This window comes from Gigantopelta aegis, chromosome 8 (genome assembly GCF_016097555.1).
Source record: "Gigantopelta aegis isolate Gae_Host chromosome 8, Gae_host_genome, whole genome shotgun sequence".
Classification (NCBI taxonomy): Eukaryota; Metazoa; Mollusca; class Gastropoda; order Neomphalida; family Peltospiridae; genus Gigantopelta; species Gigantopelta aegis.
The window spans coordinates 28,541,143-28,685,321 of record NC_054706.1 but is presented as its reverse complement, the minus strand read 5'-3'; the positions used below and the strand labels follow the sequence as shown (position 1 = coordinate 28,685,321).

The window sequence follows — 144,179 nt, the reverse complement described above, 5'->3', positions numbered from 1 at the left end:
GACATGTTTTTATTTAACGACGCACTCACCACATTTTATTTACGGTTATATGGCGTCGGACATATGGTTACGGATCACACAGATATTGACACAGGAAACCCGCTGCCGCCACTTCATGGGCTACTGCACCATCCAACAGATATGGTATTACATACCACGGCCTTTGTTACATCAGTTGTGGAACATTGGTTGGAATGATAAATAGCCCACTGACGGGGATCGATCGAGTATCAGACGAGCACTGTATCACTGAGCTACGACCCGGTCCCATGTTAATAGGGTGACAAACATAAACAATGTAGTTGTTGGTGGTGGGGGAGGGAGGGGGATGTGTGCGTGGGGAGAGCATAATCCCTCTTCTCCTCCCCATACAACGCCAATGTTCGCTCCTTAGGTACGGTTTGAAGCAACTCGGAAGCTAAACGGTATTTATTAACGATCATTCATGCAGTTTTTTGACCGGCCTCGGTGGCCTCGGTGGCGTCGTGGTAGGCCATCGGTCTACAGGCTGGTAGGTACTGGGTTCGGATCCCAGTCGAGGCATGGGATTTTTAATCCAGATACCGACTCCAAACCCTGAGTGAGTGCTCCGCAAGGCTCAATGGGCACCGACCAGTGATCCATAACTGGTTCAACAAAGGCCATGGTTTGTGCTATCCTGCCTGTGGGAAGCGCAAATAAAAGATCCCTTGCTGCTAATCGGAAGAGTAGCCCATGTAGTGGCGACAGCGGGTTTCCTCTCAAAATCTGTGTGGTCCTTAACCATATGTCTGACGCCATATAACCGTAAATAAAATGTGTTGAGTGCGTCGTGAAATAAAACATTTCTTTCTTTCTTTCATGAGTGGATATTTGAAAACATAAGCCACACCTGGATAGGCCAGTAGTATAATACACGAGTTGACAAAAAAGAAATGTCAGTTTTTAATTAAAATTACTTTATTGAAATCCAACAGTTAAAGCTCCCATATCTGGTTTCCATGTTATAATGTCGAATACTAATGCAAAATAAAAGCTCAACTGCTCCTTTATTACACTCGTCTGTCATCGCTATCAACTGATATCGTCAAAGACCTACTACTCAATTCGCAAGACGTAAAAGTGCAGTTATGCCTGCATTTTGATTTCGTAATCGATGTTATAACATGGTAACCGGATATAGCAGCTTTAACAAGGACTACAATACACAAAACCTCCGGCACAATCCACAGTTCAACAGTTAATACTGTTTTTAGCCCCAAAAAAGACTTCACAAGCTTCAAACATATCCTCGAACAGCATAGGTAACTGCTGTCCAATAGTATTCTAACGTACGCCCCCCATTATTGTAAGACTGAGCGCCACTTTTTCCTTTCCTTCGAGTGTTTGGTGGATTTCCTCTGTGTCGTGCTGCCGCCGCTGAAACCTCCAAAAGTTGCTGCTACCCACAAAATGGTATATCCAAATAATTTCATGTACTACCATTTTGTAAATGCCTTTATTGCAAACACTAATAAGCGTGGCTGTGACGGAACATGCTCTTATCTTTTCGCCTGTGGCGATGTTAATTGTTTTAGAGGGCTGTGTGCAGCTTGGTTACGTAATACCTCCGCGCGACCGTACCCCCTAGTACACACCCAGACCAGGTGTGGAGGCCATGTGGCCAGTAGTTACGTAATACCTCCGGTAGTGCGGTTTTACGATCGGGGTATTGCTAGCGGAATGGCGACAGTAAGTCTGACCATCTAAGAGCAAATACCGTCTCTGGGAGTTGTGGCAATATCATATGATAGGTGAGGTACCGCGTTGTGCCCCCAGGCGATATTCGCTGTCTCTGAGATTTTTGAATAAATAGATAGGATTTTAGATATATCGAGAGAAACATTGGAAGTATCCAGGGGAAACGGACGTCGTCCACTGAACGATCTATATAAGTTCAGTCCGGACGTGGTAAATATATTTTTCTGCTCTGTTGTATAACCTTGATGTGATTGATGTGACTTTAAATAATTTTAATACTGTATTATACCAATATTATTTAGACAGTGTCTCCGGCTCTGACGAAGTAAATTGTAGGCTTCGCTGTTCTAAAAAGATAAAGCTTAGCCGGTCATCCTAGAGGACCTAGGTAAACTGTACGTTATTGTCTTTATTGTGATAGGTACCAGTATTAATTCTGTATTACAAGGTTACTGAATGAGTAGTTAAGGGTTAATTAAAAATTAACCAGTTAGGAATAGAGTTGTAATTCCTTTAATAATTAAGTTCCCCTGGCAGCGTTTCTCAATTATCACACGTGTGTGTGTGTTGTATTACCGTGAAGTGATTAGAATATTGTGTAAACTAGACACCTAGTGATTAATTAATTAAGTGATTAGTTCTGGGTTGTTATTATATTGTTGTTGTTAATTAACTACTGCGGCAAGTACATTTGTCAGCGTAGTGTTAATACAGATTCCAAAGTGTATTGTGTTTTGTTGTGTTTTCTAGTGAACTAAACGTGCTATATATATATATATATATATATATATATATATATATATATATATATATATATATATATATATATATCAGATCTTATCTCTGATCTACCTAGAGCCGAGCCACTCGGGTATTAGACTGCCCGATACAGAGAGATCTAATACAGTTAGGAGAGATATTTGGATAATCGTGTTTTATTCAGTTACGGGTATTATAGGATCCCCGTGACAGTGGCCCATGGGTTAGCACGTGTCCATTTTTTATTTTAGTAATGTGTGTTATAATAAATATACGGACGTCTGAAAGAAACTATACCAGGACGAGAGACTACTGAATAAAAATTAAAATATATTTCATGTTCCAAAGCTATATACTAGTATACATGTATGGTGTTTTGGCATGATGTGAACAAAATGTCATTTCCATTATCCAAATTATAAAGGGTAAAATATTATAACATAATATTATAACGCCCTATTTATACCATACACGTATTAGACGTAGTAAAACATTAGCCTATGTTCACGGAGTACACTGTTTCGGATCGAACCTTCGGACTACTGAACCTTTGGACTATTGAACCTTCGGACCATTGAACCTTCGGACTATAAAGCGGTCCCCGGAGAGAACAAATCGAGCACTAAAAATAATAAGTCAAGAGTTTAACATTTAAGAATTGGCCGTTTTTTATTACGCTGACACTTCAAAACATTTACAAATTAAGTTTTGTATTCATTTTGTTCTTTCAAGCAGGGTCATGTAAAGTTATATTTAAATAACCAATATATTAGTAAACTATGGCAAGAAAACGTTTCATATTTATATATGGAAACGAGTGTGTGTGTGTGTGTGTGTGTGTGTGTGTGTGTGTGTGTGTGTGTGTGTGTTTTGGGTGGGTGTGGGTGTGCGCGTTTTCAAATGTGTACCTAAATTTATATGAAGTGTGTACATGTAAATGAAAATGGGTTTAATGATGTGAAATTGTAATTTAAATGTATACTGTTGATACATCCATGAGTGTGCAGTGTTATGTAAGCATATCATTTACATATCAATGTATTAGGCCTATTTGTTGGTGCATTTGCGAATGTGTTTAGTCCTACAGGGTGATGTGCGTGTGTGTGTGTGTGTGTGCGTGCGCGCGTGCATGTATGCATATGTGTATGTATATATGTATGTGTGTATACTATATGTATGTATGTATATTATATGTATGGGTGTGCGTGTGTGTGCGTGCGCTTGAGCGTACGTGCGCTAGTTAGGTATATATATATATATATATATATGTGTGTGTGTGTACATGTATGTGTTGTGTGTTTTACTGAGGGTGTAGCGCGTGCGTCAGTGTGTGCGTGTGCGTGTGTGTGTGAAATATAGTAATGTATTTACAAAGTTTCTATGAGCAAGCTGTTATTGTTTGTGGTTGCTGATGTTCTTTCGTGCTTAATATTTGTCACATATCATTTACAACAATTATGAAATAGAAACAGCAAATGTCCCCACACCACCCGTTTTCCCAAACAATTTTTTTGAATTTACATAGAGCTAATTTATATTCATTTATACTATACTGAACCGCAAAAGAAACGCGAGATTTTTAAATGTCATTTCTATATGGTAAATTATAACAATTTATTTCGGGGATGTAACTGTCAATATTACAAGACATGCTGGTTTATGACTGAGACCCAAATTGCAGGTACCCTTTCAACTTTCCATGAAACGACACGCCAAAACGCACCTGTCTCGAAGGCCGTGGGTGGCAGTCGCAAACAATTGTCATGAAAACCGAAATGCACGTGCATCTCGTGGAGGTTATGGGTATAAAAACCAACTTGAACCGCGTTCCTGGCATTCGTAATTTGCACGCATCAGGTATGACCCGATTGTCAGCAGCGCAGAGAGAACAAGCTATCGGCCGATTGCAAGCCGGGCAGCGTGCCCTGGTTGTTGCTAACGCTTACAATGTCCATGTCAGCACCATCCATCGTCTACAGCAGCGATACATCAACACCAACAGCACTGCAGACAGTCACCGCAGCGGGCGCCCCCGGGTGACCACGCCCAGGCAGGACCGCTACATCAACCGGCAACACCTCCATGATCGCTTCAGAACGGCCAGCATGACAGCTCGCGCGACCATTGGCACTGGACAGCGACCCATCAGTGACGACACGGTACGACGTCAACTGGCCGCCAACAACCTGTTTTGCCGACGTCCCGCTCGAGGACCTGTCCTCACCGCCCGCCACCGTCAGACACGACTACAGTGGGCTACACAGCACCAACATTGGCGGCATCAACAATGGAGATTGATAGTCTTCTCTGACGAGAGCCGGTACTGCGTTTCCCACTCGGATGGCAGAGTGAGGGTGTGGCGTAGGAGGGGTGAACGCTACAGAGACGCATGTGTCCTGGAGAGAGACCCGTGGGGTGGCCAAAGCATCATGGTTTGGGGTGCTATAGGCCTGAATCAGAGAATTGGGCCCCATTTGTTCCAAAATGTTGGTGCAGGCAGAGGGAATGGCATCACAGCGCAGCGCTACGTTGACCAGATTCTAACACCTCACATAGTGCCCTTCTTCACGCGTCACCATAACCACGTGTTCCAGCAGGATAATGCTCGCCCCCACACGGCCAGGATCACCATGGACTTCCTGCGTCAGCACAACATCAGAACCATGCCGTGGCCGGCTCTCAGCCCTGATTTGAACCCGATTGAACACCTGTGGGATGAAATCCAGAGACGGCTTAACCAGGTGGTCCCACGGCCGACAACTCGTGTGCAACTGGAGGCAGCTTTCCTGAGGGTGTGGGCACAGGTGCCAATGGCTTTTGTGAACCGCCTCGTGCACTCCATGTACCGACGGTGTATGGCCGTTTTGAACACCCAGGGAGGACATACACGGTATTGAACATGTCACGCCCTACAATCTCGATGTGCTGGATCCCCCCACTACCTGAACACAGGCAAACGACCCAGAGACTGTGGTCAAAGTGCATCCAATAAATTGACTTTATCAGATTTTTCAAAATTTATCTTTGATATTAATAAATTGAAACATATTTTCTCAGCCACACATGTGTCGCGTTTCTTTTGCGGTTCAGTATATATTGTATCCACTATCAATATTAGTAGTACCATTTCTTGCTATGGTCATTTTTTAATTGTTGCTATAATAAATAGTAATCATAACAATATTCTAAAACGTAATGACAATTACAATGCCGCTACTACCGTCACTCTTTAGCCAGTATACATCTGATGTTCATTAATTACGTGAACACGATCAGCTGAACACTATTCATGGAAAAAGCGAGCGGGTGGTCTGACAATCTGTCACTAATTGTGTAACTATGTATATGTGTTTATGTGATTCACGACTTTACATATGTTTATATAACACAATATTTAATATGTACCCTAAATAGCTGTTAGCTACGTACTAATAATCAATAATATTTTCATGTAGCAAAATACCTACACTATTAGGCTATGATCTTACATGTAGTTTCAATATGTTTTTAAAGGTCGGGGAAGGGGATATCGTGACCTTTGACTATAGGTTTCTTTTTTCTCACTCGTTTAGATTTTTCTTTTGACTTTTGTTTCTCTTTCCACTGCTTAGAAATTTATATTTTGATTGTCCTTTCTCTAGCTTTGCTTTATATATTTTCACACCAAGAACTAACGATAATCTATTTCATCCTTGATATCGATTTTTATTTTTTAGGGGGAAAACTTACTGTAAAAAATGCACGAATTAAAGACCTGCCAATTCCTAGCAAGTTAAAAACACAAATCTACAAATTAAAGACTAAATGTGTCTCAACAGTATTATATTTATACATAGTGTGTGCCCATATAACAAATTACATAATCTTAAGAAGAACTTATCATGGCGTGTCTGCAAATAATAACGCTAACTGTCAGGGGCCCGGGGACAAGGAGAAACGAAGGTATGTATTAAATTACTTAAAAAGTAAATCATTTAGCATTTACTGCTTACAAGATACACACTTCACGTCAGAATTAGAGCCATATATAGAGACGCAGTGGGGGTTTAAATGCATGTTTAGTTCCTATACTAGAAACGCTCGAGGTGTGGTTATAATGTTCAATAACAATTTCGAATATAAGATACATGGTATAAGAAAAGATAACTCGGGAAACTATATCATAATCGATTTAACAATAGAGGGGGAGAGAATTACCCTTGTGAACATATATGGACCAAATGCAGATAACGATAATTTTTATCAATATATTTTAGATTGTATTGAAGAATTCCAAAATGAAAAATATATACTTAGTGGAGATTTTAATTTAGTACTAAATCAAGATCTGGATACAAAAAACTATAAACACGTAAATCATCCAAAATGCCGGAAAATGTTTATCAAAAACATGGAAGCATTTGATTTAAAAGACCCATTTAGAGAATTATACCCTAATCTCCGTAGATATACATGGAAGAAGAAAACACCTTTAAAACAAGCTAGATTGGATTTCATCTTAATATCCAATAATCTTATGTCTATGGTGGAAAAAGTCACAATTGAAAATAGTTACCGTTCGGATCATGCAGGAGTAGTTTTAAGGATAAACATAAGTCAAATAGTAAGAAGTAAAGGGCTGTGGAAATTCAATAACTCTTTGCTTTTAAACAAAGAATATGTTAAATTAGTTAAAGAAACTATTATAAAAGTAACCCGCCAATATGCTGTACCAGTGTATAATTTGGGTGCGAGTGCGAATAATTTTAACATGCTCATATACCACTAGAGTTTCGAGCATGTCCGTCCCGGGGCCTGTCTCTGGATAGCCAGTGACTTGCTCCGGGACAGAACAAAATTAAGGGGATAATTTTGAAATTTACATCTAAAAATTAAATAGTGGGAATTGACTGCTCGGCCGAATATTTATATAATTTGGAGCATTTTAGAAGGACAGTCCAAAAATAAATAAGAGAAAGAAGAGAGGATCGGACTATTTAATAATATTTTTGACATAAAATTTTGAACGAAGGTCTAAAAGTTTAAAGTCCGATCTATATGGTCCGGACCAGGGGGGGGGGGGGGGGGGTAATTTTGAGGTGGGCGGAATTTGGAATACGAATTTAGTAGTTAGGTCAAAGACCGAAGACCAAAATGTTCTACAAAAATTTAAGTCCAAACAATAAAATTAGAGTGCTCGACCGAAAATGTTTTAAAGTGATTTGAGCAATTTAGACGGGCTGCCAAAATAAACTGCGTCGGACTGTTTACAAAGAAAAAAAAAGAAGAAAAAAACATAAAATTTTGAACTGCGGCCAAAAATGTTTTTAAAGTCCAACTGAGCCCTAAAAAAGGAAGTACATGTCTTAGGAGAGGGTACGCAGCGGAACTCATGGCGAGTTGATGGGATGATCGGCTCGGAACTTCGGGAAGAAGTGAGGCAGGTCGATGTAGCACTCTCCCCGAAGTGTTGCTGAGTAGTCTTCCGGAAGTATCAGCTTGATAATCCGATGGACGATTGGATTATCCATGTCTGATTTCAGTAAGCCTTGCCGGTACATCCCGTTCCGCTCCGACGTCAGGTAGTAGGTACGACTTCCCTCGACGTACTGGAACTGGTACCGCCCTTCCAGTTGGTGTTGGTCTCCAGCTCTTGGTGACGAAGGGGCCTGGCAGCTGAGAGGTCGCAGTGAACTCCCCCTTCACACAGTTGCGGTACCGTCCAGGAAGCTTGTTGCGTGCGATCTGCCAAGTCGTGGGCTGTGTGTCGGACAAGTCCTGGACCGACACCTTCCTCTTCTTGGCTTCACTCTGCAACCGCTGTCGCAACAACTCGTGGAGACGCCGGTGGATTGGTTGGTGCGGACGACACTTTTCCTGTTTCCATCGGCGTTGGTGCTGCAGGGGGAGGGGCCGCCACTGCCGGTTTAGCCGACAGCTTTGGCTCCCCCTTTGCCGCTCCTGGCGTCTGCTGCTTCCGAGTAGTGGGGGACGGCGACGCAGAAGGGGCCGCCGCCGGCAGTTGAGCTGCCGGTTTTGGCTCCCCCTGAACCGCCCCTGCCGGCCTCGTCTTCTTCTGTGAAGCAGGAGGGACCGCCCCTGGCGGTTGAGCCGCCCGGTTTGGTCCCCCCTGAGCTGCCGTGGGACGACGTCTCCTCCTACTTCCCGATCTCTTCTGTTTATTGTCACCATAATACAAGGTGACAATAGCCGTGCTCCCATTGTGTTCAACACGATACTTGGCCAAGCGGCCAAGCTCGTGCAGCACAGCCCCAAGGGTGGGGTGGGGGGGGGGGGGGGGGGGGGGAGAGAAACCTCGACGTTTGCTAAACACAACCGCATTCTGCGCTGTCTCGAGTAGGAATCCGTATAATTTGGACAATATAGATTCAATATCCAAAGAAGAAATACATCTTATGATAAATAATTAACTCTTCTTAGAAACATTACTTATGGAAATAAGGGGCGAAAGTATATCTTTTTCTGTGTATAAGAAGAAAAAAAAGCACCGAATTAGAACAAAATATATGCGATGAAATTAAATTTTAGAGGAGAACGAAAATACAATTGACTGGGAAAAAATCGAAAGTAAAAAGTCTGAATTATTAGAATTGCGAAAAGAAAAACTCAAAGGTCATTATATTAGGTCAAGGTCAAAGTGGATAGAAGAGGGCGAAAAGCCAACTAAGTATTTCTGCAATTTAGAATCTCGGAATTATTTTAGCAAATTAATATCAAAGATTAAGTTGGACAATGGAACAGAGGTTACGGATCAGAAAGAAATCTTAAAAGAAACAAAGACGTTTTACCAAAATCTTTACTCTAGACCATCTTGGCAAAATGATTATGACATTATTGAAAAACTATCTCACTTTAGTTTCAATAAATTAACTGATGAAGAAGCTGAAGAATTAGAAGGTGAAATAAAATATTCTGAAGTTTTAGCATTTCTTAAAACAATGAAAAATGACAAGAGCCCCGGATCGGATGGATTTACAGCCGAATTCTTTAAATTCTTTTGGATCGATATAGGACATTATGTAGTTAGATCTATTAATTATAGCTATACCATTAAAGAAATGTCTCATGTACAAAAGCTAGGCATTATAACATGTATCCCAAAACCAAATAAACCAAATTAATTCTTACAAAATTGGCAACCTTTAACTCTTTTAAACTGTACTTATAAAATGGCATCGGGGTGTATTGCAAACAGAATTAAAAGTGTTTTGGACAAATTGATAGATAAAGACCAAACTGGTGCCATAAAAGGAAGATATATTGGAGAAAATATTAGATTAATTTATGACATCATGTCATACACTGAAGAACAAGATATTCCTGGATTGCTGTTATTAATCGACTTTGAAAAAGCCTTCGATTCTTTATCTTGGTCCTTTATATATAAAGTGTTAGATATATTTAATTTCAAATCATCTATTAAAAACTGGATAAAAACGTTTTACAATAACTCCCTCTCTAGTGTCATACAAAATGGATTTTTATCTGAATCTTTTAAATTAGAAAGAGGTTGTAGACAAGGTGATCCTTTATCACCTTATATATTTATTTTATGTGCTGAAATACTTGCAATTATAATAAGAAACTCGAATAATATCAATGGTATCAGTATAGATGGTGAACAATATTTAATTTCACAATATGCAGATGATACAAGTTTCATTCTTGACGGTTCTCCCGAGTCCCTGTACAATACACTTTCGGTTTTAGACTACTATGCATATATATCAGGCCTAAAAATAAACTTTTCCAAATCTAAAGCTATTTGGATAGGAACGAAAAAGTTTTCTAAGGATGTATTCCATCATACGAGATGGAAGTTAGAATGGGGTCAAACTCATTTTAACCTGCTTGGTATCAACTTTTCAGTGAACATGGAACATATAACCGAACTGAATTATGATTCAAAAATATCAGAAGTACAAAAATTGATGAGAGTATGGTCTTGCAGAAGATTGACGGTTTTAGGAAGAATAACAGTATTGAAAACGTTAATAATGCCAAAGTTAACTCACCTATTAATAGCTTTACCGAATCCAAATGATATTCTGATAAAACATATAAATACATTATTTGTTAAATTTATCTGGCAGAGTAAAACTGAAAAATTGAAACGAAATTTAACAACGCAAGATTATGAAAGGAGTGGTATTAAAATGATAAACATAAATAAATTTATAACAGCATTGAAATGTACATGGATTCGAAGAATGTTTTTAAATAACTCAAAGTGGATCACTGTCAATTACAAACATATCGTTAACAGACATGATTAAACAAGGTGATTATTTCCTAACGCGCAAAATAGAACATATTCGCAATATGTTTTGGAGAGAAACACTGTCCAGCTGGATAGATATACAAAAAGTTCAAAACCCACAAAGTGTGGATGATATATTAAGTATTAATATCTGGAATAACAGCAAAATATGTATAGGTAACAAACCATTTATATACAAACATTATATCAATAATGGTATCACATTTATTAATGATTTATTAAACGAACAAGGTGATGTTTTAACATACGAACAGTTTATAACAAAATATCATATAAATACAAATTTCTTGGAATATTCGTCAATAACAAATGCTGTTAAATCATTTATAAACAAATTAGAAAACATAAACGATGACACTTTCACAAGTCTTAAAAATCCTGTTTTCTCGTTCAAGATAAAACATTTATTAAAAGACAAAAGCGGTTGTAAACATATGTATGATATGTTAAATTCACAAACTGTCATTCCAAAAGCACAATTGAAATATGCAAATGAAGGATACATGTATGATACAAAGAAATGGGAAAAGTATTATGTTATTCCTTTTCGATGTGTAAAAGACACAACATTATCATGGTTTCAGTATAGAATAGTACACAGAATCTTAACTACTAATACATTTTTGTATATGATACATTACGTGGATTCTAATGCTTGCGACTTCTGCAAAGCTTCATGTGAAACGTTACAACATCTTTTCTTTGACTGTAACAAGGTTAACCACATTTGGGAATCAATACGAGAATGGATATTGACTGAAACAGGAATTGACATTATTTTTAGTCAAGATATTGTTATGTTTGGTATGATCAATAACGAAAATAGTAACTTTGTTAATTGGTTGATTATCAACATTAAATATTATATCTACTGTATGAAAGTACAGAAAAAATATTAAATATCAATGGAGTTAAAAACATTTTGCGAAACAAGTTTGAAATAGAAAGATTTATTTTATATAAGAATTGCAATTACGAAATTTTTAATCAACAATTGACACCATGGCTTAATCTCTTTGATTGAAACGTATTTCCTAACAATAGCTTGTTTCGAATTCCAGGTCTTTTTCGTTTCGCGCTAGTATAGATTTACACACACACACACACACACACACACACACCCCCCCCCCCCCCCCCATGTATTTATTTATTTATTTATTTTATTTGTTTATCTATCTATTTGTTTTGTTTTGTTTGTTTGTTTGCATATTTATTTATTTAGCAATTTATTATTATGTGTTTTAACCATTATATCTTCTTTCTTCTTCTCCTATATTTCCCAGTCCTTTCCATTATATGCGTCATAGCAATTGTTTTTGTTTTTTACCAATCTTTAATTTATACAGAAACATTACAAATGCATTTATGTATCAAATTGTTATATATGACTATATAACATTACTATACAACAAATTAGATATATGTACTTGTATATAAATTATATTACTTTGATGTAAGGCCATGAATTCAAGGCTCCCCAACCTTGACATGGTCAGAATGGACTGGGGAAAATAAATATTAAAAAAAGAAAAAAAAAAGAAAAAAAAAGAAAAAAAAAAGAGTTTAACATAATAGAATAAGTTTAGCACTCAGTCAAAAGCTCGAGATAATATAAGTCGAGCACGCGAGATAATAAGTCGAGCGCTTGAGATAATCAGTAATGTGCTCAAAATAATAAGTCGAGAGCTCGAGATAATAAGACTAGTGTGCATTCAGCATGCGCAGAAAAAAGGGTTGATCGATGGTTACTTGTGGCTTAAAAGTACTTTGATGACGTCAAATATCGAAAATGTAGATATGAAAATGCATGTTTCCGCGCGCAGATTACCTTAATGGTAAGTGGGCCTTACGTTGAGATCTCGACTTATTATATTGATGTTGAGGGTTGAACCTATTATCTTGAGCTATCCAATTATATTGTCGAATGCTATACTTATCTCTTGTCAATACTTGCCTTGCCCCGGGCGCTGGCAACCCACGCTACGCCACTGAGCCTATTTCAACATTTTTTTTTTTTTTAAACGGGAGCAAAAGTGCAGTAATAAACTGAATTCTGTACTAGAATACATATATTTTATGGCTATAACATCACGTTTTTCCCCAATCTAATTAAAATTAGCTCCACTATTACATGTGGATCTAACACCAGCCAGTTGGAGCTCATGTCCACCAATCAAAACCTTACTTGCAGAATCCTGCCAGTGATTTAAAAATAATTTGAAAACCTACCGAATTATCCTGAGGGTATACGACATGTTTCGTGTGAATTACGAATGCCTTAAAACATGTTTTATTTTATAAAATAAATAATTTGTAATGTAAAACTGAAGACTGATTTAGTTAGGGTTTTTTTATAAATAAATAAATAATTTTTAATGTAAAATTGAAGACTGATAACCCACCCCGTACGTATTGGTATGGTTAGCTGTACTGTGGCCACTGAAATAGACTCGCCCGATATTTTTACAATTTGTATGCTCCCAAATAACGTTATAAAAGGCGAAGTGTGATTGGTCAATATTTAAATTATTATTTACAGACGAAATGTTACCTGGACATTGGGGACTACACAGTGTTGTTAGCAATCCGATTAAAATTAGTTCTACTGGTCTAAATAAGGCATTCGTAATTCACATAAAACATATCGTATACCCTCAGGATAATTCGGAATGTTTTCAAATTATTTTTAAATCACTGGCAGGATTCTGCAAGTAAGGTTTTGATTAGTGGACATGAGCTCCAACTGGCTGGTGTTAGATCCACATGTAATAGTGGAGCTAATTTTAATTAGATTGGTTTTTTCCGTCTTGAAACGAAAGTTCATGATGAAAATTTTATATTGAAATTAGTTTCCGGCATACTTCGTAATTCACCCGAATCATTTCGTATACCCTCGGCATAATTCCGAAAGTTTTGAAATTCTTTTCACGTCACTGGCATGATTCTGCAAGTAGGCCTAAGGTTTTGATTGGTCGAATGAAATGTCAACTGGACATGAGCTCCAAAGGGCTGCTGTTACTGTTAGATCCACAGGTAATAGTTATTAACCAGTGGAGCTAATTTTAATTAGATTGCAGTTTTAACTTTCTTAATGTTTATATAGTTCATTTACACAATTCTAAGTTTTACCCTACCCGTCACTCAGTACATCAACGGTCACTACGCCAAGGAGAGGACGTACGTTTACCGTGAACCTAACGCTGTGAAAATATTTAGGCCTAATCTGTCAGTAAGGCCATGAGAATGAAAGTTATAGATCTGCGTCCACCGCCCGCATGCTGTGAAAGGTACCGCTGAAAATTTTCATTATTTACAAAAAAATTCATTATTTGCACAAAAAAGGCACTTAATGATCATCACACAAATTCAAGTTCCAAATCGTCAATAGTGGTAATGTCTACGAGGTCCTTCGCGCCAAAACGGCCATCTCCGTCATAAATTCTGAAGATTAGCCCAGTAGAGCATTGAATCCTCAAGCAGGAAGCAGTATATTCCAAACAATGACGAAAATTGCCGAACTCTTGATGTGTCGACCTCATTTGGACTTGAATCTACTATGGAAATAATAGATCAATAAAAATAATGAAAAATGAAAAAAAACCTTTTGTGTTTTTAAAATTGTTCGGACGCAAATCTATAACTTTCATTCTCTTGGCCTAATCTTTAAATACTTTATCTTTATCTGTTCTGTGTGTATGTTTTGTATCTGTGTCATAATATTTTTGTATTTTTTTATTTGCTGTTACCTTTGGAGCTCTTTAGTTTTTATTTCTGTAAGTCTTTATGGTCCAAACGACTGAATACCAACCGTCATGACGTCGCGTTTTTTTATACCCGTGTAACAGAAAAATCAACCTCCACTGAGGGGATTCGAACCACGGACTCTCAGTACGAGAATCCAGCGCTCTACCAACTGAGCTAATAGGGAAATTCCCACTAGCTACTGCCAGTAGGAGCACTTTATACCAACACTACTACATACTCCCCCCTCAAGTGAAGCTACGTCCCGGAGCTGTGGGCCACGGGCAGTTGAACTGGTACGGGTCCCGACTGGGTTATAATTGTATTCTTGTGTTAAGAACACACCCAGTCCCTACGTCGGCTCCAAATGTAACAGAAAAATATCAACCTTCACTGAAGGAATTCGAACCACAGACTCTCAGTACGAGAGTCCAGTGCTCTACCAACTGAGCTAATACGGAAATCCCCTCAGTGAAGGTTGATTTTTCTGTTACATTTAGAGCCGACGTAGGGACTGGGTGTGTTCTTAATACAAGAATACAATTATAACCCAGTTAGGACCCGTAACAGTTCAACTGCCCGTGGCCCACAGCTCCGGGACGTAGCTTCACTTGAGGGGGGGAGTATGTAGTAGTGTTGGTATAAAGTGCTCCTACTGGCAGTAGCTAGTGGGAATGTCCCTATTAGCTCAGTTGGTAGAGCACTGGACTCTCGTACTGAGAGTCTGTGGTTCGAATCCCCTCAGTGGAGGTTGATTTTTTTGTTACATTTGGAGCCGACGTGTCCCTACGTCGGCTCCAATGTTACCGCATGGTTGTATACAGGAAAACACGAACAACTCGGCAGGGGTTTAGGATTTATTCTGGACCATCAATCGGGTGGGATACACCCGTACCAACCCATTATTTGGGCAAAAAGTCGGTTAAAAATAGGAATATTCCATAGATCTATAAGGTAATAAAGATTACGATAAAAATAACGATCCCTCCAATATAGCACAGAAGGTCACGTTATAAATAGCGCACACTATATAAGGCAAATGGTCCTGAGGGGGGAGTCGGCCAAGACCGGCTCTTGTGCCCAGGACAGGCGTGCGCTACAACAGCTCGTTCTGAATGTGCACGTAAAACCCTATGACCTAACCTGACCTAAGGCAAGTAATGTCAAGCTAAAAATCGCTTAAGTCGTAAATTAGTAATTAATAAATACAATAAACTAATATTCAAGGAAACCACTATTTTTTAATAACTACTATATACATTAACATATTTAAATAATATCCTAAATTGTCTAAATAATAGTCCGTTTACAACCTAATTAATATAGCAACAGGCTAAAAATCGTTCGTACGTAAAGTTCAAAGATGGTGGCTTCCGTGCAAATAAAATTGTACTATTTTCACAGCTTCAACTGGTTAGAAATGGTAAACACGGTAACGACAGGTAGTGACTCAATTACATAAAAAGTCTATACTAGTTCTTAAATAGTAAGAGTAATAATGACAGAATATTTTAATATTTTCCTTGAAAAACAATTATCTGAGCCGCTGTCTGCGGTCCGTCAAATAACCGCGAAGGCCCGTAATGGAGACTTTGTCACCAAACAACATTATAATTACTAAATATCTACATTTTGTAACAATATATACAATATATGTTTAGCTGAAACACCTTCAATTGATCCATTAACACATATCAGATGGAGTGGGAATTTCTCTTCTAACCTTTACATTTTCTATTTCTTGTTTATTTATTTTTGCTGTTGATATATTGTCATTTTTATTTTCCTTTAGGCTTTTATTTTCAGACATTTTGACCAATTTTAGGCCTGCTGGATTGGTCTTTGTGAGTTTAACTGGTGTGTTACCCTGGGTTGTATATTATTACTTGATTGCTGTCTATATGTTTGCTTGTTTGGACAATTTCTCAATATGTGACCCTCTGAACCACATTGGTAACATCTATGAAAGGCTTCTTTATATCCATTGCTCTGTTTAAATCTATTTTGATTATTTTGATCTACTCTACTTTCTTTACTTTTAATTTCTTCTCTCAGTTTTCTAACTTCTTCCTTTAAATTTTCAACTTCTGATTTTTGGGATAAATTCTTATTTTCACTCCCAATCCCATCTTGTTTCCTAATGACTTTATTTTTGTTAACCCCTGATTTGGCTAATCTATTTGTACACAATTTATCATCAACCTCATTATCATCTGATTCATTTTCGCTATCATTGCATGATCTGTAAACTCTGTAGCTGTCTTTACTTTTCTTTTCTGTCAAACATTTCATTTCTTGAAAATTTACTACCTCATACACTGCCTCATCTATGGTTCGAGGTTCTTTTATGTACTCAATATGAAACCGCGCTTTTTCATCACTCATGTTATCAAGAAACTTTTTCAGCAAATCTTCTCTTCTGGTTTGTTGATCTCTGTTGGGGTATGACAGGGTTCTGCCCAGGATTTCTTGAGTGGTGGCAAGTTTTTCCCCACTGGATTTGGCAGCAAAAGGCGGATGTGGCGGGGGTCTGGGGACCCTCCCCCAGGATTTTTTTTTAATGCAGGCCCTCAGATGCGATCTGAGCAACTCATAAGGCCACTAATAGTTTAAAATCTTGCGAATTTTTTCAGATTTTTAATGTAATTTTATTCTATTTTCCTCTGATCCTTGTAATAACACCATATGATATGATATGATATCAACCTGCTTATAAATAATATGTTTGTTTGTTTTATTTTGTGTGCTGATAGTTTGTTATGCTTCACTGCTGAATGAAATAAAAAAAGATATAATTTGTGATGCATTTGTTTATTTTGCTATAATAAGCCTATTGATAATCTATTCATTCCAAAGACAAGGGGACAGTGAAGATAGATGGCCAGCAAGGCAGGGAAATCACAATTTATTCAACTGTGAGTAAGTCTGCGATTTGTCTTCCTTGCCCAAAGTTTCACTGCAGCCTTGAAAGGAAATCTCTCGATTGGTGTAAGAATGATTCTGTTATTATGTAAATAATTTTTTTCACTGGCATCGCCGTATTCTTTGCATGAAAACCTCCACCAATGTCTTTAAAGCACCGTAGCAAACGCGTTGATTAATTAAATTTACAAACTGCGTAATAATTATGACTAACTCCTACTACGAGATATGCTCAACCAAATACATATTATATATTAAAACAATAATAAAAAAAAGCAAAAAAGAAACTAGATCTATAGATCGAACTAAAATCTCGCGGCTTGTTAACTATTATCTGATATTCGTATACAGACCGCGGTTTCGACATTGTCGCGATGATCTAAATTTAGACAACAAACGCGCTACATCAGTCAGACTGGTTTTTACACTAAGTTACGTTAAACATATTGATAAGGTTGGGAACCAGTTAAACCGCTTGGCTGTTTTCATTTTGAACTTTGTAATAATTGGGTTTTAACGAATTAAAAAAAAAAAAAAATTATAATATTTTCCGTCAACCATGACGCACACAGATTTTATTTTGGAGTATTTTAGGTAAATATTGCGTCAAATACGCAGGATTTCTATGTCATGTGGATGAAGCGCAGCAGTCGAGCAGACGACAGATGATAGGTCTCAGTGGTGGGCTGAATTCCAAGTAGGCCAGCTAGCTGTGAGATTTCAGCCTCATAAATTGAACAAAATGCCATTCATTTTAATCAAGAGACTACTTATATTCCCATGGGATTGTTCTCACCTAAAGAACTTGTCTAGCGGGCTTATGCCCGCTTGTTCATGAGATTGTTTCATGTCGTTTTATATCAGCTGGATCAGCGCATGCGCTTGAAATAGCAGGTGATTGCAGCGTCACTCGCAGCCGTCTGAGATACTACAGTAAAAGTAACGCACGTGGCATAGCCGGTTATGACGCGTGTTTGTTTAAAGTTGCGGAAAGTACGTCACAATTGTTTTAAACTGTTTCCTGGTGAAAATAAAGAATTATTTAATGCCAGGTGATAAAAGTAGTGGTGGTCGGAAAAAGCACTTCTTGAGCTTAGTGGTGGTCGGGCATGTCTGAGTGCTGGCAAGGCCGACCAGTGCCGACCAGCGCGGGCAGAACGCTGGGTATGCTTTATCATATATATTTTTTCAACTCCGCTACAAACTCTTCAGCTGTTTCTCCTGCCTTTTGCTGACGTCTACTGAACTGATGTGTATACCATATCAATTAATATACACAAACTATTCTTTAATACTGTTTACATTCAATAATAAAAACAGTCCAGCAAAAATAAAGTACATAAAATATTAATCGCTAACAACAAAAAACTAAACTAAAACTGTATCTAATAAAGTACATGTAGTGTAACAGATTCTATTGTTTTTTGTCTGATCTTCGATATTCAGTAAATTAAAATAAATATTATTATTATTATAGAGGATAATAAACGAGTTACCAAATATTATCAAATTTATGTCCCGAGTGAAATAATTTTTACTTATTACAAGCTTTATCTGGTATCGAGTTTGTTATTCTATTTATTGCCCCAGCTATTTGTTTTTTTTAAAAAAGCCTTTATTTTCGATATAGCCTACTTTACAACGGTCAACTGACGAATGACGAACAGTTCTAAATCTAAGGTTTGTAGTCCAGTCATTTTATGGAAAAATTTGACCTAACCTCAACAAAATTGCAACAGAAAGTTTTTGTTGTGCAATGCATTCGAATTAATGTTGTGTATCACATACAAAAAGTCCCAAAGTTTCGGACAAGGGGAACACCTTATTTTTTTTTATTTTTTTTTTGGGGGGGGGGGGGGGGGGGGGGGGGGGGTGAGTGTGGGGGTGTATAGCCTTTTATGGGAAACACCAGACATTTTTTTATAAATAATGTTTGTTTAATTTTATCAACTGAAATTGGTTTATTTGTATGTTATTTGTTATAAAGATAATCCTATAGTGCAGTGCGATGTTAAATCAGGGGCGAATCCAGAGCGAGGGTGGGTAGGGATGCGCACCCCTTGAATATTTTTTACTGCTCTCAAAAGTTTATATATATATATCTGTTATAGCTTTAAGAGTTGAAAATTGTAATCTAATAATACTGCTTTGTTCTCTAACACCCCCCCCCCCCCCCCCCCCCCCCCCCCCCCCCCCACACACACACTTCAAGTATCATTCTTACGGGTCTGCTAGAAAACAATACAATGAACATACGTTTAGCTCATATGTGAGTCTAAATGAACGAAAATATAATGACTATTATTCCAGCCATTTCATTCTATTTAATTTTATAATATTTAGTTGAATGATAAATATGTTAGTAACTGCACAACAACGGTTTTCTGTGATGTGCAAACAATTTAGCGCAGTGTCTACCTACCTTAGTCTGTAGTTCTGTAATCCATTTAAAGTCATCAGTTAGGTCTGTCACAGCCTGTGCATTACTACAGCTGACTCCCTTGCATTCACCACAGCCAAAGGTACACTCTAAACTATGCTTTTCGACAGCTACATCGTTTATTATCACAGTTATTTTTGCAATTACACCTGACAACCTTCAGTAGTTTCTCGGGTGCTGGAGGTAAATGAGTTTGACATGGCAGTATGAATGTTTCTTCCAGTATCTTTGTACCAGCCCCAGTCCTCGGGATTGTAATTGTTGTCGTGTCCTATCCATTGCTGGATTTGCAAGTATGTCCGTTTAAAACTGTGGTATTTGCAGCTGCAGATGTTGGTTGGTGGTAACGTATGAACATGCAGGAACGTGGTACCATTGCATCACTTTGCACGTAAACGTTTGTAGCGCAATGATCCAGATCTTCAAAGTGATTGCCACTGTACAACAATGTGATGGATTCTTCACACCAGCTGTTATTATTGCCTCTTTACTTGACTGTTCAAGAAAAACACTTGCTTGTTTTTGGAAATGTAAATCATTTCGCAGTTTCTTTAGGGCAGAACCCTTCCCTATTCCAAACAACCGTGAGGTGGTGTCACAAACCCGTGATTGCATGAGCAAAAAAGGTAACAGGTGACATATCTCGGGTCCCAGTAATGCTTGGTCTTACTTATGTTCCAAACTTTGGAATTCTTGGTATTAGTGTGTTCCGATTTAAAAATATATGTCATGTGAAGTTATGTCGGCATGGTAGATGAAGAAGAATCAGAAGATCGGTATCTTCACCTATAAGAATAGAAGGACTGGGATTTGCGCTTTCAATAGTTTGTTTCAACGATGAGCACATCAGCATCACATCTGCCTGATCACTGTGCATCCATTCTCTTTCAAACAAAGACAGCATGTCGATGAATTTTGCTTTGTTCCCTCACAGTTAGCCAGAAAAGGTTTTTTTTTGTTGTTGTAAATGGTGTATTTTTTTTAGAAATTCATTTTTTTGTGCTCCAATATTCCCCCGTGTTCTTCTGAAGTGTGTTGTATCTTTCCCGTTGAAAGACCAGACGAATAACCGTCGAATACAACGATGGGATGAGAATACCGTTGGGTCCATACTGACTTACTGACAACTATAGAACTGTAATCACAACCTCTTTTCCATGGAATTTGATGAAGAAGTGACCCCCATCGACGACATACTGAACATCATCTGAAGGTGGCAAAGCAGAATGATATTCCCCGACATTCCATATTGCATCAGCAATTGCAGGTTTTGTGCAGCTCTAAGAAGTCCTGATGATTCAAAGAGGGAAGAAGGGTAGGTACATCATTCGTATTTAAAGATGTCAGAAACATCATCAAACATCCCATTTGCAGCTGCAATTAGGCGCTGGAAAAGGAGCTGTGGGTCAACAGAAACTGATTCATCTGCCAGTTTAATGGCAGACTTTGTGGCAAGGGTTACAACCTGTTGACTTCTCTTGAATGTATAATCTGTACATTTCTTTCTGTCCGACCATACCCTGTAGTATGTTTGTCCCTATTTCCTTGGCACTGTCCACATTCACATTTTCGTCTGCTGTCACACCAGTTTTCTATACTACGTAGGCCAGGATTCTCAACAAATGGATTTCTGTCTGCAAAGAAAGACAAGAAAGTCGGTGCATCTTGTTGGTCTCTCTCTTTTCTTGCTTGTCCACTTTTCTTTGTGTTGGTCACTTGTGTGAAAAATTAGTCCCACTGAATTGTTGCATGGCATTGTTCATGTCAGCACATGCAGGCATTGACAGTACCCATAAGGCCCTTTGAGAATCTGTCATGCCACGCCCTCTAGTCAATCCACCAGAAGTCTTCAAACTTCTCATTAACACACTTGCTCTCAATGACTAAATCAGTGGACAAACCAGCCCAGTAACGGTCAGTCCTTCGTAAACATGATGGCCTTTTCTGAACAAGCTGAGTATATTCTTGGATGGTCTTTCTTCTCGATGTTCTGCATGGATTGCAGATAAAAATAAAGCAGATTTTGCATACAGATTGTGTCCACATGCTGCTGCAAACTATGGTAAACATTTGTTTGTACTGTATTTAAGTGAAGATGCCAATTCCCTGTTCTCTCTGCTTTGATGAACTGTTGCAATATGTCAACCATCTCCATGTATTGAAACCAAAGTGATGCTGTGCGAAAATGTGTCTTAGATGACTTGTATGTTTCCAGTTTTGATTGTATGCTATCTAAAACATCTTCTTTGCAAAATGATTCAGCTGACCTTTCTTCGTTAATTAATGCATCATACAGCTTTGCTGCTGTTTCAGGATCATTCATTACAAAGTCCAGATGGATTTTGGGGATGTATTTTCATTATCCCCGACATCAATCAGGGGGGCATCAGATTCTTCTGCATTGCGTTTTGTGTGTCAACGTCTGATTCGGAGGATTTGGTGAAGCATTTTTGTCTGTGGCAGGGAAACACCATACATCTCGGGACAGAAGCATATTGTTTAGGACTGTATTAACAAGGGTGGAGAGAGGGTGGGTGGGGGCTGCGAACAAGCTCTTGCTACACTGCTTTAACCATTAAGCATGTGTCAACTGCAGTTGTATGGTTACACTGTATCCAGCGCCTCTTACAGTCCAGATCCTCCAATTCAAATGACCAATGCAACCAAAGAAAAACTCATTTCCATATGGAATCCCCTAGTCTAAGAAGAACTGAATGAATAAACTGATCCTGTGGTTCACTGGAGATTATCGGAAGTGCTTGCTCAGTAGAGTGGGTGGTCAAAGGTCAAGGATGGTTCTGTCCCATGTCGCATTGGCTTTCTTTTATGATAAACTTGCAACGTGGACAAAAAATACAAGATGGGATTCAGTAGGATCCATATCAATAATGGGTAGGAATGTTACAGATGATTTGCCAGAAATTCTCTCTCCATTGGTGTACCATTGCATCATGGCAGACCAGCCTGGTCTTGGTGCTCGAAGGGAGACCAGATACTTTTTAGAAAGAAGATCAAGTTCCATGTTGGGTAAACAATACTGATATTGTTCAATTTTTCAATATGAGGGGTGAACCATGCCATTATTTTCCATTTTAAATGACAATTAATATTGATCTTTGCTAAAGCCGTGACCTCAATCCATTGTTAACAGATGTTCTGCGTGGTATGGTTTGTCTCTCGGTTGCTACTGGTGTAATGGCCTGCGATGTCTACCCATTCCCATTGGAAGGGGTGTTGTGACCATCTAGTGTTCTTAAGTTATGGGTCAACAATTCGTCTGCTATATACTGGACAAAAATGTTTCTGGTGTCAATTCCGGGTATGTCAGTTACCTTTGTGATGCAAGCTGCATTTGTTTTCATATCTTTGGACTTCCAGAATAAGAAGAACAGAATCCAAGAATTATGCAATGTGTCAAATAGAATTTCGATGGGGGGCAAACTGATGGTGGATTTGTTACAGCTAGGACCTCACCTGAAGTGGTGCTCTCAAAACTCGAGGGTCGTGCAGCCGTTAATATTGCTTGTCCAAATGATTTGCAATTTTAACACTAGCATCTTTTTCGGTGAATAATTAACTTCCAACGAAGTTGCAAGATCTCGGAAGATTAATCAAACATTCTTCTGACAGATGATATACCGATGTTGCAGGGCTTATTGAAGTTTTGTCACATTCATGGATTTGATCTCATGTTTTGAGTAGCTATTGCGGCAGCTGTCCACAATGGACAGTTTCCTCTGTTTCAGAATCTTGAGTTGGGGTGCGCTTATAAAAATTGTGGAAGAATGTTTGAGGCTGGTGTTGTTGAAAGGGTGACAAACATTTTGTTTTTCCCATTCAAGTTCTGTAAAATCATAATAATGATGAGACCCCAAAAGATTAATCAGTTTTCTTTTCATGGTGCAGTAAGCTGTATGCATTTTCCACCACAGATATTGTTCATTTGCTCAACGAGATCAGCTCATGGTAATTTGTTCATTATCATTTTCGTCCAAATACAGCACACCCTGATGAAAATGCATCTTCCTGACATGTTTTTGATGGTCTTCAGGGGATACGTTGCTGCTTGCTTGTGTGGTGTAACAGGCAGATGGATATTATTTTCGTGTCCCGTAAATTGATCTGGGGGCACTGCTGATGGGAAATGGCATTCAGAAGCTTGCCGAAGGATCATGAATGGATTCAAGGCGACCTTACCATCTTGTGCCCATTTGTCATTACGATCATTACAAACTTTCTCAACTGATGTTCTGAATTCTACGTCGTAATAGGAAAAATATCAGCCCCACGTTTTCTATTTTTGAACTTTTGCAGGTTCAACCACAAAAAAGGCAATGAGCTAGAAAACTGCAAATGTGAACTCTTGAACGTAATGAAGGTTTACACTTTTCTGAAAGTTCATGTCTGTGCTTATCTTGTTGAACAGTGGATGGATGACAGTAAATCTATACGACATTCCTTATGGTAACAGTCTGTCCTGGATATGCAATAATAATGTCACTGGTGCCTTGCTGACTTTATTTATGCCATGACAACCTTTTTTTTCGCGTAACTTTACTGTTGCCCGACCATTTATCAACTGATTTCTTGTCCCAAAATACACTCCATTTTCTTTTTTTTCTCCTGGAATAATAAACAACCCCATTTACTCGCTCACAAGTTTGGAAACGCAAGTAAACATTAAAAGTACTAATTTTTCATATCTGAAATATTTGTAGATAGCTTTTGTTATTTTAACATATTTATTTCTATCAGCATTCATTTATATACAAACTCACGATGTTTGAAATGAAGTAACATTTATTTACGGTTTGCTGCACGCTGATTATTTTAATATCAGCCATTTAAACACGGTTTCGGGGCACTTAAAATCACAGAAATTAGCCATTTTTAAACAATACATTTTAAACTATTTTGAGGATATTTTTAAATTGGGGAGGCCGCAGCTCTCCTTAGGTCCCTCACACTCAGCACCCGTGATACCGACGGCAATGAATATCAGTTGCTTTGTACCCTAAAGTCACTATACTGAAAAGCTTGTAACATGGCCGTTCCGGCCTTCCATACATTTTATAATCAATGAAAAACTAAGTTTCCAATGAGGTAAAATTCAAATATCAAATTATTTTCATATAAACTATTATTGCTGCTAGGCATCAATAGTGCATTGATTAGTATTTTTTATTCATAAATTAGACCACTAATTGGTTGCAATATGTTTTGCTACAGTACAACCCGATTATTGCAGACGCGTATATGTGATGACGTCATAACCTAACATTATTTATAAATAATTAAAATCGCTTTTTAATAATACATTTACAGTAACATGTTGTCATTTTACTTTTTAGTAATGTTTTAAAACTGTCAGATATATTACATAGAGAATACTAAACGAGTCCCCGTGAGAGACCGTTTATATTAAAACGAGTGTGTTTTCGATCGTACATCACGAGCGGAAGCGAGTGATGTACGATCAACAACACACGAGTTGTAATATAAACGGTCTCTCACGGGGACGAGTATAGTATTCTATTTATTACAACGCGCTACATTATTAATTTGAGTCGCCAAATATATTTTTTGTCTCTCACTAAACAGGACACTGAACGGAACACATAACCGCGGAGTGAGTGATTCAGAGCGCATAACCTTCTTTGCCTATGCACTCTTTTTATACTATTAAATGTATTTATGCTTTCGCAATGTCAAGAGTCCCTCCATCCCAAAAATAATAAAATAATTAAAACCCAAATCACACCACTAGTAGTAGAAACAGCTGTAAAATGTAAAGCTGTGTGTATACTAAAAAGCAAACCAAATACATAGGAATTGAAATAATTTTAGTTTTGAAATTTGACTGACGGTCCGGTATTCCAATGACGTCACTTTGCATCTCCTTACAATTAAAAAACTATAAATTGGATACATGACGTTTCCGTTTTTAAGAATGCTGGAAAAATTTCAGTGCAAAATTGCTATTGATTTTTTTTTTTTTTTTAACAACACACCTGAATGTGTTTTGAAAAAAGAAAATCTTGTGATTTAAAACATTGTACCTTTTACTAAATATGGCTTTCAAGTGAAATTACGGTAAGATATGCTACATTTATTATGTACAAAGCCAAAACAAGGGTGCGAAAAGTGATCGGAGGTCATGACCTCTCAAAAAGCATATCTCACATTGTGGGATATGAAAAATCTCTCACGGGTATCTCCGTCACCGCGGTGTAATAAATACCATTATTACCACTCATTATTCATTCTTGTTTGGTTTCTATTAGTAGAAATTCGGCGACAGCATTACTTGCAGTTATCTCCCTTGCAATATTTACGCATGTATGGTGGGCTTACGTAAGACACAATTGTTTGGCATATTTTTTAAGTGCCGTTTTTAAGATGTTCCTCTTTAAGAATTTCTTGGGACTTTTAGTATGATATTTATATGCAACTGGAGTTCGTCAAGCAATAAAAAAAAATTCTGTTGCAATTATGTTGAGGTCAAATCGTATATTGACTGGACTATTATATACACAATGTCTGAGCATGTCCAAACACGTCCTGGGTTTTTTATGTGACGTCACCGAGCATGTCTGGACACGTCTAATATCTCGAGTTGCATTCCGAACACTCTATGGCACCCGTCGGATTCTGATGATCTTGGTGACACGGTATGACGTCTCTCAGTTCCGGCACAAAGTCGTAGATAGTGTCAAAGCATTTCTGGAGCTCTTTCCACTGTTCAGCAGTCAGTCGAACGCCGCGACGGGAAGGTTTCAGTTCTTGATCACAATACCACCACTGACGAATATCCACACCTTTGTAAATTGTCTCGACGTAGACGTCCCCACCGAGATGCTGCGGTACACTCGATTCTCGTTTGAAGTTGGCCAGTTCCAAACATTGTTTCATCGTCAGAGAAACGCGCTTTTCTGATGGGAAAATGTTTTCACGGTCCTCGTCGAACTGACGAACGTGAATGGCAATGTCCCCTTCCACAGTGTAACCACGACCGTAGATCCCTTACCACCAAGGTCTATTGTCCGAACCAAATTGTTAACAAAACTACGAAAAATTACTCTCCTACTTTAATTGCCCGTTAGATTTCCTCCAATGTTTGTCCAGACAAATCTTAAAAAACCCATTAACAGGACACAGATTTCCAACATACCAGATGATAACTATGTCACCTATATCGACTTCGCTGAGACTGCGCATAAGGCAAAAAGCATGTAAATTTGTGTGCAGCTGCCATTTTAAAACTTTTTTATGGAATATTATTCAAGAGAGGGTGAAAGGATAGGACTTAATCTAACAACGTCATAACATGTTATGATATAAAAGCAAAACGTGATGACGTCATATTATTATTATATTTTTTATTATTATAAAAAAAATTTTTAATGATACCACTAGAGATAATTGATGTCATATTAATTGTGTCACATACTTTGGAGGCTTTCACCCCTCTTGAAGAGTATTCCATAAACAAGCAACATGGCAGACGGCAGAAAACTGCATGTATTTTTCCCTATGCAATTTCAGCAAAGACGATATCGGCGACATCGTTGCAGTCTCGTGTGTGGAATCTATATATTTGTAGTGGGTTTTTTGCGATTTGTGTCTGGACAAACTTTGGAGGAAATCCAACGGCAATTAAAGGTAGGAGAGTAATTTTTTGTAGTTGTTAACAATTTGGTTCGGACAGTAGTTTGCATCTCGTTTCGTTTTCTTCGTTTTTGACAAGGCCCTCTGTAGTGTTTCTGTTATATCTCGATGCCATTTTATATATAATACTATATATCGTAAGTATCATCAACGGTATACCGCTTCTCTCTAGCAGTGTCGCTGAGCGAATGGCAAACGCCCTGAATTTGGGTTATAAGCCCCACGCTATCTCGAGGTCAAGACGTGTTTGAACACGTTCTGGAATGACTGTACATCAAAGGAAACCCGACGGTTAACACACCCATCAATCTGGTCGACATCCGGTGTTTCCTGACACAATATCAAAGGCCAGGTTCCCACGCCCATCCCACAGCTGTCCAAGTCATTAACCCAGTTAGGTCTATGTACTCGAAGTAGGTCAAGGTTAGCGCTTGTCTGATGCGCGATCAGTCTTGGACCATTCCCCGTCAGTAGGCCCCTTGGGCTATTTTGTATTCCAGCCAGTACACCACAATTGGTATATCAAAGGCCGTGGTATGTGCCATTCTGTCTGTGGGATGGTGCATATAATGTTAAACTATAGTTGGTTTCCTCTCTAAAACTACATTTGAAAAATTACAAAAGTTTGATCCATCCAAAATATGTCAATGATGATTAATAAATTAATATATCTAGTCTGTCGTGAAACAAAAGTAACTTTTTAAAAACAAATTATTAATTTTTCTAATACCACGAAAACGGTTTTTCATATCGAGCTACAGGTCTAAAAACGGTCAAACCCCCCCCCCCCCCCCCCCCCCCCCCCCCCCCCCCCCCCCCCCCCCCCCCCCCCCCCCCCCCCCCCCCCCCCCCCCCCCCCCCCCCCCCCTCTTTTCAACGGCACAGACACTTGCTTCACACTGTTGTGACATTACAGATTTGTGAATTAACCAAACGTAGTGTCCATTTTCACGGGTTAAAACTAGGGTCTGCCACTTTAAGGGGTTTTTTTTCCACCAAGCGCGTTCGAATGTATATAGTGAACAACCTTTACAACCAACAGTTTGTTTAATCGAAAGCATTCGTTCGCTTGATGGATAAATAACAGTTAAAGATCCATTTTAGAGATTAAAATTACTTATTAAACTTAAAGGAACAATCCTGAGTTTTTAGCCCTGGCTAAACATACCGAAAAGATATATTAAACTCACTGCATGGGTCGAAGTTAACTATTTTCAGACCTACCACTTCTGCAATCATATTAGACCCAAAACACACTGAATCTGGGTATGGGTTTGGTGAGTGTGGTGCTGATAAAATACAGTGCCACTTCTAGTTCATCTCCGTAAGCGCTAGTTCAGAAGCGGTTTTATCACATTCGATTCAGTGCGCTTCTCTTCCGACTTGTGCAACACCCAGAACCAGAACCATCGCCGGTAGGTGTTTTGGGGCCCTACTTTGTAATATAATTATTTTGTTTTTCAGAAATGGAAAAACACTGTTCATCGATATACATTTATCTGCGTAAAGACCGTCATGAATATATTAACTATCCGCCTACATTTTGTAACGGTCATCTGGAGCTTGAATATAAATTTTACCCTGCAGCATAAGACCATATGAGTGTTGCAGAGAATGTCACCCAGCTGAAAGGAAAGAGGAAGTCCATGGTGGTTGTAGGAATTGCTCTTTGGGATCAGTACAACTATCAACGACTCGCCAGGGTCTATCTGAATCCAATATTACGAGCTCTTTGTAGCTCTAACAACTACAGTAGCTGGCCAATACTGCTATGGTAAGCTATCAGCAAGTGTGAACTATGGTATATAAAAACAACTGATAAAGTTCATGGAAAACATTTCAACGACTTTGTGGCGGCGTATTTACGTCCATACAATATTCCCATTTTTGACATGTTGTTAATGTTATAACATACGAAGTAAGCTTTTATTTTGCTGTTCAGTTTGATCAATATGAATATCGGTTGGGTTTTTTTCAATTTGACTGCCAAATATGTTATCTTACACTTTAATATATTTTGGACAATAACTGTCGCATTTAGAATATGGTTTGGTTTATACATATGTAAAAAGGACTACATGAGATACATGACCTCAGTCTCTACATAGCAAAATGCGCAGCAAACACGAAACAGGGTTGACGGTCTCCAAGGAAAGCCCCGGTGTTGAAGTAACACGATTGTCACGGGAGGTGCAACATTTGAACAGCACCCTTCCAAAGAATCGAAAAATGTTCAGTTTTGTTTTAGTTTTGCTTTTTTGAATACATTCAGATAACGTAATTTTTTCAGCACCGTCTTTATATAATGGTCGTGCGGACGTAATACTAGCACCTATGTTAAATTCTAAATGGTCTTGTCGCTGATTAATATTAGTGCACTGGTTGCTAGGCATGCTAGGATGAATGTCAGCGGATGTGACGTGCAACAAAAGAAACCATGACGAGACAGGAAGTGGGGTATAATATCCTATTCCCCCCACATTTTGTCAAAACTTAAGTTCTTTGACACATAGGATCCCAGTTGCCTTCTGTATTCGCTTTTTATTATTATTGTTGTTACAGCTATAAAGGTTGATGTAATGGATTAATAAGCAGGCTCTCATTCAGGAGGGTTAGTGGCCCTTAAAAGGGCCTTTACAATGTCGCTGGTGACATTTCCTGGAGTGATTCCTGTCCCTGATAGTCCCTCGGCTGTCAGGGGACTACATGAGATAGACGACCCCAATCTCGACATAGAAAAGTGCGCAGCAAAGTACGCGGCAAAGGTTTTGGCCCTTGGGTGGTTCTCCCTTGCCTGGAGCGATGAAATCGAAATCCAAAGATGTCGATAGACAGGAAACATGGTTGATGGTCTCCAAGGAAAGCCCGTGTGTTGGAGCATAGGGCCCCAGTTGCCTTCTGTATTCGCTTTTATATAGGCAAAAGGCCTCTACTCGACATTTTGGTGATTCAAAAAAACAAAAACAAAAACAATTGTTTTTCATTATAATTTCATTATTGTTATAGCTATATTAATAAGCAGGCTCTCATTCGGGAGGGTTAATGGCCCTTAAAAGGGCCTTTATAATGTCGCGGGCGACATTTCCTGAAGTGTTTCCTGTCCTTGATAGTTCCTCGGCCTTTATAATGTCGCTTCTTCGCCGGTGACATTTCCTGGTAGTTACTCGTCTGTTGGGGGACTACATGAGCTAGATGACCTTAGTCTCTACATTTCTACATAGCAAAGTGCGCAGAAAAGTATGCGGCAAAGGTTTGGGCTCTTGAGTCGTTCTCCCTTGCCTGGAGAGATGAAGTCAAAGTCTTAACATAACATAAATGTTAATATTATTATTATTATTATTATTAACGTTATAATATGATATTATATACGAGAGAAAAAAAAATCCCTTGGCTACATGGTTGGTGTTGGTGTCGGGAAAAGCTCTGAATCTATATTTAGAATCCTTTTTTTTTTTGTTGCTAGATGTAGGGGGGATCTATCACATCTCTCAATTCACCCCCCTCTTTTTTTTTAATCCTTTTTAACTGTGACGTCATCTTTTTATTTAACATCACCCCCTCCCCCTCATTCTCTTCAATTATATGACGTATTATAACGTTAATAATAATAATATTCATATTAAATAAACAACACAACACATTATGAAATTTTAAATAATAATTATTTAACAATAATACATCATATTCGTAATACATAATATTCATAATACACACATTATATTACTAAAAACATACATTTTATTAAATGTTAATAGTAAACATTCCTATTTTCTTCACATTTTTTTGTTTTACTGTTTGATATCAAAAGATGGGTTTTCTTCTATTAAAGCTTGTTCAACATTTTGGAAAAAGGTTTGTCCAAATTGCATTGAATTTTGAGTAATTGATAGAGAATCAGATGGACTTTTTAAAGGTGAGCAACTCAGACTTTTAGATGTGGAACATGCACTTTTCAATAAAGAACGACGTGGGCTTTTTGGTGAAGAACGACGTGGACATTTTGGTGAAGAATGGCGTTGACTTTTTGGTGTTGATACAATTTTCAGTTCATCAATATGATCTTCGTTATCAGACGATTCGTAATTCAAACGTCGTCTCTTCAGTCCTTTTGGTTGAATAACAGGTGTTTCAACAATTGATAAATCTGCTTCATCAGTATTATCAAAACTATCCAGAAAATATGAGTCAACACTGTTAATTGAGATGTCAGTTTTCAGAGTATTTTTCAAATCTCTGAAATAATCCCTATCATTTTCTAATGCTAATATTATTTCATCCTCAGTTGGCTCAACATGCATATCAAAGAGCTTTGGATGCAACAAATCATATGCTGATTTGAGAACAGTGCTACGAGTCGAGTGCTCAATGAAGTACAATCGAGTCTTCATTATAGCCATTTGGGAACTTGTCAATTGAGTACCAAATTTGATATTATTATTCAGTAAACACATATCTGCTTTGCAATAGCAAGGGGTAGTACCTTTTTTTTCACATGTGGCCTTTGATCCTGACAATAAATCTTTGTATTTATCTATATTTTGTTGTGTGATACAGACTTCCTCACCTATAACGATCTTTTTCCCCCTAGAATCTACCAGGGGAAAATATCTTTTGCAATTTTACCCGTTGATGCTACACATTCAAATAAACTGGTTGACGTCATCGTTTTGCCACTATCGCTTTCACCATGGAAATATATCCCTACTTTCTTTTTACCTTTCCCTTTAAGGAGGTTATTGATTAAAACATATAACCATCTTTCTGGTATCATTTGTTCTTTGCACCATGCATTAAACATTTTCAATGAATCTATTGGACTCATGTACTTATCTAAAACATCAGGCATGTTACGGATTTGTTCTAAAGCAGTTTGTTTGATAATGCGCTCAAAAATTTGCTCTAGCAGCAGTAAGCATTGTGTCGCCTGATGCATTAGCTACCGCGGTACATAATGTTTTAAAGTCTTGACTACTTGGTTCAAATTTACCTCAGGGTGTTTGCAAATCAATTAATAGAAAAAGTTAAATGTATCTGCGCCTTTATCATTGATCATGTACTTTGGAATGTTCGTTGTAGATTCTTCTCATACTGGCACATCTTCTGTTTCATCAGAATCGTAGATACTAGTTGATGATTTTGTTTCTGTATGAGGTAATCCATGTTGTTTCAGTTGATTTTGCCATCCAGTTGGATTCAGCATATCGTATGCAGTCAGCTTGCGTACCGGTGGTTTTACTTGTGTAGACGTTGTTGGCATATCAACAATGGATCCATCTAATACGGAGTTAATGTCCACGTCACTGTTCCACTCTTCTTTTTCTTTCAGGGTACTCCATCTTTGTTCTGAGAAACAGTTTTTCATTATCTTCCATAAGATATTGCATATATCCGCCTAATGATAAGTTTTGCGGATTTGTAAGTTTTTGCATCCTCATGTATCCACCTTCAGCGAGTATCAATCTATACAAACGTCGATATTGTTTGTCACGAGATGGTTGAGTCATATTCGTTTTCCAAATGAGATGAAGGTGACTTCCATATGCTGGAATGTTTCCCTGTGTTGCACAATCTTTATTGTGGTATACCATCAAAATTTTCCAGTTGTTATTTTTAAGGAAACTTTTCAGTTCTAGAATTACTCGATCTTGTCCGCGTGATAGGTATTCCGATTTTGGAGTCGACCAATGATCAACTGTTTTTTCGAGTAAATCTGATCCATCTAACTGATAAGTTTTGATGTAATTTTTTCCTGCAGCGTAGACATATTCTCCTTCTCTATTCTTTGCCAATGCTCGTGGAACCAAAACAGTTATTACAGATCCCATATTATGTGTACTATTATTTATTTGTGATGTTTCATGAGTAGGACATACTTCCATATTATTAACTACTTTACTTCCGCATTGATAATGATTAGTTTTAAATCTACCAGTTACTGTTGTAAACTGTAAATCATGACTAGATTCTGATGGGAATAGTACAACAGGACTATCTTTTGGTTCATATTCAAGAGCAAATCCTCCGCTACTTATAACTGTTTCTCTATATCCTTCATGTTTTTTTCATATCATAGATGTAATTAGGTGTTTCAGCAGTATATTTATTTTCATTATTGACAGTCCATGCATTATTTATAATTTGCATTGCTGGATCACTTGCCATATATATATGACGATCAGGTTGTATAGATATTTCTCTATTACTTGTATTATCCATACATTCTTCATCTTTAAAGAAATTATTATGATTATATAATGTATCTTGATATTCTGGAATACCATAATCATTATGTATATCAGTAAATGTCCATACTCTAGCATTAGGTGGAGCTAATACTGGTACTTCATTTGGATCACTTTTACTATTATTAATAACATGTAGCATCATATTAGGTATATTAAAACCAAATTTACGAATTTTATAGCCTATAAATTCATCTGGTAAATTCCAATCTTCTGCTTTCATACTAGCATTTTTATAGAAATATGGTTTGATATGACCTGCATAATTTATGGTGAACTTACATACAGTAGGATCTCCTAATGCCTCTGGCCATCCACATCCACATGCTTTTCGTTTTGTAAAATTAATAACTGATGTAAATGTTCGTTTAAATGTTTTTTTAACAGTTATTATATGTAGATTTACAGCTTTTGTCGTTCCACCGAATCCTTGATATAGTACATTATTTCCAGTTGCTGTAGCCATTGGTGCTCCTTGAATACTTTCACTTCCTCCTGTAGGTGTACTTCATCTTGTGTTGCAAAATCTGTGTCCATAACATTTTCAGAAGCTGTAAGAAATGTTCTATCAGCAGATGTCGAACCTATAACATCTTCCGATAAAGTTGGCGATAATTGTGGATTCGTTCTTTTTCGTTTTGGACGTGGTGATTTCATATTTGTATCTGATGATAAATTTATCTCTGGTTCCTTTGTCAGCTACATTTCCTGGAGTGTTTCCTGTCCTTGGTAGTTACTCGGCTGTCGGGGGACTTCATGAAATAGATGACCTCCGTCGCTACATAGCAAAGTACGCGGCAAAGGTTTTGGCCATTGGGTGGTTCTCCCTTGCCTGGAGCGATGAAATCAAAATCCAAAGATGTCGATGGACAGGAAACAGGGTTGACGGTCTCCTAGAAAAATCCTTGCGTTGGAGCATAGGGTCCCAGTTGCCTTCTGTATTCGCTTTTCATATAGGCTAAAGGTCTCTACTTGAAGTTTTGGTGATTCTAAAAATATAAAAAAAATGCTATAGCTATAAAGGTTGATGTAATGGATTAATAATCAGGCTCTGATTCGGGAGGGTTAGTGGGCTTAAAAGGGCCTTTATAATGTCGCTCCTTTGCTGGCCACATTTCCTGGAGTGTTCCTTGGGTCCCAGTTGCCTTCTGTATTTGCTTTTCATATTCGCTAAAGGCCTCTACTCGACGTTTTGGTGATTCTAAAAATAAAAAATAATGTTTTTGTTTAATTATAATTTTATTATTATTGTTGTTATACCTATAAAGTTTGATGTAATGGATTAATAATCAGGCTCTCATTCGGGAGGGTTAGTGGCCTTTAAAAGGGCCTTTATAATGTTGCTCGCGACATTTCCTGGAGTGTTTCCTGTCTTTGGTAGTTCCTCGGCTGTCCGAGATGACCTCCGTTGCTACATAGCAAAGTACGCGGCAAAGGTTTTGGCCCTTGGGTGGTTCTGCCTGGCCTGGAGCGATGAAATCGAAGTCTAAAAATGTCGATGGACAGGAAACTGGGTTGACGGTCTCCAAGGAAAGCCCTGGCGTTGAAGTAACACGATTGTCACGGGAGGTGCCACATTTGAACAGCACCCTTCCAAAGAATCTTAAAATGTTCCTCACAGACATGACTTCAGTTTTGTTTTAGTTTTAGTTTCGCTTTATTGAATAAATTCAGATAACATAAATTGTCATGTCATGTCATAGGGTTTTACGTGCACATTCAGAACAAGCTGTTGTAGCGCACGCCTATCGTTCAGCACCGTCTTTATATAGTGGTCGTGCGGGTGTAGTAGAAGCATCTCTGTTAAATTCTAAATGGCGTCTTGTCGCTGATTAATATTTGTGTTTTTAAGTCATGTTAGCTCCGGAGAACTATTAAAAATAGTTTTTCAATAGCTTTCTATTGCTGATAACGTTTTGATAATCATATAAACATCTTGACATCATTATTATAATTGCCAGAATTATTAATCTACAAAGACTCTTTTCGCGACCCACGGGTTCACCAGGGCTCGAATTTAAATGCTGCCATGTGGCAAATTGCTGCAATGCCCCAGTCAAATTCCACAATGTTTTTTTTACGAATCCAGTGTTGTATATGACCCATTTTAAAGGGCGCTGCGCATTGGCTGGACACACACACAAACACAAACACACACACACACACACACACACACACACACACACACACACACACACACACACTGCTGTGTACTTGTGACGGTACATGCTCTTAATTTGTTTCGCCTATGGCGATTTTAATTGTGTTAGAGGGCCGTGTGCAGTTTCATTGCACTTAAGCCCAGATGGGCAACTTGTTACGTAATACTTCTGCGCGACGGTCCTCGATCGGTACGCCTAATACACACCCAGCCAGGTGCGGAGGCCATTTGGCTAGTAGTTATGTAATATCTCCGGTAGTGCTGTTTATGGCCAGGAGATTGCTCGCGGTTGGCGACAGCCAGACTGACGATCAGAGAGAATATACCGACTCTAGTAGAGGTAGAATATGAGATGATACGTGAGGTACCGCCTTGTGCCCCCAGGCAAAATCCTGATTTATAATAAATAGCTAGTGTTTTAGAGATATCGAGGAGAACGAATTAGGAAGGCTCCAGGGGATCACGGACGTCGTCCACTGAACGAAATATATTAGTTCAGACGGGACTTTGGTAAATATTATTTCTGCTCTGTGTATAACCTTGATGTGATTGATGTGACTTTTAAATATTTTAATACTGTATTATACCAATATTCTTTAGACAGTGTCTTCGGTCATCTGACGAAGTAAATCGTAGACTTTTTGTTCTAACATTATACGAGTATTTGGTAATATAAAGCTTAGCCAGTCATCCTAGACGACCTAGGTACACTGTAGGTTATTGCCTTTATTGTGATCGGTACCAGTATTAATTCTGTGTTACAAGGTTACTGAATGAGTAGTTAGGGGTAATTAAAAATTAACCCGTTAGGAATAGAGCTGTAATTCCTTTATTAATTAAGTTCCCCAAGAAGCGTTCCTAAATTATCACACGTTACTGAACGAGTAGTAAGGGTTAATTAAAAATTAACCAGTTTGGAATGGTGTTGTAATTCCTTTATTAAATTACTTCTCCTGGAAGCGTTCTCAATTATCACACGTGTGGGTGTGGTGTAACGGTGAAGTGATTCGCATATTGTGTAACTAGACACCTAGAACATTAACTAATTAAGTGATCAGTTCTGGGTTGTTATTATTGCTGTTATTAATTAACTACTACGGCTGTACATTTGTCAGCGTAGGATAATACAGATTCCAAAGTGTATTGTGTTTTGTTGTGTTTCTAGTGAGCTAAACGTGCTATATTAATATATGCTTTATATAAGATCGTATCTCTGATCATACCTAGAGACGAGCCATACTAGGGTTTAACAGCCTGTTACAGAGAGATCTAATAGATATACAGTTAGGAGAGATATTTTGATAATCGTGTTTTATTCAGTTACGGGAATTATAGAATCCCCGTGACAGTACTTTAAGACGATCATTATCTGATTGAAATCAATGTTACTGGTAATAATATAAACATATTTCAATGAGGTGACTTATAGCTGTCCAGACGCATGTGCAGGAATTTTTAGCAAGGGCGGGTCCAGACTGGTGAGCGAAGTTTATGGGGAGGATCGAATGTATTGAAAAGAAAATTTGCTTGAGAAGGGTGGGGGTGTTCAACCCCGAATCACTTTCCTGGACGCACGCATGCTGTCTCCTTCCAAACGACGTTTCCCTTTCAAGCACAAAGAAGTCACAGAAACAAAACTCCAAAAGAAGTAACTGATTTTGCTATTCAGATGAAAAGAAATCGGGTCAAAGGTTATCTAAATAATAATTTAAAAACCCAAAACATTCTTTCTTACATCCAATAGCCGATGATTAATAAATCAATGTGTTCTAGTAGTGTCGTTAAACAAAACATACTTTAACTTTCTTTTTATATATAATACTATGCAAAATAATTCTTAAACTAATAAACAAATTATTATTTAAAAATGGCTTATTTTGCGATGCCAAGAAATCACGTTTAAAGTAAAGCAATTTTATAATGTTTTGGGGAGAGCATACCCCCGGATCCACTGCTAACAACCCTGATCATTACCCCCTCCCCCATACTTGACAGGTGACATCTGGTGCGTTTAAGACCACCTAAATTATGAGATAATGTACACCAAAAATAATTGTTAGAAAATACAAATATTGTTATTCTTCCTAAAATCTAATTGCAGTTAAATAATATTAAAGTTTGCTATATGAATTGTTGAACAACGGGTCCTTCAAATGTCACCTTTTGTTGTCTGTAAATGGGCTATGGCCTAAAAACGGAATAAAGAATTGAATTGAATTGTGTCAAAATTATTATTTTATTTTATTTACAACAACAACAGCAAAAAAAAAAAACATTCTTGGGTTATAATACTATGAAAAATAATCCTAAAATAGTTAATAAATTATTGTTTAGAAATGGCTACTTTTGCGATTCAGATGCCAAAAAGAATCACGTTTAAAGCCATCTAAATGAAAACATCATTGGGTTCAAATAATGTGCAAAATAATTCTTAAAATAGTTTTTAAATGGCTAATTTTGCGATTCAGATGCCCAAAAAATGGCATTTAAAGCCATCCAATTAAAACTGCTCCTCGGAAACCCCAAGACGTTTCGGCGCTGCGCGCCCTCAGGATGATAACGAACTTTATCAGTATCACCCCCATCCACCCACTTAATAAATATCCCGTTCTTTGAAACGGGCTGCCGATCGTAGGAAAAAGGTACGGTCACAATGTTAGGTATTCGTGACGGTTGGTATTTACGACGATAGTAGTGCTAAGATCGTTACTTTTTTCCTAAATAAACTAGAGTGCACGGTTACCCAATGTTCTTGCTGGGTGAAAATTAGAAGGTAGGCGGTGTCGGCCGAACGGATGGTTTTTTTTGGCTGGTTGGACTGACCTCCCATCGCCATAGGCGTGCGGGAGATGGACCAAAAGTGCTCTAAAAATGACCGAAGTTGTTTGACATTTTAAGCCTTTACTAAGGTTGAAAATATTATAATACAGTTTTAAAACAACATTTATTAATTTTAGGGTATTAATAAATGTTTTAAACAGTAGAAAGTGCTTCCAATATGGCTGTCTCCAGGTCAATAATGCTGTTTCTTAGCTTACTAAATTTAAGCCATAGCAGCTTGTCTGCTTGTAGCTCCAACAATGCCTTGCTTACTAATACAAATTAATTTTTAAAGCATTGCTTTGTATTTTTAATTCTGATATTTAGTGTCTGATTGTATCCTCACAAGAAATATGTGAGTGTTAATTTCATTAAAAAATAACAATGTATGTCAATAACGTTCTTTCAAACTCTCCCACACATGCAAGCCTATAATATTACGGCACACGCACACGCACACGCACACACACGCGCACGTACGCGCACATGCATACACACAAACACAACACAAATATGCCCCTGTCACCGCACAGGTACCCCCAAACTAAAAACCCTAATACAAATTCTATAGTTACATATATAAAAGTGTTATATAACGTTATTATAACATACATGACGTTATTGTTTGGGGATACCTGTGTCACGGTTTCTAGTATACTAGTTTTATCGTGACACAAGACTTATGAAACCCTCATATAGATATTTATTGCAAACATTTTGAAGTGGTTGGAAGATCAACATCATCATCATGAGCTGATAACTATTGTAAATCAGCTGTGTGATGTACAGAAGATATTCACCAAGTAATACAAAGAGTACTGTTAATACAAAGAGTACTGGTATCATTTTTGCCAGGTGTTTTTTATTTGGTATCATTCTGTTCTTTTAGTACAGAGTACAAGGCAATCAATTTATTCAAGAGAACTTTCTTTGGAAATAAAAAATAAAATATAGTCACTGCATAGATCAAGCCTATTAACAATTGCAATATGTAGGTGCTTATATCACGCAAAATGCTTTACTGATTCCATAGATTAGCGAAGATGCGTGACGTTTTTAATGAACGTTTTACTTCTCACAATAACAAATACATAGTTCAGTGCACTTCCATTGGGCTTATTTTAGCATATACATCTAGTGTCACATCCATTTATACTCTTGTAACAACACTGCGTTGTTTGAGGGTTATTGGTTTTGTACTGCATATACCAATTGAGGACTGACGTTATCAAAAGACCATCCCCACCCCTCTGGGGTAGATGCAATTTATTCATGTTTTTTCCACTGGTGAATCGTATTCCAGCTTGATAGGTGCTGGGTGCTGTAGTAGGGAATCCTAGATGGATGGAATGGTTACCATTGTTGTCCTATGCTGACAGTACAATGTATTCCTTGTTACGTCAACATGATCCAGGTCACTGGTATTATCATACAAACGTACTGTGAAGCGCTGGAGTGTTGATCAGTTGCATGTACTTTGGTGTAAGGCAAAGACTCATGAAATGGTAAAAGCACTGGTCACATCAAGGTAGCAGTCCCATGCACCCCGTGCGATCCTTTTACCTTCTTTTTTTTTCAAAGAAAGTATTACATCATGTTAAGCTGTGGAAAGGATGTCACATTGATGCGATGAAATGTAAAGTATTTACCTGTACTATACAAGCAACCTATATTGTCAAATTTGTTTTACCCAAGATAAACAAATGATGGAACTTACCAAATGGTACGACATATACATTTGTGACAACAGTGCGCACAAGTGAGTTGGTACAGCCGTTTATAATAACGTCCTACACATGAATTAAAAGTGTGGTGTCTGATTCTTCGTAGTCACATGGTAGCATTGAACGAATATTATTTGCTCGAAGAATAACTGTGGCACAAAACGTAATGGTTATTTCCTTGTCTTCATGGCAGTCTACTATGGAAATCTTGGTAGTGTGGAATACAAAACGTTCCTCTTTGTTGATTGGACGACATAACATGTCAGCCCAGTTTCATAGAACCTTGTTTTTACCAGTAACCTGACATTTTATGCTGGCAGTAAAAAAACTTGAAAGTTGGCAAATAACCATGCATACAATTCATATAAGTTTATGCGGTAACTTTGACTTATGACATGAGACCAATGAAACATCACAAACCTTAAAAATAGGCCTTAAATTAGGTCTATACCAGTAATAACGCCGATATATTTCTTGTTTTTAAATTTGTTGTAATTTATTTTTATTTGTAATTGTAATATTATGTATTTATTTGATTTATTTATTTGCATTGCTAATCTAATATAAATGCATATAAACTATCTATGGTATGAGACCTAAATTTAAAAGTAGCTCTGTCCAAATTAGAGTTACCTCCTATTAAACATGACAGGTCTAAAGAATAAAGTTCACTTGTTTGTGAGTGAGGCGATGAAAGTGATCTCATTATGTAATGACAGATAATAAGACAGTTACCTTTGACTGAGACGACGGGTTAGAGTCCAAATGAATAATTCAAAAGCATCACTTGTAGTTGTCAAGTCTCAAATCAAGTACTAAAGATAGCCAAAGTTGTTGAACACGTACGTGAAAACATTTTTTCTTTCTTTTTTAAGTTTTGGTTTTACTGGATATTTCTGTATATGCACGTAGAAGTGTGGTTATTCTGTTGGTATGGGAAGGACTTTCCTTTGGCATTGTCACTAACCCTAACCCTAACCCTAACCCTAACTATTTATGGTAAGTATTTATAATGTTCTTTATACGTGACAGTACCAAAGGAAAGTCCTACCGATTCCCCTGAAGATTGTGTGTCAGAATTACAAGATTTGCCACTGGCAGTGATTAAATTATCAACAGGTCCTCGGATATTGCAGAAACCATGTCGGGGAAAGAATGTAACCAACATTTTTTTTCACATGATTATTATATCAAGTACGACTATTCAACGGAAACTGAAATTGTTTCCGTGGCAGTGGACAATATTTCAAAATCTTAGGTAACCAGAAGTCAGTTCATAAGAGTTTTACAGGAAGGACTTTCATTTGTCAAAGGAAAGTCCTACCATTTTACTTCGGTAGCCGAACAATCGGGAATATAGTTATTGTAACTGATGAGTTAGGCCTACCTAATCCTAAAACACTTGAACTACGGTTCTGTGCTACATTGGTGGTTCAAATGTAATTAAAAACATAAACTGATTTTCACTTTCATTCATTCCCAGTCTGGAGCTCCACGCGGTAAGACGTGTTTCTTTCGCGTGTGCACACTGCACGTGCTTTCATGTGCTCGACTTGGGGGTCCTTCATTTCATTGTTTTTGTCAGTGAAATGAAGTTTTCTACTGGGATGTATGCGGCCATTGGAACTGATTAAACACTGGAACGCTTCTCGTTTCGACAGCCTGCACCACCAGGTTGGATTATTTTTTAGCAAGATTCCTTGCCTCGACGTCATTTCTCCGTCTGACTGTCGACTTGTTTTTCTCGTGACTCGTGACTCTGCAGAATGCCACGGTTCGCATTTAGTCTCTACCTGTCCGAGCCTGTCCTAGCAGCACTGGAAGATTAACGGCCCCACTCTAAGAAGAAATAGGAAGCGGGGTCAGCCCCTACTACTCTCTTTTTTAGACTTTACCTTGCTTTATAGTGATACCATCTCGTATCCTCCGGAGTCAGGCCCATCCGCACCACTATACCAACCCATGACGACTCGACTATACCCTAGTCTGATACTCGCTCTCGTTCAGACGGATCCGGCTTCTCAAGATCTGTATTTCAGCACAGCACTACACCTTTAACGTCTATCGACTGTCGATCTAGGGGTTTTCTTGACGGGATGCAACCCATCTCGTCCCTTTAAGCTGTGCACCCAAACGGCCTTAACGAGGTCACTCGCTTGGATATATTGATCGGACTTTAAACTTTTAGATCTGCGTTCAAAATTTTATGTCGAAATTACTTCTTTTTTAAATACTATTAAATAGTCCGATCCTCTCTTCTTTCTCTTATTTAATTTTGGACTGTCCTTCTAAAATGCTCCAAATTATATAAATATTCGGCCGAGCAGTCAATTCTTTTTTATTTTTGGCTTGTAACTTTTTTTTATTTTTATTTAATCTATTAACTTTTTTACTAATTGCTATTTTCAAAATTCTGCCCATTTTCAACCCCCCCCCCCCCCCCCCCCCCCCCACACACACCCACACCCCACACCCTCCATCCCGAGTCAGGCCACTGATCTTATCGGAGGTCGGGCTCGGGATGGGCATGTTCGAAACCCTAGTGGTATATGGGCACGTTAAACTAGTTATCATCATCAATATCATTACAATCATTACTGATATACAGGGAACAAAATCTTGATTAGCAATGTTACTAGTCCATTGAAATTTGATTAGCAACTACTGTTTAATGTTTTTACAAGTGTACAGCAATCTCTGAAACTTGTGTAGTGAATCGCAACGCGATACTGAACAAAATGTTCCCTGATATATGGTACTTCTGATTAGAGAATGTAATTGTTTGCTCCATAACAGATTGGCGGTTCTCATGATTTTGAACTTACGTAACCGACACACGAACTGAACAGCGATTCTCATGAAATATTGTGCCCTGCCACTGTGGGTTCCCATGATCACCAAAAAAGTGTTTCCCATGAAATTGGAAATGCTACATGTATGTTCTGATCATTGTGCTGTGTTGGTGTTAAAGGGAGAGTAAACTCAAACATGAGCCTTATGTGTTAGAAAGATGCATACCCAGACCACCAACTCATACTGACACTTTAAGAAATGAAAAATGCATAATTTTAGAGTTAATAAAAAAACATGATTCTTGTTGGTCAGTTCTGTGATTTTAGGTGGGAAAATCTACTTAATTAATAGTTTTACAGAACTATTTACAGTAATAAACCATGTCCATTACCATTTTAGGGGCGACAGGTTATATTACACAATACCGGTCTGTATTTTTTTGTCTAGACAGCAGTAATTAATTGGCTCATCTGGTTACCTGTCAAATATACACCTGCCATACAGTGCCAATCAGAAATCACAGGTAGAGGCAACTAACAGAATAGACCAATTAACTAAGAGAACACTCCGGGTATCATTTCAGTATGTAGGTTCATGCATGGACAAAACATGGTACAATTATTTCCACTTGTGTAGCCACTTTGACAATGGTGGTTTATTGAAAAATAATATATACATATTGCTGACTTACTGGGATGGATATTATTACAGAACATTGCAATGCATGCCTATTTTATTATCCCGCAAAAAAACAGGTACATTTGTTTATCTAGTTCTAAGAATCATTCCTGACATTACGCGTTAAGTATTACATAACCACCGGCTTGTCAGAAGGCAATAATTAAGCAATAATGTGCATTATATATCATTGAATATGCATACCAGTCCAAAATCCTTGTGCAAGGATTCCTTTAAGCAAGTGTTTTATACCAGACTCTCCTTTGAGCTGGTAGTCACTCTGGGTTGGAGCCATTAGAGGGGCCAATATTTAAAAATTTTACTTCATGAGAAGTTGATTCATGTGATTTTTACCCCTGGAACTACCTGTGAACCGATAGTTCAGTTACATGGCTTACATATGCGTAACCAAATCAGTTCCCGAAACTTGCATTTAAATTGGTTGTCTTCGGAAGTTTGTATCTTTTAATTTCAGAATGGGTAGCGGTTTACCACTTAACCGATTGTTAGTTGGCGTAAGTTTCATGTTATGTAACTGACATGCAAATAGAACAGTTCACATGAAATATTCTCAATCTTTTGTCAAAGCTTCCAAAATCATTTCAAAAGTTTTAATGTTTATGGTAATCCTCTTTTTTTTTTTTTTTTGAAATACTAAAACCTTTGTATTATTATGTTTAATCTATTGGCAATCTTCATTTGAAGTTTAACATGCATGATGCATTTTTCATGCTGGGATGTCGTTAAACTATTCTATTCTATCCTATGCTGTTGTGTTTAAAAATAAATTTAATTAAATATTTAAGAATCACATAAAATTAAAATAAAAGTTTTTTGTATATATATTTTAATGTACCTGTACATTGTAGGTAACATCTACAGCATGAAGTTTCACGTGAAAATGGAAAAGACTGACCTGGCAACAATTCCAAAAGAAAAACTGCCAGAAAATGGCTGTCATTCTAAACGTCATGTCATTGAATTCGGTATCCTTATAACCCTGATGTTTGCAGCATTTATCCTTTTGGCAAAATGCACAGCTACAAAGGAATTCCTATTTAACAAGGTTTTTAACACCTCGTTTTTCATGTCTATCGCACCAACTCGGGAAAAGCCTTATGTGGATTATTTGTACAATGGGCCATTCGACCAGTTTTTGCAAGACGACATTGGAGAAGTGCAGGATTTGGTTCATTCTTTTTCCATTTCTGAAGATACTCTCAAATCTACATTGAACAAGATGAGACCAACTAGTTTGAAGGAAGTGGATCCTAGAATATTTACTCGACTTTGGGGTAATGAGCAATGTAATATTTTGCCTGTAGATCACAGGTTTGACTGTTATCCTGAAGATGGGGTCACAGAGGACAAGTGCGTGTCGAGAGGCTGCTGTTGGCAGAAAGTAAACACAAAAAAGAAGTCTTTTAGCAAGACATCTGTTCCACTTGATGTGCCATACTGCTATTACCCCACCGACTACCCAGGTTACTATGTTAGTAGCAAGAAAAATATGCCTAATTCTGGTTCCAGTATTGTTCTGGAAAGAAATACTTCATCTTACTATCCTAATGATATCATGCAATTGAAATTTGAAGTCACCTATGAGACAAGCTATCGATTGCGAGTTAAGGTGAGTAAATCTTTTCTTGAATGTTTTTTGTTTTCTTTGGTGTAATTTTGGTATCCTTCCCCTCTCAGTTTGTATCTGTAGTTAGTGTTTCATGATGGGTAACTGATATCAAAGGATTTGATTTACATGGGAAAGTACTTAGGACTGTTCCACAGGTAATGTGACTACTGAAAGTGGTTTTGTTACAGAAACATAAAACTGTTCACACTTATTTGTTTTGAATGTGTGCTATTGTGTTATATTAAGACATTTGTTGAAGTTTGCCTTGTTGCCCTGCCTTGTGGCTGTATATACTGCCCATCAAAACTCTCCATCAGCTTTCCTGTCTCTTGCACCCAGGACAGCCGTGCGCTACAACAGCTTGTTCTGAATGTGCACGTAAAGCCCTATGACCTGACCTGAACTCCATCAGTCTAGACCAAATGGTGTTGCCTTCTTTAACTGACTCTTTTTCATTGTTAATTAAAGTGAAATTGTATGCAATCATTCACTTGATATATTATGCATGTAATTACTAAAAGCTAGCTATTTATTTTAAATTTATTTTATTCAATACATTATACATGTATTGTTATATAATGTACACATACCCGGTAGTCTGATTTGTTAGTTTTCAGATAGTTGTATTCAAAAAGTTGTCAGATGAATACATTTCTTGTAGTTGTTTTGTCAGTATTTGCTGAAACCGTTTAGTTTTAGCTACACCTCCCCCACCCTCCCCACCCTACACACTTCGAAGTGTAAATTGTTGATATTTTTATTTCTAGATCAGTGATAACAGTCGCCCAAGGTGGGAAGTCCCGTTTGAAAGACCTGCTGTTCAGCATCGAAACAATATGGACGACAACTTATACACTGTTACCACCCCTGACAAGACACAGCGATTTGGTTTCACAGTCACCAGGAAGAGTTCTGGTGTCACCTTGTAAGTTTATAGGAAAGGAATGGGTTTTTTTTTTTTTTGGGGGGGGGGGGGGGGGGTCAAAGTTTATTGTTACTTTTACAGTTGTTTAATACTTATCATTAATCATTATGTTCTGAAATCTATTTTAAAAAAACAATGGAATGGGTTTTAAAAAACAACAACAGCAGATTCCTTGCTATAATTAGTAACTATTACGGTAGTTTTACAAGACCATATATTATCTAGTTTGAAATAATGGGAGCTGGGGACAGTAAAAAAACAAGATCAGAGCATAATATAGGGTATTCTCCAACTAGGCTTACTGGGGATATGAACCCAGTATCTACCAACCTTATGCTTAACTGCTACTCCATCGAGTCATATATATTGTTATTTCTTGAATGTTTTTACTTTAATTTGGACCAACATTAAGTCAAAATCGAAGTGCATCTAACTTCAAATAGTGCAATCAGTACAGTAACTATATTGTCCAGATATTGGTAATAAATTGGTGTCCAAAATATTGTTTATTGTTACTTTTACAGTTGTTTAATACTTATCATTAATCATTATGTTCTGAAATCTATTTAAAAAAAACAATGGAATGGGTTTTAAAAAACAACAACAGCAGATTCCTTGCTATAATTAGTAACTATTACGGTAGTTTTACAAGACCATATATTATCTAGTTTGAAATAATGGGAGCTGGGGACAGTAAAAAAACAAAAGATCAGAGCATAATATAGGGTATTCTCCAACTAGGCTTACTGGGGATATGAACCCAGTATCTACCAACCTTATGCTTAACTGCTACTCCATCGAGTCATATATATTGTTATTTCTTGAATGTTTTTACTTTAATTTGGACCAACATTAAGTCAAAATCGAAGTGCATCTAACTTCAAATAGTGCAATCAGTACAGTAACTATATTGTCCAGATATTGGTAATAAATTGGTGTCCAAAATATTTGTTTTATCTGGGCAATCATAAGCAGTTTTATTTCATTCAGCATCACTTTGTCAAGACCGACCAGTGATGCATAACTGGTTCAACAAAGGTCATGGTTTGTGCTGTCCTGCCTATGGGAAGCGCAAATAAAAGATCCCTTGCTGCTGGTCGGAAGAGGTAGCCCATGTGGTGGCGACAGCGGGTTTCCTCTCAAAATCTATGTGGTCCTTGACCATATGTCTGACGCTGTATAACCGTAGATAAAATGTGTTGAGTGTGTCGTTAAATAAAACATTTCTCTCTTTCTTTCTTTCTGTCTTTCACTCTGTCAAGTACCCTAAGGCTTGTACTTAAAACATGTTCATGACATTGTATGGGGCACGGGGTGGGACGTAGCCTAGTGGTAAAGCGCTCGCTTGATGAGCGGTCGGTCTGGGATCGATCCCCATCAGTGGGCCCATTGGTCTATTTCTCACTCCATCCAGTGCACTGGTACATCAAAGCTGTGGTATGTGCTATCCTGTCTGTGGGTTTCCTCTCTCAATATAATATGTGTGGTCCTTAACCATATGTCCGACTTTATATAACCGTAAATAAAATGTGTTGAGTATGTCATTAAATAAAACATGTCCTTCCTTCCTTGTGTGGTGTACATGTAAAGTGCTACAATTGGTATAAAACAAGGGGTGTTATATAGAAATGAGCCATGCAGTTTCTACCTCAGTCATGCAGTTAATGAGCTGGGAGGCATTGTATTATTCATATTTATGGGTCATAGTTTGGTTGATATATTGCTCACACACATCACATATTTATAGGATGTTAAACATTGTCAAGCTTCCATTTCATATCATATTTACACGTATGTCACAATTGAAACAATGTTCATTTGTCACTAGCTTTAGCGAGTGAGAGTAAAAATTATTTAACTAGGAACATAAACATGATACGAAATGGTAGCAAGTTTCATATCCTATAATCAATTTCAATTCAATAGTTTGACTAACATTCCAGTACGGTTGTAGTGCGCCAGTTGTACGTATGATGTTGATGTGTTACGTCCCAAGATATGTTAACCATATTTTTAGTTTGATTAACATTAATACCTATGGGATTCTATTTAATTGGTATATAGTACATAGAGAATAATACATGGGTGGCCGTTAGATACCATTTATCTCATGAGTTGTTTTAAAATGTATCTAACGAGTGAAAGTGAGTTTGATTCATTTTTAAACAATGAGTTGTGAGGTAAATGGTATCTATAACGGACACAAATGTATTATTCTATTTCTTACATATCATAAAAAATCAGGTTTTAAGCAAATTTTAACATCTTTTTAGACTAAAAGTTATTTACAGCCATTGTACTTGTAGCTGACTTACGCGTCAAAAGACACATGATTGTAAGATTAATTATACATCACAGTGTAATCGATATCCATCGCATTGTTTTTTTATTGGATATATATGACATTGGTGACCTGGTCGTCACCTAGGAGCAGCAAGACAAATGTCTTGAAATTGTTAACATATATACATGTGTAAATAACTATGTGTTATAAAAAATAACACATGATATTCTCACCAACGGATGTGTAAGAAAACCTGTTATGTTACAGACTGAAGACCGCAGGTAGTTTGCTGTTTGCCGACCAGTTCCTTCAGCTGTCCTACTACTTGCCGTCTGTCAACATCTACGGTTTGGGCGAGCACCGAGATTCTTTGATGCACAGCGTCAACTGGACGAGATTCACACTGTGGAACAAGGACATGCCACCTACTGTATGTGTAGAAACTAGGGCTGTCACTATGTGCCAACCTCACAATATGAAAACACCAACCCCACAATACGATAAATATCACGATACATAACCCATGATACGATACCTATCACAATACATAACCTACAATATGATATGAATCATGATACACCAACCTCACAATATGATACGAATCACAATAGTATACATAACCCACGATATATACATGTACCAACCTCATTATGTAATATGTATTATGAGACACCAACCTCAAAATATTATACGTATCACCATACATAACCCATGATACGATACATATCAAGATAGTATACATAACCCACGATACAATGTGTATCACGATTGATAACCCACGATACAATATGTATCACGATTGATAACCCATGATACGATATGATATACTGACCTTATGATAATTTACATATCACAATACACCAATCTTACAATACACCAACTTTATGATACGATATGTATCACGATACACCAACTTTATTATACGATATGTATCACGATACACCAACTTTATGATACGATATGTATCACGATACACCAACTTTATTATACGATATGTATCACGATACACCAACCTGATACAATATATATCATGATGCATAACTAATTATACGATATGTTTCACGATACACCAATCTCACAATAAGATAAATATCACGATACACCAACCTCACAATATACGATACACCAACCTCACGATACAATTTGTATCATGACACATAACCCTTGATACGATACATATCATAATACATAACCCACTTTTTGCCAAATATTATATTACTAATTATGTTTATTAAATTTATTGGTAACAACTATTTCATGATTTATGGTATTAGCATGTATACCAACTGTAGGATATAGTTCCAAACTAGCATTCTTCTGACATTTCCTTGATTAATAAGTTTATGTTGGCTTTTTTTGGTTTAATTTGTAGTTATAATAATCTGATTAATTTTAATAGTAATAAAGTACCATAATTATAAACACTTTGCAATTTTTGGAAATACATTGTAATTGTATTATAAAATACATTGTTTACTATAATGCAGGAAAAATCCAATCTGTATGGATCTCACCCATTCTATCTGATGATGGAAGACGATGGGAACAGTCACGGGGTTCTGCTGTTGAACAGTAATGCTATGGGTGAGAGTTTGATCAGATCTCTTACAGAGCTCCAACAAATTTTGTTTGAGCCATTTTTGAGATATGTTGAGTATTTCCTTGGTAAATTATTAAAAATGGGTAATTTAACGAAAAATTTATTATCCAGAGACAAAATGGTGTAGCCACATTGCCTAAAAATTAGCACTTGGGTAAGTTGGCAATAGACATGGTGAGCCCTGCTGTTATAAAACAAAAAAATCCTATTTATAATTATATAATAAAGATTTTTTTTTTAAATAGCCAATATGGCTAAAAATTCAATTTTGTTTGAGCTAAATTTGAAATATTTGAGCCCGAATGATCGCAGCTAATACTGAATACTTTTATTTAAAGTGGGTTTATACAAGAAAAAGGAAAGTTACAAATGTCATTTTCCTGGCTTGAAAAAAACAAGGAATTATTTGGGTGTATCACAGAAATTTGGTGCAAAGAAAATTGGATGTACGTTGTTTTTTGGCCCTCCTACTTTTCCCCACAACCCTTTTTTTATTTTTTACTTAGCAACTTACCATTTCATGAGACTTCGATCATTACGTAAGATGTATCCAGATTCTCTATTATCTAGTGTAATTAATAACTCACTTACTCAAGACAACTAATAACTAAAGGCTGAATCAAGCAATGCATTCACTGTTGTATATACTAGTATATTGTTGTAAATCAATTTTTCCTATAATTACTGTATTACATAATGTTCCTCTATGCCGTTGGTCTGAGTGTAAAGAAAGTTGTGTTCTGTGAAGTCAACAGTACGTAAACTAATTTTGCATGTGTCTGCATTTGGTTATGTCCGATTTGGTTTTGAAGGCCTGGCAATAAATTTAGGTGGTGCCTGTTGAATGATCTACAGGGTATATCTATTAATTTGTTTCTGTTCTCTTTTAATAATCATCTACCATGACATATAGTTACACAATACAGTGAAACCCCCGAAACTGGATATTCATGGGACAACTTGAGCCCCAATTAAACAACAAAATCTGGTTTCCATGCATGGCTATTCAGTTTATAGGGATTAATTTGGATTGAGCTAAGAGCATTTGTTGTATGCGGCTGTTATATATTAAATATATATTTTTAAAAGTTTTAAAAGTATAAAATGTTTGACTGTGTATTTGTAGTGGACTGGATGTTTACTTACAGGCGTTTATAAAGCTATGAATATCAGTTATACGTGAGGGTCATCTGTACACACCTAATGGTTCAATTCAAATCTTTTGTCATACAAATTAAACACCATAATGTTATTAAAAACATGATTGTAACTGGCTGCATCCACATCATTTCGTGACACCATAGACCTAACTTATTACATATTTTGACGGATATTGTTAACAACCTCTAGTCCTTCCCAGCCTCCATGAACATTGTTTTTTTCAGAATTAAATTCAGTTTGATTTGATATAAGTAAAATAAAAATAATAAAAAACAACAACTATTTTTGTGTGCAATTTAGAAAACAACTGGCTCAGAAATAAATAATTTGTAATGAATAAAATAATAAGAAAAGAACATTCCTTGATGGAAAGGACTATGATCAACATACATGTACTAAAAGTATATAAGTATAATATTTAGCTGCCCTGCATCCATAAATAATACCATTCAATTTTAATTTGCTCAACAAAAACATACTCTTTTATCATATTTGCAATCTTTGACTAGTCATGCCAACATTTAGTAACCTGAAGATCAGAAATGGTGTTTATTATTTTTGTAACCACTATCTTTTGTTCTTTATGTTATTTTCAGTTACCCTAATCTAGCCATTAATAGTGACAGTGGTGCAGAAAGTACTTGCCCACTCGCCAAATGCGAGTAAAAATTCGGACGGACGAGTTAAAAATGCAACTACCAGTCCGACGGGCGATCTGGGTTTTTTCTGACCGACTGTATTTTTAGTAATTTATTTTATTTATTTATTTTTGCATTGAATCCGTGCTTCCACATCAGCCATGTCAGAAATACACAATGATACATGCACCATATTGCCAATAGACTACTACAGAGTACTGAACTGCGCAGGCATGATATTCAAGAGATGGGTTAGTGTGTGTGTGTTGTTAAACAATAATAATTAACATAGTAGTGTTCTTTAGGCTGGCGGGCTAGTAAATTTTAGCTGGTTCTGGTCCAGCGGGCTATTGAAATAATATTCATTTGTGCACCCCTGAGTGATCGTTTATTAATAATAGTTGTTCATTCTCCTTTTCATAATAAATAAATAAAAATAAATAATTTTGTTTGGTATAAGCAGCTGCCCCCTTCAAATTCGGGGAAAAATTATACAGATATTCAGGCAGAATGTGCTAACCTAAGACCTTTTTACCGTATTTTCATCTTTCTACCATTTAATTCATGTAAAAATGTGTAGTGATTCGCAACCCTACATGTATGTAGCTGTTTGGTAGTAATGCTAATATGAATAAATGTTGTTATTCAGATTCAGACATTTTCATTTAATTCCTGCAAAAGTCAGCCTGCCCCCCTTGAAAAATGGGAGCCTGTATGCCTGTGTTGTTTAGGATTTGACTGATTATACAAACAGCAGAAGTGATCAGGATCTTCTTAACGATTACATATTTGTGCATGAACCTCTTTTGGATATAGGAATGTTAATAAAGTTAAAAGAAAGGATTACATATCAGGTGATAAACTGAATCTACACTGACTTTATGAAAATGAAACTTGATTATCGTGGCACACCTGTTCTTGAGAAAATGTTTCTGAAAATTGTGTAAAAGCCCACAGAAAAGGTCTTTAATTAATAAGATGTTAGGACTACGTTCAGTGAGAGAACAATTCAAACATGTGGCTGAAGTCATACCTAACTCATTGTAAACATGACCATGTGTGTGTGTGAAAAATAAAATCAGAAAAAAGGTGATTTGACAAAAAGTCACATCGGTCTGGTTTGTAGAAATATCAACTTAAGTACCTTTTCCCCAAATATCAGATTTCGTTTTCACCTGTTTGGCGAAACGGGAATTATTTTGTTCGCCAGCTGATATTTCCATTAGCCCATAACGAATTGGCTGGTATGAGCCTAGTAAAGTATGTATGTTTTGTTGAGTTTTTGAATAAAGTTAATGTTAAAGTTTGTTTTGTTTAACAACACCACTGGAGCACATTGATGTATTAATCATCGGCTATTGGATGTCAAACATTTGGTAATTTTGACATACATGTATAGTCTAAGAGAGGAAACCTGCTACATTTTCCATTAGTAAAGTAAAGTAAAGTTTGTTTTATTTAACGACACCACTAGAGCATATTGATTTTTTATCTTATCATCGGCTATTGGACGTCAAACATATGGTCATTCTGACAGTTTTTTTAGAGGAAACCTGCTGCCACCACATAGGCTACTCTTTTACGACAGGCAGCAAGGGATCTTTTATTTGTGCTTCCCACAGGCAGGATAGCACAAACCATGGCCTTTGTTGAACCAGTTATAGATCACTGGTCGGTGGAAGTGGTTTACACCTACCCATTGAGCCTTGCGGAACACTCAATCAGGGTTTGGAGTCGGTATCTGGATTAAAAATCCCATGCGTCGACTGGGATCTGAACCCAGTACCTACCAGCCTGTAGACCGATGGCCTAACCACGACACCACCGAAGCCGGTTTACATTTTCCATTAGTAGCAAAGGAACTGTTATGTGCTCTGGCTGGAGCGAGAAATAGCCAATTTGGCCCACTGGCAGGGATTGATCCCAGACCAACCATGTATCAAGCAGGCGCTTTACCACTGGGCTACATCCGGTCCCAGTTTTTTGGTCCAACCTGAGGGGACTATTGGTTTCATCTCTGTCCGTCTGTTCCACGTTTTCCGGATGAAATTTTGTGTGTAGTTTCATCATGTACCGTTACAGATCAAGTTTTATGATGGTTTACCCATTTTTTTATGGAGTTATGGCCCTTGAACTTAGGAGATGTGAAAAACAAATTCCAGACTTATTTTTAGAAGATCTTTAGATATTGAGCTGAAATTTTGTGTATAGGTTTATTTCGTACTGTTACAGATCAAGTTTGACTTTCATGGCGATTTACCCATTTTTGACACAGTTATGGCCCTTGAACTTAGGAGATGTGAAAATCTGTTGTCCTGATCTTTTTTTCAGAAGACCTTTAGATATTGAGTTAACATTTTGTGTATAGGTTTATCACATACTGTTACAGATCAAGTTTGACTTTCATGGCAATTTACTTATTTAACGGACTTATGGCCTTTGGGGAGATGTGAGAAAAACATTTCCGGATTTTTGCAATGCTTGGAGATATCAAGATGAAATTTTGTATGTAGTTTTATCATTTATATATAGCTTTATCATTTGTATATAGCTTTACAGATCAAGTTAAATTTAGTCGTGATTTACTCACTTTTCAGATTTATGGCCCTTGAATTTAGGAGATACGAAAAATTGTTGGACCCGGTAGGGAACATGTATTGCTTTAGCAAATGCTTGTTAATAAAGACATATTCCTATCATTCAGTCCCTTTAAAATTTGATTCAGCAGAAATCTATTTTAATAAACAATTATACCTTTCCTTCAGTTCCATTAAGATTTGATTCTGCAGTAAGCTTGGTTTTCATTAAACTGGTATTATAAAATAAACAAACATTCTTTTCTTTGTTTTTTTACTCTGTACACTGTAGATGTGATTCTGCAGCCAGTTCCAGCGATCACCTGGAGAACAATCGGCGGAGTTCTCGACTTCTACATCTTCCTTGGCCCGGGGCCCGCCGACGTCGTCCAGCAATACACAGAGGTCGTAGGTCGCAGCTTCATGCCGCCATACTGGAGTCTGGGCTTCCACCTGTGTCGCTGGGGATACCGCACTGCCATGGGGACGCTTGATGTCGTCAACAAAGTGCGCAATGCAGGGATTCCTCAAGTATGTCTACATTTGTACCCTCTTTAATCTTATACCCATGAACTGGTCTGTGAACATCTCTATAAAATGAATCAAAAGGTTTCTTCAGTCTTGTTAAAAGAGAAAGCATGTTGTAGGCATGGGCTTCAATCCTGCTTTAAAAGTGGAGGGACGTATTAGTGTGTGTGTGCTAAATGAAAATGTTGGGGGGGGGGGGGGAGACATTTATATAGATTGTCCCTCAGCGTTGAAAAGAGAGGGGGACGTATCCCCACTGTTCTCCACCGATCGACGCCCATGGTTGTAGGATTTCAATCTGAATGGAAAAAATTATTAGCAGTTTGGTGAATTTATTCAGAAAATCTGGAATCAAATTCAAGTTTTAGTTGGCCAAGCAGCCAAAATGGTGGTAGATCTTTAAAGAGTATGCAATTTTTTTTAATTGTCCTTGGTGGTGTATATTGGTTAAGGCTGGCAGGTATTAAACATGTAGGTTTGCAAACCCAGCACTGGCTCCCATCCAGTGCAAGCTCAATGGTTCAGTGGGTAAGGCCACTACACCAACTTCTCTTTCACTGACCACTAACCCACTGTCCTAGACAGACAGTCCAGATAGATGAGGTGGGTGCCCAGGATAGTGTGCTTGAGCCTTAATTGGATATAACACAAAAATAGATCTAAACAAACAAACAATGTTTGTATTTTCCTTAGCTTGTTTTAGCATGGTGCGGCACCATGCCTCATTAGTCAAGTGCCATCTTGCCTTAATCAGTGCCATGTTGTCTTGAGATTAAACCAGCCTTTTTTCAATAATGGATTATAAAATTGCATTTATAATTAAAATATTTTAGTATTCATTTATAAACACATTGAATATATGTACATTAAATTTTATTGTTATTTCAATTTAATTTGGGGGGGGGGGGGGGGGGGGGGGGGGGGGGGGGGGGGGGGGGGGGGGGGGGGATCTTTAATGAAAAAAAAGTGCCATGAAAATGGTGAAAATACCCCAAAAGTGTTTGGTCTACCATACCTTGCTATGTTTCTAAAACAAACACGAAATGTTTTAATTAACTTTTTTGGAAAATTAGCTATCAAATGTGTATTCAACATTAATTTGCATTTAATAATTTGGTACATGACAGCTTCAACCGAATAAACTAAAACAAAACATTCAGTTAAAAATAAATAAGTGGCCTCCCTTGCCCATCCCATTATACTGTTACACTCACCTGAGACTCTTGATGATTCTCTTTCAGGACACCCAGTGGAATGACATCGACTACATGGACAACCATTTAGACTTCACTACGTCGCCACAGTTTGGAGATCAGGCTGTTCTTGTCAATGTTCTTCATGCACGCGGGATGCACTATATGATCATAGTGGTAAATTAAACATACTGACATTAATTATCTGGGGTAGGATGTAGCCCAGTGGTAAAGTGCTCGCTTGATGCATGGTCGGTCTAGTATTGATCCCTGTCGGTGGGTCAGTGTTCTTCATGCACTATATGATCATAGTGGTAAATTAGACACACTAACATTATTTTTCTGGGGTAGGATGTAGCCCAGTGGTAAAGTGCTCGCTTTGATGCATGGTCAGTCTAGTATCGATCCCTGTCGGTGGGCTAATGTTCTTCATGCACGCGGGATGCACTATATGATCATAGTGGTAAATTAAACATACTGACATTAATTAGGGTGAACTGTAGCCCAGTGGTAAAGTGCTCGCTTGATGCATGGTCAGTCTAGTATCGATCCCTGTCGGTGGGCTAATGTTCTTCATGCACGCGGGATGCACTATATGATCATAGTGGTAAATTAAACATACTGACATTAATTAGGGTGAACTGTAGCCCAGTGGTAAAGTGCTCACTTGATGCATGGTCAGTCTAGTATCGATCCCTGTCGGTGGGCCAGTGTTCTTCATGCACTATATGATCATAGTGGTAAATTAGACACACTGACATTAATTATCTGGGGTAGGATGTAGCCCAGTGGTAAAGTGCTCGCTTTGATGCATGGTCAGTCTAGTATCGATCCCTGTCGGTGGGCTAATGTTCTTCATGCACGCGGGATGCACTATATGATCATAGTGGTAAATTAGACACACTGACATTAATTATCTGGGGTAGGATGTAGCCCAGTGGTAAAGTGCTCGCTTGATGCATGGTCGGTCTAGTATCGATCCCTGTCGGTGGGTCAGTGTTCTTCATGCACTGTATGATCATAGTGGTAAATTAGACACACTGACATTAATTATCTGGGGTAGGATGTAGCCCAGTGGTAAAGTGCTCGCTTGATGCATGGTCGGTCTAGTATTGATCCCTGTCGGTGGGTCAGTGTTCTTCATGCACTATATGATCATAGTGGTAAATTAGACACACTAACATTATTTTTCTGGGGTAGGATGTAGCCCAGTGGTAAAGTGCTCGCTTTGATGCATGGTCAGTCTAGTATCGATCCCTGTCGGTGGGCTAATGTTCTTCATGCACGCGGGATGCACTATATGATCATAGTGGTAAATTAGACACACTGACATTAATTATCTGGGGTAGGATGTAGCCCAGTGGTAAAGTGCTCGCTTGATGCATGGTCGGTCTAGTATCGATCCCTGCCGGTGGGCTAATGTTCTTCATGCACTATATGATCATAGTGGTAAATTAGACACACTGACATTAATTATCTGGGGCAGGATGTAGCTCAGTGGTAAAGTGCTCGCTTGATGCATGGTCGGTCTGGGATTCATTCCCCATCTGTGGGCCCATTGGACTATTTCTCACTTCAGCCAGTGTGCCACGACTGGGATATCAAAGGCTGTGGTATGTGCTATTCTGTCTGTGGGATGGTGCATATAAAAGATATGTTGTTGCTAATCGAAAAGAGTAGCCAATGAAGTGGCGACAGCAGGTTTCCTCCCTCAATATCTGTGTGGTTCTTAACGGTATGTCTGACGCCATATAACCGTAAATAAAATGTGTTGAGTGCGTCATTAAATTAAACATTTCCATCCTTCCTTGATTACTTGCAGAAGGCACATGTTACACAACTGCAGTTCGGGTTTTGAATTTTGGGGGTTTTGTTTTTTGAGATTCCGCCAAATTTTTACACTGCCCCCAACACCCCTTAGTTATGACCCTGACTGTCTTATTTCAGGATCCCGGTATCAGTAACACACAGAAAGCTGGATCCTATCATCCATATGACCTCGGCATGAAGCTTGGCATTTTTATTAATGACAGCAACAATAATCCACTAGTCGGCGTGGTAAGTATTGCGTTCACATTAATTCTTCTATCACATTACTATCTGAGGCTGACACGGTATTAGTAGACTATACAGGCGGAAATAACAGGCGTGTGTTATAGATAGCCGCAAGAGACAAGCATCTGTCGCGATTGGAGAGACAAGGAGTGGGATGTGGAGGTAGATAGCAAAAGAAGTTGAAAGATGGGAGGAGCTTCCATATTGGGAAGAAATGTGATGAACTTCAAAGGAGAGAAAGGAAAGGAGACAGTGTGAGTGTGGGGGGAGGGTATGTGTGAAATGATTAGACTATTTTCATAACGTCATTACAGAGTTACATACATGTAATATACCAATTAGCATCAGAGTTTTGGTCTCGCCTTTATCAAGTAAAAAGGTGAGACAGTAGCGGTAACAGTGTCAGCCTTAAAGTTTCAGGTTTAGATCAAATCATAGCTTCATAAAACTTGGTTTATAGTTGCACCTATGGATGTTCATCACATTGCACTGAAAACCTTTATGGTAGGCAAGACATTTAATTTAGCAGAATTCTCGTTTACATGTACAGTCAACTCTCGTTATGGTGGTATTCATTATTACGGAATATTCGGATTCCGGCACACTTCTACTGGGAACAAACGTGCATCTGTTTTATTTTGATCATTCAGGGCTTCTAGATTATGGTACTGTAGCCCCACTCCCATGGCTAGTGATATTCAATATGGCGCTAGTAAATAACTAATATTACCATGCCCGACGAAGTCAAATGTTGCAGTTAAGTCTATTTTGTAAATATTAATAGCCTGTCCCCATCCCAACCCCCCCTGTGTTACTGTTTTTAAGGTGACATATCTGATTATTACTGTTAATTAGTAAAATTATATTAACTTTAAAGTAAAGTAGGGCTAGTGAATTTTTTATCATGGCTAGTACATTTTTTTAATCACTGATCCCTTGGCTAGTGGATTTGATAAAAATTCTAGAAGCCCTGGATCATTACAACAGAATATTCGACTTCCGGAACTGGTAGTAATTGTTAATTGTTGGTAACAAACGTGTATTTCCAATGCATTGTTTGTTATTTATTACGGCACTCGGATTTACTGGCAGGTGTATGTCTGTAATTAGTCAAGTTGTTTTTGAGTGCAGCCGTTCCGGTCGTAGATGACTTACGCACACCAAATTAGCTGCGGTTGATGGCACATGCCTGTCAAATGTAGCATAGTGATTACAAGGTCTGTTGTTTAACACCAGTGTCTTGGGACCAGGGTCCCGTTTTACGCATTGAACTTAGTGCTAAGATCACCTTTAGTGTATAAAGTAGCTATGTACTTACGGTGATTTTGGTGCTAAGATTGCTTCGTAAAACAGGGCCCAGGGTGGCAAAGTAATGAAAACATCTCGCATTATGTTTGAGTTGAATTACTCTTGTCAGTTCTTATTAACTGACAGTTTGGGAACCGGCCTCGGTGGCGTCGTGGTAGGCCATCGGTCTACAGGCTGGTAGGTACTGGGTCCGAATCCCAGTCGAGGCATGGGATTTTTAATCCAGATACCGACTCCAAACCCTGAGTGAGTGCTCTGCAAGGCTCAATGGGTAGGTGTAAACCACTTGCACCGACCAGTGATCCATAACTGGTTCAATAAAGGAATGTCTGGAATGGTGTATATAAAAGATCTCTTGCTGCTAATCGGAAGAGTAGCTCATGTAGTGGCGACAGCGGGTTTCCTCTCTCAATCTGTGTGGTCCTTAACCATATGTCTGACGCCATATAACCGTAAATAAAATGTGTTGAGTGCGTCGTTAAATAAAACATTTCTTTCTTTCTGACAGTTTGGGATTTAGAGAATACTCAGCGAGCTACATGTATGAGGCAATACCATTTATCTTGCATGAGTGAATTGATGGGCAACATATTATTCAGCAGTGTATCCTCATAAGGATGTCATTACTGTAACAGTTTCTAGACAAAATTAAGGACAACATCAATTCACGAGTGCAAGATAAACGGTATTGCTGAGTTGCGAGTTGGGAATTCTATTTATTACGCATTTTAAAGATTTATAATTTTATGGAAGATTTTCAAATGATACTTTTGTTAAAAATATGTTTGCAAGTTAGAACAAGAGGCATTGTTACGTTATACACGTAGCTGTGACGTACGTATCACTGATGACGTAAGTTAGTTGTTGACATGACTGCCACCATGGAAACTATTCTTACACACAATTAACCACCTATAGTGAAGCACTGTTTAAGATGTCAAAACATATCTAGGGGAAGAAATGCTCTTTTTTTTTGTTCCCTAGGGAATGATCACTTTTCTTTCCACACTTAACTCTGCCCATATGAGTAATAAATATGAATACCGACTATTTTTCATTAATTTACGATTTATATGGGGGAAATGTCACAGCCTCCGGTGAAGCGATGCCGTACAGAGATACGAAAGACGAGTAGCCAATTTCAAAGAAAGTCGCCCTAAACACACACAAGATGAAATTGCTAGCCATATCAGCAAAGAATGGGGAAAGATTCTTAAGCAGGTCGACAGTTGGAGACATTTCATCAGAAATTATGTTATAGTATGTGATATTCAGATACATGTATATAAAATATTTATAATTTTGTTGTTTAGTTTTTTTCTGTGTTAGAATTTTAATAAATACCTGTATAATACAGCATGTGCATATTCAACAAAATTAACAATTACTTTGTCAAAGTAAGGGAGCTAACTCTTCACAATTGTTACAACTGCAAATTCAATATATCGTGAAGACCTGTATAGGACCAACATGGTCATTATAAAGAGAGTTGACTGTATATATATATATATCGGGTGATTTTTTAAGTTGAATTTCCAAATATTAATGCAATGTCAAAAACAAATTAATATGTACAAGAAAACCTTATTGTGTTGTCTGTAATACTTTCACTACAGTATATACATACTATTAGTTAATTTTAAAATGGCGAATGCTACAAAATGTCAAAATATACTGTACAATTGAGAAGCTTCCATAGATCTACTGTATGTACTGCAAACGATTAGTCCACCAGACGTTTATATAGATCTCTGTTTGTGGAATGTTTCTCACCTGTAATGATTATGTTGTTATCACATTACTTCTCTAGATCTACTGTACGTACTGTAAATGATTAGTCCACCAGACGTTTATATAGATCTCTGTTTGTGGAATGTTTCTCACCTGTAATGATTATGTTGTTATCACATTACTTCTCTAGATCTACTGTACGTACTTTAAATGATTAGTGTTTATATAGATCTCTGTTTGTGGAATGTTTCTCACCTGTAATGATTATGTTGTTATCACATTACTTCTCTAGATCTACTGTACGTACTGTAAATGATTAGTCCACCAGAAGTTTATAGAGATCTCTGTTTGTGGAATGTTTCTCACCTGTAATGATTATGTTGTTATCACATTACTTCTCTAGATCTACTGTACGTACTGTAAATGATTAGTCCACCAGACGTTTATATAGATCTCTGTTTGTGGAATGTTTCTCACCTGTAATGATTATGTTGTTATCACATTACTTCTCTAGATCTACTGTACGTACTGTAAATGATTAGTCCACCAGACGTTTATATAGATCTCTGTTTGTGGAATGTTTCTCACCTGTAATGATTATGTTGTTATCACATTACTTCTTTAGATCTACTGTACTTACTATAAACGATTAGTCCACCAGACGTTTATATAGTTCTCTGTGGAATGTTTCTCACCTGTAATGATTATGTTGTTATCACATTACTTCTCTAGATCTACTGTACGTACTGTAACGATTAGTCCACCAGAAGTTTATATAGATCTATGTTTGTGGACTGTTTGTCAGGTGTAATGTTTATGTTGTTATTACATTACTTCAATAGGTTTGGCCTGGTAAAACAGTCTTTCCTGATTTCACATCGCTAGCAGCTCAGGAATATTGGACTATAGTGGTGAAGAATTTCCATAACCAAGTAGCAGTTGATGGCTTGTGGATTGTAAGTACTTGTGTGGAATTGAAAAAGTAGGGCCAAGTGGTACAGCGCTCGCTTGCTGCATGGTCGGTGTGGGATCGATCCCTGTCGATGGGCCCATTGGGCTATTTCTCGTTCCAGCCAGTGCACCACGACTTGTATATCAAAGTCTGTGGTATGTACTACCCTGTCTGTGAGATGGTGCATATAAAAGTTCCCTTGCTGCTAATCGAAAAGAGTAGCCCATGAAGTGCCGACAGCAGGTTTCCTCTCTCAATATCTGTGTGGACCTTAACCATATGTCTAACGCCATATAACCATAAATAAAATGTGTGGAGTGCATCGTTAAACAAAACATTTCCTTCCTTCCTTCCTGAAAAAGTATATACTGTAGATCCTTGTCTGTGTTGTATAGAAGCCTGCCTCGATTAGGGGCCAGGGCCCAATTTCACAAAACATTGTAAGCCTAGTTTTACACATAAACAAAATCTACGACGAAACCACAATTTTTGTTATTTTATAGTACAACAAATATAGTTAAACGTACACATATTTCATTTTCTTTCGCCCTTAAAATGCTCCATCTTCTGTGATAATGTAACTTTCTGCGTGAAATAGATGCCAAACACTTGTAAATGTATGGCCGGTATAACTGCTAGTTGCAGATGTAAACTTACGATGTTTTGTGAAATAAGCCCCAGGTCCCAGAGTGTCACGAAAGCCTGTTTCTGATTTTCTAACTTTGTCAGAGTAATGACTACGTTATATTCATCACTTCTGTTTAATGATGTCAAAAGCTTATATGACTACATAGCTAAAACAACAAGAAAGTTTGTTCATATAATAATCATATTTCCAATGCAACACAAGGATTTACAGTATTTAGTTAGATGGTGTAGTGGTTAAGTTATCAGCCAGATACCAGTTTACAGTCAGAGCAAGTTTTAGCAGATCAATGGGGAGGTTTAATGGCTCGGTGTGGAGGTTTAATGGATCAGTGGGGAGGTTTAATGGGAAGGTTTAATGGCTCGGTGGGGAGGTTTAATGGCTCAGTGAGGAGGTTTAATGGATCGGTGGGGAGGTTTATTGGCTCAGTGGGGAGGTTTAATGGCTCAGTGGGGAGGTTTAATGGCTCGGTGGGAAGGTTGAATGGCTCTGTGGGGAGGTTTAATGGCTCAATGGGGAGGTTTAATGGCTCGGTGGGGAGGTTTAATGGCTTGTTGGGGAGGTAGGTTTAATGGCTTGGTGGGGAGGTTTAATGGCTTGTTGGGGAGGGAGGTTTAATGGCTCAGTGGGGGGGTTAATGGCTATGGGGAGGTTTAATGGCTCAATGGGGATGTTTAATGGCTCGGTGGGGAGGTTTAATGGCTTGTTGGGGAGGTAGGTTTAATAGCTCAGTGGGGGAGTTTAATGGCTCTATGGGGAGGTTTAATGGCAGTGGGGAGGTTTAATAGCTCGGTGGGGGGTTTTAATGACTTGATGGGGAGGTAGGTTTAATGGCTCAGTGGGGAGGTTTAATGGCTTGTTGGGGAGGGAGATTTAATGGCTCAGTAGGGAGGTTTAATGGTTCGGTGGGGAGGTTTAATGGCTCAGTGGGGAGGGAGGTTTAATGACTCAGTGGGGAGGTTTAATGGCTTGTTGGGGAGGTAGGTTTAATGGTTTGTTAGGGAGGTAGGTTTAATGGCTCGGTGGGGAGTTTTAATGGCTTGTTGGGAAGGTAGATTTAATGGCTCGGTGGGTAGGTTTAATGGCTTGTTGGGGAGGTAGGTTTAATGGCTTGGTAGGGAGGTTTAGTGGCTCGGTCGGGAGGTTTAATAGCTCAGTGGGGAGGTTTAATGACTCAGTTGGGAGGTTTAATGGCTCAGTGGGGAGGTTTAATGGCTTGTTGGGGAGGTAGGTTTAATGGCTCAGTGGGGGGGTTTAATGGCTCGGTTGGGAGGTTTAATGGCTCAGTGGGGAGGTTTAATGGCTCAGTGGGGAGGTTTAATGGCTTGTTGGGGAGGGAGGTTTAATGGCTCGGTGGGGAGGTTTAATAGCTCAGTGGGGAAGTTTAATGACTCAGTTGGGAGATTTAATGGCTCAGTGGGGAGGTTTAATGGATCAATGGGGATGTTTAATGGCTCAGTGGAGAGGTTTAATGGCTCAGTGGTTTAAGGCCACTACACCATACACCAACTTCTGTCTCACTAACCATTGACCCACTGCCAGACAGCTAGCCCAGTTAGTTAAGGTGTGTGCCCAGGACAGTGTACTTAAAACATGTTTAATATTTCCAGGACATGAACGAAGTCTCCAACTTCGTTGATGGATCAGTAAATGGATGTCCCCACGACAACATAGAAAACCCACCTTACTTACCAGGTGAGTTAGTGGTAAAAGGTGTGTGTTTCCATGTGTGTGTGTGTGTGTATGTTATGTTTGTGTGTATTTATGTGTTTTCTGGTGTGTGCGTGCGTGTTGTATATGTGTGTGTGTCTTTAGTATGACTCATACTATGAGGTGTGCCTGTGTTACCTAATATATTAAAGTTTACAATAAAGTGAAGTTAAAAAACCACACACACACACACACACACACACACACACACACACACCCAATAAAGGCTAATTCACTTTTATTTTTAAAAATATTTATAATCCTCTATTAAATAGTTTTTGGTTAAAAGGAAAAGTACCATTGAGTTAACTCCCTTGAATAGTGTGACACTGAAAATGATGAAGAATGACATATGTGAATAACCAATTGTTGTGCAGTTTGGAATGAGAAAAAAAAACCCAATCAGTTGAATGGATCCACTGCAGTGATCGGTCCTGTGACGCAAGCACCTCAGGCGAGCACTCAACCAACTGAGCTACATGGAACTCTATACGAGACTCTAGCACTTGACCAACTGAGCTTTTTCAGAATGACTTGTGGATGACTTAATTACAACTATTCAAATCACATCAAACACCATTATAAGGGTGTGATTTAGCTCAGTGGGTTGAGTGCTCGCTTGAGGTGTTTGTTTCACAGGATTGAACCACCTCGGTGGATCCATTCAGCTGATTGGGTTTTTTCTTGTTCCAACTAGTGCACCACAACTGGACAAAAGCCGTGGTATATGCTTTCCTGTTTGTGGGAAAGTGCATATAAAAGATCCCTTCCTGCATTAGAAAAAATGTAGCTGGTTTCCTCGGATGACTACGAGTCAGAATTACCAAATGTTTGACATCCAATAACCGATGATTAATTAATCAATGTGCTCCAATGGTGTTGTTAAACAAAACAAACAAACATCATTGTTCACTGTAACATGCAACGCAGAATCAATTATAATCAATTGTATATCAAATAAAATGTGTTGAGTGCATCGTTAAATAAAACATTTCCTTTCTTTATTTTTTATTATTTTACTTTAACCTTCCAGCGGTGCAAGGAGGATCTCTGAGGTACCGTACAATTTGCGTTTCAGCCAGACAGAAGTGGTCGATATCCTACAACGTTCACAATCTGTATGGACTGACGGAAACCAACGCCTCTTACCAGTTAGTAATGTTATCGTTAAGCAGTATTACACATTTCTTTAGTCCACTTTCGGTCCAACTGGAGGGTACTAAAGGTTTCATCTCTGTCCTGTCTGTCCCACGTATAGGAGCAGGACTTAGCCTAGTGGTAAAGCATTCGCTTGATGCGCGATCTGTGTGGGATCGATCCCCATTGGCTGGCCCATTGGGCTGTTTCTCATTCCAGCCAGTGCACCATGACTGGTATACCAAAGGTCGTGGTATGTGCTATCTTGTCAGTGGGATTGTGCATATAAAAGATTCCTTGCTGCTAATCGAAAAGAGTAGCCCATGAAGTGGCGACAGTGGGTTTCCTTTCTTAATATCTGTGTGGTCCTTAACCATATGTCTGACGCCATATAACCGTAAATAAAATGTGTTGAGTACGTCGTTAAATAAAACATTTCTTTCCTTCCCACATATAGTTTTCTGGAATGACAGAGTTATGGCCCTTAAACATGGAGATATGAAAATTTGTTTCCAGACTCTTCTTTTTTTTCTTTTTTTTGCAATGCCTCTGGATATACAGCTGAAATGTAGCGTGTCAGTTTCATAATTCTCCAAAAGTCCCCACAACAGTATGCTAGTTTTCAGATCTAAGAGAAATACCCTGATGTGACATGTTAAGTATTACATAACTACCTACCCACAAGAGGGCAGACTCTGGATGAAGCAAAATGACTGCTCTACATGTAGTTAGGTATATATAACATTAATCAGGGCTTCTAGAATTTTTATCAAATCCACTAGCCATGGGATCAGCGATTTTTTTTAAATTTACTAACCATGATTAAAAATTCACTAGCCCTACTTTACTTCAACTAATACAATTTTACTAAATAATAGTAATAATCAGATATGTCATCTAAAGAGGGAGATAGAGCTTTAAAACATTAACATTGGGGGCTTAGGGTGAGGGCAGGATATTCATATTTACAAAATAGACTAGACTGCAACATTTGACAAAGAAAAAATTCACTAGCCGTCGGGCATGACAATAGTAGTTATTTACTAGCTCAACATTGAATATCACTAGCCATGGGAGTGGGGCTACCATAATCTAGAATCCCTGCATTAATAGACATCACATTATTATTATTATATTATTAAACTAATAGTAATATACCAATATTCCTGTTCATGTTCATGTTAAGCAGTAATGTGCATTAAATATCATTGAATATGCATACCAGTTCAAAAGACTTGACCTCAGTATTCCTTTAAAGTTATTTTTAAAGTGTTAACCTTATAATTAACACCAAAAACTGAATGCTATAGAATATATGAAGAGTTCAGGCGCAAAACGCGATATAAACCATTTTCTTTCTTTTTTTAGTTAAAGCCATTATTGTATGTCAATAAGGGCTAATCGTAGGCCCGCTGATTTGCCGCAAAACACGATTGATCCTTATGAAATTATATTGGGTAAATCCCGTTTTTTTTATCAAAACGCGATATACGCCAATTTAAAAAAAATCACTTTTACTGAAAATGAAAAAAATTGATATATCGCGTTTTGCGCCTAAACTCTTCATATATGTATCATTATATATTCAGTCATACTGAATTAATTTTGTGTATCTTTCCAGAGCTCTCAAAGCTGCCCGACCTGGGAAGAGGCCATTTGTAATTTCAAGGTCAACCTTCTCTGGTCAAGGCCATTATGGAGGACACTGGACTGGTGATAACGATGCAACATTTTATGACATGTACAAGTCTATATCAGGTTCATTATACAATCTTCAGCTTGGTTTTTTTATCATTCCCCTTTATCAGGGATGTGATTTTTCAGCTTTTTATCCGATTTCAGCTTTTTATCCGATTTCAGCTTTTTATCCGATTTCAGCTTTTTTTTAGCATAAAATAATTTTCACAAAATAGACTGGATTTGATTGGAAATGCTAAAATATTACCTTTATTTAGATATTGTATAGCTATTTCAGCTTTTAAAAGATATTTTCAGCTTTTATTTTAAAATAGGTATCACATCGCTGCTTTATATATGCAGCACACATTTATATACATGTACGTTTCATACATGTACACTCACTGGAGAGAACACTGAAATTTTTCACATCTCATTTCATTTCATTTCAACTTATTTCCGTGCTTATATCCAATTAAGGTTCAAGCACGCTGTCCTGGGCACACACCTCAGCTTTCTGGACTGTCTGTCCAGGACAGTGGGTTAGTTGTTTGTGGTTAGTGAGAGAGAAGAGGGTGTGGTGGCCTTACACCAACCCATTGAGTCGTTAAAACTCACTCTGGGTGGGAGCCGGTATCGGGCTACGAACCCAGTACCTACCAGCCTGTAGTCCGATGGCTTAACCACGACACCACCGAGGCCGGTTTGACATCTCATAGTGATATGACACGTGTGAAATTGATTTAAAAACTGACTGACTCTTCCATGGTAATGATCTGGAGCCAATTTCACAGAACGTTGTAAGTTTACGATTGCAACTAGCAGTTACACCTGTTGTACGTTCACTTGTATTTTGCATCTATTTTATGCAGAAAAGTACCTATTTATGGAAGATGAAATATGTATCATTAAAACAATGTTAGTTACACTATTGGTAGGAATACGAAGTGTGGTTCAGTTGTAGATTTACATTTACCAGCCAAATTAGATTCACAGTGTTTCGTGAAGTTGGTTCCTGGATGCCAAAGCCACAGCAATCAATGAAATGAACACAATTGATTTTTCTTTGAGGTGCTACCACAATAGTAAAGTAGTTGGAAATGACATTTACATTCAATACTTTTGTTTTTGAGGATATGTATGAAATACAATTTTATACACTTGTGTCCATTAGTCCTACATCTCTTTGTTTATTAATATATCCAACTTGCTTTCTTACAGAGATTTTAAGGATGAACATGTTTGGAATTTCAATGATCGGGGCCGATATCTGTGGTTTCCGTGACAACACAACCGAGGAGCTGTGTGAACGCTGGCATCAACTGGGAGCCTTCTATCCCTTCTCCCGCAATCACAATGACCGCAGCCGGAGGGTATGATTAAACATTATAGCACCGTTTTATATTTTTCACAAATTCTTAGCATGAACATGTTTGGCATCACAATGGTTGGTGCAGACATTTGCGGTTTCCGTGGAATTACAACCGAACAGCTTTGCGAACGATGGCATCAGCTTGGGGCATTTTACCCTTTCTCTGGGAATCATAATGACATCCTCATGAGGGTATGCTGCTGAAAAGTCCATTGCCCTTTCTCTAGAAATTGTTACAGTAATGACATCCTTATGAAAGTAAGTTTCTGAATAATAGGTTGCCCTTTCTCCAGAAACTGTTACAGTAATGACATCCTTATGAGGGTACGCTACTGAATAATATGTTGCCTTTTCTCTAGAAATTGTTACAGTAATGACATCCTTATGAGAGTAAGTTTCTGAATAATAGGTTGCCCTTTCTCCAGAAATTGTTACAGTAATGACTTTCTTATGAGGGTACACTTCTGAATAATAGGTTGCCCTTTCACTAGAAGTTGTTACAGTAATGACATCCTTATGAGGGTACACTGCTGAATAGTCCATTGCCCTTTCTCTAGAAATTGTTACTGTAATGACATCCTTATGAGGGTACGCTGCTGAATAGTCCATTGCCCTTTCTCTAAAAATTGTTACAGTAATGACATCATTATGCTGAATAGTATGTTGTCTTTTCTCTCTAAACATTGCAATGACATCCTTATGAGATAACATTGCTAAATAGTATGTTGTCCTTTCTCTAGACATTGTTATTACATATTTATGTTGCTTAATAATATGCAACCTTTTCTTTGAAATTCAAGTTGTAGTTTTACATGTGTATGTATGTTATTATATAATGGTATTTAGGTTTGGATTTTTTGGACATATTTTTTTTTGGTATATCTCTTTTTTTTACAATTTGTCCAATGCTTAAAAACCTTTTATTCTAGACTAGTGCAGATAAATATTGGTATGGAAAATAGAATAATGTTAATTTTTAATAGTGAGTCAAAACATTTTTTTGGATCTTTTACAAGGCTCAAGACCCAGCATCTCTTGGTCCTGCAGTTGCGGCATCGACGAGAAAAGTGTATTTGACACGATACTCACTACTGCCGTATTTGTACACCCTCGTACACAAAAGTCACATGATGGGTTTTACCGTGGTCAGACCTCTCTTCTTTGAGTAAGTTCTAGAATATAGCATAATTTTATCTTTATGTAATTGGGTTTTTTTGTTAATTGTCTTAAAGCTGTTAACCTTATTTACTATGTTTGGCTGTTACAGCTCTTTTAGTCCCCAGAGGCGGATACAGGGGGGTCCCAGGGGCCGTACCCCTAAATTTTGCGACAGTTATAATTTTAATATATATTACTTTTCGCTTTTTTTACAATCCTCTCTAAACCTCCCCCAAAGTTCCATTTGGCATTCTGCCTCATGTCATTGGGGCCCCCCTTAAATGGATTTTCTGGATCTGCCACTGGTCCAACTGGAGGAGAGATCATCTCTGTTCTTCTGTACTTCTGTCTGTCTGTCTGTCAGTCTGTTCCACATAGTTTTTGTTAACTTTCTTTTTTCAATACCTCGAAATATTGAGCTGAAATTTTGTGTATATCTGAATTTATCATATGTGACCCACCCTGGCAGTGACCAATCACAGGCCGTATATCAATTGGCTAAAATGTCTGCCAAGTAACAAACTGGTTTGTGTCTGGTCAGTTTTTGATTTCTATTGGAATTCCTATATGCCACTGAAAGTATGCTGTAGAGGAATTATTTTGGCACAATTTGATACCAAATATGAAGCTATTCACCAAACGGCTACTGCGATTCAAAGTGGTGAAAATGAACAAAGAACAGCCTAATTCGGACCATTCTTTCGACTCTCTGAATATTAACTCCAACTGAAAATCGTAATAAAAAGTATTTAGACGTTATTAAATTAAACAAGGGTAGTTTGAAATGATAACTTAATCATGTAGGTACTGTTTTCTGTCAAAATCTCAATTTTCACCAGGTAGTGTATTTTTTCACTAATTGCCTCATTACGCAAAATCAGAAACTGCGACATGCAACTGATTTTGCCAGAGCGGGTCACATATACTGTTACAGATCACGTTTGACTTTCATGACGATATACCCATTTTTGACAGAGTTATCTCAAAAGTGTCTGTATTGTTCTCTTTGATTACCAGCGGCTAGTCAAGCCCTGTGTGTCGCTTCTAGTGTTTTTTTTCCAGAAAGGGCTAAAAATGCTACCGATTATTATAAATATATAAAAAAAACAGCATTTCAGATCTTTTTAAAATTTGGTAGGATTCATATACATTGTAAACTTTATTTATTATAAAAGTCCATGTCAGTTCATAGGTTCCCTTTTGATGCAAATGGACTGTATAGTGCACTATCCATCCCTACCACGAATTCACCAGTGATGCAGTTTCTTTGATACGACTAGCTGTTGGATGAAATTATAAATCTGTCGATAGTAGCTACATATTTTTTGAAGTGCGATTATCCTTGTTATTAAGTGGTGGAGGAGTGGGTGAAGTCCTAACTCAGATGGGAGAGTGCTCACCTGAGTTGCTTGGGTCCTAGGATCGAACCCACAGTGTGGACCTATTCTCGGATTGAATTTTTACCAAATCCCAGCCATATTTGTGGGAAGATGCATTAAAAAGATCCTTCAATGCTAATAGGAAAATAGCACTAGCTTTCTCTGAAGACTATGTGTCAGAATTACCAAATGTTTGACATCCAATAGCTGATGATTAATTAGTTGTTGCGCTTCAGTGGGGTCATTAAACAAAAACAAACTTGATCATTGTTATTTGGATCTGTATTCTTTTTCACTTTATTTTCAGATTTCCCATGGACAAACAGACATACCGTGTTGATCGACAATTTATCTGGGGGTCTGCTTTGTTGATATCACCCGTCTTGGAAAAGGTACAATTCTTAGAAGTTATTATACACCGGTTTAACTAATAAAGGGCTCGTGCAGGCCATTTCATTAAATATAATTTTTTAAATTGTAACATCATATGATAATTTAAAATAACTTTTTAAAATGCGTAATTTAGATTTTAATACAATATATTCAAATACATCTTTCGAAATGCTCTGCAATTTTTATTTTAGGGTGTACTTGAAGTGGAAGCCTATTTCCCTGCTAAAAGCAGCTGGTATGACTTTTACAGTGGAAGGAAAATTACTGACCACGGTGGTGTTGTGAGACTGGACGCGCCCCTTGATGTGATTAATCTCTCCCTTAGAGCAGGATATATCCTACCGATGCAGAAGCCAGCACTGACTACCACAGACGCGTGAGGGAAATTTTATACATAGAAATCTCATTCCAGACTCCAGTAATCTAGAGCATTGATTTAAAAAATTTTTTATCTTCTTCTGCCATTGGTCAATAGTTAATTCATGCTACATTTCATTTCAACATATTTCCGTGCTTATATCCAATTAAGGTTCAAGCACACTGTCATGGGCACACACCTCAGCTATCTGGGCTGTCTGTCCAGGATAGTGGGTTAGTTGTTAGTTGGTTAGTGAGAGAGAAGAGGGTGTTGTGGCCTTACACCTACCCATTGAGCCCTTAAGAACTCGCTCTGGGTTGGAGCCGTACCGGGTTGCGAACCCTGTACCTACCAGCCTGTAGTCCGATGGCTTAACCACTATGCCACCGAGGCCGGTTTCATGCTACTAGTCGATCCCTGTCGGTGGGCCCACTGGGCTATTTCTTGTTCCAGCCAGTGCACCACGACTAGTATACAGGACTGATCCCTGTCGGTGGGCCCACTGGGCTATTTCTTGTTCCAGCCAGTGCACCACGACTAGTATACAGGACATCCCACGGTGGGACTGGGCTATACAGCCAGGACTGACTGATCCCTGTCGGTGGGCCCACTGGGCTATTTCTTGTTCCAGCCAGTGCACCACGACTAGTATACAGGACTGATCCCTGTCTGGGCTATTTCTTGTCCAGGGCACCCACTACAGGGGCGGTGGGCCCACTGGGCTATTTCTTGTTCCAGCCAGTGCACCACGACTAGTATACAGGACTGATCCCTGTCGGTGGGCCCACTGGGCTATTTCTTGTTCCAGCCAGTGCACCACGACTAGTATACAGGACTGATCCCTGTCGGTGGGCCCACTGGGCTATTTCTTGTTCCAGCCAGTGCACCACGACTAGTATACAGGACTGATCCCTGTCGATGGGCCCACTGGGCTATTTCTTGTTCCAGCCAGTGCACCACGACTAGTATACAGGACTGATCCCTGTCGGTGGACCCACTGGGCTATTTTTTGTTCCAGCCAGTGCACCACGACTAGTATACAGGACTGATCCCTGTCGGTGGGCCCACTGGGCTATTTCTTGTTCCAGCCAGTGCACCACAACTGGTATATAGGACTATCTCTGCATGGCACTCACCAAATAACCAATGATTAATAAATCATTGTTCTTAAACAGTGGTGTAAACAAACTTTTAATTATTTTCATTGGTTGGAAATAGGGGCAGGATTTAGTGCTCGCTTTTGGTGCTTGCGTCGTAGCATCGAACCACCTTGGTGGATCCATTCAGCTGATTGGGGGTTTTTTTCTCATTCTAACCAGTGCACCACAACTGGTCAAAGGCTGTGGTATGTGTTTTCCTGTCTGTGGGAAAGTGCATATAAAAGATCCTTTGCTGCATTAGGAAACATGTAGTGGGTTTCCTCTGATGACTATGAGTCAGAGTTGCCAAATGTTTAACATCCAATAGCCGATGATTGATAAATCAATGTGCTCTAGTGTTGTTGTTAAATAAAACAAACTATTCCTCATGGTGTTGTTAAACAAAACAAACTTTGGTAGGAAATACATGATTTGCCTGTGTAATTCTTTGATGGGTTGTACGAAATGCACATCTGTGACTGTTACTAGTTTTTATTTCAATGAATCTTTTTTTATTTTAACAGCATGTCTTGATCTTTAAATTTGTTAAAAGTCTTGAATTGTTTTTAAAAAAAAGAGATATCTGCAAGACACTGGCTACATATTTTCAAAGCTATCTTAACACTACGATATAGTAAAACCGTCTTAAGCTATGACATCACAACAATGCATGCCATATCCTACAACAGTTTTACGATATCGTAGCTCTAACATAGCTACGAAAATTCGGGCTCTGGTTGATATGACATGTAGGACGAGCCTGACAAAACAAGTAATAAATTTCCCAACAAAATATTTAAATATTTAAATTTCAGAGGGTATATATGTGTAGGTTGGTATAAAATCACATAATTATACAGATTTTGTACGGCTCTGTTTGTACAGATTTTAATCATTGGTTGTGGGTGGGGGTTACATAGTACAAAAACGAAAAAAGTGATGAGTTGTCCCCCCTTTGTTTATAAATAGCCGTCTCCTTGAGGTTCAAAGGGGGCGGGACATAGCTCAGTGGTACAGCGCTCGCCTGGTGCGCGATCGATCTAGGATCGATTCCTGTCGGTGGGCCCATTGGGCTATTTCTCATTCCAGTCTGTTCCACAACTGGTTTAACAAAGGCTGTGGTATGTACTATCCTGTCTGTGGGATGGTGCATGTAAAAGATCCCTTGTTGCTAATCAAAAAAAAGTAGCCCATGAAGTGGCGACAGCAGGTTTCCTCTCTCATATCTGTGTGGTCCTTAACCATATGTGTGATGCCATATAACCGTAAATAAAATGTGTTGAGTGCGTCATTAAATAAAACATTTCCTTCATTCCCTTCCTTGAGGTTGAGCTACACCAAATCAGTTAATAAAATTTCACGGTGATATGATATAATAAAACTGAATTAAGCAGTATATCAGTGTGTCAGAACATATATAAAAAGTGTTGCATTTTTATTTTACCTGCAGGAAAACAGTATCACATATGCATTAAGAGATTTAAAGCATTAACAACTTTCAATTTTGTAAAAATCACAATTCCAATTATTATTTTTATATACGTAATACTAGGCCTACTGTGTATTAAAAGGGTATTAATTTATGGAATAGATAATAGTATTTGCATAGATAATGGAAAAAGATAACAGTACAATGTCATGTATTTGCATATTATTGTTTTATGACAGGGCATACATGATTGCTTTGCCTCAGGAAATGCAGAGCCATGTACCCTAACTACATGGTCTTAAACCCAGTTTATGTAGGTTAATATTTTGATCATGGTATCAATTTTATACACTGATATTTTCAATGGTATATATCACGCATTCAATTACCTTTGTTTGACATTCAATAGCCATGCTTTTCTTTGTGTTTGAGTGTTATTGGTTCATTTATTCATTCATTCATTCATTCATTCTGAGGTGTAATGAGTTCCACGATTAATCCCCCACTGCGGTCTCACTGGTTTATTTCCAGTACTCCGTGACTAGTACAGGGCGGGATGTAGCACAGGGGTGTCAGCAGTGTCATATGAACCATTTGGAATACAACTAGGTGAACAAAGGGGCAGGACGTAGCACAGTGGTAAAGCGCACGGCTGATGCGCGGTCAGTCTAAGATCGATCACCGTCAGTTTGCCCATTGGGCTATTTCTTGTTCCAGCCAGTGTACCATGACTGGTATATCAAAGGCTGTGATATGTGCTATTCTGTCTATGGGATGGTGCATATAAAAGATCCCTTGCAACTAATGAAAAAATGTAGCGGGTTTCCTTTCTAAGACTATATGTCAAAATTACCATATGTTTGACATCCAGTAGCCGATGATTAATAAATCAATGTGCTCTAATGGTGTCGTTAAACAAAACAGACTTTTTTGTTTTCGTAAATAATATACTACGGTTTCATTAAACCTTCCATTCATTCATGTATTTCTATTCTCCATTCATTCATGCATTTCTAGTCGGAAGAAGACTGGCGTCGTGGTTAGGCCATCGGTCTACAGGCTGGTAGGTACTGGGTTCAGATCCCAGTCGAGGCATGGGATTTTTAATCCAGATACCGACTCCATTGCTCCGCAAGGCTCAATGGGTAGGTGTAAACCACTTGCACCGACCAGTGATCCATAACTGGTTCAACAAAGGCCATTGTTTGTGCTATCCTGCCTGTGGGAAGTGCAAATAAAAGATCCCTTACTGCCTTTCATAAAAGAGTAGCCTACATGTATGCGGCGACAGCGGGTTTCCTCTAAAAAACAGTGTCAGAATGACCATATGTTTGATGTCCAATAGCCGATGATAAGATAAAAAAAAATCAATGTGCTCTAGTGGCGTCATTAAATAAAACAAACTTTACTTTTTTTCTAGTCGGAAGAATAACTTCTGGTTATTGGTGGCCTTGAACGCCACTGGAGGTGCTGAGGGCGACCTTTTCTGGGATGACGGCGACACAATAGGTAAATCTATTAATTTTACCTAAATGGCTAAATGTTTTTCTATCCTCGTACAGCTTGAAATGACAAATAACTCAATGATAATCGTTACTTGAAATAATTTTTTTGTGATGCTAATTTTTTAATAAATAAAAAATAAAATTCTTAATAGATTTGTTCAGGACTATTCACGAAGCCATATAGGTGGAGAATTTTTTTTAATATACAGGTAGATGAAGCCAAATGGTGTGTGTGTGTGTGTGTGTGTGTGTGTGTGTGTGTGGTGGTTCACATAACATAGAGTGTATATATTATGTCCCCATAATTTAGTTTGCAGAATAGTAATGCTGTGATCAGTTTTAGTTTACTTGTATAATTAATGAAAACTATTAACGATCTTTTACTCTGTTTTTCCCTCAGATTCTCATGCTAAAGGTCTGTTCAACATGCTCAAGTTTCACACATCACAGGTAAGATGTAATTGTGTATACGTAGTACTATATATATTAATATAACGTTTCACAGGTAGTGGAATAAAACCTTTTATAATTATAATTATAGTTTGCTAATAATTTTTAAAGAAATTTGTACATGTAAAAAAACTAAGCAGGAAAATATACAGTTTTTACATTTAAAAGTGCAAATAGATTTTATAAACAGCCTGTGTGTGAATTATTACTGAGGCTGTTACGGAAATTGTGTAATAGTTCAATCAACTTGCATCAGGTCCCACTAGCTGCTAGACAGGTTGCATTATCCCATCTAACTGGCCTCGGTGGCGTGGGACTTTTAATCCAGATACCGACTCCAAACCCTGAGTGAGTGCTCCGCAAGGCTCAGTAGGTAGGTGTAAACCACTTGCACCGACCAGTGATCTATAACTGGTTCAACAAAGGCCATGGTTTATGCTATTCTGCCTGTGGGAAGCGCAAATAAAAGATCCCTTGCTGCCTGTCGTAAAAGAGTAGCCTATGTGGCGACAGCGGGTTTCCTGTAAAAAACAGTGTCAGAATGACCATATGTTTGACGTCCAATAGCCAGTGATAAGATAAAAAATCAATTTGCTCTAGTGGCGTCGTTAAATAAAACAAACTTTACTTTATCCCATCCAAGAACTGATCTGCAGAGAACTTTTCCTTTTTTTTTTTTTTCCTCATGGTCAAGAAAACATAACCTGTTTCAAAGCATAGTGGATCTTTTGGTCCAGTTGACATTGGAATATTAAATAAATAAGCCTAGTGAGGATAAAATCTGATATATGTGTGTTGAATGTATCAAAAGGAAATGCTGAGATCGAGAGCCTGATTCACAAAAGTTGACTACAAGAATGGAAACCATTAAGCCGAATTGATGGCGTAGACATGGATTGGTTTTCAGACAGGATAATGAAACCTCTTTAAGCCTACCGCAAACGAGAGCTATCAGCTGAGCAAAAAGTTACTTGAAACCTTTTGCTCAGCTGATAGCTCTGAACAATTTCACCGCACACGATGAGCTAAGTGCTGAGCTACTTTGCTTACGACTGTAGCGCTGACGTCACTCTTAACGCAATGTTCGTGTTTCCATTGGTCAGTTAGTAAATTCAGCTCAGCTGATAGCTCACGTAGCCCGCACACGGTGAGATTTTTACCACGCGTGGCCAAAAATATCAAACACGATAGATATTTTTCCTTACAACCACGAGAGACGAAAAACGCAGCAAAATTGCCCGCACGCGAGACCTATTAGCTGAGCAAAAAGTCTCAAGTAACTTTTTGTTCAGTTGATGGCTCTCATGTGCAGTAGGCTTTTCTCTTTACCAACAGTACCACGGTTGTTTCTTGGTTTTCTTTAGTACGGCTGTTAAAAGGTGATAATGCCACTCAACATACATGTCTTTTTGGTTCAAACCGGCCTCGGTGGAGTCGTGGCAGGCCATCAGTCTACAGGCTGGTAGGTACTGGGTTCGGATTCCAGTCGAGGCATGGGATTTTTAATCCAGATACCGACTCCAAACCCTGAGTGAGTGCGCCGCAAGGCTCAGTGGGTAGGTGTAAACCATTTGCACCGACCAGTGATCCATAACTGGTTCAACAAAGGCCATGGTTTGTGCTATCCTGCTTGTGGGAAGCGCAAATAAAAGATCCCTTGCTGCTAATCGGAAAGAGTAGCCCATGTAGTGGCGACAGCGGGTTTCCTCTCAAAATCTGTGTGGTCCTTAACCATATGTCTGACCTCTTGTATAACCGTAAATAAAATGTGTTGAGTGCGTCGTTAAATAAAATATTTCTTTGGTCCCATGAGTGTCCGGTTTAGAGCGGTTTCACTGTATTTGTGTTTTATACCTGAAACTAATTTGGCTGGTTGTGCTTTCAGAAAATGGTTTCGATTGACCAGAAACACATTGGTCTGAAGGATGAACGCATGGTTCTTAGTAACGTCACCGTATTTGGTCTGGATACACAGCCAAATAAAGTGACCATCAATGGGAAAGAAACTTCATTTACTTTCAACACTGGAAACAAGGTAAGAAGCGTAAATGATGCAGACATGTAGCCTGATTTAGGCACAGATCCAAAGGGAAGGTGATGGAGGGGCACACTTCCACACTCTGAGTTTGGAAATGCCGATAGTAAAAATCCAATGTTAAATCGGAAGAATATAGGGTTTAAGCTGGACGCCAAAAAGTAACAGCAATTTGGTGAATTTTATCAGATTTTCAAAAATTGCCATACACATACATGTACAAACGATATGTTTTTCAAATGAGCTTTTTGGCGAATTAGTAAAGACATATATTTGCTAACTTGAGTTTTAAATCGCAATGTAATGAATTTATATATTTGTTTTTAGTGGGGGAGATTTGATCTCTTGGTTGGATTGGTGTTTCATGTTAGTGCACTATAGTATTGTATGTGTCATTTTTAAACTCTGCACACACACCCCCCCCCCCCCCCCCATCATATTCTGAATTCACATATGTTCCCGCCCCCCCCAACCCCAGCGAATATAATGACCACATGGGTTATCTAGCAAACATGCAGATGCTGCAGTTTTTATGTCCCACAAGTGTCTGCCCCTCCCCCCCCCCCCCCCCCCCCCCCCCCCACCCCTTAGAATTTACATGTAGAGTGGGCTGGTGGTGCTAATTTTTGCCTGTCTCAGTTTTAAAATAATAGAAAAGCTAAAAATAAAATATCTCTGAATGTCGAATGATGTCATGTAATTAATAATGATGTCATCCTTAATAAAGTTTGGAACATTTAGCTTAGATATTTTGTAAGACAATTTGCATGCTTACGTGAAAGCAAAAGTAGTAATAACACTTTCTACTCATTATTGGGAATACAAAGTGTACCGTAAAATAGATGTAAATGTACACATATATCTCTTAGTTAATAATTTTATTATGAAGGTAACCTTCATGGGTATGTCATGTGCAGTGTATATATCACAAGTACTAATTGCATGTTTGTTCATTTCAGGTGCTGTATGTGGTCGAATTTAATGCCAAAATGTTGCAGCCATTTAAACTTGTGTGGAGCTGAACATAACGTGAAAGCTAAATTAAGAAGACTTTATAATAATTATTACATTTAAAAAAATTTAGCACATATTATATATAATAATTATTAAAGTAGGAATACTGTCACGGATTTAAGGACCTTATTTCTCCAAAAGTAGATAATAAATGAAAATTACATCAATGTTTAGAAACCAAATCTGGCTATTGAATCACCTTAACTAAACTATAATGGAGTGAAATCCATGTCAATCCTCTTGGCAATATTATTTTTTAAATTATGGACCATCGCCATAATTCAGTTATTTTTTATAAAGTATCATTAATAAGTGGAGTATGATGGTTACATAGATTGTTGTATAAAGTACATTTAGGAACAAATCAAATACATATGTTTCACCAAATACTTTGTCAGGCCATTTACTAGGTCAGTGGTCTGTGACAGTATGCCTTTAAAGTGAATATATTTTACACTCCTCCTCTCCCCCCCCCCCCCCCCCCCCCCCCCCCCTTTGCTAGTATGAATTCCTGCTTTCTATCAAAAGAATTTGTCGGCTTTATAAATAGCCATTTTGATTGTGTAAAATGATAAACCAGGAGGAGGCTTAGATAAGTTTTGACTTAATTTTTCCAGTGTTTTAAATGCACATACCCTTAAGTTACCCTAAATAGACACTACGGTTACTTAATGTAGACAAACCTGCAAGACACATTTGGATCAGGATATAACAAAGAGAAGCTAAAATCTATGATGTTTAAACAGGGAAATACTGTCTAAAAAGAACTAAAAATTTAAATTATTAAAAATAGCCTTAATAGTGAAAAATATGTCATTTTGAAAAAAAAAGTGGTAAAAATCTCACGTTTTGCGCATAATATGAATATTTATAAAAAAAAATAATTCATTACTATTTCAGAAGCCCCAGTTTTCTCTAGGCCTGAATTACCATCTTATATGTATGATTTGTTGCTGCTAGCATAATGTTGCTACTTTATTCCACAATCACTGTATACATTAGCAAGATATGATGACCAGATAAATCTCTTTATTTTTGTTCACTGACCAAAAATATAGGTCACATGACATAAACCTGACTCGACTCGAGTATTCCAGACTAGATTTTCAATAAACATACTCTTTAAATCATTTAAGTACAGTAAATACAAATAACTTTTACTTTTGCGATAACAATACAAAACTTGTATATTTATTTATGAATTAAAGTTTAGAAATGCTTTTTGAATATGACAGAATGTAGCTAGCGTCTTACAAAAAATGACGTCATATACCTTGTATAATATCATACAGCAAAAGCCATGCTAGGTTGACGATACTCTATTTGCGTACACACAATTGGAATAAATATTGATTTTCCTACTATTCCCGTAGGATTGGAGGATAAAAGAAATAACTGGTTACTGTCTTAAGATATTGGCTTTATTCTGCTCAGGTCGAATGGCGAATGCAGCTCGGCAGAGCCTTGATGCATTCGCTATTGTAACCTTCGCAGGATAAAGCTAATATCTTAAGACAGTAACCAGTTATTCCCTATTTATTTTTTATTTGCTTTCAGTGCAAATACCTGTATTGATAGCAAGATAAATACAATAATTGGATTAGATGCATGTACGGATTAGATGCATGTACATGTATGCTGTTTATCTATTCATTTTTAATTAACTTGTTAAGTTTAATTTAATAATCGTTTACAAACAGATTGTTTAAATAAGAAAACCATTTTATAATATATTTACATATGGTATATTTTTATATATATTAATAAGTAATTATTGAACTCCATGTACACCCAAAGAAGATTTCAATTTTAATAATACTTGTCAAATACTGTTTCATGTATGTGATAGCATCTATATATGATGAAAAAAATATATTGAAATAATTCCATTAAGTATTATTATGTATATTAAAGTCTTGTTTTCTTCCATTTTGTTTCCAATTTGTAGACAAATTCTCCTCTCTTTTTTTTCTTTTTTTCTTCTTCTTTTTTGGGGGGGTGGATGGAACTGTGCTGGAGGGAGGCATTGGCCTTTGGATTTTAAATATTTGAATTGAATTATGCAATATGCACCACCCTGGATTTTAGTTGTCAGTCCTTGTATGTTTAATATACTCTGTCAAAAAAGAAACACATAGGTGATAGGGAAAGAAGAAGTGATTTTACAAAATATCAGGGTTTTTTTTACAATGTTGCTGAATGACCATGTTTGTTAATGTTCCTGGAATGGGACAGCATGCCCAAATGCACTTTAAAACTATTTTAACGCACATTGTGCAACAATTGCAGGAAATCAGCAGGAAATGGTCAGATTTTGGCAAATGCACGTGAAACTCGGGGGGGGGGGGGGGGGGGGGGGATTGGGGTAGTGATGGGTATTTAAAGCTGCAATGCTTGCAATGATGCCTCATTTCCATTTCAATGTCGACGAGTTACAAGATGCCAAGACTAAGCCTGCCGAATCGAAACATTGCAATAGGCCGGCCGCCTCCAATTAGGTGAATCGCAGTCAGCAGTCGCACGCCACATGAACGTCCATCAGAGCACCATTTGACATCTCTGGGACAGGTACCAGCAGTTTCAATCAGCTGAAGACCGGCCCAGAAGTGGAAGACCGTGCATAACAACTGCAGCACAAGATCGCTACATCCGGGTTCTGCACTTGCGTCACCGAACTGCCACAGCAACGAACACTGCTGGACGCATACCTGGTTTGAGAAGGGTGTCTGCACAAACCATTCGGAACTGACTTCAGGGTTCGCACGGGCCTGGAAAAGTCCTTGAATTTTGACGTAGTACTTGAAAAGTACTGGAATTTTGCAAATTCAGAAAAGGTCCTGGAAAAGTACTGGAATTTCATTAAAAACTACTTGAAAATTGCCGAAATGTACTTGAGGATTTTTTACAAGCAGAATATCTCTCTTACTGATTAAAATCTGGAAAAAATAATAAGTATTTGCTGACGTATTTCTCGGGTATTTGTCGTAATCAAAACCCGGAAGTGATATGTGTTGCTGCCGATATAGATAGACTGACATACAAGTCCTTGTTGCGCTTGCTATATGCACCACAGTGTGAAGATTAAAGTAGACTGGGCTGCTGTCTACTGGAAACAGTGCATTACTAATAGTTGAACCGGTTTATGAGTGAGACGGGTAACCAGTCGTGTGCTGAAAAATTGTCAGCTGTAGTTAACTAGTGATGTGTGTGTGTTAAACTGCTTGTAACACTGTGCCAAAGACTACTTGAAAAACTGAAAAATATACTTGAAAAGTACTTGAAAAGTACTTGAATTTCTGTTCACCAGGTCTGTATGAACCATGGACTTCGAGAAACTGGTTTACGGGCTCGACCATATGTTGGCCCTGTCCTGCAACGTCAACATGAACATTTACGTGTTAGCTGATGCACGAATGTACAGGGGTGGAACTTGAGAAATGGCGGCAAGTACGGTTCAGCGACGAGTCACGTTTCCTTCTACAGCGACGTGATAGACAACAATGTGTTTACAGACGCTGCAATGAACGTTTTGCCAACAACTCTGTCGTCCAAGTTGACAGATTCGGTGGAGGGAGTGTCATGATGTGAGGAGCCATCTCATATACTGGCAGAAGTGAAGTTGTGTTCGTACAAGGCAACCTGACAGCTGTAAAGAAAGAAAGAAATGTTTTATTTAACAACGCACTCAACACATTTTATTTACGGTTATATGGCATCAGACATATGGTTAAGGACCACACAGATATTGAGAGAGGAAAACCACTGTCGCCACTTCATGGGCTACTCTTTTTCGATTAGCAGTAAGGGATCTTTTATATGCACCACCCCACAGACAGGGTAGTACATACCACGGTCTTTGATATACCAGTCGTAGTACACTGGCTGGAACGAGAAATAGCCCAATGGGGGCCCATCGACGGAGATCGATCCCAAACCGACCACGCGCTGTACCACTGGGCTACATCCCGCCCCTCTCTAAAAGATGACGAGTTAACCACTATATAACCAGGGGTTGAAATAATCAATTGTTTTGTAAACATCATCTTTCAGTACAGAGATGAGACATAGCCCAGTGGTAACGCGCTCACTTGATGTGTGGTCCGTCTAGGATCGATCCCCGTCGGTGGACCCACTCTCTAAACGATGAGGAGTTAACCACTATACAACCAGGGGTTGAAATAATCAATTGTTTTGTAAACATCATCTTTCAGTACAGAGATGAGACATAGCCCAGTGGTAACGCGCTCACTTGATGTGTGGTCCGTCTAGGATCGATCCCCGTCGGTGGACCCCGTCTAAATGATGACGAGATAACCACTATACAACCTGAAATAATCAATTGTTTTGTAAACATCATCTTTCAGTACAGAGATGAGACATAGCCCAGTGGTAACGCGCTCACTTGATGTGTGGTCCGTCTAGGATCGATCCCCGTCGGTGGACCCACTCTCTAAATGATGACGAGTTAACCACTATACAACCAGGGGTTGAAATAATCAATTGTTTTGTAAACATCATCTTTCAGTACAGAGATGAGACATAGCCCAGTGGTAACGCGCTCACTTGGTGTGTGGTCCGTCTAGGATCGATCCCTGTCGGTGGACCCACTCTCTAAACGATGATGAGTTAACCACTATACAACCATCATCTTTCAGTACAGAGATGAGACATAGCCCAGTGGTAACGCGCTCACTTGATGTGTGGTCCATCTAGGATCGATCCCCGTCGGTGGACCCACTGGGCTATTTCTGGTTCCAGCCAGTGCACCACTACTGATATATCAAAGGTTGTGGTATATGCGATGGTGCATATAAAAGATCCCTTGCTTCTAATCAAAGAGTAGCCCATGAAGTGGCCACAGCGTGATGCCTCTCTCAATATCTGTGTGGTCTTGATAACCATATGCAGTGTTCAAGATTAACGGTATCCCGATATCTCGGGGATACCGGAATTTAATTTTGGATACCAGACTTCAAGAACCCAGTATCCTACTGGGATGCCATATAATACTAAATTCTCAGGTGGGATACCAGATTTTGAAATGTTAGTATCCAACTGGGATACTGGCCAAAAAAATTAATCTCGGACACTGCATATGTACGATGCCATATAACCGTAAATAAAATTTGTTGAGTACGTTGTTAAATAAAACATTTCCTTCCTTTCAGTATGTAAATGTACCTAGAAAAAATAACAGTAACCACCCATTTCCCCTAACTTGACTCGTCCTTTGGGCCAGTTGGCCCTAAATAGAGCTCTACATATTTCAAGACCTCATTACCAAGACTGATAATATAGAACTGGGGCCCTGCCATGGACAAAATTACCATCTACCCCTAAATTCATACACTGGTACATTTATTTTAGAAAAATAAAAATAAATAAAGCCATAGCTCTATATATCGGGGTACCCACGGGACGGGGGAAAATGGGAAATGGTTTTTAAAAATTCCCTGCAAATTTTTTTTTAGGGAATACCAAACTACAGGTCCTGGTTTAGACCAAAACAAGCCGCCGAGAGGAAACGCATTGCTGCTAGGTTCAGATTAGTTGAAAGATAAAACTTCTGTTACAAAGTTCAAATTGTCTGCAACGAAAGTAACTGCTATACTGGAAAAGTAATTATCATGATACATGCATATGCCCAGTAACAAGATCCCTTTGACATATCTGTATTAGTGACACAATTGTTATGCATTAATTTCATACTAAAGCCAAAAAAATTCTATTAACCCGTGCTTAATGAATACTGAAACATAAGGGGGGTAGGGGGTCGTGAGGCAGTAAATACATGTACTGGCCATGTCAAAAGTTTTATTTTGAATCATGTAGGAGAATTTTGGTGTCCCATCAAAAGCAAGGCAATAACCGCAGATATCTGTGCCCTAAAATGAACCAGTTACAAGTGTTTTCAATTTTCATTTATAATCCAGTATTCGATTCAGAAGAAGAAGAGAAAAAAACTTATTTGTGACACTAAGCTATTAAATGAACAACAAAAGCAAATGGACAACATAATTACTTTAATTGTATTAAGGCATATACTTTCCAATTTGTATGGACTGAAAAACAAATTGTATAGTATATATCATAATATATATTTATTGATAGAAATCTTTACAAAAACAAACCCAACAAACAGTGGGAATTTATCTGTTGATTACAATTAAATGTTCAGTCCCTGACATAATAGAAGTACATGTATAAACAAGCACTGATTATGTTATACTATAATTAAACCGATAGTAACTAAAGTAGAAAATAAAAGAATAACACAAAGAAAAACATTAACAAAACTTGGGTTCAATAAACAGCAATAAAACATGTAATAAAGAACACTTCTGTGCACAATAAAAAAGAAAACATCAATAACAAGTACATACTAGTTAATAAAGCAAGCAATATATGTCATGTAGACTACACGTAAAATCCGATTGTAGAACTGTTTTCGGAAAGTTAATGAACTGCAAACTTAGTTTTCTCTCCCAAATTCAGGTCTCAACAAAATTTTATTACCCTGGTCAATTAACCAAAATGAGTTATCAAGATCAAGACTATTTTGGATTTGAATCTTGGAACTTCTGTAAGATAACATTGACAAGATCGAGACTTCTGTTAAACTAAGATGTAGGTGAAAGTTTCCATTACAATACCATAACAGTGTTATGCTATACAGTCTTCACATTTACTGCAAAAGGGAAGGAAGGAAATGTTTTATTTAATGACGCACTCAACATATATTCTTTTATTTTACGGTTATATGGCGTCAGACATATGGTTAAGGACCACACAGATATTGAGAGGAAACCCGCTGTTGCCACTTCATGGGCTACTCTTTTTAATTAACAGCAAGGGATCTTTTATATGCACCATTCCACAGACAGAATAATACATACCATGGCCTTTGATATACCAGTTGTGGTGCACTGGCTGGAACGAAAAATAGTCCAACGGGCCCACCGACGGGGATCGATCCCAGACTGACCACGCATCGAGCAGGCGCTTTACCACTGGGCTACGTCCCACCCCTCTGCAAAAGGGATTTTCAGAATTGAAAATTAAAAATAATGAAAATTAAAATCTGGTTGCCCATTTCATTTACAACCTTGTAAATGATGTCTTAAATTTTAACATGGAAAAGAAAAATGGGCCACTCAAAACTAAGACTTGCCTGAGCAAATGAAATGATTATTCACACAGTGTCAGTAATATGCTGTAATATGACCGTTTTATTATTTTTTAATTATTATTACCGTACGTTTATAATTCTCATGACTGTAACAGAACCATAAAATTTCACAGATGGGAATATTTATTAGCATTGTAATAAAAATATAAAACTTGCATTAGGATCATTATTATTACAGTTTAACTTGCCTTATATTCAATCTTTGTTTTAACATGCAAGTACATGTAAACTGATATTTCTGCAAGAGACATATGTATTTCAAATTTAGAAACACCAGACAATACGTGCAATGAACTGACCAATTAAAATGAGTTATTCACCGGATCATTGAACTAGTGGCATAACACAACATAAAATTCTATCCCTCTCAACAAAACTGTCAAAAATCTCAATATATTAAAGCTAATTAACTAAAATATTTTCTAATGTGATCTAATAGTGTTACACACAAAGAAGCAAAACCAAGTAAAAAAAAAAAAAAAATAGAGCCACATCATGTAAATACAATGTAACAGGTGGTTCATCAACAAAGATCACTTTTTTCATCACATCAATTTCATCATTCAGCATGCATGTACATTAATAAACGCATGTATGACCTCGGTGTAATATATCAGGCTGATATCCTTATCTCTATGTGTAGATATCCCAGATCAGTATTATTACAGGGCTCGAAACAGAAGTAAAATATGGCCAAATGGTTTTTTTAAACAGAAATATGAAATATATCCAGCTTAGAATGTTTTTAATTATTATTATCCACATACATGTAGCTCAACATAACCGAGTTACTAAAAACCATAAGAAGCACACGTGTATATATAACAAGTGTGATGACGTAAAGGTGGGAAGCGATGTCATTGTATGCAGGGCTCGAAACGGCCTGTGGCCAGGTCGCCAAATGTGACCAATGTCCTGTTTGGGCTACTTAAATATTACAAAAATAATGGCATTAGTCGCCCAAATATTAATATCTTCTTTAGAGCTATAACATATAAGCCACTATTAATATTTGTATTCCACATTAAAATCTTCTTGGCGGTTTGCTTACCATAATTTGCCAACACGCATTATTATTTTTGGGGCCACCATATTTTTTGGCAAGTTTCGAACCCTGGTATGACGTCACCTTCCCAGTCTTAGATCGAAAATATGACATATTTTAGTCATCTCTAGTTTTGGTTCAACAAACTGCCTTAGTTATTCATTAAAAAAATATAATAATATGAATAATAAAGAAATTATTACACTCGCGTGAGAGTTGTATCGATTTTACGAAACTTGTGTCAGGATTCATTATTACCCTCACTTTTGCTCAGGTAATAAAAATATCCTGACACTTGTTTCATAAAATCAGTACCACACACAAGCTCATATAATAATCTCTATGTATGACCTGATGGTGGTGGGGGGGGGGGGGGGGGGGTTGGGATGTGTGGAAAATTAGGATCTCTGAGTCTGAGATGTATTTTACAGTGTTATGGAATTAAAAGCTAGTTAGCAAATGAGATGACCCTACATAGATCTGTCTCTTGAAAATTACCTGATTTTGTGGTGTTTAAAAATTTACCAGGTGAATTTCCATTTCACCTGCCCCATCTAAAACATGTACAGTTTTCACTTTTTCAAAGCTATTTCCAGCCCTGTATGATATTGATAGCTTGAAGCTACAGAAGAATTTTAAACTTTGATGGTGTAAAAAAAAAAATTCTAGCACCTGAATTAGAAAGATATAAAACATGTTTTTGATTTAATTAGTAATAAAATTATTATTATTATGATTTTTTTCATTTAAAAAAAAGAAGAGGAAATTAATTTCTTTATTCCACCAGCCTTATAATCCCTATCTCGACTCTTACTGACCTGTACGTGGACCAACTTGTTAACCTAGGATAATGCAGGTAGAGATGGGCAGTATATAGCATTTGGTATCGGTATCATGTCAATACTGATTTACTGTACCGAGCAAATTCGAAATACTGAAATTTCGGTATTAAAAAAATAAATTCCTGCCATTTAGTAAAGCACTAACAATATATTTAACAAACTCAAAATGGGTTGGGTATAGATCAGACGAAAGCCTTGTGTATGGAATTTAATTTTTATTTACAATGTAGATGAAATTAGCGGGCGAGCCTTAACTCAGGCATGCATTTAAAGCAGAGTATACCAAAAATACCGCTCAATATCGGTACAGTATTGCTATTGTGTCAGTACTGAATACCGTACCGATGCCGAGGTAAATCACCCCCAAAAATACGGATATCGATACCGAACCTCAAATCTCATTACCATCCAGCTCTAAATGCTGGTGCTGTACATTGTGTATGTGAGGAGAATTGTATACTTATAGTTGTATATATCACAGAGCTATGATTCATACCCCTAAAATAAACAGATGCACATGTACACTGTAGATACCAATCAAAACCTCTGAAAGACATCAAATAAAACCAATTACTGAGAAGTACAAAAACCGATAAATACTTAATACTTAAGCACGTTTTCCATTAATCCGATTTCGTACGAGTTCATCTATATAGGCCTACAGTGCAGGGAGAGAGAGAGTGAGTGAGTGAGTGAGTGAGTGAGTGAGAGTGAGAGTGAACGAGTTACCAGTTATTATCAAATTTATGTCCCGAGTGAAATAATTTTCACTTGTCACAAGCTAAAGCTAAAGCTTGTGACAAGTGAAAATTATTTCACTCAGGACATAAATTTGATAATAACTGGTATCGAGTTTGTTATTTTATTTATTACCCCAGCTATTTGGGGTTATTTTTAAAGCCTTTATTTACGATATGGCCTACATTGGCCACATGTCAATGTATATAGAAACGACGTACACTACTTTACTGGGTATTGCTTTAACTTTGTATTTTATTCACGGTTCACAGATAATTTTCAAAACCCAAAGTTCTAAATGTTCTGTAAAAAGAAATGAATAATGAATTAAACTACCATTTTATTACGTTTAACACTGAAACCAGAAAGACATAAATGCAAACGCTTTAAACAATGTGACGTCATTGTGTGTGTTTTGCCAAATCATGATGTCATATTTAGTACCGACAAGGTGATTGGTTTGTTGGCGTCAAATCGTCCAATAGTAGTGTACGTTAAACAAATGCATGATAATTTATCAGCGACAAATTATGATTTTTATTTCCCCTGTTACGAGTGTCTGCTGGGGTAATATATATATATATATATATATATACACACACACACACACACATAGTACCATTTCCCAGATATATGTGATTCCACACATTCCGCACACTGAGAAAAAGATCGATCGACGAGTGATATTCCCACATGCAACTTTTTCCGAGCGAATATTTACTTGCGGCTTAAAAGTACACTTCGATGAAACAGACAAATTTTGGACAGTAATCCGCAGCAATAGAAATGGAAAGCGAGTCTTAAACATGTATGTATGATAATAATAATAATATACGGTAATATCGAGCTTCAGTGCATAGTTACTTAGATTTTTTCTTAATAAGCTACTCTGTGCAGATCAGACGACTTTCAGTTGAATGTTGATTATCAGAAACCAGTTTTAAACATTAAAGTATACAAATACCTGTACATACGCAATGTATGTGTGATTTTTGCTCAAATATAACTTTCAATGAAAAGTTTACAATTAGCCTAATTAGCTCATTCATTTCTAAAGCTTATTTACTATGACTTTACACATTTTGTGAAATTTGGGTTGGGTTTTTTGTTATACTGTCTCTATACCACAAAAAAAACAAAAACAACAACAAGAAAAACAACAACCTTGGAAAGGGTTTCTTGAAACATTTAAATGAATATCTAGAATGGCAAAAATAGTGGAGACCAAGTAAATTAAATTATATAATTATAATTGTGATAGGTTTTTTTTGTGTGGTTTTTTTTTATTTATCAAAGGCCCAACACTCCAGTTCCAACACCTACAAGTACTTAATGACCTTTGGAAAAAACCCCACCACCAATCAAATATTTTTTAATGTGTACTTATTTACATGCATCATAACTAAGTTGCAAAATTACCAGGCCCTAGTGACAAAAACTATAAAGTTGTTTAATAGTCAACAATAACTTTTCCATTTTGTGTGCATGCATGAGTGTGCATACATTATATGTGTGCATGTGTGTGTACAAGCGTGCATGCCGGTCTACCTGTGTGCATAATTTCTTTTCTTTTCTGCAATTCACTCTTAATCACAACACATAGCTTCTTAAGGCAATTCCACAATCACAGCAAATCTGATCACTTTATGATTTAATCCTTATAATCCATGACTGTTCTATACAACCTCGAGAAGTTGTTTGTTATGCGACAACAATGATTTCAAAAACCCAAATTGCCGACCAGGTCTACTGGCTGCCGCCTCCTGTTCCAAGCTGTTCCTCACGGAGCTCTTGCTGTCCAGACTTTACCTACTGGTTCCTCGTGTCTAGGTACCTCCTGACTACACTGTTCCTGTCCTGGGCCCATATTTTCAAAGCCATCTTAGCGCTACGAAATCATAAAAGCAGTGCATGTTGTGACATCATTACAGCACATGCCATAGTGACAGTACTACAGCACACGCCATAGCGACGGCACTAAAGCACACACTATAGCGATGTCACTACAGCGCATGCCATAGTGACCTCACTACAGGACACGCCATAGTGACCTCACTACAGGACACGCCATAGCGACCTCACTACAGCGCACGCCATAGCGACCTCACTACAGCGCACGCCATAGCGACCTCACTACAGCGCACGCCATAGCGACCTCACTACAGGACACGCCATAGTGAACTCACTACAGGACACGCCATAGTGACCTCACTACAGGACACGCCATAGTGACCTCACTACAGGACACGCCATAGCGACCTCACTACAGCACACAGCACACGCCACAGTGACCTCACTACAGGACACGCCATAGTGACCTCACTACAGGACACGCCACAGTGACCTCACTACAGGACACGCCACAGTGACCTCACTACAGCACATCATAATGACATCACTACAGCACACACCATAATGACATCACTATAGCACACACCATAATGACATCACTACAGCACACACCATAGTGACATCACTACAGCACACACCATAGTGACATCACTACAGCACACACCATAATGACATCACTACAGCACACACCATAGTGACGTCATTACAGCATACACCATGATGACATCACTACAGCACACACCATAGTGACGTCATTACAGCACACACCATAATGACATCACTACAGCACACACCATAATGACATCACTATAGCACACACCATAATGACATCACTACAGCACACACCATAGTGACGTCATTACAGCACACACCATAATGACATCACTACAGCACACACCATAGTGACGTCATTACAGCATACACCATAGTGACATCACTACAGCACATCATAATGACATCACTACAGCACACACCATAATGACGTCATTACAGCACGTCATAATGACAGCACTACAGCACACACCATAATGACGTCACTACAGCACGTCATAATGACAGCACTACAGCAAGTCATAATGACAGCACTACAGCACATGCCATAGTGACATCACTACAGCATATGTTTACAATTCCGTAGGCTAAGATTGCCGAGAAAATATTGGCCCAGGGAGTCCAATTCACAAAGCTCTCTTAATTAGCTCTGTTAGGTCCCAGGCTTTCTAATGCAGTGAATTAGGCCCCAGGGTCCATATTTTCGAAGCAATCTTAGCCTACAAAATCGTAAAATCATCATAAGCTATGACGTCACTATGGCGTGTGCTGTAGTGACGTCACACCATACGATGATTTTACGATTTCTTATGACTAAGATAGCTTCGAAAATATGGGCCCAGGCTCTCTAATGCAGTGAATTAGACCCCAGGCTCTCTAATGCAGTGAATTAGGCCCCAGGCTCTCTAATGCAGTGAATTAGGCCCCAGGCTCTCTAATGCAGTGAATTAGGCCCCAGGCTCTCTAATGCAGTGAATTAGGCCCCAGGCTCTCTAATGCAGTGAATTAGACCCCAGACTCTCTAATGCAGACTATCTCATGGCTCGGTTTGTCCGTGCTCTGCCTCCTGCCCGGGTGTCTTAATGCAGAGTACAGCTGTTGGCGTCTCCTGGTCAGGGTCCTGTTGAGGCTGCTTGGGATCACTGCAGATGATTTCCTTTTCAAACCTGACTGACTGCCACTGACGAGACGCCGTGTTGGTAAACGGGACCAAGAACATCATGGCTCCAGAGCCGATGATGAAGATGCCAGATGTATAGAAAGTCTCGTCGTATGATCCCATCTTGTCACTCATCCAGCCTGAAAAAACCAAAACCAAAAGAGCTTATCAAAACATTTTATATTCAATTTACAATTCATGTGTTCAAAGTAGGAAGCTATCTCAAGTTTCTTCCTACATGATGTACATGTTAATGTTCATGGTAAGTAATCTGGGGCCTAATTCACTAAACTCTCACAACTTTGCGATCTCGCAATGCAATGTTAAAAGACTTGCAAAGAGGATGCTTTGTTGTCTAGCAGAGCCTAAGAGAGCTTTGTGAATTAGGCCCCTGTTATTTAATCTGTATATCATAGCCAGCAAGAAAGAAAGAAAGAAATGTTTTATTTAACGACACACTCAACACATTTTATTTACGGTTATATGGCATCAGACATATGGTTAAGGACCACACAGATTTTGAGAGGAAACCCGCTATCACCACTACATGGGCTACTCTTTCCGATTAGCAGCAAGGGATCTTTTATTTGCGCTTCCCACAGGCAGGATAGCACAAACCATGGCCTTTGTTGAACCAGTTATGGATCACTGGTCGGTGCAAGTGGTTTACACCTACCCATTGAGCCTTGCGGAGCACTCACTCAGGGTTTGGAGTCGGTATCTGGATTGAAAATCCCATGCCTCGACTGGGATCCGAACCCAGTACCTACCAGCCTGTAGACTGATGGCCTAACCACAACACCACCGAGGCCAGTACCATAGCCAGCAAAGAATGAATAACCAAAGAAATGTGCCACTTTTGACAAGTCTGCATACATGTACACATAGGGAAAGTTGTTGTTCATAGAATTAAACACTGCAAACAGTGGCTGACAATTTCAGGACCGGCCTCGGTGGTGTCATGGTTAGGCCATCGGACATAAGGCTGGTAGATACAGGGTTCGCATCCCGGTACCGGCTCCCACCAAGAGCGAGTTTTAATGACTCGGTGAGTAGGTGTAAGACCACTACACCCTCACTAACTACTAACTACTAACCCACTGTCCTGGACAGACAGCCCAGATAGCTGAGGTGTGTGCCCAGGACAGCGTGTTTGAACCTTAATTGGATATAAGCACAGAAATAATTTGGGGTTTTTTTTTAAAACAATTTCAGGGAAACATTAATAATTATTCACAACATACTTGGGGATGAAAATGGCATTGGACAAAGAATAATTTAAAAAGCCATAAAATGAAGGGTCATGATATCAGGGATTTATACAACCTTACCAAAAGAAAGTGGCACTGAACATTCCCAATTTCTGTGTTAAAAATTCCCAGTATATATTAATTATGTCTGTTCTAATAAATTGATTCAACAGTGGTGTACTGCATCACTCAGTCAGTGGCCTGAAAAAAAGGGTTTCTGCCAGAAAGAAATTTTCAAGTATGGCACTATGGAATTGATTATTTATTTTTTTAGTGAAGTAATGTTAATAATAGCTAGTAAAGAACTGCATTTCAAGTTATTTTAATCCAAGTACAGTTTAACATTCCATTGATTTTGAGGTGAAATGTTTTGAGGCTAGCATGTTTTGAGGCTAGCATGTTTTGAGGCTAGCATGTTTTTCCTTTATTTGAGCTTGCTTAAATTGGGCTAACTTATTTTGGGCATACCCTTTATCACCTTGGCTCTGGTTTAATCTAAAGTCCTGGCATATGCGCTGAAAACACATATAGTGAAACCCCTCTAAACCGGACACTCTCGGGAACAAATCAAATGTCCGGTATTAAGAGGTATCCAGTTTATAGAGGTTACGTTTTTTACCAATTTAAAAAAAAAGGACCATAAAAAATGTCTGGTTTTGAGGGAATTCCGGTTTACAGAGGGTCCGGTTTTGAGAGGTTTCACTGTACATGTATCATGTACATAACAGTACATCACACAATTTGGCCTGTGGTACAACTTATGTAAATAAGCCACTTACCTGCAAACGGTGGGCCGATGAGATTTGTCACACCCTGTATCATCATCAGCAGGCCGCAAGCATTGGTCAGCTTGTCAAGTCCAATGTACTGAACCAGTAGCACTGTAGTCAAGGTGTAGTTGGAGCTGACGAAGAATGCGAAGATACCTCCAAACGTGTTCATGAACCAGTACTGGTACATCAGCGGGATACAGATGACGGAGATACCAGAGATGATTACTGTCAGCCCATAAAAGATCGACAGATTTATATTGCGGTCTCCAAGATAGCCAAAAACCACCTGCCCAACTGTGTTACAAATGCCCATCACGGATAAGATCAACGAGGCTTGGTCATCGGAGATTCCCAACTCTATGGCTCGGTCAGCGATGAACACGTATGGCACATCAGCCCAGAAGTACAGGACCAAATTGGAAAATGCAAATAAGAAAAACAGTGGGTGTTTCAGAATTTTTAGGTCAAACATATTCTTCACAAATATCTTAACCTTCTTGGACAGCCGTAAAAAGTGTGGACACCGATCGAAAATGCTGCATTCGTCTTCATCCTCAACAAGGGAGGTAATTGTGTACAATTCTGGACAGCTGAGGGATCGCTGCTGAGACAACGGTAGCCGGAGAATGTTTCCTCGGTAAAATATATCTTTTCTAAACACTGGTATGCTCATGAACATTTCAAGTTTTGTTTCTTTGTTCGGTACCAGAGCTTTCTTGTGCTCGGTTTCCTTTGATTCTTCTTGCTTTGTTTTGAAACAGATCTTGTCATCACTTGAGACAGTCAGCAGCTGAACGCCGTTTGGAAGATCCGTACTGCCCAGATTTAAGGTGTGGACATACTTTTGTAACATCTGTTCAATGGTGGAGCCATTTCTTCGAACCTGGCTAACCACTTCTGGTGTAATTGCAGCTTTGAGTTCAGAGTTCAAAAAGGTTGGAATTTGGACCTGAGAGTGACTTATTTGTTCCAATTCGTACTTCTCTGCATCCTCATCCGAGTAGCCAGTGAGGCTGGAATCGCTGTTCTCACTTCCAACTCTGCTTCGTCCATGCGAGGGCAGACTCTGTTTTGATCTTGCCCTAGACATCTTCTCAAAAGATTCCAGAGCGCGTCTGTGTTTCTGTTCAGGTGTGAACTTCAGTGGCCTGAACAGGGCTCCACACACAATGATGTTGCTAACAACACCCCCCAAGATGAGCAAAAAGCCTCTCCATCCATATTCTGCAATCAGAATTTCAGAAACCGGAGCAAAGATTGATGTTCCAATTCCTGTGCCACATAGAGAGAGTCCTGTGGCTAGTGCTCTTTTCTTTTCAAAGTAGAATGAAACCAGCACCACCGAGGTGATACTGCCCATTGACATCCCTGCACCAGCTATCAGGCCGTAGGTAATGCACAGCATGTTGATAGAGGTGGCAAAAGAACTTGCAATCAAGCCCACTGCAGACACCAGTCCTCCGAAAATAGTCACCCGACGACATCCATACTTCGCAATTAGTGCACTCGCAAAAGGACCCAACAGCAGAGACATTCCCAGAAAGAGAGAACCCACCCATGATGTCTTACTCTTGCTTTCACCAAACGCATCCAGCAACTCGGAAAATAGAACTCCAAACGAAAACGAACAACCATCACAGATAACAGATATCACAAAGGAAGCTAGAACAATAACCCAGCCCCAGCCACCATCGGGAGCCGGGGGGAAAATGTCCGAGGAGTTCTTGGAGGCCTCAATGAGACTATCATTTTCTTGCGAGTCACTGTTGTCACTGGGGTGACGGGAAGACTTTGATTGCTTGGGGTCTTTGACTTCCATATAAACAAAGAATTACTGCTGTAGAATTCGGCTAGTGAGATTGAGAATATGGAGGAAAGGCAAATTTTAGTCATTGGTCTTCTCAAATGCAGAATGCGGTTAAAGCACAGTTTCAAGCTCCCAGATGTATTATTCATAAGATATCCCATGAAGATTTTCAAACTGGGGAATACCCTGAAAGATAAGAGTTACTGAATTACTAATACTATTGAGTGATTGGTATTAATTTATATCAGTTGGGTACATGCATATTTACATTGGTGATTTATATTATATACATGTACATGTTGTATTTTTTCATTTGGTCATCTTTGAATTTGTTACACATAAACAAAAGAGAATCACACTCATGTAATCAATGATCACTGGGTTCAACCTTGGTAGACTGGAGTGTTTAATTTGGCCACCAAAATCTAGCTCGGGCTACCAAAATCCCAAAGCTGATAATCGGGCAACCTAGAAGATTTTTCCACCTGTATACTAGCTCTATGATCACAACTGACACTAACAAGTGGATGCAAAGTCTGTTAACTGCCCGCTACTCAGAAATGCAGGTGAATTTGTTTTTATCATTTTTTTTTTTTTTATTATTTCACTGAAATGTTAGGACTACATGTGTACTTATTTTGAGTGTCAACTACCAGATTTTATAAGCTGATAGTCCAGTCGGCATCTACAGAAAATGTTATGATGTAGACCTGGATCACCTGTCTTTTATCATTAGTTAAGAAATTGGTAGAGAGGCAAATGAGAAAAATATATGAATAGTTCAGGCGCAAAATGCGATATAAACCATTTCTTTCTAGTTTTTAGTTAAAGCCATTATTGTATGTCTGTAAGGGCTAATCGTAGGCCCGCTGATTTGCTGCAAAACGAGATTGATCCTTATGAAATTGTATTGGGTAAATCCCGTTTTTTTGTATCAAAACGTGATATACGCCAATTAAAAACATCACTTTTACTGAAAATGAAAAATGAACATATTTCGTTTTGCGCCTGAACTCTTCATATAATTAAAGTATTTCCTGTTAAAAATGTTGAATTATCATCTGTTGAAGGATTATAATGAGATATCACTGGCACTATAATTTGCGATATCTCAGGACTGCGATATTCTCCTAGATGTCCCTTCTTTTGTTACATTACTGTGTATGTTTCAGCGCTAAACCTATCATTAGTGACGTCATGCCACTGTCATTCTGCTAGTTAACAAGTTTACCCCTGTCATTCAACCCACATTACTGACATTGTTTACAATTATCACATATCATGCGATATGAAAAGAATGATAATGGATGATAAAAAGAATACCCCCCTCATGTCTTATATAATTCATCAGCCCTTGTTGATAAAAAGTATAAAAATCCTCAGCAAGCCTCAGATTTCATATTTTTATCAACTCGAGCATGTTGATAAATTATATTACAAGACACTCGGGGAGTATCCTCTATATAACTCAAAATTTAATTCTCATTATAGTGTGGGTATACACATATGTAGAGTACTTTCCCGATTCAGTAATCCTATTAATTAAGCCAGTTCTGAGTAAATTTGTTTTCTGGGGGTGGTTTTAAAATTCTTTTTAGATAAAGTTAGTTTTATTTCACAACACACATTGATTAATTAATCATCAGCTATTGGATGTCAAACATTTGGTAATTCTGACATGTAGTCATGAGAAGAAACCTGCTACATTTTTTCATTAGTATCAAGGGATCTTTTATATATACCATCCCACAAACAGGACAGCACATACCACAGCCTTTGATATACCAGTCATGGGACACTGGCTAGAACGAGAACTCTTTTTTTTCTTCTTCTTCTTTTTAGATATGGCATAGAAATAAAATATTGTCAGTAATACTGTGCATCCCATACATTTATTATAGCCGAGTTTGTAAAATACATGTACAATGTATGTCTCCAAAAGAAAGAAAGAAAAAATATTTTATTTAACCATGCACTCAACACATTTTATTTACAGTTACATGGCATTAGACATATTGTTAAGGACTAAACAGATATTGAGAGAGAAAACCCGCTGTCGCCACTTCATGAGTTACTCTTTACGATTAGCAGCAAAGGTTATTTTATATGCACCATCCCATAGACAGGGTAGTATATACCACGGCCTTTGATATACCAGTCGTGGTGTACTGGCTGGAACGAGAAATAGCCCAGTGGGCCCACCAACAGGGATCGATCCCAGACCGACCGCGCATCAAGCAAGCGCTGTACCACTGGGCTACGTCCCGCCCCTGTATGTCTCCAATACCGGTTATCATGTGCCTTAGTAAATTTAGTCGTGAAACATTAGTCTGTAAATATACAAGCTTAGGATGACTTGGTACATGCAGGTCTAATTTTGTCTCGTGGTGTGGTTTAAAAACAAACCCTTTTTCATTTACAGCAATTTAAATAGGCTATGCATGAAACAAAGACGAAACATTTATAGCTCGGCATATTTTTAAACTACAACTACAATATTTGGGGTCTCACACGAGAGAAAGTGAGAGAGAAAGCAAGAGAAAGCGAGAGAGAAAGAGTGAGAGAGAAAGTGAGAGAAAGCGAGAGAAAGCAAGAGAAAGCAAGAGAGAGAAAGTGAGAGAGAGAAAGAGTGAGAAAGTGAGAGACAGAGAGAGAGAGAAAAAGAGAAAAAGCGAGTGAGAGAAAGCGAGAGAGAAAGAGTGAGAAAGCGAGAGAGAAAGTAAGAGAGAAAGAAAGAGATAAAAACCTACAGCCACCACATCAGCTACTCCTAACAAAATAAAAAGCAATCTTTTATATACTGCATGGTAAGCTATTTTCCCACAGACAGGGCAGTACCAGTTGTGGGGCACTGGTTGGGATGGGGACACTGGTTGGGATGGGGACAAAGTCCACAGAATGATGGATATCACACTACAGATGAGAACTGTACCACTGCATGAAAGTAGACAATAGCTAGGTAACATTTGGCAGTAGAAAAAATTAAAACTGGTTTGGCAGTCTGCCCGACTTATTAACATGGTAACCCAGTTGTAACATAAAATCGGTTAACCTAATAGTCCAGTCAAATTAGCTCAAAAAAGTGGTCGACCCACAAGTAATTGCAACAGAATTGATTTTAATGTTTTTTAAATCTGAAATACCTCATCTACAACATATTAAAAATATCAAGGTGTAGTCGAGAGGGAAAGTGCATAAAATTGTATGTATATGACCCATATGAGAAATATTGGTGAGTGTGTTTCATTAGAGGGTAGGGATACATTTTCCAACATAACTTTCTTATTAATTGGTATATTTTCTTAAATTATTTATCATCTTAAAGATAACAGACTGTGCTTTTTTCGTAAAATATAATTTTGTAAAAAAAAAAAAATCTACGTCACAATATCGCCATAATTATCTCCCCTTCGGCAAATCCACAATTTTTCATATCTTTACATTAAAATATTTGTTCTAAAACAATTTTTTGGGAAAAATTATGAACTAAATGTGATTTAAATTGTAATAATATGCATGAATAAATTAGTTTAGAGCTATTGATGGTATGTTTTTTGCTATTCAGGTGATTTATATACATATTTGTGAATTTTTAAATTTGAGCATTGTAAACATACACTTTTTAAAATCATTGTCAACTGTTTTGTGTGTGTTTCTGTTATTGTATTGTCCCTCTTTGTGCATTTGTGTAATCTATAATATAATAATGCAAGGCTGTTTTACACCTATCCACTGAGTTGCTAAAACTTGTTGTTTGGGAACTGGTACTGAGATGCGAACCCAGTACCCGCCAACAGCCTCACCCGGTGACTTAATCACTACACCAGTGAAGCTGGTGAAATAAGATTAATATGACATACATACCATGCCTCTGCCTTGACCGTCTGGGGCAGATTGACATGCCCTTGAGACTTAAACACTACACCAAGTGAAGCTTCTTATCTCTTGATTTGTACTTATGACCGCTTTTTTATACTTGACCGAAGCTGCATTTCACAAGGATCTGTTTGCACTCAGGACTAGTCTACTACTACACATCATGCTAAACATTGCATACAAATATTAATTCCACAAATACAACGGCATTGGAAGCCGCCATCTATGTCATTTAACGTAGATGTGTCTATATACATGACTGTATATACATGTATGTAAATTTATTAAATCAATGTAATTCCGTTCTACTCATTGCTACTTTCAGTATATTTGATACGTCAGTGCTCACTGTGACTGTATGTTTGAGTTTATTCATGGCTACATTCAGTGTATTTGATACGTCACTGTCACTGCATTTTTAAAAAGTTTATTCACGGTTACTTTCTGTTTATTTGATACGTCACTGTATTTTTGAGTTTATTCATGGTTACTTTCAGTGTATTTGATACGTCACTTTCACTTTATTTTTTAATTTATTCATGGCTACTTTCAGTGTATTTGATACATCACTGTCAATGTATTTTTTAATTTATTCATGGCTACTTCCAGTGTATTTGATACGTCACTGTCATTGCATTTTTAGGTTTATTCGCGGCTACTTTCAGTGTATTTGATACGTCACTGTCATTGTATTTTTAGGTTTATTCGCAGCTACTTTCAGTCTATTTGTTATGTCACTGACACTTTATTTTTGAATTTTTTCATGGTTACTTTAAGTCTATTTCATATACCATTCACAGTAGTTGACTTCACTCTTTGTTGAAATTGGAGAATTGGAACCACTCCTACAGCGTCATTCTCAGCAACTGACAGAACATTCCATATCCGTGCATCGTTTTGTGTCACATGTCAACTTAAAACACCTGTAGCAAATTATCTCAAGCAGCTTTTCTATGGATCTAACACAGCATCATTATCATCTACACTAATCCAGTGTCGATACTGCAAAAAACCCACCAAAACACTCGCTTGCTGACAGGCTACAACATTTGATTTGGAGGCACGGTTTGAACTTGTACAGATAATTTCTAAAAAAAATTCTGCATCAGCTGTGTAAATCATACTTAACTGCAATGTTTTTGCTTAAATCTTCTTTCAGAAAGTATGCAACAAAACTTGTAATTTTGGTGGACAAAAATATTTTTGAATACTTAAATTCTCCCTTTTCAATACAAACAAACTTACAAACTTTGATGTTTCATCACAAACTAATTGCGGATATTACAATAAGTAAGCAACACATTTTTTGCCTAAGCACCATCTTCATTTTCTAGTTATCCCACACTTTCGTTTATATTGTTAGTCTAAAAGTATTGTTTGCTTGATTTAATAGCAGCATAGCGGTACAAGACGATAAGAAGGGTTTGTGTCTTCACTGATAAGTGACCAGCTGTATGCATGCACCAGCTGCTTTGGAAATCACCTTATCGGCATCACCGGCAGCATGCATTGTTGAACTTTGGTTATCGAGGGAAGAAAATTCAGCCCAAAAGCGATAACATCTTCGTAGAACATGATAACCAATCTTGAACATAAAGTATACTCCAAGGTTGTCTTTTTCCAGATCTTGCATCTTGTGAGTAAGATAGAACTGACAGCCGCATTCTTAAAAATAGTTCTTCTTTGGTATCCTTTTCCTCATCTACCCTCACATCTTCTACCTGGGCATGTATTTTGGTATCTATGTTTGAAATGTCAACTGTGGAATCAGCTACGGTTTCATCTTCAACACTTGATACAATTCAGTATAGGCACTGTAATTTTAAACGTTCGAGAGACAAGTAAATCTTGTATGGCAGTATCAAGAACAAGTTTTACTTTTACCGTCTTTCCTCTCTGTATATGATTGACAGAAATAAATGCATACACTTTCTGTATAATCTGCTGGAGACTGAAACCACTCATTGTATAGCCAATGCAGCAAATAAAACTCATTTCTGTATGTAACCCTCCCAATCACAAGGCAATAGAGCAGAGGGGACTTGTTGGAGGTTCCTTGATGATAGTGTTTGCTTCCCAGTACAATGGCTGATCAAATGTTAATACTGATGTTGATCCCTATCGCCAGGAATGATTAGATACAAAGACCATCGTTGAGTAAATACAGAAAAGATCGCTAGCCCCACGACGTCATATTTTAAATATGCTTTAGGGACAAAGTTTGGTCGCAAAATTAAGCATGTTCCCCCAGCGATATTTTCCGATATTTTTTATATGTTGTTTCTAAACACTTTCTGAGTAATTTCTCGTAAAAAGTGTTACCGTTGCAATTAGTTGCGGGTCAAACCTTAATTTGACTGGACTATAACAGCACTTACAGCCCTAAGAGTGCACACCCTCAGAATCACACCCCCCCCCCAAAAAAAAAAAGCTGCCCCTGAGATGGCATGACCTATGTACAATTTGCTTCACTTGAGATACACTTTGAGTTAACATTTTTAAATGTTCAATAACAATACCATATTATAACATATTATAAACTACATGTACTTTTTATGTACATGTACAACTATTAAATTGGTGTCTAGCATATGGTTATTAAAACATTTCTTTTTCCGCTTTCTTCTTCTGAGAGAGAGAGGGACATGCAGAGAGACAGAAAGAGAGAGGAAAGAATTTTTTTTTATTTAATGACGCACTCAACACATTTTATTTACAGTTATATGGCATCAGACATATGGTTAAGGACCACACAGATTTTGAGAGGAAACCCGCTGTCGCCACTATATGGGCTACTCTTCCGATTAGCAGCAAGGGATCTTTTATTTGCGCTTCCCACAGGCAGGATAGCACAAACCATGGCCTTTGTTGAACCAGTTATGGATCACTGGTCGGTGCAAGTGGTTTACACCTACCCATTGAGCCTTGCGGAGCATTCACTCAGGGTTTGGAGTTGGTATCTGGATTAAAAATCCCATGCCTCGACTGGGATCTGAACCCAGTACCTACCAGCCTGTAGACCGATGGCCTAACTACGACACCACCGAGGCCGGTAAAAAAGAAAGAGACAACTTGTATTTAGAAGGAAGGACATGTTTTATTTTATGACGGACTCAACACATTTTATTTATGGTTATATGGCGTCAGACATATGCTTAAGGACCACACAGATATTGAGAGAGGATGGGCTACTCTTTTCGATTAGCAGCAAAGGATCTTTTATATGCACCATCCCAGACAGGATAGTACATGCAAATAGCCCAATGGGTCCACCGGCGGGGATCGACACCAGACCGACCGTGCATCAAGCGAACACTTTACCACTGGGCTGCATACCCAAGCGAACACTTTACCACTGGGATGCATACCACCCCTCACTAGAGAATCTGCTGCAACATACATGTATATGCAGGCTGCTTAATTCTACCAATAAAGAAACAAAGTATATTTTGTATGCCCTTTCCCAGGACAGTAAATATTGTAGCACACCCTTTGATATATCAATTCTTAGGCACTGGTTAGAATAAAAAGAAATCAAGTCCCGAGTCCATCGAGAGCATTCGATCCTGAAACCCATCAAATCTCAGGTATACCATCCCATTTGTATTTGATTTGCCTGTACTGTTATAAGTGTTCACAGTACTTCATAATTATTCAATCACTCTTTTTACGGGCAGGATGCAGAGAACACATCTGAAAATTTATTGGCATTTATAAAAGTGCTGGATAAATGTTTTAACACAGAATGTAACTTGAAACAACCTTTCTGGCAAAAAAGTTGAAGTTTGCTTTGTTTAATAACACCACGTACTACAGCATATTGATTTATGTTTCCAATAGTGGCAAAGGATCTCTTACACACACTATTCCAGAGACAGAACAGCACATACCACAGCCTTTGATAAACCATTTGTGGTGCACTTGCTGGAATAAGGAATAATCCAATGGGCCCACCGACGGAGATCAATCCCAGACCAATCACACACCAGGCAAGCACTTCAATACTGGGCTACGTCCTCCACCTTCGGACAAAGACTTTTTATTAATATTACATTATTAAGCAAGTAAAGGTATAACATTAAATGCTATTAATCAACACCAGATTATTAAAAAAAATATCTATTTCAAAAACAAACAAAAAACCTTACCATATGGTGTGAATATGATCTGAGACAGCCCCGCAATGAGTATGCAAGAATGATGCTACAAGATCAGAGCAGACCAGTTTTTAAGAGTCTATCAGGTTACAGCAAATAATATTTTGTTCACGGTATACACACATATCTAAATATTTTTAATACTATGGGCCCTCTTAAGCTTTTCATATTCATACATGCCTGGGTAGCTCAGAGCTTTTCATAATCCATCCATGAACACACATTTTTGTCTATCAACTGTATACACTACAGGTTTGCACATATTGTATGTACATATTGAAATTTTTCATATTCATACTATAATAAAACTGTATATAGCACTGCATGGAATTCAGATGTATGTAAATGTGTTTCAGTATCAGTATCAACAGGATTGGGGTGGGAAGGGTAGTTTTGTGAGGTTTTTTGCGTGTCAACTGGAGGATAGAGCAATGCATATTATTAGCCACCTAAGCTTCATAGTTGGGGAGAAGGGGGCAGGGAAATGCTTTTGATACCTAAACTGTCCTTGTAATATTGGGTACACATGTACTTTGTTTGTTTATGGACTGGGGAAGCCACTGCTAGCACATGCAATCATTAAGTTGATTTTATAAAGTTACTATGCAAAATTTATGTAAGATCAATTAATGTACATATTTATTGTTTTGTTGGTTTCTGTTTTGTTTTGTTGGGGGGGGAGGGGGGTTGGGAGGGGGGTTGGGAGGGGGGTTGGGGGGGCGGAGTTGTGTTGTTGTTTTTTTGGGGGGTAATGACTAGAGATGGGTATTATCAAAATTTTCAAATTGCGATATATTGCAGTAAAGGAAGCTGAATTGCGATACGTATTACCAAGACCAATTCTCAATTATTAAAATTAATAAAGTGTTCTAATTTCATGCATAACTTAATAAAATAATACTAGTCACTCAAGATTCATTCCAAACAAGTCAAGCAATTGTTTATTTGCTTAAACTGGAAGTTTTTGTTTAAAAATATAATATGTGTGAAATATAACACATACAAAATATATACGCACAGTATACTGGTATGCTAGAAAAATATTGCAATATGTATGGTTTAAAATTTATATTGCGATATACTGGTTATACTACAAATAAATGTAAAAATAACAAAATATTAATTATGATACTTGCAGTTGCAGATAATTAATACATATATGGTACATCTTTATAATTCTAATACTTTTAAACTCTGCTGTTATAATAAAACTTCCTTCATTTCTTTTATAACAGTCAGGGATTCTAGAATGTTTACAAAATCCACTTGCCATGGGATCAGCGATTTAAAAAATTTACTAGCCATGATTAAAAATTCACTAGTACTACTTAATACAATTTTACTAATAGTAATAATCGGATATATTACCTAAAGAGATTAAAAACACCAATACTGGGGTCAGGGTGGGAGTAGCATATTTATATTTACAAAATAGACTTAAATGCAGCATTTGACAACTTTTTTCCACTAGCCATCAAGCATGGAAATAGTAGTTATTTACTAGCCCAACATTGAATATCACTAGCCATGGGAGTGGGGCTACCATAATCTAGAAGCCCTGGATTAAGCTCATGGGCTAAAATATGGTGCAAATTTATTTTCCACTTGCATAGGCTTAAATACACAAAAACCTGGTACACGCAGAAAGTAACAGTATTATTAATTGCTACTTGAGCTCAACTGGAAGGAACATTTTTTGTTTACTGATCTCTTACAAACTCCTGTGTCAGAGGTGAGCTGAATGACTAGACTAATATTAAGTAAGGCCTGCAATGGCAGTACCCAGATACCTGTAATTTAATTTATCCAATTAAAGGTGCATTATCAAAAGAGCAAATGGAAAACATTTTGCTGTTTTTACATGATTTATTTGTAACAAGTAATCAATTTCATACGGTACATGTCCCTTGGTACAATTAATTTGAAACTGTCAAAATTGTAATGTGCTGCGTAAACGGGGAAGCAGGGAATATTTTGTTCGGTCTAGCTTCATGATTTGCTTTGCAAGTATAAGAGATCACTACACAATTCAAAACTGTTAAAAAGTAGTTGCTAACCAAATTTCAATCGGTTATCAACTGTTGCTAATAAAAATTTTGAAAACAAAATATCCTCTGCCAAGAACTGTATAAATAGACCTGCAAAGTAAATAAAAAGACCAACCAATTCTTCATTGTTAAAGAATTAGGGGCCACCTCATGTCACATAATTTTACCTAATATTAATTATTTTCTACTACTAGTAGTAAATAGAATTATAACCGGTATAGGCCTACCGGTTTACCACAATACAGGGCTCGAACTTAAGAATTTGTCTCCCTCGGCAATTTTTAAAAGAATTACAATGGGTGAAACGGCCCACCGATGGCAATTTTGAGCCTGCCTATGGCAATTTTTTTTTTAAATGACATTTGCAGCAAATAAACCTGACTGAAAGGCTATCTTGTTATATGTAGACATCTTTTAAATGCGCAAATGTTTAATATTGGCAGATAATGTACACTAGGTGTATACATTTTGCCTTTGTCAAGGAGCTTTACCGATGACACAAAAATGCCTTCGGTGATGCACTCTACCTACAGCAATTTGTATCTCAACGACGGCAATTGCTGTCGGTGCCGCCATTAGGTTCGAGTTCGAATTGTGCAAGTTTAAATAGCGCCACTTAAGACCTTTTGATGGGTGCACATATGTTAGTTATCTGGACCGTCTGACTAGGACTGATGTTAATTGTTCATGACTGGTCATTAATCCATAATAAAATACAAGTAAATTAATGCTAGATATTTTTTTCCATTGCCACTTTAGAAATACAGCACATACATTTGTATATGTCATCATATAATTATGTTTAAAGGTTAAAAAACATTAATGGACAATTAAAAAACAAAATGGGTGAGGGCCTTTATCTTTGGTGACTGTGCGAGGATAAAAATCTAGGATTTATATTATTATGACCTTTGAATTATTGAAACAATGAACGAAACAATATAATGGACTTGCATGTACATCTACCCACCGAGTCATTAAAACTGTTACAAATGAACTCTGTACCAGCCTTCAGTGCTGATGGCTTAAAGGGATATAGTGTTTTTCCTAGTTTGTTTTAGCATGGTGCAGCACCATGCCTCAATAGCACCATTTTGCCGTAACCTGTGCCATGCTGCAGTTTTTATAGTACGGTCTCACTACATGGATATTATCTGCGTCTTATTTATGTTGGAATAAACAAAGAGTTTAAAATCTACATATGTGGTTAGTGTACTAGTACATCTGTGTTAATATGTAGATTTTAAGTACAGGTAAGTTTTGGAGAAACATGAATAGTTATTATTATAACCATTTCAAACACATCGCCCGAGCCATTATACAAGAGATTGCACGAAGCAAAGGGCGTCCCACCCCAACCCTACCTCAAACCCCAAAAATGAGAGGGAACGCTAACAAATACATTTACAATGAAAAATATTTATTACAAACTATGGTTGCATTAAACCAGTATTTTATTGATATTTAAGGAAGATTAACTCACAGCGATTTTTTGGGGGATTTTTTTTACCCAGGGCAGAGGAAAGGTTACTCCTGTTGATTTGACAATTAACAAAACCGCCCGAGCCTTAAAACACTCCGAATACCTAACCGATTACCTAATAAAAACACAAATGGTATCATGAAATATTTGTAAAGCAGATTTTATACAAACTCGATACACTCACTGTAGAAGTTAAAAGGCTAATTGCTGTTACCTGCCGATAGTATCAAAGATCGGTCTATCGGTCTTTTCAAATACAAGGTCTTAATTATATTAGTAAATTGGGGGACAGGCCCATTGTGGCCCCTGGGTGAGCAGCCCCCCCCCCCCCCCCCCTCTTTCTCTTTCTGTGATTGAATTATTAAAATAATGAATTACAGGGCGGGAACGCACGACACCCCAACAAGTAGCGCCACATGGAACTCATCCGTCTATCAGTGTTGTTAAATAAAATGTTAATTGGTGGTCTTAATTACAATAGTAAATTGCGTTGTGTAGGCTAATAAATCGTTACCAGTGATTCCGTTGTTTTGGTTGTTTTGATACATATTTTTGAAATGCCTGTGATATAGGCTATATTGATTACTAATTGTTACTAATGGGAATTAATTTAACGTGATAGTAGCTATTGGTCGTTTTGACCATTTCTTTTGGCCGTTTTGATTTTTTTCTTTGGCCGTTTTGAACATTTTCTTTGGCCCTTTTAACTTTTATCTTTGGCCGTTTTGACTTATATGTTCAGGGCCGTTTCATCATGGGGCCGTTTTGACCGCATACCGTATTCACCTAGATGGTACAAAATGGCTGCGCCCATTATATATAATAGCCATCACATTTAACTGTCAGGGCTCGCGCTATCATTCGCCAAAGTCGCCAATTGCGAAGAAAAAAAAAATTGCGAAAGAATTTTCGGTTTGGAGAAAAAATTTGCGAAAGATTTTTTCACCCCATCTGATTTTTAAAACGAAACATTTCTTCAACCAGTTTTGTTCTGCTGATCCGCCTCATGGTGTATGGTCTCACTACACAGATGTCATCTGCCATTGATACCCATGTTAAACTGCCCAACTTCAAGCGAAGATTGCCCATAGAACGGGTTTTCGTTGGCACTAACAACATACACCATTACGAACATACATTATATAAGCATTTATTTTCACTCCAAAATTGAGAACATTTCCGTCTCAGTTTTTTGCTATATGACCGCATCTGGCTGTAGTACCGGTCCGAAAATGTGGTTCATTAACCGATTCACTCCGGCTGTCACTTGCGCTATATACCCATGTCCCAAAAGGTCAATGCACAATATTACAAAATAAAATACAGCCAGAAGGCTTACCATTAAACATACATATTGTTTTAATTCTTTACCATTTCCTAGAAGTGAATATGTGAACCATAACAATTGTCACAATTAGGAACTATAGTGGACCGTGATGAATAAATTCTCACCCAGAAGTCATCTGTGTAGTGAGACCTTAAAGTCTAGTGACCGATTTTGTCAAACTTGGTTTGAAGTCAGTTTGATAATTTGGGTCATTTACACCATGAAAAGCTATACTAGAGCCGTGTAACTTATGAACTCTAACCAATACACCAAAAGATAGATGCACCATACCATCCAATAAAACTTCATATCACATTATTACTCCTTGGTCATCCACACAAAAGATGGCCATCAAAAAAGCAGCCACTATATGGTAATGTATGACCTTTTTGGTAGGTCTGATATGGGGAACATACAAAGAAGCTAATTATCTAGTTAGTTCATTAAAACTATTAGTTTCCATCAATTGTTGCTATGGGCTACAATTGTTTCATAATAAGTGTTGAAATCCTGTTTTTTCTGTATATTTCAGCATGAAGATCCACATATTATTAATGGCAGATACAAATTCTACTTTCATAGTAGAATACTATGTTATATATTCACAATACCATCAAAACTGTTTGTCAATATGACTGTACATTCGAAATAATTCATTATGCACAAAATCACAGAAATTAGGGTGAATTTGGATATTGACCTTGTGACCTTGAATTTTGACCTTTTACAATGAGAAACTCAGTGTTAGACACTCAGATCAATTTATTTATTACATGTAAGAACACTAGAATATACATTTTGACACACACACCCCTAAAAAAGATAAAGAAAAAAAGAAAAGAAAAATAAAAATAATAAAAATAAATAAAATTGACGTTTGCAATATTTACCCAAACAGGGTCCCCATACGCTTCACACAAATCTACATCGATGTAATTACCTTTTATAAGGATGCTACACTAGTACATTTTCATTTTGGCTTGTTAAACTTATATATTTTGGGATAAACAGTAATTTCATGTTTTACATTATGGTCTCACTACACAGATGTCATCTGCCATTGAAACCCATGTTAAACTGCCCAACTTCAAGCGAAGATTGCCATAGAACGGGTTCTCGTTGGCACTAACAACATACACCATTATGAACATACATTATATAAGCATTTATTTTCACTCCAAAATTGAGAATCTTTCCGTCTCAGTTTTTTGCTATATGACCGCATCTGGCTGTAGTACCGGTCCGAACAGGTGGTTCATTAACCGATTCACTCCGGCTGTCACTCGCACTATATACCCATGTCCCAAAAGGTCGATGCACAATATTACAAAATAACATGGGCAAAATACAGCCAGAAGGCTTACCAATAAACATACATATTGTTTTAATTCTTCACCATTTCCTAGAAGTGAATATGTGAACCATAACATGTGTCACAATTAGGAACTATAGTGGACCGTGATGAATGAACTCTCACCCAGAAGTCATCTGTGTAGTGAGACCTAAATAAGCGCTATTTGCATGTCTGTGAGCCAGGGCCCATATTTTCGAAGCTCTCTTAGTGCTACGAAATAGTAAAACCATCGTAGGGTGTGACGTCACTACAGCACACGCCATAGTGACGTCATAGCTTACAATAAGTTTACGATTTCATACACTAAGATTGCTTCGAAAATATGGGCCCAGTCTACTAGTCAGTAGTGTACTGCCAGCTGCTTGTCGTAAAGTTAAAAAACGCGATTAAATAAAATTAAATACTCTTTAAGTCATGTTGCATTGATTACTAGCGACAACAAGTTTTAAATTTTATTAGTTGTGTTTTGTCGTACCGGTTACGTTGTAAATCTAGGTCACGTGGTTGAGTTCAGTTCTACGAAGTGGGTACGTTGGTGAGGAAGACAGTCACGTTCTTTCTCACTTATATGCAATCATTATTAGTTTAACCTTTCTACATTTACAGATTATATTTCAAACATATTAAATGGCGAAATTATAATTCATATCTGCTATATCTACTGATATAATATAAACACCAACATGATACATCCCTCCGCCCCTTGCACAGAAATACAAGTCTCTCAAAACCGGCGTGAAACTGAATGAGCATTTTCACTTGTGAAACAGTCGCGAGCCAGTGTTTTGATAGCAATAACATATATAGACATTTCCTTTGTCTTTATTTTGGGTGACTGGCAATACTCTTGAGTTGGACACCAAAACAATTATGAACAGTATTAAGTAAACTGAGTAATAAATCATACAGGTAAGTTTTTATATATATATATATAAAAAAATTACATAAAATAAAACAGCCTGTCTGGTCATTTCGTTTCTAAAAAAACATAATATTTTTCTATTATATATACAATAATACATCTATTTATTAAGATATAGGCCAGTGGCTTTGGAGAACTCTGGAGGGGTAGCACAGTATCTGGTGTGACTGGTAACAGGTCGTTTCGCCCTTGTTACTAGATCGCCCACATCGTTTCGACCCAGATCCATTTGTACTGTTAACTGAGTCGGTTCACCCAAATGTAGAGTCCTTTCGCACTTTATTTAATTTTGTTAACATTTATTCATTGCTTTATCATATATGCATGGGAATTATTTTTTTTTTTTTTTTTTTTTGGGGGGGGGGGGGGGGGGTTACACACTGCCATCGATAACCAGAGTTTGGCCTAATAGTAATATACGGATGGTTTATACTCAAATTCGAGCAGATCTAATTAATTTTTCTTTTGAGGTTGAAACATCTGCTAAAAAATAATTGGCGACTTTTTTGGCAAACAAGGGGGGGGGGGGGTCGAAGCCCATGGCAGGGGGTCTGGGGGGCCCTCCCCCCGAAAATTTTGAAAAATTTACCCCTTCTGAGGTGTTTTCTGCTGGCTAGCCGAGCTGCTTTCTGACCACATTTTTTTTTCGCCTTGAGCAGGGGGGTTTTGACCACCCCCCCCCACACACGCGCCTGAATAGCCACCCAGGGCTAGCACTGACTGTTTTATTAATTAATTATACGGTTTTACTTCTTGATATTAAGCAATAATGTGCATTATATATCATTGAATATGCATACGTACCAGTCCATAAGCCTTGTGCGAGCATTCCTTTAACAGCCAGTTTAAGCATACACACACATGTATATCTTTATTAATTACTATGAAGAAACACAAACAAATCCTGGCTATAATAGTCACGGTGATTTTATTAGTTAAGGTATTTGGATTACAGCAAGCTATTTGTTTAAAGATTCACCTATTTATAGTATCCATCAGGATTTACAAGTCAGCTTATTTATAGATTGGGTTACAACTTAGTAAACATTCTTTGTTGAAGACTGGTTTAGTCTGTTTTGGAACTTAGTGGAAAAGTCCACCAATCCATATTTAATTGAACCTGTATGTAATGAAGTGATCATTTTATATATGGTATGTTTTCTGTGACTGAAATAATGAAAGCATGTTTTAATGCATGTAACACACACACACACACACACACACACACACACACACACACACACACACACACACACACACTTTCTGTACTTTTTTTAGGGTGCCCACTTACAAAAAAGCATCTGCTTTCCATTAACATATTTCAAACATGATTTATTGAGCTTGTTTCCAACACGAAATGTGTTTTTCCGTATTAGCAGTTGTAATCAAAGTGCACTTTTAAAATACTTTGCGTTATGACTTCACTGCACTAAAAAAACATGCACAATAATACATCTATTTATTAAGATATAGGCCGGTGGCTTTGGAGCACTCTGGAGGGGTAGCACAGTATCTGGTGTGACTGGTAACAGGTCATTTCACCCTTGTTACTAGATTGCCTGTGTCGTTTCGACCCGGATCCATTTGTACTGTTAACCGAGTCGGTTCGCCCAAATGTAGGGTCCTTTCGCACTTTATTTAAATTTGTTAACATTTATTCATTGCTTTATCATATATGCATGGGAATTTTTTTCTTTTTTTTTTCTTCTTTTTTTTTGGGGGGGGGGGGGGGTTTACACACTGCCATCGATAACCACAGAGTTTGGCCTAATAGTAATACGCGGATGGTTTATACTAAAATTCGAGCAGATCTAATTAATTTTTCTTTTCAGGTTGAAACATCTGCTAAAAAATAATCCCCTAAAACAGTGTCATACAAGACGTAAACTGAATAATAAGTACATCTTAGCATGTACTATATTATCATAAAGAACAGGATTAAAAACTAAATATTTTAACTGAAATGCCAAAATGTAATTGGTGAATACATATTTTGATTGGCGAAAGAAATTGAAGATTGGCAAATTTTTGGCGAACAAAAATAGCAGGGGAGTGTACCAGAAATTTTGCAGGGGGGGTCGAAGCCCATGGCAGGGGGTCTGGGGGGCCCTCCCCCCCCCCAAATGTTTTGAAAAACTAACCCCTTCTGAGGTGTTTTCTGCTGGCTAGCCGAGCTGCTTTCTGACCACATTTTTTTTCGCCTTGAGCAGGGGGGGGGGTTTCAACCCACCCACCCCGCGCACGCGCCTGAATAGCCACCCAGGGCTAGCACTGACTGTTTTATTAATTAATTATACGGTTTTACTTCTTGATATTAAGCAATAATGTGCATTATATATCGTTGAATATGCATACGTACCAGTCCATAAGCCTTGTGCGAGCATTCCTTTAACAGCCAGTTTAAGCATACACACACATGTATATCTTTATTAATTACTATGAAGAAACACAAACAAATCCTGGCTATAATAGTCACGGTGATTTTATTAGTTAAGGTATTTGGATTACAGCAAGCTATTTGTTTAAAGATTCACCTATTTATAGTATCCATCAGGATTTACAAGTCAGCTTATTTGTAGATTGGGTTACAACTTAGTAAACATTCTTTGTTGAAGACTGGTTTAGTCTGTTTTGGAACTTAGTGGAAAAGTCCACCAATCCATATTTAATTGAACCTGTATTGAATGAAGTGATCTTTTTATATATGGTATGTTTTCTGTGATTGTACAATGAAAGCATGTTTTAATACATGTAACACACACACAAACTTCTTTCTGTACTTTTTTGAGGGTGCCCACTTACAAAAAAGCATCTGCTTTCCATTAACATATTTCAAACATGATTTATTGAGCTCGTTTCCAACACGAAATGTGTTTTTCCGTATTTGCAGTTGTAATCAAAGTGCACTTTTAAAATACTTTGCGTTATGACTTCACCGCACTAAAAAACATGCACATGGAAAAATAGTTCATTGATCAGCTTGTTTTCAGCTCACTGAATACACGTGTGGAATCGCATATACTGTTTGTATAATGCAGGGCTAAAACTTAAGAATTTGTCTCCCACGGCAATTTAAAAATAAAACTGCCATGGGTGAAATGGCCCACTGATGGCAATTAAAACCTGCCCATGGTAATTGAAAACAAAAGATACTTTTACAGCAAATAAATAAGACTGAAAGGTTATTTTGGTGTATGCAGACATATTGTAAATGTACTGTTATATACGAGGTGTAAACATTTTGTCATTATTGAAGAACATTCAAAAGTGCCATCGGTGATACTCCTGACCTACAACAATTTATATCTCAACGAATTGCCATTGGTACCTTCGTTAAGTTCATGTCATGCAGTCCTTGGTTTCTGAAAATTATAGGCGAGTGGAAAATCGCACACCTCAATATGCTTCGGTGAGTGAAAAATCACTCTCCAAAATAAATAAAATAGGCAGTGTAGCTCCGACTGGATTTTGACTGGTTCGTCTACAAAACTGTCTATTAAACCAGTATTTCCCGATTTGTTCAACAAAGAGATATACTAGTTTAATGACTGCATGAAAGCCACTGCCATGTTTTTAATTTTTATTGTTTTAATAAAAGGACCATCCTGTCTGCTAAATGAGCTATGAAAACTGTTGATTTTTGTAAACAGTGGAAATAAATATACCTATTTATTTTACGTGCGCTGTTTGTTGAGTGTAACGTGCGCTGTTTTTCACATTCATCAGATTGAAATTATGTGTGCTGTACGAGCGCGATCGCACCCACTCACCGTAAAAAGCAAGGTCTAGTCATGATAACTCGAGCATGGAAATGCATGTGAAATTGTGTTAATTAATGGAAGCGGGCCGTATGGAAAAATCTTACTTAAGGCGCACCCGGTGCAAACGGGCAGTACTGCCCTCGCACCTGTGCCGATGTACGTCTTAAGACAATTGTCTTAAAACATTTGTCTAAGAAAGTTGTCTAAGACAATTGTCTAAGAAAGTAATCTTAAGAATATTGTCTAAGAAAGTAATCTGAAGAAAATTGTCTAAGAAAGTAATCTTAAGAAAATTGTCTAAGACTTACCTCTTGTCTCGTCTTCAAGGTCAAGATTGTTTACTATCTTCAAGATTGTTATTGTTTTCAAGATATGGATTAAGACAAGATATGGTATAATCCTTAAATGTTGTTGCAGTTCGAATAACAGATTTAAGGGGGGCAAGTCTGTTTTGTAATACTGAAGGAGAAAAGTCACAAGAATATAAATACATGTACTATATACCTCTTTTCTTTTCTTTTTAATTATTGGGAAGTAATATTCAGTTGAGCTGCTACAAACATCAGTATGGCATATAAGTACATTAAAACTAAGTCATAAACATACACTAGTAGATTATGACTTTGACATCAAATGCACAGATATATAATATATACTCTTCAAAAAACGAAATGCAAAAGGGTACAAATGGGTTATAACTCCAATTTTATGTTTCCTACCGGTTCATGCTTTGTGAATATAAGGTCATTGCATGTCCCAAACACATTCCCACGGTTACATTCGATAAAACACAGCTACTGTACAATAAAGTTCCAAAATGTAAATATTCGCAAAAACGCAGCCACGTGCAAACCATGTCACCACTGCACGTGCATTGTCTGCACGTGCAACATGAACACCGACAGTATAAAAGTGCAGGGTGTTCGCTTGCCTGGCCTCTGTATCTGGCCGACAGTTGACAATCCAGGACATGCCACGTCTCAGTGAACCGCAGAGAAACAATGCCATCGGCCGACTAGACGCAGGCGAATCCAGAACGGCCGTTGCCAGGGCATTCCATGTGTCCCCAAGCACCATCTCCAGACTGTGGGACCGTTACCAGCAACATGGATCAACACGTGACCTCCCTAGATCCGGTCGACCACGGGTCACTACCCCCGGGCAGGACCGCTACATCCGGGTACGCCACCTTCGGGAACGATTGACTACTGCCACCTCCACAGCCGCAGCAATACCAGGTTTGCGCAGGATATCCGACCAGACCGTACGGAACCGCCTACGTGAGGTAGGAATTCGTGCCAGACGTCCAGTTCGAGGTGTCATCTTAACACCACAACACCGTCGACTCCGACTGCAGTGGTGCCAGATTCATCGACAATGGCCTCAACTGCGATGGAGACAGGTGTGGTTCAGTGACGAGTCCCGATTTTCTGCTCCGACGTCATGATGGAAGATGTCGCGTGTATAGGCGTCGTGGTGAACGTTATGCGCCAAACTGCGTGCAGGAAGTGGACAGATTCGGCGGGGGTAGTGTCATGGTGTGGGCAGCCATCTCACACACTGGCAGAACTGACCTGGTCCACGTGCAGGGCAACCTGAATGCACAGGGCTACATTGACCAGATCCTCCGGCCACACATCGTTCCAGTTATGGCCAACGCCAACGCAGTGTTCCAACATGACAACGCCAGGCCTCACACAGCACGTCTCACAACGGCTTTCCTACAGAACAACAACATTAATGTCCTTCCTTGGCCATCGATATCACCGGATTTGAACCCAATTGAGCATCTATGGGACGAGTTGGACCGACGCCTCCGACAGCGACAACCACAGCCCCAGACCCTGCCCGAGCTGGCAGCAGCCTTGCAGGCCGAGTGGGCCACCATCCCCCGGGACGTCATCCGTACTCTGGTTGCTTCAATGGGCAGGCGGTGCCAGGCAGTTGTCAACACACGCGGAGGCCACACCCGGTATTGACTCCAGATGACCTTGACCTTGGTGGTGTGTCCTATCACTTACTCACAATGGACTAGAGTGAATTGTGAACAATCCTGCAACATTTGGTAATTATCGGACTCACCATTCAATAATTAAATCAATTCTCCAAATGTTACGACAATGTGGTTTTGCGTTTCTTCTTTTGAAGAGTATATATACGAGGTCATCGTTCAGCATAGGTAAAATAACAGAAATGATTGTTTTCCTCTTTAAATTTTTTTATGGACTGCAGGATAACAATAATAACCAGTTAATGACATAGGATGTCGGCTTTGTCCTATTCAGGTCAAATGGGAAATTCTGCTTAGCAAGCCTAGCAGAATTTCCAATTCTTGTTGTCACTGGATAAAGCCGATATACTATTACTATGTCATTAACTAGTTATTATCTCTATATATAGTTTTACCTTTAATATTTTTACAATACATTGGCCATACCTAAAGTCTATTGTAAACTTGGAAAATAAGATATTGTCGACTGCACTACCGGGTACACCAATCACTAAAAGAGAATGGGTCGACAAGGGTGTTCGATTTCATATGACCCAAACACCTGAAGCGAGCACTTTTAAACTACCACTACCAAATGAGCTGGACCCCAACCCTGTCTATGAAATTTTTTTAAGTTTGTGTTGTTTAATGACACCACTAGAGCACACTGATTTATTAATCATTAGCTATTGGATGTCTTAAGAGAGGAAACCTGCAGATTTTTTACATTATAGTAGCAAAGGGCCTTTTATGTGCATGATCCCATAGACATACCAAGGCCTTTGATATATGCACTGGCTAGAATGAGAAAGAGCCCAATGGATCCACCGATAGGGATCAACCCAACTCTTTTTCATATGTTAAAAATAGGCATAAAAAAGATGCCTTACTTCTTGTCGATAGTTGTGTTGAGTGCGTCGTTAAATAAATAATTTCCTTCCTTCTTCTCGATAGCTGATCTGGCAGAAGCAGGGCCGAGTTCAGCCAGACTGAGCAGGAAAACAGGTTTGTGCACTTCATAGTAAACAAAATGGCGAATTTGGGGACCAATCAAATAGTGAACATGAGCTGACTGAACATGGGGCAGGTTTCCACTCTTGACCAAGCAGGGATGCAGAAAGTACTCACTCGTCAAGAGTAAAAATTCGAACAGATGAGTTAAAAAATTAAACTACCAGTCCGACAGGTGATTTGTCTTTTTCTGACTGTATTTTTTTCTTCTTCTTTTTTTCGTGTGTGCTTATTAACATTAGGGTGGGGATGGGGTGTTGTTTGGGGGGGGGGGGGGGGGGGGGGGGGGGGGGGGGGGGGGGGGGGGGGGGGGGGGGGGGGGGGGGGGTTTTCTTCTTTTTGGGGGGAAGGGGTTTCTTATATGCATACATCTGCCGTCATTGGATTAGTCCAATACAGCTATTGTCAACTGAGTTTCTCAAACAGCAGTTAACAGCAGATGCATCAAACCATAACCAATGAACCCCCCCCCCCCCCCCCCTTGGCTCTGGTCCCGCCACTGCTACAAGGGTATCAGGTCGTTTCGTAACCATACCGTTTCGTACCATACCGGTTCGTACCCAAAAGCATACCAGTTCGTACCCAAAGGCATACCAGTTCGTAACCAGAGGAACATCGGCATACCAGTTCGTACCCACATTTGTACAGGTTATTTAATGAAAAACAAAACAACAAAAATCCAAGCCAACTGCATTTTAATAATTAGTGATTAGAAATTGTCACGAAGAATCATGTCAAGCAAAGTCAGCTTATTTGTTGATATATTTCAAACACATTATGATTACTTTCTACGTCCGTTCGGACTAAGCAAAAAGCAGATTGGACGTGTTGCGACAGATACTAAATATGTGTTAAAGCAAATGGATAAATTAAAACAAAAAGTTGTATTCTTCTATCAAAAATGTATTATATCGGACAATGTAGGCATTATTAGACCTAAAAAAAAGTCCACATTCCAAAAACATGGGATATCAGATCTTATTATATTTTTGTTATATGTGCGTGCGTACGTAAGTATGTGTGCGTGTATGAATGTTTTTGTTTTGAGCATATATATACGCATGAAGAGAGGATCGGTCTTGCGAAATATTCCGATCGATATCTCGGAACGGTTATGCATAAAAATAAACACCATCGCTGCATGTGGAATCGACACCAAATTACAAGACAAAATATTTGCTCTTTGGCTACGAAAAGGTATGCTTTTTGGTTACGAAACTGCATGCTTCAGTGATGCACAGCACATAATTGCTCATTTAATGCTTATAAAAGATACTGAGTGATTATTACAACAAATATTTTGCTAAATGTTATAATATGTTTGTAATATAACATTATAATTGTGTATTTAAAAAATATATTAATGTTAGGTGTAATGTATGACATTATTTAATTGGTTACGAACTGGTATGCTAGTGGTTACGAAACGGTATGGTACGAACGGGTTTGGGTACGAAACGTCTAGAAACCGCTACAAGAATATAAATGTCAAAATAATTAACACTGATTAAAGTTTTCATACCATAAACATTAAATAATACATGTGAAGAAAAATAATAATAATAATGGACACAGTAAATCATGATGTAAGAAAGAAGTAGGCAGAGGGGAGTTAGCAGACGAACAACGAAATTTTGGCTTTCATTTTTTTGTCACCAAAAAAAATAAAATAAATAAAAAACCGCTATAAAGCTAACCCAATCTCAATGCAAAGCACTAGCTTGAAACAAAAAAAATATGTTTGTGCTGTTTTTACCTCATATCCTCTATTGCTCCAAGCGCTTATTTTGTTGTTAGATATCGACGAGTGATTGTTCTTCGGTCATTTTCATTACAAAGAGAAAATGTCAACAATAACCTGGTTTTTGGACGTCTATGCATGCGGTCGCCGAAAATATAAAATGGTTCTCAGTAACTAAGTTTTGTTGTGGCTATATATATACTCTTCAAAAAAGTAAGGGAACTCTTAATAAGAATTTACAATTGCCAAAATTGTACGGTATATTAGCTGTGGGGAATGGTTATATAATAATAGTGAATTAATTGGGCAAACATTACAACCGGTAGTTTAGTTATAAGTAGGTTTTATGACCACCAAAGATCTTGAAGGACGATTGGGATCAAAAGTGAAATTTGAAAGTTGATGTTTTTTATCTGTATCAAATTCAAACGATAAAAATTACAACAAAACAACAAAACAATAACAACTGTATGATCAACAGAATGAAAAAGATTGACAGAAATAATGTTCCACAGTGATTAATCGACCTTCCTGGAAATTATCAAAATCAAGAATGACACTCCACGCACGTGTACGGGGACAACTGCGTGATGCACGTGCAAATTATGGAATGTGTTTCGGTGTGTTGATAAACAGACCTGAACGGTTTTTACTAGGATGTCTGTGGTCAGAACGTATGTTAGGTCTAAACAAAAATCGTGTGTGTTTCCGGGATCCTGACTTTACCTAGAAAAAGAGTCGATCCAATTTTTTTTTGCCGATGTGTGGTTTGTTTGTTTGATAGGTTTTTTGTTTGTTTTTCCGATGTAGGTAAGGCGTCTATATAGGTTTATAGTCCGTCCGACCATTCTAAAATGTGTGTGTGTGTGTGTGTGTGGGGGGGGGGGGGGGGGGGTAAATCATTTCAGTTTGGTTTGACGTAAGAAGAAAAGTAATAGTGTTTTGGAAATTTAAAAAATCTAAAAAAACTATTGTTTTGTGCAATTTACAAATCAATCGGCTCAGATGATACACGTATGATACACGTGCGTGTGGGATCGATCCTCGTCGGTGGCCCCATTGGGCTATTTCTCGTTCCAGCCAGTGCACCACGACTGGTATATCAAAAGGCCGTGGTATGTACTACCCTGTCTGTGGGATGGTGCATATAAAAGATCCCTTGCTGCTAATCGAAAAGAGTAGCCCATGAAGTGGCGACAGCAGGTTTCCTCTCTCAATATCTGTGTGGTCCTTAACCATATGTCTGACGCCATATAACCGTAAATAAAATGTGTTGAGTGCGTCGTTAAATAAAACATTTCATTCTTTTTTTATATATATTTATATAGATTAGGAAAACAAATCGTACATTTTCGTGCTCCTGACATACTTTGCATGTCTTTTCTGACGTGTATAATAATAATAATAGCCTGGTTGATAAAGGGTTATAAATTGATAACCTATATATCTATAACTTGAGTCACGTAAACAAATTTATTCATCATTCACAAACATAAACATGAGGGCGAAACGACACGGGGCGATCGGGAATAAGGGCGAAACGACCGTCCGCAGTGGATGAGGCTATACACACGGCCTCCGTGTACATAGCCTTGGCCTACCTTCACAGCTGACTAGTCGACCTTAACCTTGCTGTCCGACCTTTTAAAACTTGCATTGTTAGGAACAATTATGACCTAGTATCTTTCCGTTAAAACATGTTTTAAAAAAAACGTAGGATTGCTAACACATCAACCGATTATATAGTTTTCCAGACAGTGTAAATTTATGTCTGCTAAAATATGTTTTATTGAAAATGTATAGCAGTCACGCACGTACGTACACACAACACAACCAGTGAAGTTTTATAAAGCATAACTGTATTAATACTAGGCCTATTATGTGTAGCAAATCACATGACAAGAAAAAAACTGCTTTCACACATCAACTTACATTCTTAAGAAAAACCACATCAGTGTAACAACCAAAGTAGGTCAATAGAATAAAACACTCGATTACAAACTATAGGCCTAGTTATTGAAAACTGCAACACATACACAATTGAAACAAAGATTAAAAGACGTTTTTAATAAAGTTTATTGACCCCAGAAAACAAATATAGTAGTGCCAGGGAAGATTAAAAGACTTGGCAAAACTGTTATTAAAATTAGAAACATATAATAAGACCCTATATCAACTTGCCCTCTATCTGGAAACATTCCAAAACTGTAACTTAAGAATAGCCTACATCTCACTAAACTAAGAATATACATGTAGGCCTATATATATAGGTATATAGAAATGTCTAGAAATTGAAAGTTAGGCCTAAAGTTAAAAGTGTGTTGGGTTTTTTGTTGTTGTTGTTGTTGTTTTTTTGTTTTTTTTGTTGTTGTTTTTTTTTTTTGGGGGGGGGGGGTTTCACGACACCACTAGAGAACATTGATTTATTAATCATCGGCAAGGCTATTGGATGTCAAACATTTGATAATTTTGACGTAGCCTATATTCTTTGAGAGAAAACCCGCACATTTTTTCTGTTAGCCTATAGCAGCAAAGGGATCTTTTATATGTAGGCCCTACCATCTCACATACCACGGTCTTTGATATAGCCTATCAGTCGTGGTGCACTGGTCTCGTTCTAGCCAGTGCACGACGACTGGTATATCAAAGGCTGTGGTATGTGCTATCATGTCTGTGGAATGGTGCATATAAAAGATCCCTTGCTGCCGATTATTAATACATCAATGTGATCTAGTGGTGTCGTTAAATAAAACAAACTTCTTCTGGTGCACTGGCTGCAAAAAGAGAAATAGCCCAATGTGCCCACAGACGGGTCATATCGATCCTAGACAGACAGCGCATCAAGCGTACAAGTCTTTTATCGAAATTGAAAGAGGCAGGACCTGCCAGGTATCGAACTATTCCAAGAAAAGATAGACTGATAATTCTGCAATGATGCAGTTGAAGACGAAACACATTTCCTCGTCGACTGCAAAACACTCGAAAGACACTGAAGAAAATGTTTTATTAAACTCGCACCTAACGTAGCCTACGAAAAATATTAATCTGATTCAAATTAGCTCCACTGGTTAATAACTGGTAGACCAGTAGAACTGATTTTTATTATATAACATTTAGTGAAATATCTTAAAATATCAGTGAAATAAAAGTGTTTGTCAGTCACTCAGTGACGGTAACACATTTTAGAGTGAAAATTTCACTATTTTACTCTAAAATCTGTTATCGTTAATGTAGAAAGTGTTTTTAAAAATAAAGGTAAATTCCCAAAAGTTATATAATAAATAGAAACGTTCATGTTTTTTGTCAAATATGATTGATATCTCATCTCGTGAAGTTTGCAATCATATCATACTCGTGAGATATGATTGCAAACTTCACTTGATGATATATCAATCATATTTGACAAAAAAACATGAAATATCCTCTATCAATCAGGCTGGAAAACTATTAACGTTACTATACCATCAACTGCTCTGCTTAATAGGGGTGACTATTGCGGTTAGTTTAGTATTGCGATAGTTAAAATACTGCTGTGATAGTATCCCATAGACAGGATAGCACATACCACGGACTTTGCTGTACCAGTCGTGGTGCACTGGCTGAAGCGAGAAATAGCCCAATGGGTCCCTTGACTGGGATCGATCCCAAACCAACTGCACATCAAGCGAGCGCTTTACCACTGGGCTATGTCTCGTCCCGCATTGCTATCGATGCACTGACTATCGCAACATATCGATAGTTCGATGTATTATTACATCACTACTGCTTATCGACAAAGAACGAACCACATTGCTAACCATGGCCCCGTTTTTTGAAGCAAAGTGCATATAAAAGATCCCTTGCTTCATTAGAAAAAATATAGCGGGTTTCCTCTGATGACTATATCTCAAAATTACCAAATGTTTGACATCAAACAGCCGATGATTAATGAATCAATGTGCTCTAGTGGTGTTGAACAAACCAAACTTTTTTTTATATAAAGTTAGTCAAAGCGTCCATAATGCCCTGTGTTAATGTTTGATTAGGCCTACCCTTTCTGTTGGTTTCCTTCTCACACAACTGGCCTCGGTGGTGTCGTGGTTAGGCCATCGGTCAACAGGCTGGTAGGTACTGGCTTCGGATCCCAGTAGAGGCATGGGCTTTTTAATCCAGATACCGACTCCAAACCCTGAGTGAGTGCTCCGAAAGGCTCAATGGGTAGGTGTAAACCACTTGCACCGACCAGTGATCCATAACTGGTTCAGTAAAGACCATGGTTTGTGCTATCCTGCCTGTGGGAAGCGCAAATAAAATATCCCTTGCTGCTAATCGGAAAGAGTAGCCCATGAAGTGGCGACAGCGGGTTTCCTCTCAAAATCTGTGTGGTCCTTAACCATATGTCTGACGCCATATAACCGTAAATAAAATGTGTTGAGTGCGTCGTTAAATAAACCATTTCTTTCTTTCAGTCGGATCTCAGTGTTTGCTTTGATAAGCTGGCTACAACTTCAGAATATGACATGCCGAAAATAGAATGAATGAATGAATGAATATTTAACGACACCCTTACACAAAAATACACATCGGTTATTGGCTATTGTCGGAAATAGATGCAAAAAGTAGCCTTTGACAAAGTGAGGCAACTAGATATATATCTCAACACAAAAGAAGTGTTTTTGTTTTGTTTAACGACACCGCGAGAGCACATTGATTAATCAATCATCGGCTATTGGATGTTAAACATTTAGTAATTCTAACTCGTAGTCATCAGAGGAAACCCGCTACATCTTTCCAAATGCAGCAAGGGATATTTTATATACACTTTCCCACATACATGATAGCACATACCACGGCCTTTGATATACCAGTCTTGGTACACTGGCTGGAACGAGAAATAGCCCAATGGGCCCACCGACGGGGATCGATCCCACACCGACCGGGCATCAAGCGAGCACTTTACCACTGGGCTACGTCCCGCCCCTTCACATAAAAGGTGCCCGTACCAAACCAATCTAATTAAAATTAGCTACGCTATTACATTTTATCACATTCCAGGCTGTGTTGTTGGCAAATCCATTGTCTTTGTGCAACATGTACAAATCTGTCTTTGACGGTATTAAATATAAATACCAACAGTCAACGTTGCAAGATATTGTAGATTCGTCGATTTTACAAGATTGGCTGCGACGTGATAAGACAGGGATTTAGTCATCCTGCACGCGATTTTGTTTACTGTACACGGCGTGGAAGCACATTATGCAAAGATTATGTTGGGATCGATTAATATGCAATTATTTATAAGAAATAAATTAAATGTAAACCATCACCGAAGTCGGTAAAGTTCTGGATGAGCTTATTGGACTAAGGGAAACAACTGTGCTGACCTTGTTTAAAATCAACATCATGTTATTTATATTAGGCTGCTATATCTAATTAAAATCAGGTCCGGCGGAGTGTATTCGAAAGTTGAGGGTGTGGGGTGTGGTGGGGTTCGTACTGTCAATGCGATTTAAAGGGGGGAAGACACTATCACTCAGGCCCGTGTCTCGAGGGGGTGGGGATTTAATTATCCGTGAGGAGTTTGGGGGCATGCTCAGCTGAGAGATTTTTGAATTTCAGGTGTTCAAATAGCCTACATAAGGCATTTCTTGACATAATTCTGAGCACAATAACATGGAAAAAGGGAGCGACAATGACCCCCGCGGCCCCTCTTGTTCCGTGGCTCCTGAAAAAAAGAGAATTAAAGTTTGTTTTGTTTAACGACACCACTAAAGGAGATTGATTTGTTAATCATCGGCTATTGGACGTCAAACATTTGGTATTTTACGACTGGGAGTGTTAGAAGACACCAAATACATTTAGATCCCTTGCTGCTAATTGAAAAGAGTAGCCCATGACGTGGCGACAGGGGGTTTACTCTCTCAATATCTGTGTGGTCCTTAACCATATGTCTGACGCCATATAACCATAAACGAAATGTGTAAATTACCCAGACTGTTCATTGATACCACAAAGCTATTAAGATTTTGTATTACTACAAGCTGATCATATATACACAGACATTCAGACAACTCTATCCCCAAATAATAGAGATCACAGGTCCACATGTAAACAATAGAGTTCAACTTTGGGGGGGGGGGGGGGGGCACCGACGGATTGGGTACAAACTCTATATCAAATTTTGGTTACAATGGCAAACATTAATGTGTAAAAATTAAATTAAAATTAAAACATGCTCACAAGTGGGGGGCACGTGCCCCCTACCCCCCCCCCCCCCCCCCCCCCCCCCCGGCCTACCCAGTTCCTACGGGCCTGCTATAGTAGCCAAAATCTTCTCCTATCTGTTCTTTCTTTCTTTCTTTCTTTTATTTTCACAAATTATCTCAAAATACGTCTCATACAGTTTTAATAGGATAATTCTTAAACTTGACACACTGACATTTTAAGGAGGTCTTTAGAAATTTTTGAATTACCATCTACTACTATAGTAACTAGTGACAACATTGAAAATTAAATAGCATAGCGTTCAAGGTCGATACACCTTGGCCTCTTGTCTTAGAATTACATGTATCTAAACAATACAAATTATGTAGCATTTCTTTTTTCTAAGTGTATACAAATCTCACCGATATATCAGGCGCTAAACAAATCTGCAGATAGGTTTGTTGATAAAATATGTGACCTATCAAACAAACCCGCCGTTAGGCCTACATATTGTAGACACCCATTGAGTACGTGACTTTTTCTTCGAAACAAACTAGTGATTAAAGATACAATATCATTTTTTAATTCTATATTTTATTACATACAAAACGTTCTGCAGCTTTAATAAACAAACGTTTCTACTATCAGTAGCTGCATCGACTATTAAAGCAGGGCTGTAGTAACTATCTAAAGTGTGTGTGTGTGTGTGTGTGTGTGTGTGTGTGTGTGTGTGTGGTGGGGGGCAATCAATACTGAGGGGGTACAATCTCTAGTGGAGGGGTACATGCCAGATCTTTTCTTTATTTACATAGAGTAGGACCATTTGTTTTACATTTTCGTCCTCAAGTGGGTGGAGGCACACGTCCCTTTCTATTGCTATGGGCCTGTATTGGTCTGCATGTTGAAGATTCATTTTGAAAAAATATTCCCGATATTCGTTAAAGCTGTAGGGCAGTAGGGCACGTAAACACACACGCACGCGCGCGCACACACACAGAGAGAGATAGATAGAGAGAGAGAGACAGAGAGAGACAGAGAGAGAGACAGAGAGAGACACACAAAAAGAAAGTGAGAAAGAGAGGAGGAGGGGAGAGACAGACAGACAGGTAAAAGTAACAACAATTAAAAGTAACTAGAATATGCAAAAATAATATATTTAAACATTTTAGAAAATAGTTGTTACTTCGAATACTACTGTGGGATGATATGTTACATACATACATAACATACATACATACATACATATTTATATAGATAACACACACACACACACACACACACACACACACACACATATATAAAGGTATATTATTTTATTAAAAGTCAATAATAGCACTATAGTTATATTTGATACACCTTGACAAGAGTTTCTTTTAAAAAACAAATACCATGAACATTTTGCACTGTTGTGGAGAGAGAGAGAGAGAGAGAGAGAGAGAGAGAGAGAGAGAGAGAGAGAGAGAGAGAGAGAGAGAGAGAGAGAGAGACAGAGAGATAACGTGAGAGAGAGAGAGAGAGGAGGGGAGAGACAGACAGACAGATGGACGATAGACAGGCAGAAAGAAAAAGAATACACGGATAAAAAGTAACAAAAATTTAAAAGTAACTAGAATGTGCAAAAATAATACATTTAAACATTTTAGAAAATAGTTGTTACTTCGAATACTACTGTGGGAGGATATGTTACATACATAAATAACATACATACATACATACATACATACTTACATACTTACATAGATAACACACACACACACACACACACACACATATAAAGGTATATTATTTTATTAAAAGTCGATAATAGCACTATAGTTATAATTGATACACCTTGACAAGAGTTTCTTTTATCAACTATTAAAAAACAAATACCATGAACATTTTGCACTTTGTTGTGGAGAGAGAGAGAGAGAGAGAGAGAGAGAGAGAGAGAGAGAGAGAGAGAGAGAGAGAGAGAGAGAGAGAGAGAGAGAGAGAGAGGCGTGAAGCGTGTTATAAGCGGTACATACAATAACTAGTAACATTTACGATCACAAGTGAATATATTATAGGCTATATTGGCTATGAATTTTCATGTATATTGATATATAGGACGAGTCCGGTTGTAACTCAGAGCACTGGCTTAGCCAGGATTTAATATGGGGTGGGGGCAACCCACTCTATACGTGTATGTATGTATGTATGTAGGCTTATGTATGTATGTATGTAGGCCTATGTATGTATGTATGTATGTGTGTGTGTGTGTATGTATTTAAGAATGAATGAACGCACTGGCTCAGGAATTTTTTAAAAACTAAAAAATTGTTATTTTCTAATTTTGCCCCAGGGATTCGAAATTGATTTTAAATTGACCGTTGTGATATACAAAATATAACTGTTTTTCGGTCAGTCTTGTTTTAAATTTATTTGGCTAGTACTATGTTTTGTTTACAGCCGGATACGATGTATTTGTTTATAAAAAATTTTGTTAGGAAAGGGATAACAACAAACCAACCACTGAAAAATGGACCGGCTTAGAGGCTTAGACGCAGGCTTAGGCGGCGTGTAGTCGGGTGGAGACTAAGATATCCTTGAGACTTGTATGTGTGTGTGTGTGTGTATGTATGTATGTGTGTGTGTGTGTGTGTGTGTGTGTGTGTGTGTGTGTGTGTGTGTGTGTGTGTGTGTGTGTGTGTGTGTGTGTGTGTGTGTGTGTGTGTAGGATTTTATCAAAATTAATGAAGTAAAAAAATAAAACAAAAAAACAGATTTGATTAGGTGGCATTACACCCCAAACCCCCACCCCCACCCCCCACCACCCAACCCCTCGCGCTTGGCTAAAATATGAAGCGCCGTAGCGCCCTAGTTGAATTTAAATAGATGTTCGGTGCATGGAAAGACGAGGAACGAAACCTTTTTCTGCTAAAGCAGATTTTCTTATTTTTTGCAATATATTTTCTGGGGAAGCATGATTCGACCCCCTATAATCTTTGCTCGCCACAGTCTAACCCCCCCCCCCCCCTAAAATGTCTGCACACGCGTCTGGTATACTGTCCGGCATATGGGAAAGTGCCGATCGCTTTTTGTTGTAATATAACACGGGCGTAGACAAGTGCCAAAATGGTGGGGGTGGGGGGGGGGGGGGGGCACACATACATGTATAAATATTATATATAAACCATCGCGGCTGCTAAAAAAAAGTCCCCCCACCCCGCTTCCTACGCCAGTGTATAGTATATTATATGCGGTAGTCGTACATAGGTTTAGCCTATACGACCGCAGCGGGGTTTCTCTCATTCTCTAGACTATGTGTTAAATACCTGTGTATGACACCAAATAAGTGGAGTTTTCTAAAAATGTGCTCCGGTGTCGTTAAAACAAATTTTCATTTATTTTCTTTCCTTTGCAGTATTGGACAAAACAACTAACCTTTTAGGCTAATCCGTGACACTGTGCCTTTAACTTTTGTAAGCGACATCAATGGGATTATTATCTACCCAGTGTGCTGAATCACCGCTATTTACTTCGGGACTGAAAGACATTTCGGACAAACTGAGAAATTCCAGAGATTTTTTTTTAAACCGAAGAGTACTCATCATATCTAGACTAAAGTCACTCCTGACGTGTCACTTTCAGGGTCAAATCATCGAATGCTTACACGGAGAGGTGTAGCAGACGACAAACCAACAGAAAAATGAGTCCAAAGTTGGAGCTGTACTTTTTTCCCTTCAGCCCACCTGCAAGAGCAGCATGGATGACTTGCAGTGCAGCTGGGGTACCAGTGGACATTAAATACATAGATCTTCTTAACGGAGAACAGAAAACGGCAGAATTTATAAAGGTATTGTAGCTATTCATGCATATAAGGGGATTATAGTAGGCCTATTTATTAAACGTTAAAGCTAAAAAATCCCCGTCGTGGGTGCAGAAGGGGTACAGGGGCCGAAGCACCCTGCTCAAAGCGATTTTGTTTTTAATTTTTATGTGCATATATTATTTTATTTTTATACCTGCATTTGCCATGCTAAATTTAACTTGTAGCACGGGCGTAGGAAGGTGCCAAAAAGTGTGAGCGGGGGGGGGGAGGGGGGCACACATGTATAAATATATAAAAACCATCGCTGCCTCTACAAAGTGCCCCCACCACCCCACCCCCACTCTTCCGATTCCTACGCTATTGCATTTCAGAAGATTTAGATTTTAAATATTCCCATTCCCTCCGGAGCCTGCCCCCAGTATCTTTCTAAAATTGATGTAGGCCTACACACGCGTTACCAAGAGAGTCAAGCCAGTTCAGCTAAATGTTTAAATACAAAGTTCTACATATTGGAAAGTGGGGAGGGAAGGGTCCATGTATTCGTCGTGTTATGGGGTGACAGGCAATTATAATAGGTGGTGTGTGTGTCTTATTGCCGTGGATTTAAATAATGTATTAATATTTATAAAAGTATGTTATAGTAAACGCACCACCCACCCCAAAAAAAGGTTTATAGGCTATGTAGCATGGGTTCCTGGTGATTCGAGGTAGGCCTACTTAATAATTTTATTAGGCCTACTATAGCTTTGGTTATTTCTATTTTTATTTTTTATCTAAATATTATTTTAATATTTATTCAAATATAATACTGACTATATATATTGTTGTAATAGACATATTTTTAAAGTAAAACTCTACATCCTTAGGTTACGTTTTCAAATTTTAGCGCCCTTATTTGCTTCCATAGAAAAATGATTTGTGTTACCTCACATTTTTAATATTTTTACTGACGTCACTCACTAAGCGTTCAACCAGACCCAGCAGAAAAAAGTCCGCTAGACTGGTTTAGGCGCCTCACGTTAAACCAAATGGCCATGTCGGGAACCAATCAAATAGTTCGCGAAAGTTAGCGAAACGTTCGCTGGCTGAACGTAGGCCTGATAAGGCCCAAAACACACCGGATCTGGGCCCATATTTTCGAAGCTATCTTAGCCTACGAAATCGTGAAATTATCGTAAGCTATGACGTCACTATGGCGTTCGCTGTAGTGACGTCACAACCTACGACGCTTTTACGATTTCGTAGCGCTAAGATGACTTCGAAAATAGGGCCCCTGGTTCTGGGACTGGGTCTGGGTCTGGGTCTGGTGTATTTTGACGTGGGTCTGTAACTGACGTGGGTCTGTAACTGTTACGTGTTTTAAGTATATATATATATATTAATACGATAAAAATTTTAAATAAAAAAAACCCTGAAAAACAAACTGCTATAAACATCAACAGTGAATAAGTATGAGAAATCCACATTGATTAATATATACCTTTCCCGTTGGTTATTAAGAAAAAATTAATGAGTAAGGTTCGAACATTGTATAGCGCATGTTCTATGACGTCTGTTGCCAGATCTGTAGTTGACATCAGCACAGACGCGATGTGTTTTGTCACATTCGATCCAATGCGTTTCATTTTGGACTGACACCATACTCGCCAGACGCAGACCCAGACCAGGAAGGAAGGAAATGTTTTATTTAACGACGCACTCAACACATTTTATTTACGGTTATATAGCGACAGACCCGGTGTGTTTTGGGCCTTGATAAAAGTATGGCCTAAAGCACAATTTTCTCGCAAGTTCGAATTATGATTTTGGATTAAGCTTGTTGGTGGGTTGTTTTTTTGTTGTTGTTTTTTTGTTTTTGTTTTTGTTTTTTGTGTGTGTGTGTGTGTGTGTGTGTGTATCTGTGTGGTGTGTGTGTGTGTGTGTGTGTATGTGTGCGCGAAATAAGCACGTGTCCGTTTGTCCTGAGAAGTGAAAATCTGCTCGGAAGGAAATGTTTTATTTAACGACGCACTCAACACATTTTATTTACTGTTATATGGCGTCAGATATATGGTTACGGACCACACAGATACTGAGAGGAAACCCGCTGTCGCCACTTCATGGGCTACTCTTTTCGATTAGCAGCAAGGGATCTTTTATATGCACCATTCCACATACAGGGTAGTACATACCACGGCCTTTGATATACCAGTCGTGGTGCACTGGCTGGAACGAGAAATAGCCCAATGGGCCCACCGACAAGGATTGATCCCAGACCGACCGCGCATCGAGCGAGCGCTTTACCTCTGGGCTACGTCTCGCCCCAAAAATCTGCTCGGAGAAGCAAAATGTCCCTTGGTGGTTATCCGGTGGACAAATAAAAATGTTCAATGCATTTTCATTTGGAGCAATCAAGAAACATTGTCCTTGCACTTGAATAAAACAAATCATTTATTTGGACAAGTTAAATTATAGGTGGACTAGCAGACAGAGTCGATTTAAGGATCCGCGGGGCCTGCAGCACAAATCACAGCGGACCCTCTTCTCAGGATATCTATTTCGCAACCCCCTCGGGGAGAGGGGAAAAATTACCTGGGGATAATAAATGTACACATCACCGCGGGGACCGTGGCACGTGCTGCATGTGCTACTAGGATAAACCGACTCTGCAAGTAGATTTCTAGATGTATTTCCATCAGTGTGTATGGGTGTTATCATATCACCTTGTTTTAAAGTGACAAACTATTTAAAACAGTACCAAGTATTTTTTACTTTTAAAGCGGTTTTTTACAATTTAAATTAGAAGTTACTTCCATTATTATTTTATTGTCCAGAATATCCATTTTCATACATCCAAATGTTTTCTGGTCATCCTGTCTTTTTTGTAATACCCCGAAATATTTTTATAATTCTTAGAACGCATGTACCTCTGAGAAGTAACGGTTAATATGGAGCCAAGGGAGTGTTCTCCCCTATAAAAATTTGAAAACTAGATGTCCTGAAATGCAATTTCCTGCATTCTACAAGTAAAATTCATCTCTGCCTGAAGATTTACTACCACCAATAATATTTTTGATTCAGAATTATTAGCGCCCCCCCCCCCCCCCCCCCCAGCCCCATACTCCGCCGTGCCTAATTTTCTTTTGTCTTTAAAAAGCTCCATGGTATAATTTTGTTTGTGTAAAACAGATGCCAAACACATGTAAACGTATGGCCGGCATAACTGACAGTCACAGTCACAGATGTAACCTTACGATGTCTTGTGAAATTGGCCCCAGGCACGCGTGCAGGAAATTACGCAGGGTGGGGTCTGGACTCGTGAGCGACGTTTTAAGTGGGGTCGGGTCATGCTCCCAAGGAAAATACGTTTTGTATAAAGAAAATGTTCTTGGGGGTGGGGGTCGATCTCCACAATCCCTCTGCACACCCTATTGATGGTATTTGTCCGTTTAAACATCACACTTTAGTTTCACTCTATTTGCAACTTTATCCAGATGTCACGTGTAGATTAAAGCTGCAGTTCTGGAATATTTTTTATTATTTAAGCATATAGAATAGATGATTCAGTCTGTTTGGTACATAAAAGGTCCACCACATCGCTATAGTTTCGCAGTGCTCGCTTATCTACATTATCTATGTCAACTACAAACGCAATGGCCAGCTTTGTTTTTCTTCATTTAGCGGGACGCCAGTAGAAATGGGACTTTACGTGATTTGCGCAGGCACTGAGCTTCTCACGTGATTTTGAACAAATTTAACTGTCTTGATCGAGGGGTCGTCTCATATTTCCAAAACATATTTATATCCATAGAGGTATGGTACAACACCTTTCCAGGGGTCTGTGGGGGATTTGCCTTGAAATTTTTACAGTGGCCAGCGGTTGGCATACGCGTTACATGTACGCGGGTGTTAATAATTACGTAACGCTCTAGGGGTAGAGGAAGAGGGTATTGTGTTCGATTTATGTAACATTTTTCAAGACTATATGTTATTTTTATTCTTTACTTACACGTAAAAAGGTGTTTTTTGAAAATGCGCGGTCAGTCTAGGATCGATCCCCATTGGCGGGTATATAAAATGCCATGGTATGTGATATCTTGTCTGTAGGATGGTACATATAAACGATCCTTTGCTAAAAAAAAAAAAAAAAAAAATTTAGCGGGTTTCAGCGGGGTTGGGGTTATAGACTGTGTTGAGCGAAGTTTATATGGGGCCATGCTCCCCCAGAAAATATATTTCAATTTTTATAAGCTTGGGCAGGTAAGGGTTTCGACCTCCAATACCCTCCCCTGCACATGCACCCGATTCCTCTCTAAGATTATATGTCAAAATTACCAAATGTTTGACATCCAATTGATGTCGTTAAACAAAAACTAATTTTACCCTTTCCAAACGAAAGAATGTTTATTTGAATTTGTCGATTTTAACACACGTAAAAATAAGAAGTGAAAACGTTCATTGTCTACTTTAGTATATATTATTTTTAAAATATATACATGATCAATGTGTTACTAGTATACAAACTAAACTTTAAAAGTTCTACTGACACTTTATAAAATATTAATTCTGAAATAGGAAGGTACAATTGTCAATAATACATTGTCAAGATCAAACCGAGTGCCTCGTTAAATAAAATATTCCCTTCCTTCTTACATTATGTTTTTATATTTTTTATTTTTTCAGATTAATCCACAACATACAGTGCCTACTCTTGTTGATGGCGATTTTGTACTATGGGAAAGGTAATTTTAATATGTAAATTAATAAGAAAACTTTTTGCAAGTTGCCTACATGTCACGTTTTGCTGGCAACTGTCATCAGGACTTGCTTACTGGTGGAACCCCAATATTTTCCCATCCAAATTTAAATCAGTATCTCTCCATTATAATACTAATAATTAAAATCAACGAAACACACCCAAAACATTAAAATAATTTTGCCATAGTACGTATCATTTAGCAGCGTACACCTGTCATGGGCGCAGGTGTCGACTCGCGTCGGCTCCTTCGTCCAGAACAGGGACGGGTAGGGGTGGGACAGGGGAGAGGGGACCGCCCGCGCTTGACAAGTGCAAGAGAGCACAAGCAGCCTGACATGGGTCAGTAGCGGGCATTAAGTGGTATAAAAACGGTCATTATACTTAAATAACGCTAATTATATTGAAATAACGTTAACTGTATTTAAATAACACTAATTATACTTAAATGTAAGATAATGTTTAACATTTCAGATAAAAATACAATATATTTTTCGACAAATCGTTTTTATGAAGAAAAAAACAAAACAAAAAAACCCCAAAACCCTCAAATCTGACATAAAAAAGGTAAAAAATAATGGTATCCATTAATACACTGGTTTGATCATTGCAGCCGTGCTATTGCGTGCTATATCGTAGACAAATATGGCACCGCCAAGCAGTTCTTGTACCCAAAAGACCTCCATAAACGGGCGGAGGTGAATCGGCTACTGCAATACGACGCTGGTAATGTCTGGATCGGGGTTGTGGAGAACTGGGTAAGTTTAATGGTATAAATCTGAAAACCTGGGCCTGTGCTTATAAAACGTTTTAGAGTCCACACTCAATATTTAATGACATCACACACATACAATTTGTATGGCGTTGTCATAACATTGGTGGGAGTCTAGACTATAAAAGTTTTCCAAGCACCAGGTCAGGTCAATTCTTACGTGAGTTGCGGACAATACTAGGTCAGAAAAGTCAAATGACGACGAGACGCCATTATGTTATTCCGGAGATAAAGGGATGAGGACAGGAATGGAAAGAAATGGGTGATAAAAAAAACGTTTGTTTTATTTAACGACGCCACTAGAGCACATTGATTTTTATCTTACCATCGGCTATTGGACGTCAAACATATGGTCATTCTGACATATTTGTTTTTTTTAGAGGAAACCTGCTGCCGCCACATAGGCTAATCTTTCCGAGCAGCAGCAAAGGGTCTTTTATATGCACTTTCCCACAGACAGGCCATCACATACCACGGCATTTGATGAAAATGGGTGATCATGTTTAATGACAACTTAACACTGTTTAGATACTGATACCACCAATACCGAAATAATCTGCAGCACACGCACTGTGTTTGTGTGAGAGAGAGAGAGAGAGAGAGAGAGAGAGAGAGAGAGAGAGAGAGAGAGAGAGAGAGAGAGAGAGAGAGAGAGAGAGAGAGAGAGAGAGATATGAAAGTGCTAGTATTAGGTGTTCGTGGTGACAGTGCAAATAGCCGAGACAACGCGATAACAGTCGTAATTATATACTGAAACACAACACATATACTGAACAGCATTGAAAATGCACCACCAAGAAATGTTTGGATTTCGAAAAGAATACCTGAGCAATAAATGTTTTTGTTGTGAACAACAATAGATGGATGACTGATAATGACAACAAACAAAAAAGGATGCACAATCACTGATTAGTTTTAATTCAACTACGTATGAAAGACACATGAGGTCACAATGAAAAGTCAGAGCGCGTATGACCACCATCTGCAGCAACACAAGCCGTGCAACGTCTTCTCATCGACCCGATAAGTCTGCGAATAGTGTTCTGGGGGATAACATTCCACTCCTGCTGTAGTGCGTTTTCCAGTTCTCTAAGGTTATTCATTTGTGGACGACATGAGATGTGTTGACCAAGGTAATCCCAAAGAAATTCTGTTGGCGATAAATCAGGGGACAGTGCTGGCCATTCAAGCAAAGGGACGTTATTGTTCGCTAGATACTGCGTTGTAGCACTTGCTGTGTGCGCTCGGGCGTTTTCATGCTGAAATGTGTGTGTATCCCGATGCTGATGAAAGAAGGGAATGACGTGATTTTGCAAGACCTTATCCCGGTAGTAAATGGAATTCATTCTATCACGACAAACATGGAGTGCTGTTCGGTGATGATAACTGATCCTGCCCCACACCATGACACTCCCTCCACCCCATCGATCCGTCTGGACAAGGTAGTCATTGTGGTAACGTTCTCCACGCCTACGTCACACCCGCAACCGACCATCAGCATTCCTTAAATGGAAACGAGATTCATCAGAGAATAGCACACCATGCCAACATTGTAATCTCCAGTGACGATACCTTCCTGCCAAACGTCGGCGCTCATTTCGATGCCGATCAGTTAGGATAGGTCCAACATGTGGCCGTTGAGCAAGCAGCCCAGCAGAGAGAAGACGGCGACGCACAGTGTTTGCGCTGATAGCCCTTTGTCGACCTTGAACAGTTGGTGAAGTCCTGGCAGCTGGCAGCGTTCGATCACGAATATGGAGGCGAACAATATGGCGATCTTGTCGCGGTGTCGTAACACATCTTTGGCCTGGACGTGGACGGTCCCTGGTGGTTCCTGTCTGCTGGCATCTCCTGTGGAGTCTAGTGATTGTTGAATGGTGGCATCGAAACCACTGTGCAATGACTACTCGAAATGCCGACTTGAAGCATGCTTAAGGCACGTCCACTTTCCTCAGCTGTCAACCTTGCCATCACTTGTTTAACGTTCCCTCAAAGACTACTTAATAAATGAAAGTGGCTTTTCAGAGACCATCTTTTATAGCGCCAATCAGCATGATTTGCACATTCAATTTACGTTTTTCATGTTATGCATGCAATATGTTGTGTTTTGGTCTTGTTTCATGGAGTGTTCAGGCAATCGTTTTTGTAAGTTATTCGTCGTCATGCATGGTCTATAAGGTAGTACGGTACTTATTCACTGATAATTTTAATGCTGATATACGCCTCATTCACATTTGTTATCATCATCTGGTGGTGCGTTTTCAATGCTGTTCAGTATATTACGGTTTACTGTAGCGCTGTTTTTATGAAAAGTTAGCTTGTTTTGTTTAACGACACCACTAGAGCACATTGAAAAAAGTTTGTTTTGTTTAACGACACCACTAGAGCACATTGATTAATTAATCATCGGCTATTGGATGTCAAACATGGTAATTCTGACATGTAGTCATCTGAGTAATCCCGTTAAATTTTTCCTAATGCGGCAAGGAACCTTTAATATGCACTTTCCCACAGGCAGGAAAGCACATACCAAGGATTTTGACCAGTTGTGGTGCACAAGTTGGAACGAGAAAAATCCCAATCAGCTGAATGGACATACCAAGTTTGTTCGATCCTGTGACGCAAGCACCTCAACCGACAGCTAAATCCCCCGACTGACAGAGATAGTGCAATTATATTTAATTTTAAATCAAACACATTTGGGTTTTTATCACCCCCACCCACCCTGCCCCCAACAGACGCGTTTTTCTTTCTGGGGACCGACAGCAAGTTTGGTTGGAGTCCCGTTCCGCCCCCTCCCCCCAACAGCAGATGTTTACTTTCATGAGACACGCAGCAAGTTAGGTTGGGGTTACGCATTCATTCATTCAAGGATTCATTGTACCAGTAGCATAAATAAATTTCCTTATGATCTCTCCTGTAAAAATTATTCGTTTATTTGCAGGTTTATAAAATACACCATAAGCCACCTCCAACAACAGAACGAGAGACGGCATTCCACACCTGTTTAGACTACCTCGACGGCCTGCTCAAGGGAAAGCTATACTTGATGGGGAGTGAGCTCACAATAGCCGACATCAGCATTTGTGCGTCACTGTCCATTTGGGAGTCCATTGATGAAGACATCAGTAGATGGAAGAACCTGCTAAAATGGTATCAGCGAATTAAAGACCAGCCTTTTTGGGAAGAATGTAACCATGGAATTCAAGATTTGAAAGAATATTACCAGAGAACGAATGAACACAAAAAAAGCTTGGTGTGAAAACATCATGCGTTTTGTTTGAAAAGCAAACAAAACAGGTTTTCAACGATTTTACATGAATGTTTAAACACTAATTATACATTAGGGGCCAGGTATACTTAAATGATGTAGTTTAGATTGTCTGGTGAAGCAGAATATTGTTTTAAATAACAGCATAATTTTCTTTTAAGAAATAAAAGTTGATTTCTTAATTTAGTTCTGTAGTCATACCACTGCAATACCCATGTTGTATTGCTATGCAAGGGGTATGAAGCAAAGTGACTTTTTAAGATTGGAATTTTATAAAGTTCAATGGGAAAAACAAGACCACAAATACCCACATTGGCGGTCAAAACTAGATCATGAATAAATGAATGAGCGAAATTACAGCTTTAAGATGACGGTCACAAGTCAAAATGTGACATCTTGAAGAGGTTTGACTATATACTCATTTAATTGCAAAGTAGAATGTAGCTACCCGGTACTACTGATTTCTGACTGAACAGTTGCTACTCCTTTCACCCATTTACCATTATTTGAGGAACTTCAAAACAGAAGACTGGACATTGACATTAAACTCAGAGGGGGGGGGGGGGGGGGGGGGGAGTGCCCATGGTAATCAGTGGCGGATCCAGAAAATCCATGGGGGGGGGGGGGGGCAGAATGCCAAGGAGCTTTGAGGGAGATAATAATTAATATATAATAAAATTATAACTGTAGCAAAATTTAGAGGTGGCCAGATCCCTGGGGCCCCCTAGATCTGCCTCTGGTGATTTGTGTCTGTCATTTTGCAGCTGATAGCAGTGAAAAGTGAGATGTAGCTAGTCCAGAGGTAAAGCCTTTTCCTGATGCTTAATCGATCTAGGATTGATCCCTATTGGTGGACTCCTTCCAGCCAATGCTACACAACTGATGTCAATCAGTCAACCACTGAAAATTTAATCAGGTCTGTTTTAGGCATATCCTCAAAATTTCCCTCCCAGCTGATGTGTCCAAAACCAGGTTGCAATTGGCATACCAAAACCCATGGTATGTACTTGTACTCTTCTTTTAAAATGGGGATATATAAAAAAAAAATCCATTACAGTTTATAATTTAATAAAAAAGAGAGTAGCCCATGGAGTGGCAGCTTAAGGTTTCTCTCCTATCTCTGTAATCCTTAACCATAAATCTACCACCACATAACTGTATTACAAATAAAAATGTATTGAGTGCGTCAATAAATAAAAACCTTTCTTTCTTTCTCTGCTGTTGATTGCGTTGCCTACCACCACTCATAATATTATTTGTGCAAGTCATACTTTCACTCTGAAATGTGTATTTTCTATTACTCATACATTTCTAGGAAGAAACTTGAAACATATATGATATACCTTGTAAACATGATTTTATAAATGAGCAACATAACCAAGAAGCTTAATGCAGCATGTAATTAACATAACATATTAATAGTCATCATATTTAAAGTGCTGTACCAGAGTATACTCTCAAATTTCACATATTTCCCTTCCATGCTTTCTGGTTCCATAGCAATATTTTACACTGACCATAATTAGGAAGAAGACCCACAAAGGTGTTGAAAATCATTCCCATGGAATATCTACAGGAAACGCCAGAGAAATTGTGCTCAGCCATGATATGCTGCTGGGTACTCATTACGTACCACCGGCCTCGGTGGCGCAGTGGTTAGGCCATCGGACTACAGGCTGGTAGGTACAGGGTTAGCAGCCCGGTACTGGCTCCAACCCAGACCAAGTTCTTAAGGGCTCAATGGGTAGGTGTAAGACCACTACACCCTCTTCTCTCTCACTAACCAACTAACCCACTGTCCTGGGTTAGGACAGACAGCACAGATAGCTGAGGTGTGTGCCCAGGACAGTGTGCTTGAACCGTAATTGGATATAAACATGAAAATAAGTTTAATTTAATTAATTAAACTAAAATTACATACCTGTTAGTTCCAGAATTGGCCACTGGCAATGTCGGAGGTTAAATCTGGGATAGGTGTGCCTGAACCTCTTTTGAATACGGGCATGTAAAAAGAGGTTCCATTCCCGTTAGAACCCAAATAAAAGAGAGATAGATAGTGAATGGAGAAATGATTATCAAGATAATTTTCTTGAAAATCATTCTTTCGATGTTTAGGATTACAATGGTGATGACAGACAATGTTTTTATGGTTTAACAAATAATTCATTTGAGAAAACACCAGGAATAAAAACAACAACAAACATCTTTTACTCTTTTTTTTTTTTTTTTTTTTAAATCTTCAGTACATTTTCTGAAACATAACTTAAGACTTCACACAAACCAATATAACCTTGCCGTGGAAGCAGTATATACAATAACATACATATATAAAAAGCAACAATATTCATTTACTTTACCAGGGAAGCATTTTACAGATAGGAAAATATATTTGTATCCAAATAATAAAGAAAAATCATTGTTATCAACCTGTGTCCTTTGATAAAAAATAATTGATCATACTTAAAAAATAAGATAAATAATCGTAAGTAATTTGGACCGATTTATAACTTTTTTTTACAAGAAATTAATATTCTGATTGTACTCTTTGATCACTTGATCACACAACTGAAATTAATTCAGACAAGAAATATTCAAAACATTAGGAACAATCTTAATGTGTTTGTACAGGTGTTGTGTTTGTTAGGAATGTGTGGCAAAACAGTTTGCACATGAGGGCCCCATTACTTAAGGTGATATTAGCACTAAGATCACTTCGTAAAGAGGGGACCAGGGCCCCGTTCCACGAAACGATCTTAGCACTAAGATTACCACAAGCGCATAGATACCCTATGCACTTAAGTTGATCTTAGGGCTAAGATCGCTTCGTGGAAGGGGCCCAGGTCCTAATTTTCAGTCTGTGTTCTAATTATAGTCATTATTAAGAAGTCTAAATGCACATTATTAACTTGATCCAAGACACTCACAGAAAATTGTGATCACAAACATAAAACAGTCTATATATATATATATATATATATATATAAACATACATTCCATGCTTTGCACTCTAGCTTGACAATGATGAAGCTAGACATATGTTCATGTGCTCCTGAGTTACAGGCAAACGTGACTTTGGTGTATGGTGACGCATAGCTCCGAACAGGAAAGGAAGAGGAACGAGGAGGAGGAAACGTGCACCAGGGCCAGTACAGGGGGTACCAAAACTGGCAGCTCAACCGCCAGCAGGGGTCCTGTCTGCGTTGTCGCCCCCACCACAACCCAACAAGCCAGCCAAGCCAGCCAAGCCAGCCAAGCCAGCCAAGCCAGTTGTTTCGATGCAGACTGCAGCCAGATGAATCAACGCCACTGTTGGACACTGCCATGTGCAAAGACTCCACGGACAGCGTCTCCCATTATAACTCCTTCGCATCTGTCCACGTCGAAACACCCCACACCAGGGGAACTTCACTGAGAAGATCAAGGATGCTGATGCAGTGAAATGGAAGGCCGTCACTTCCCCCGAGTGATAATCTAGCCAAGGCCCGGCCTTCCTGGAGTCTCGAAGATCAAAAACCAGTACTCTAAGTACTTGGTCAGTGACACACCACATATGGACTCACTGCCGGGAGGTGTCATCGAGAGAGCTTTCAAGCGCTTCTTGGACGGCAGTGAGGTCAGCATCCACGATACGGAGATACAGAGTTACGGGACGCTTAGACTCGTGGTGATGTTACGGCAGGATGGACTCTATAGACAAGGTGTTCTCTTCAGAGAAATGGACAACACCACCATCCACAGAGTCCTCAAGATCATTACGTTGAGCTAGCTAAGACACTGCTAGCCCACCAGTGGAGGAAGCTGGTGCCACAGTTCAACACTAAGCTCTTCATCACATCCCCGTAGCCGCCAACCTCTCCTAGAACCTTCACCTCCAGGTCACCTCTTGTTTTCTGGGTTTAGTCGGACTTATTTGGTCGCGGTTCAAAATTTTATGTTTGTTTTTTTGTAAACAGTCCGACGCACTTCATTTTGGTAGCCCGTCTAAACTGCTCAAATCACTTTAAAACCTTTTCGACCAAACACTCTAATTTTAATTTTGGACTTTTAAACTTTCTGCCAGAGATGGTAGATCGAATCAGCTCTCTTATTTTGGCTTTAGGTCTTTGACCTAATTACTAAATTGCTATTCAAATTCTGCCCACTTCAAACTTACCTCCCCCCTCCTGGCCCAGACTTAGTCACTGGTGTTGTCAGAGGTTAAGCCCAGGACAGGCATGTTCAAAACCGGTGGTATATGGACATGTAAAGAAGGTTCTCTCTCTCTCTCTCTCCATCGCTTGATCCATAACACTCACAGAAAATTGTGATCACAAACATAAAACAGTCTATAATATATATATATATAACATACATTCCATCAATAACATATTATATTAAATATGGATGATGAAACAAACCTCCAAGTTTCTGGGAATGTTTTGCACGTTTTATCACTTGAGCTATCTCTCGGTTACACAGAGAACCACACATTTCAGATAAACAAATATTAGTAATTAGACCCGTAAATAAAGTTGCACTCCCCCAGTGCTAGAAAGTGATGTCATTAGCAATTGGAGCAGGCCAAGTTGACGATTCAAGGGTCTACAGTTAGATTGTAGCCAGGTATTTTTGTCAA

At 38.3% G+C, this 144,179-nt stretch overlaps 3 protein-coding genes across 5 annotated transcripts; 2 read left to right on the top strand and 1 right to left on the bottom strand.

Annotated features, from left to right (window-relative positions):
• The first annotated feature begins 41,139 nt into the window (after positions 1–41,139).
• On the top strand, positions 41,140–81,860 carry LOC121378607 (lysosomal alpha-glucosidase-like). Its single transcript, XM_041506866.1, has 20 exons — positions 41,140–41,319; positions 44,818–45,578; positions 46,346–46,503; positions 49,055–49,217; positions 50,275–50,371; positions 55,055–55,293; positions 56,532–56,660; positions 58,431–58,541; positions 62,420–62,533; positions 64,786–64,870; positions 65,919–66,036; positions 67,644–67,780; positions 68,921–69,072; positions 70,088–70,236; positions 71,916–72,000; positions 72,193–72,377; positions 76,348–76,436; positions 76,833–76,882; positions 78,768–78,917; positions 79,877–81,860. The coding sequence occupies exons 2-20, from the start codon at positions 44,832–44,834 to the stop codon at positions 79,937–79,939; spliced, it is 3,021 nt and encodes a 1,006-aa protein (XP_041362800.1). The 5' UTR covers positions 41,140–41,319; positions 44,818–44,831; the 3' UTR covers positions 79,940–81,860.
• A 10,625-nt stretch (positions 81,861–92,485) lies between these two features.
• Positions 92,486–120,954, bottom strand: LOC121379971 (monocarboxylate transporter 12-like). Of its 3 annotated transcripts, none has more exons than XM_041508674.1 (3): positions 120,823–120,954; positions 95,337–97,323; positions 92,486–93,447 (listed from the first exon to the last, which is right to left on the bottom strand). In XM_041508674.1, exons 2-3 carry the CDS (start codon positions 97,147–97,149, stop codon positions 93,185–93,187), a joined length of 2,076 nt encoding a protein of 691 aa, XP_041364608.1. In that variant the 5' UTR covers positions 97,150–97,323; positions 120,823–120,954; the 3' UTR covers positions 92,486–93,184. The 3 variants fall into 3 exon arrangements, with proteins under 3 accessions (XP_041364608.1, XP_041364610.1, XP_041364609.1); XM_041508676.1 differs by lacking the exon at positions 120,823–120,954 and adding an exon at positions 118,946–119,238; XM_041508675.1 differs by lacking the exon at positions 120,823–120,954 and adding an exon at positions 105,162–105,386.
• A 9,264-nt stretch (positions 120,955–130,218) lies between these two features.
• LOC121380049 (glutathione S-transferase 1-like) lies at positions 130,219–140,776 on the top strand. Its single transcript, XM_041508782.1, has 4 exons — positions 130,219–130,810; positions 135,449–135,507; positions 136,135–136,279; positions 139,238–140,776. Exons 1-4 carry the CDS (start codon positions 130,664–130,666, stop codon positions 139,553–139,555), a joined length of 669 nt encoding a protein of 222 aa, XP_041364716.1. The 5' UTR covers positions 130,219–130,663; the 3' UTR covers positions 139,556–140,776.
• Positions 140,777–144,179: the final 3,403 nt, after the last annotated feature.

Excerpts from the sequence above, each read along its gene's own strand:
- LOC121378607 (XM_041506866.1), top strand. The coding sequence starts at position 44,832 with ATGAAGTTTCACGTGAAAATGGAAAAGACTGACCTGGCAACAATTCCA. Across the intron at positions 62,534-64,785 it reads CAGTTGATGGCTTGTGGATT|GACATGAACGAAGTCTCCAA; the intron begins GTAAGTACTTGT and ends TAATATTTCCAG. Across the intron at positions 67,781-68,920 it reads CATGTACAAGTCTATATCAG|AGATTTTAAGGATGAACATG; the intron begins GTTCATTATACA and ends GCTTTCTTACAG.
- LOC121379971 (XM_041508674.1), bottom strand. The coding sequence starts at position 97,149 with ATGGAAGTCAAAGACCCCAAGCAATCAAAGTCTTCCCGTCACCCCAGT. Across the intron at positions 93,448-95,336 it reads CATCGGCCCACCGTTTGCAG|GCTGGATGAGTGACAAGATG; the intron begins GTAAGTGGCTTA and ends TGGTTTTTTCAG.
- LOC121380049 (XM_041508782.1), top strand. The coding sequence starts at position 130,664 with ATGAGTCCAAAGTTGGAGCTGTACTTTTTTCCCTTCAGCCCACCTGCA. Across the intron at positions 135,508-136,134 it reads GATTTTGTACTATGGGAAAG|CCGTGCTATTGCGTGCTATA; the intron begins GTAATTTTAATA and ends TGATCATTGCAG. Across the intron at positions 136,280-139,237 it reads TCGGGGTTGTGGAGAACTGG|GTTTATAAAATACACCATAA; the intron begins GTAAGTTTAATG and ends GTTTATTTGCAG.